Raw genomic sequence first — 123,923 nt, forward strand, 5'->3', positions numbered from 1 at the left:
TTATTAAATTATTTATCATTAAAATTTTATAACTCCAAAGCATATATTGAAATTAAAAAGTCAAAATAAAAATTTAACCTCATTATTTATGTATATGATTTAGTGCTTTATAAATAATAATAATACTTGGTCTTCAGTAGGTGTTTAAATAATGTAGATTAAATATGTTTAGAAATAATTCAAATAATATTTTAATGTTTAAATGGTTTATTTTTTATGAACAATACATAGGTTGATATTTATTTATAACTTAAATATGTTTAATAACATGTGAATGTATTTACTGTGTTTATTTATGCCTTTATGCGTATTTTCTCAATGTTGTATGTACTTGTCAGTACCTATACTATATTTTGCTTGATGTGTAATATATATTATTTTAATTTGTTAAATTGCTTGAATAAAATATTATATTGTTGAACAAATATGCAATGTGAAAGTTAATATTTTATTTATGTATTATTTATGACAAATGAGCTTGATACTGATAAAATATAAAACTTCAAAATCCATAAATTCATCAAATTTTCACTAACATTCTACCTGGCATCCTAGTTACACAAGGAAAATACATCAACCAGTTTGAAATTTATAGCTTTTAGTTATTTGGTAATCATTTAGTAGAAGATCTGTGTTTTAAATCCCAGCGTCAAGTCTAAGAATATATATTAGTAATAACTAACACAAATTAAGATTGAATTCAAATTGTGATTAATTAGAAGGATATGATATTACAGTAACAATGAGAGCAACATGCTATGTATGACAAGTTGGTAAACTATTCTGTTTTTGATTGACAGCCAGTGACTCGCTTGATCAACAAACATCAATTATTTGATCAAAAAATGATCTTAAATACAACTGAATTTTACCAATAGTCATCACAAACTCACAATCCCTTGATCTCAAACAGTCAAATAGTTAATGTCAAACTACAAAGAAGTAAATACCTCTGTGAGATACCTTGGTCCTAGATCAAAATGTCACATTTCAATATTCAGTTATTATAGCTACCACCATGCGTTACCTCGTATTAAACATTTACAGTCTTCAGTCCTATCTTAACAAAAACATCAAGATGCCATAATGAACCAATACTTTCCTGTACCAGCCTAGCTTGAGAACAATAAGAACTCTTGATAAGAACATAGCTAGAAAATATTCCTATGTGTGTCAATAGTTTTTGTCCATAATAAACAAATAACTTCTCAGTTGATACAGGCAAATGGAAAGCTTTCTTTTAATTGCCATAATAATGAATACCTATATAATGACATAAATTCATGACACCTTATGAAAATAAAAGAATAATAATTTTATTCATACATTTCTATAAAAAATTTAAATCAAAATTGAATATAACAATCCATGCCCCTAATATATATTAGGGATATATATATAAAGTTAAGATAAAACCATGAAGAATAAAGATATCTTTATTCTTCATGGGTAAAACACGGTTATTTTTATTTCCATTCAAATTAAACTTTAATTATGTATGTAAAAGTATTGTCATCCTAAAATAGATATTTTATAATTGTAATGTGAAACAATAAATATTTTTTTTATTACAATTATTTAAAAACATAACTTGCTCTAACTTGGTCAATTTTTATTCAATTTTAATATATTTTTTTTAACTGTTTTAAAAAATATGTTCAACAAAATGGCTATCTTAAAAATTTTTAAATCTTAAATGCAAAAAATGTTTTGACAATTTTTGAATTTTTGTTTAAAAAAATTGAATTTAAGCCATTCAATCAGAATTTCCATACTTGGTAGTTGATACTGTAAAAAAAACCGCGTTTAAATATATTGATTTTCCACGAAGATATTAGGGGTGATACGGGACTCTTAGGAAATACTGTATAATTCATACATTCATACCTACCTACTATAATATAATTAGTATAAATTAGGAATATACTTAAAAATTTAAATTAGTATATATTTTTTTTATTTCTGTAGTCTTAGGAAATTATTTCAACAGTCTTCCAAGTCGAATTTTTAGAAATTTTTTCAAAAAATAAATACAGAAAAAGTTAACCAATCGATTTATCATGTAGCTTTTTAATCTCCTGACTCCTGGATATGAAAATGTTCTCTCAATCTCTCGCAATCTGCACTTGATGGTAATAGATATAATTGCTATACCCTATAAGTTTCATTAAATACAATTTTATACTTTTCTAGAAGAACAACTAGATTCAATAAACTGTTAATTTGTTTATTAAGTTGGGTTTTATAAATCTTAATAATTTTTACAAATTTGTTAAAAATTACTAATTTTTCATTTTTAAATTAATTGGAAAAAAATTAATGAAAAATCAAAATTTCTATGTAAATTCAATTATTACCAAAACCTACTTTGTTTTTATAAGTAGCTCAAAAGCGAATAAAACAGTAGGCACTTTAATTTTTTATCAAATTTTTATATAATGATAAAATAATATATGTAGTTTTTTTGTCAATAGATAATACTGTGTAATAGTATAATTTTCAAAATATTTTTATTCTTTTTGACCTATTTATAAACATTTAAAATTATTTATTTTTTTAATTTTGGTCTTTTATAAATGTATCACCTTGCAAAAAAACTTAAAAATGGTTCACAAAATCCCTAATTATTTTTTTTACCTATAACAAATTAAAGCTTACCGAAAAGTTACATTAAATTTTTTTGACCGTTTAGTGTTTAAATTTTTTCAACATTAGATATTAACCCATAAAATATTTGTATTATTTTGTTGTAATTCAAAAACAAATAACCATAGTATAAATTAAGTTATTATTTATTTGATCATTTTTATTTTACACGATAAAATTTTAAAAAATGTTGACTGAGTTATATTTACACTTCAATGTTTGAAATTTAAAATTGTTTTATTTTAATTTTATAAATGTAAATAGAACATTTTTTGCTTGGTCGAAAAGCTGGAAAACAAGATGCCACATAATAGTTCTTATATATCAGGTGTCACCAACTAACGAACGGCGAACACTATTTGATGGATTCTCATCCACAAAGTATAGAAGTATAGTTTTTATAAATGTGTCATATAACATTTATATTACATGATAAAAAAATTATTTAAGTAATTCATTAACTTGTGTAAAATACAACTTGAATAAATAAATAATTATAGACACAAATTTATAAAATACATATACGAATATACGATATAAGTACTTATCCTGTTATATATTATAAAAATATTTAAAATACATATCTAGACATAATTTATTTTGATAAGCAATTAAAATTCAAGTTTTGAAAAAAAATTATTAAAACAACCTGCATTTGTAATTTTTAAATTATTTTACAGATGAAAATGTATTTAATGAGCAATATTTATTGGTAATTGTGATTTAATCAGGATTATACAATTATGAGGGCTGAGGGATTAAGTATATATTAATAATTTGTACAATATTAAATATATTACTCAAACCATGAAATATCTTATGGCGTCATGTAAAATGACTAAAATAAGTATGACTACTATTAGTACTAGGTACTTTTATAACACATTCTGGCAGAAGCTACCTGTTTTTTTTTTCGGTCCGGCCGGTCGTGATCCTCACACTGATGTTCATGAGAACATTAATTAAGTACATATATAATTAATGAAGAGGATACCAAATTTTAAATCAGAAGGTATCACCGATAATAGCCTGCTACTGCACCGTGCTATATAATAATGTTGTAGTGTCAAGTGTGTAGGTACTCTAAAGCACCGGTTCTTAACCTGTGGTCCGCGAATCTAGGAAAAAAAATTAAAAGAAAAAAATGCCAGAGAAAAAAAGACATATTGTTACTTATTTTATATTTATAAATTGTTTAAGTAATGGTAATTAAATATTTTTATTATATTAAATATTACAAGTTGCGTGTTTTTAATTTCTCATATATTGGATATACCAATAGATGATAAACAGGGTTCGGAATTTATTGTCGAATTTGCCGAATTATTTAACATTTTGGGAGGTGTATTTTAATAGTAAAATAATTTAATATGGTTTTGTAAGGTTAAGTCTAGGTATTAGAATAAATTATCTTTAGGTATTATTTAATTATTTATAAAATAACGTAACTTGGATATGATAATATGTAATAAAAATACTTAATTACCATTATTTTAACAATTAATAAATAAGTAACAATTTGTCTTTTTTTCCTGTGGCTTTTTTGTCTTTAGCTTATTTTCCTACTACCGTGGTCTGCGGCCCCATGATACTCACGTTGGGGGTTTGCGGTAGCCTTAACACATAAAACGCATCAATAAGTGACGTATTGTTAAAGAACAGTAGGTATTCGAAAAAAAATTGTTATGGGGGTTCGTGATCTACTAAAGGTTAAGAATTGATGCTCTAAAGTATTTTAGAAGTAGTTTTTAATCTGCATCGGACTCCGAAATTTGCAGATTCCCGTATCTTATCATTCTTATCAGTTGTCAGTTGCAGTCGGTAGTCGGCACTCGCTACTCGCAGGTCGCTTTTAATAGTTACAATTTTTTTCTTATGTTTAAAGTTTAAAATTATCCTAAAATATTCTATTAAATGATATAAACATTTTTATTTTTAATTATCATTTATTATGAATAAATTAGCTCCAAGCAAATGTACGGTATATGTTTCGAATCTGCCATTCAATTTAACAAACAACGATTTACATAAAGTATTTGAGAAATATGGAAAAATAGTTAAGTAGGTATATACGTGTGAAAACGAATTTTTTCTTATGAGACTGATGTCTTAAAAGTTTAAGTACACAATAATATAAAAATATTACCCACAAACTAAAACTTTTTTAAAACTAATTTATAAATAAATATTTTTGTGATTTGCCATACAGAACCAACAATAAATAATAAGGTGTCATGGATAATTAAATCCATTAATTTTTAAGCTTTTTATACCTGTAACCCCATACTGAATTAATTTTTTATGAAAATGTGTTAACTTTGTTTTTATGTTTTTTGAGTTATTGTAGAACAAACAAAAAACCAACTATGTATTATTAAAATTATTTTTAAACCTAAATACTTATCAAACGATCAACCAATCTTATGGTTATATTGAAATAATTCTAATGTATTAATTATTCAATACATATTATTTTAGCGAATCTAACTTAAGTGTTTTTTTTAAATTTTTTATTTAACATTGTTTAATCAAAGTTTTGGTAACAAGTGATGCTATAGTCTTACATATTCTATACTAAGAAATATTATTTAGTAATAAAGGCTGATAAACTGTCTTCAGTCTTCACCCTGAATCATTTTTCATATGCAATGACTTAATAATAGAATTCAAATTTAACATGCCCATTATAGTGTTCTATTTGATATCTAACATTTAGCAGAGTGATACTCATTTGCTCATCCTTTTAGAAAGTAAATTTCCCAGAAAAACAGGCTTCAAAACAAAATTAAAATGTATTTAAACCTAAAATATTATAGTAATAAACAATGTTTAATATTTATTTATTTATTTATTTATTTTTTTTATGAAATATGCAATCTGTGATGGTATTTAAAATAAGCATATGTATTATAGGTTATATTTTTATACATGAATTAATTTGATTTAAGAAACTACTCAACAGTAATACTCATGAGTAGAGTGCGGATTTATATGTAAATACATATTTGTCATGAATGGTGGTAATCAAACGATTCTTCTATAAAAATATGTTTCAGAACTATCTGAATGTTTAAAGTTATGATTGATGCTACATATTTTTATATATTCTTAGATAATTTACTTTTATTACATATTTTTGTTAAATATTCCGCTATATTGAAAAAATCACTGTTGTCACTGTTAAATCTGTATAAAAATATACTGCAAATTTGTACTTTTAACATCTGTAGACGTTAAAAGGTCCTTTAGTCATTACAAGAACATATAATGCCTCAATCGAAGTCGATTTACATTAGAAAACTTAAAAAAGTATATGGTTGCTCACTGTTTTACTAACGACGAGGAACCTAATATTGAATAAATAGTAATATAAACAGTAGTTTACTTTACTAATTTATATAATTATTAATTAATAATTTTTTTAATCATAATTTTTTGTTACATATCTTATATTTGTAATTACATATTTGAATAAAAATAAACATATATATGTACATATTTTTGAGTTTTAAATACATATAAATCTGCACCCTACTCATGAGTTATGATGTATAATATATGAAAATATAATATTTTAGTCGCATTGTTTAAATTATTAATAAGTTAATTTCAAATAACCAAACAATAAATATCTATTCAACTATTAGAAAACATTAAATCAATTATCTTTGTTAATCTTTTAAGAGTCAAATTAGTAAAATGTATTTTTTTTTTTTTACTTTTAAAGTAGAGTATACTGTAACTTAAGATAATTTTAAAATACTATAAAATGATATTATGAAAACAAGTTTTGCTAGACAATAAGAAAAAAAAATAAAAACAATTTTAATATAGGTTAATACTTTAAAAATATAGTAAAAAACAAGTACATAAATATTATTTGATAACAAATTATATAAATTTATATTTTTTATAAAATTAATTTAACAACAGAGAAAATTTGGACTTGGCCCTACCCAATATTTCCGAGTTAGATCCACTTTTGAATTGAAAAAGATTCATTATTTTGTATTTTGTAAATTATTTTAATTTATAAGACTAATTCCTTAAAAACTTCCATCAGCAATGGATAAATATTTAATTAAAAATTGGTAACTATATAAGTAAATCAAAGGTATCTAATATTATAAATTTATTTTATTCATAAAATCAATAAATTTAAAAAAAAAAAAAAACAATGGTATAAAAATATCAATAATTGATAAATATGCAATCATTTTAAACCTTAATTCTGCACCATTAAAAATATAAATCACTTGAATTTATGATTAATATAATCTTATTATATTAGAGTTACTATAGTTAAAGATAAAACAACTCGCCAAAGTAAAGGAGTGGCATTTGTATTATTTCTTAATCAAAATGAAGCTAACGATTGTGTTAAATCTACAAATGGCATACAAGTAAAAATATTATTTTATCATTAAATTTTTAACCTATCTATACCTTTTAATAAACAATTACTATAATTTGTGTCTTAGATGTTTGGACGAACATTAAAAAGTTCTATTGCACTAGATAATGGCCGTAGTACAGAATTTATCAGGAAACGTCAGTATACAGACAAAAGTTTTTGTTATGAATGTGGCAAAGAAGGCCATCTTAGTTACAAATGTCCTGAAAATTGTTTGGGTGAACGACAGCCTCCACCTAAAAAAAAAAAAAAGAGAAATTTAAATAGTAATGAAGGATGTAGCAAAGTAAAAAAAAATATTTTATTTAACGAATAATAAATTAATGCATATTTTAAATGATTTATTAATTTTTTGTTAAAGCATCAAGATTCTTATCCTAGCTCAGAAGAGGATACAGAGTTTTATGATAAAACTAAAACTTATAAAGAAAGATATAACGATGAAGAAGAATGTGATAAATCTCATATGGAGACATTAAGTGCAGTAATACATGAGGAAGTAAGCATTATTAATATAAACTAATCTATATTTTGGTCATTTTTATTTTATTTTTTTCAGCAAGAAAATAATATTGACTTATCTAAAAAAGTTGAAGAAATACATAAAAATAAAAAAGTATACCGTAAAAATCCATACTTTAGTGATGAAGAAGAGCTTATTGAATAACAATTATAATAAATATTTTTATTCTATATTTTGTTAAGGTATTACAATTACTTATAATTATTATACATACCTGCATATTGCTCCTATATGATCTAATTTATGCATTGTTGATTATTTCATTAATTATTTTCAACAATTTGTTTATTAGGTTCATCAAATTGGTATTGTGATTTTTGTGTAAACTTTGGTTTATCAATCGGAAATACTTCATAAATTACAGAAGAATTGTATTGACTATGTGTTAATGATTTGAATTCAAATTTTTTCAATTCTTTTACTAAAAATTCTTTATGAATACAAATATTAATATTATTTTAACTAATTTAACAAAAATATAAGTGTCTCTTACTGTTTGATTTGTCAAATTCAAGCTTTTGAATTTTCCGAACAATAACATCATAACGACCCTTACATTTACTTATGTGAGTACGAAATTCTTCGTCTAACTTTCCCAAACGATATAATATAGAATAACTATTTTCAACAATTTCTTCCACAAGTTTCAATAAATCAGTGTCACAAGATTCTCTTCCTAAATAATTAACATGTAAATAAATAAAATTAATTTTTAGAAAAATTTTCCTGGCCAAATTTACCTTTTTCATAAATATTGAAAACAGTGTATAAACATTGAATAGTTAAATCTATAAATGATGCAGTACAATCACATGTTTTATTTGGTATTTTGTGCATCCATTTAGGTACATGTGTACTATTTAAAAGCATATACACAAAATATAAATAGTTTGTAATAAGATGATTGCTGTGTTTGAGAAGTTCTAATTGAAGACAAAGGACACGAAGAACACATGTTCCTAAATTAATAATCACAAAATTATTTTTTAAATAAATTACAAAATAATGTACAGTGTCTACCTGTTGTAAATGTACTAATTCTGTCAGATAGAATAAATGTTTTAGGAGCTAAAAATAAATAAATACAAATGTATTAATCATAAATGTTTTGATATTCAACAATAAGACATTTAGGTATTTTAATTTTTTAAATAAGGGGTGTATAGTTTATTTTATTTTAGGTCATTAGCAATATAAACTTGTAAATTTTTTTTTTAAATTAATATTCTACTTTAATGTTATACTAACATTGTCTATTATTTAGAATAAAAAGTAAAAAACATTAAATTTAATTAATAAGCTAGATTGATTGTAATTTGTGTAAATATCAATATTTAATATTGAAAACTAAACTACTTATTATAAAAATTAATTTAAATTTTAAAAATACAATAATAATATTTAATAAAGTTCATATAAATAAATTTCATTTTATGAAATATAAAAGGTTTTAAATATGTGATTTTAAATAATAAAATAGTAATACTTTACTTATTAGTTAACAGTAATCAGTTAGTATAAAAATGTATAGCAATTTAAGATTATTTAATTCAATAAACATTAAAAAAAAAAAAAAAATGAATACAGAAACATGATACTCAATTATCTTTATAATTCTAAATAATTTTTAGGTATCACTAAATTTTAAAACTTACTTAAATTATCAGATAATTGACATAGGTTGTCTGTTATCTCTGTATAAATAGAAATTTTGCTTAACAGATTGATTAGTTCTCGTATAATGTTAATGCATGGGCGACAGAATACTATTTCTTTAATTATATCATAAATGTCTAATTGCCTAGTGATCATAACATAAAAATAAATAAAATTATGTTTTAATTATTTTATAACTTACTTTTGTTTTGTTATTTCCCAATTACAACTACATAAATTTGTAAGAAACTTTATCAATGCTATAATTACAGAAACATATTCTAAGGTACGACTCTATATCAATAAAATTACAAAATAATTAGATAATTAAAACCAAAATTATTCAAAGTAAATAAATATTACTTGTGAACCAATTAGTTGTAAAAATTGTACAACTGTTTGAAATAAGTTATTTGAATGATTCATAATAATTCTTGGAACAATAGTAGAAATAGTAGTTAATACTGATATGCAATCTAATAAATGAGAGAATTGTAGATCAAACCTAAAAAAAAATATTTAATAAAAAACCCCAAGTTGTCTAAATTAAAATATCTATTAAAATAACCATCTTACATAGAAAACCTATTTTTCAAGTATTGTTTATTCAAATTTAAGTAATTATAAATTAATTGTTTTTCTCTGTGGACAAAATCCTCATCCTCTATTGTCTCTTGAAGTATTTCAACTGTAGATTCTAAAATATGTTTACAGTTTTCAAACAACTGCAAAAAAAAAAAAAAAATAGAATAATTAAAATAACTACATTTTTTAATAAATAAATTATAATAAGTTTTTTTTATTAAATTTACCAATTCAATTAATGAGTAAGATTGAAATTCATCAAAAGTTTCTAACACCATTAATTTAGCTAAAATTAAATGACAATCTTGTATTGCACTTAAAGTTCTTACATCTAGTAAATGAAAAAATAAAAAATGTTTTAAAGGAAGATGGTTCACATACTTAGTTCATAAATAAAAATATTTTACCATTTTGATTACTTTGAATACCAAGTAAGTCAGGATATAAACATTTTTTTAGCTTTTCATAACTTTTATTTATTTCAGGAAAATGATCCCTTATAAATAGGTATTGTTCATTATTCATTGTTTGAGTTGATGTATTTTTTTTTATATTATGTTCTGAAGCATTATGCCTAAATATTTTTAAAATTAGTACCGTCAAAAGGGGCGAATAGGAACTGAAGGTGCAATAGGAACAAACTCGGAAAAAGATTTGTTTTATTGTTCTCTTATCACGAATATTTAACAGATAGCATTAGTACTAATGTCGTTTGGTACTACGGGTATTTTAGATCAATTTTATTATATTTGTAACTGGATGATAACTGTTTACCTCCAATGATAACACATTATCAATTATGATTTTAAACGCACGTTTTTATTAAGTGAAAAACTTCTCCGGGTTTACATATTTAAATTAAAAGTAAGTTACTTATAATATATTATTCTAATACTAGACACATATTGATGACGATTTAGACACTTTTCTTAAATGTGTGTCAAGAATTGACTATTTTACGGAGACTGAAATTGTATAACACATATTTACGAACAAAATCGGGTGAATAGGAACACTAATAATCTAGATTTTAAAAGAGAATTTTAGGGCATATTTATACGTCGGTATCAATTTTAATTTTTAAAAATCTTGTTATTTATTCATTTGACTATTTTTTAATTATTTGTAAAATATAATTTTATAATTTTATTGTTGTTGATTAATAGCCGTGGTGAAAATGGCTCGTACGTACAAAAGAACTGTACGCCAAAAACCTTACACAAAATACTCTGAAAATCAAATTAAACTTGCTTTAGTAGATTTAGAAAATGGTTTAACTTTCAGAGCTTGTTCAAAAAAACATAATATTCCTACAACGGTACTGCATAGGCACAATAAATTTAAAAAAAATCATCCCAATAGACAAATGAAAAGACAAGGGGGCCAGAGTGTTCTGTCAAATGAAACCGAAAAAATGTTAGCTGAACAGTTAATTGTATGTTCAACATGGGGATACCCTTTAACATCATTTGACTTGAGGTGTATAGTAAAAGCATATTTAGACAGAAAAGGAAAAACAATAAAAATATTTAAAGGTAACATGCCTGGCAATGATTTCGCAGTATCGTTTTTACAACGTCACAGAGATATTTTAAGTCAGCGACTGTGTCAAAATATAAAACGTGCAAGAACACAGGTGAGTAGAGAAATAATAAATTCGTACTTTGATAATTTAGAAAAATCTTTAGAAAACGTTTTGCCAGAAAATATTATAAACTACGACGAAACCAATCTGAGCGATGACCCTGGTCGTGTTAAAATTATTACTAAAAGAGGGTGCAAGTATCCAGAAAGAGTGATGAATTCAAGTAAGGCCTCGACATCTATTATGTTTGCCTGTACTGGAACTGGAGAACTCTACCAACTTACACAGTTTACAAGGCAATTCATATGTACGATTCTTGGATCAAGGGAGGACCTCCAAATTCTAGGTATAATAGAAGTAAATCAGGGTGGTTTGATGTTCAATGTTTTGAAGATTGGTTACTGAAAATAGTTATACCGTTCGTTAAAAACAAACCAGGTAAAAAAGTAATAATTGGTGACAATTTATCCACCCACCTCACTATGCAAGGAATTAGGGCTTGTTCGAAATATAATATTGAATTTGTGTTTTTGCCCCCAAATTCAACGCACATCACTCAACCGCTTGATGTTGCTTTTTTTCGTCCGATGAAACTTGCTTGGCGTGAAATTTTAACAAAATGGAAAATGGGTAAAGGTAGTAGAGAGTGCTCTATACCTAAAGACCAATTTCCGCAACTGTTAAATAAATTAATGAAACGAATTGAAGGAAATCAAGTTGATAATATAAAAGCGGGCTTTAAAAAATGTGGAATCATTCCTTTAGATAGACAACCAGTTTTGAATATGCTTCCTCCTGAATCAAATGAGAATGACAATCTTGATTCTGAAACTGAGGTAGTTAATGATTCCTTGGTGTCAATTTTGAAAAGTATGCGTTACCCTTGCACGGAGAAAAAGTCATTAAAAAAACGACAACGGATGAAGATTGAACCGGGCCAAAGTGTTGAAGTTGACAATCAGAATGATAGTAATGACAGTGAAATTTCGGTAAATGAAGACGACAATATAAATAAATCGGATGATGGAAATAGTTCTGAAGATAGAATTATAATTGGTTCAGATTGGAATGGTTCTGATGAAGATGATGACGAACCTATGCGATCTGCCTCTAACATAAAAAGAAATGATAAAGTCTTGAAAGGTGTTTTAAAAATTACTACAGAATTAAAAGTAAATGATTGGATAGTAGGAGATTTCACGAATAGTACTGAATCAAAACAATGTTCAACAAAAACAATTTTATTTATTGGTACGATTTTAGAAATAGAAAAAACAAAAGTTAAAGTATCTTTTTTAAAATTTCGCCCTACTAAATTAGACTCGGGAAAAATGTTTGTATTTCCAGAACATGAAGATATCTATTGGATCGATAAAATTGATGTTGTAGGTATATTAAAACATCCAGAACTTAAAAGAAGGGGTTTAATGAAGTTCGAAATTGATTACAGTGAATGGTAAGTAGGTTCCTATAAGGTATACAATACTCATGTTTGAAGAGTTTAAAACTGAAGTTAGTAAAGATATTTTTAAATATATTTTTTACGTTTGGATAAAATGTTTTATTGTATTAAAGATTAATTTTGTTTTAAATTTAAGTTTATAAGGATTTTATTTTATGTTAATTAAACACTAAATTGTTAATTTGTAATTTAAAAAGGTTATATATTATAATTATTCAATGTCAATTTCAGTTGAATTTTTTTAAGCATTTTATTTTTTAAAGGTATGACGTATAATTTTCATTAAATATTTTTTTTAAATAACATTTTCACTTAAAAATATTGTTTTTAATTTTTTAAAAATGTTTATTAAGTTCCTATCTCCTCAATACTTGGTATAATAGGAATACATTCATAAATTACATTAGTGTTCCTATTCACCCCATCGATGGGTAAATAGGAACACGTTTTAGAACATTTTTTAAAAAATAACTTTTGGACATAGAGTAATTATTTTTTATCTCAAAACTGCCCCATTGTTCATCCCTTTCAAAACAACTTCCAAAAAAAAAAAATCTTTTAAACTGAAGGTTTTATTGCAAAAAAAACCTCAAAAACCGTTCCTATTCGCCCCATTTTACGGTAATAATTAAAGTAATTTTTTTTTTTCTTACAATAAAGTTGAGTTACTTCCAGTTTTCATACAGCTAAATGATACATTTTTCTGAGGGATATTTTTGTTAATTATCTTCATTTCTTTTATCTTATTTTTAAGAGAAGTCATTTCTTGTTGCTATCAAAAATAATAAGTATTGCAGTATAATAATATTAGTGACATTTAAATTTATAAGTAACCAACCTGAAATTTAAGCTCTGTATCTTTACAATCTATAATATGTTTCATATTTTTAAATTTATCATCATTTTCTTGTTTTGTATTGCTTAGTTGAATTTCTAATTGTTTAATTTTATTCTTTAAATTTTTTATCTCTCCTTCTCTAATTTGATTGTCTTTTTGCTTACCAGGATGATTTAAACTGACTGAAACATAAAGGAAGATATATCTAAATTGAACAAAACATATTTACATAATTTTAAATTGTAAAATACAACATTATACACATAAATATAAAATGTAAATGCTATAAATAATTAAACATTATTTTGGATACCAAAAAACCATAAAACTATATTAATTTTGAGGAAAATGACTAGCTGAGTTGTTTGGATAAACATTAAATTAAAAATAAAATTTAGTACTAAATTACTCACCAGAAAAATGTGATTGTGATGCTAATGATTCAATGTTGACAATAGAATTTACTTCATCGTAAGTAAAATCATCACCCCAAATGTCTTCTTGACCATTAGTTGATGGTTCCGTTCTCGGTCTTTTACTCATAATTAGCTTATTTTTGGCTAATCAGTATTAAAAACAAATAGATTTAAGTAATTGTAAATAAAAAAAAGTATATTTTAACATTCAAATCTCAAAATCATAATGTAAATTTCTAAATTATTCTAACTGGTCTAAGTCGGAAAACCTAATATTAAATATTTTTTTTTAAATGACTGATAACAGTAACAGTATTTCATTTATGTGTTTACAGCACCAGCGCTAAGGGCTACAGACCAAAATTTATTCCTTTATCAATACTAAACCGAGATCATATTAATAATAATAATAATAATAATACCAAGTATCTATATTCTATAGCATATTCGCTTATCATATTCAAGTTAGCAACCTAGGAATTATTTTTCTAATATTAATAAACAATTAATGTATCTAATTATTAATTATAGACTAATAAACAATAAATAAAATATGAGATGATTTTTTTTTTCATTTATTTCAATGTTTTTAGACAAATAAAGGGTAACATTTTTATATCGATTTTAATGTGTTTGTTTATAACATCCATGAACCATATGATTATTATGAGGTCTTTGGGAAATTCATTATAACAAAATGCAAATGGCTGGCGCACCAGACGTAATGGTTTATTAGGAATGTTTATTGTTTCCGGGCGTATGTTCACTGTTCGTGAGTGTGAATTTGGTTGGTGCCGTATCGTTCGTACAATCTTGTACATTCGTCTGTCGTGATCGTTCGAACATAGTACGACGTGGTGTGCGCGAGTTTTGATGTAAAAATGTGTTGACACACTTAGGAGCTACCGTGGTCGTGTCGACAGCGTATCATGACAAAGGATTGCATCGGTATCCAGTGCGCCGCCGACACCTGTGAACCCGGCCGTCTTATAATGTCCAGGGTATTATCGTAAGTTGACATGTTACATTTAAGTACACGGCCGAGTTAGTGTTTTTTTAAAAATAAAACCTAAATCAACAGCATTATAATAATGAAAGGAGTCTGTATCTGATATCACGCAAATGCGACCAGTCATGCTACAGGTATTGCTTGCTGCAATGCTTTGGCTCCTGGTGTCTGACAGCAATGCACAAATGTTCGATCATGACATGAGTGTATTAGACAGACGGGTGTTAACCGATGGTGTAGACTATGAGCTGTTCAATAAGACGCTAGCGTCAAAGCCAGGATCGGGCTCTCGTGCTTCACGGACAAATTCGTCTCAGCAACAGCAGCACGTGACTAGTCCAACTAATCGTCTAATACCTGCATATAATCCTCCAGATCGAAACACTTTTACGCCACCCCTACCCCCAGAGCGGTTCAACCCATTTGCTGATAAACCTACACTTAGGGGTAGTAATTCAGAAAAGCCATTGCAAACTAGGCGGCCAGGAATTGTGCAGGCAAAATTTGAGAAAGAATTTATACCTATCAGACCTGTAGATGTTCCAGTAGCAGATACAAAAAAGAAGACAATTAATACACCTAGTTTAAATAAGTTAAGAGTGCCAGAATCTACTTATTCTGAACCAACTAGTACTACAGCAGTCAATGGATTCAAAGGCCTTAATGATACTTATAGTATTGTGGTACAGCAAGTACAAAACTTGTCAACCCCAAATGTTTTTAGAATATTGTTTGATGATACAGGCAAGAAAATGGATGGATTATTAGGAAACGATAAACCAAATTTTGACCAGGATCTTAAACCATCTCGAACTGTAAAACAAGAAGTTCCCAAGCCCACACAACGAACTGTTCAGCCAATCGAAACCACATCTTCATCACAAGTATATGAAACGACATCTGAAGAAACAACTGAAAATGAACCTTCAATATTTAAGGAGCAACAAGTAACAGAGTCAAAAAATGATGTTGATATACCTGAATCACATCCAGAAATTGTATCTATGCCAGATCATCCTGAACCAAGAGCCAGGTATATTCTTGGAGTTTTTTGGGATGTTCATGTTTATTTAATTGCTATACTTTTCCTAATATTGGTATTTTGTTCAATGGTTAGTATAGCAAGGATAAGAGCATTTAAAAAATTATTAACATGTGGTTACTTTGTAACTATACATGGTTTATTAATAATCATAGGCTGTGTAAGGAGTGCTTATTTGTTATATGATCCATATAACGTAAACGGAACATTATCTATTCAAGTGTCTGGGTTGGCTTTAAACATAGTATTCCCACTCTTGTTGACTGTATACTCAGTTTTATTTTTGTTTCTGTTGCGAGCCACTGATGTAAAAACAATTTTTTATAATTTACAAAAATCATCATTATTAGCAATATTTATTTGTTGCTATATGGCATTTTGTATTATTGTATTGTTTTATTCAGAAGCTCATATACTTTCATTAGTATCAAAATGTATCTACATTCTATTATGTGTGATACTTGGAGTGACCTATGTATGTTTATATAGATCTATGACTAATGCTTCCTTAAGAAAACAAGGAACTATATTTGGAGCTAGCTTCCATGAACATCGCCCTACTTTGGCTCATTCTGTACGTGTGACATTGGCCACTAGTATGCTGAGTCTTCTTATGGCATCAGTTCAATTATATGGTATGGTTGGTGTCTATGAAATGCTGGGTAAAGATCAGCCAAACCCATGGTTATGGTGGGGTTATCAGTTCTCTGTACGTGTGATTGAGATATCATCATGTTTTTTGATATTTTGGGCATCCATACAGCCACTAAGATATACTAGCGAAAAAGAAGCTCAAAATCAATCCGGCTTAACATTGTTTCCATGTCGTGGTACTGTTTCCCGGAGTGATCCACCATCAGATGACATTTATCCAGCCATCTGCAGTGCCAATCAAGCTGTACACAATTATACATTACGTACGGGTAAACACATATATGATGACACATACTCAATGGGTGGTCCTCCATTAGCTAACCATCAGTTATTTGCGCACACTACTGAAAGGAGATCATTAAAACGAATGGATGATGACTCTAGAAGTATGTACGCGTATGCAGAAAGAGCAGCCATACAGCCTTCACCGTCCATGTTAGTTGCTGAAAATGGATTTGTTAGGTTTAGATCACTAGCTGATGAACGTAATTCAGAAGATCAGATGTATCCGATCAAAATTCATCATCACAGGGATAACTGTTGTACTTAATAAATAGACCCTAAATAAGTTGACTATTCTTTTTTATTTTTTTATTTTTGTACATAGAATATTTATGTAATTTTTTCTGTTTAAATTTAATGTGTTCCTTTAGCTTAAACAACATTCCATTATATAACATTTTCGTTTCTTATTACCTATGATTTTTTTTTTTCAAAGACTGCTTTATTTCTTAGGGGCCAAGAATAGTATCAGTATAATAGTTGATGTATTTAAAATATTAAGAGGTAAAAACTCTTAACATTGATTTTACATCATATACTTTTTATTGAACAAACAATACAATTGGCCTATACTTAACACATTTATTTAATCCTTAAAAAGAATTGTTTAGCTTCTTTATTTTTTTTACTAACATGTCTGTGCCATTTTTTTTTTTTTTACATAGGTACTTATAAAATGTCTACCTAGTAACAATTTTATAACATTCATATTTTTAAAACTATTTATTATTGTTAAAACAATGATATCCGTCCCGGGTTAAATATTTTTCCATAAATCCATCTATATTGGTACTCATGTTATGAATTTCTGATAAATTAAAAAGAAGCCAAAATACGGACTGTAATGATAATTAATATAGTAAATACTGCTTGATATGATTACTAGCTAATAGAATAATGTCCTTAAGATGTTTCTTGAAAAGAAAGTAATGAGACTACTTTTATGAAATCAAATTCTACTCACATTATTGAATTTTTCTTTTTTTTTTTAAATTAATCCATTATTATTTGTGATAATATAATCATATTAACAGTATCCTCTGTTATATTAAACAAATTATAGTATTGTTTTTGTTTCAGATATTTTATTAACTTGAGTATCAACTATTATTAGGATTTTATGACTTATTTAGTAGAATTGCTTCTTGCCTTAGTTTCAATTTGAATTTAAATGAGTTCCTTTGAGTTAAAAAAAATAAAATAAAAGAATTTCCCTGGTTGTACAGACAAAACTAAATCTCATTAATAGATTAATTTTAATAGGAATGTTTACTAAAAATATATATATATATATAGTCGACCTTTATCATGTTGTTATTTACTTATTGTGATCATCCAATTTAGTGTACTTATATATAGTATTTTTAAATATATATAAGTATATATTGTATTTGTATTTTGTAAATACTTTTTTTTATATTCTGTCCTAAGTAGAGTTTTAAATATTGATGAAGAGGAGATGAAAAAATATATAAATGTATATGTAATTGTTTGGTATTTTTATTTATTATCTGTCCTTGTCCTTATTTGCCTAATGTAATTTATAGGTAATACACGAAGGTGAAAAACAAATCATTATTTAAACGACGAAAAGTAAAAGTGGGACATTGGAAGCTTGTAAAAATATAAACGATCCATTGTGCGTGGGAGGTAATAGAAAGTACAAGGTGCGCGAGTGTAGTAAACTCTTGTGATACGAACTACAAGTGTTCAAGCGCGTGCCCGAGGGTTTAGATACTAATAGCAAAAATTGAACCGCTGCATCTTTTGCTGTACTTTTATTGCCAAACAGCAGTGCGAGGGCGTGTAGTCCACCTTTGTACTTTGATTAATATACTAAATAACTCGCCACTGTACCAAATCTGACAACCGGTTTTACACAATCCTTCAAGTTTACTTACAAATCTTCATCAACATCTCTGGACAACTTTTTAATTTATTTCCTAATCGTTGTTAAATATAATTATGTGTAAGAAAATATTGAGACTGTAATATGTAATAGAAAATAAACACGATATAGTAGATACATACAATACTTGTCTTCTTTAAAAGGAACCTATTTTATTTTATTTGAAATTATTTAAATAGTAATTATTAATTACTAAACATAAATTTGTTGGTTATGAAAATTTATATACATTAACTATTAACTATTATTAAATGAATATATAGACTAGTATAATTAGTAATTATTTATCACCAATTTGATAGTTTAAAATTAAAAATTAAAAATAATATTTTAATTTTAAATAATGTAGAATATAATTATTTTATTCATATTTAATATATTACATCCTGTATCATATCACAGGATAATATAATTGTTTTATTCTATAATAATTACATCGTAATGGGTACTTTATATATATATATTTAAATATGTTGCTGAAAATATTTTATGTATTAATTGTATGATTAAAAAATGTTATGGATTCCTATATAACAACAATTATGTGATCCGCGGATGCCGAGAAATAACTGGAAATTATTTCTAGTTTTCCTTAACTCATAAAATTGGAGTTTTTTAAAATTAAAATTATTTTTTGATATTGAATATCAGAATCAAACGAATTCAAGCTATAAATAATATATTGCTATCTACTTAAAAACGGATTTTATCTTATGATTAAGGTAAGTAAAACTTATTTTTTTATGATATAAAACAAAAATTTATTAGTTATTTAAAGATATAAACTCACAATTATGTAAATATTTATTAATCGTGTTGTATACATTATAAACTTTTTTTTGTGTAACTATCTTTTGCCTCATGAAATTATGATCAATATATAAAATAAACGTAAGCATTATCATAGGGTTTTAATTCAATTTAACCGTCTAGGTATGATAATATTGTAACGTCGGTATATCCTAAAAGGCTAAACATTTCTTACAACTCACAAGTATACTGTTCCGCAGCTTCTCAAGTGTAACTCAGTTCTCACGACTGGCTATTTGTTTTAATGTTTAGAGTAGGTACTATTTATATCATTCTAACAATAATATTTAAACATTATGTACAGACTGGAATCGACGAATGGGGTTCGGGAATCGGATGGTCCATGTGTTTGGACAAGAGTACAAGACCGTAACCCTTGCGCGTTCTATTTTATTTAATCATTATTTAATACATAGTATCTTCCTAGAACGGTAGGTTCATGATTTAGATAAAAATAATTTTATAATTATTCATTCACACGACTACCTCACTCTATATAGGTAATCGGCCGCGGCGGTGGTTACACGGTCGTGGTGATAAAATCGCGCACGGCGCACATTATTATTGGCATCCCGTCGTCGTCTTCGTGATTCCGCCGGACAAAGAGACACACCGACGTGCCGCATCCCGTAGTTATCGTCGGTCGTCCAACGACTTCAACAGCATACCCGTCTTGTCTATAATACACGTGTATTATACGTAGGTACTTTGTTATTTCGTGTGTCCATTGCACCGTGAAAGTGGGCGGGGTTGGAAAACTCGTGTGTCCAGGGCGCCTCAAAATGTTTTACTCAGGCGTGGGTATACTGCTTATACTACGTACTTACTCTCGACATTTTATACATCGTATATAGGTGGATAGATATGCGTTTTCGTTTACACGCACTAATACCCGATGACATGGAAACACCGAATAAAATTCAAACAATAATAATTGCAGCCGACTATACCTCTGTATATAATGTTAAGTGGTACGATTGCAGAGGATTTGAAGTGTTTGCAGGTTAATGTTATTGCATAGTGCAGCGTCACAATGACCTGCAGGCTGCAGGTGAAGAGGTCTTCACTTATTCGTAAATACATTGATACGAAAAAAACAACTACCGTGACCAATGTCATAATACTTATACATTATTGATTATTACCAATATGATACAGCCGACAATATCCATTTTGACCCCTCTCCCTGCTGAAATTCTTTTAGGGGTTATACTTTCATAGAAAAAATAATAATATAAATATTCTGTGTAATACTATATAATAAATAAATATTCAATTTCGCACATTTAAAATGTTGCTATTCGTGGATAAAATTGGAATCCGTAAGAAAACAAATTTAATAGGTACCTACTCATAACTATAGGATTATATCATGCTTTTATTTTTATTATATAAAGTTTGGAACCTTGAAGGAAGCCTACCGAATCCTTTGATATGTATTTTTATTTTTTTAGAAAAAAAACTGGGATTTTGAATAAAGTGATTGCATTTTTAGTCTATTTTAGTCATTGATTGATTGATGAGTAATAAAAATAAAAATTAAGTAATTAAATAGAAGTAGAATTACACAATACATTTTTAAAATTTTCAAAATTTGGAGTATGAAATATTTGATAATTATAGTGATTTATGTCTTATAAGTTTTAAGCAATTACCAATTGTTCTAATACTTCCGGGAAAGATATATTTTTATTTATTATATTCGTAGTTTTAATTTTAATGTAATATATTAGTATGTATTACATCATAGTATCAATAGATTATAATTTGCCTTAGTTATTATTATTTTATTATTAATTGTCCGTGATATACTTTATAATATAATATTTTATAATTCTGTCGGCAATGGCTTTCGGTGCCTAAATTAACTTATTAGTTGTTGGTGTACCGAATTTGGAAAAATATAAAAAAAATTAAAATGGCTAATGATATAGATATTAATTTCTCGGCGTATCTCGAAAGTTTTTAAACTTGTATAATATTCAGTGGTCATTAAAAGTAAGTTTACTAAAATATATTTGGCCAATTTCCAAAAAATAATAATTAATTTCTCACTACAAGAATAATGTATATATATGTATATATATATATATATAACATATTATGATAAATTGAAATGTAGCCAATAATATTGGGTTCCACACTACTTATAAAATGTGTATTGTATGGTTTACATGCATATTATAACATTGTTAGTATACCAACTTATAACAGCTAATTTCAATATTACTTATCTAACTATACTCTTACATATAGCTATGTGTATTATGTAAGTCAAATTGTATAGACTATAATCAGTCGATGATGGAGTTTTAAAATGTGTTAGAGTGCCAGATGTATATCATGATGGTTTGTTATTGAAATACATATTACATTTTAGGTACTTCTACCCTTAAATCTGTCAACTATCAAGTGTCAACATATGGATTATTAACACCATCCGGTCCTTTTCAGTTCAACCGCTTTCTTTTTGTTGACATCCTCGAACGTTAAATTAAAACTATTTGTTCTATAAGTAATACCTATATACTATGTATAGTTATATTCATTGGTATTTATTATTTTCTTAATAACACATGGTATGTTCACTTGAGTACTTTTGTGGTTACTTAATAATTATTTTAAACACAAATAATAAATATGAACGTTTTTTAATATAAAATGTATAAAACCAAAAAAATCTAAAACATTTAATGATTACAAATTATAACAGTGTAATTCGATTGCCTATAAAAAAAAAAATGAATAAACATAAAAACATATTTTTAACGTCGTTAAATAATAAATGGGTGAGTATAGTATAAAAAGCTAGTTTTACCGCAAATTTCTCATTCCGACCTTTTATGTTTAACGATATCCCTTTCCGCAGTCCACCGCTCAGAATTGCTTTTTCTATACAATGATATATTATTGAATTAAAATGTAATACAGCTATTACAGTGACTGACTCGAACCTAATGTACAGTAGGGTGGTAACCATTTGCCTACCTTTTTTTTTAAAATTGTTTTAGATTCTGAGCAAAGCTTATTGATTTTTAAGATGATTTCTATTTTTTGTGTGTATAATATGTATGGTAAATGGTTACTTTGTCCTATCTATTGTTTAAATTGTAGGTATATCACGGACAATTTTTATGGTGAAAATAAATTGGTAAAAATCGATTGCAGATACTTTATACGATGATAATAAATTGGTAAAAATTGATCGTGGACACTTTGTATGGTATAAAAAAACCGAGAAATATATTTTACAAGTTAAAATGAAATAAAATTGTTTAAAACTTTATATCACGAATCGTGATTGCAATCAGTATGAAACATGAATTCGTCGATGACACAATAGAACATAACCTATTTATCTATACACTCTAAAATATACTACGAACCAAAACCAAACTACTTAACTAAATCCAAAAAATTTTAAATATGGGTATAAATATACCGTTTTAAAAATAATTAAATCAAATATTCGTTGGAAGTGTTCAAAAGTGACTTATACGGGTAAAATTACTACAAACTTCTATGAACCGATGAGTTATATAAGTTATAAATCATATTATTTTCATAATATAAGATCAGCATATTTTTTTTAAATACTTTTATTTGTTTATGTCATATTATGAAATATTTACAAAATGAATTGCTAATAACCTCGATCCGAGTGAATAGTGATAATAATATAAGATTTAAGCTAAAAAACATTGCATTAACTAATATGAAAAGCTAAGCTATTAATAGAAGATAATCTGTTAACTAGGTACCTGTGTTTTGTAGTAACAAATTATGTAATATTGTTTAAATTTTTCTACCTGAAATAGTACCAACTGTCCCCCCCCCCCATATTGACTTTTGTTTCTAGTTAGTAATAGTTTGTAAAAATGTACTCTTTTTTTTTTTTTAAAGAGACATCTGGCCACCCTAATTAAATGTTTCTGCTTTGTATAACAGTTAATTAGGATGATATGCTTTCAATACTGTGGGTTTTGCGCCTACTATAATGTTGGATAGACTTCTTAAAATGCATTTCACTAATTATTTTAACTCGCATTCACTTATTTCAGTAGATAATATTTGTAAGTAAACAATATTATTAAGATACTCATTTAAATAGGTACATATTTACAGAAATCTTACTAGGATGATTACTTGGGTTTCCCTGAACCAATCAATAATTATCTATGTATTATATTATAATATGTGTGATGTACTGATGTAGTGATGTGTCATGCACTCATGCAGTCATGTCCATGCATGTTTAGATAACTAATATAATAGACGAATGTTGAATTATGACTTATTTACTTATGATTTATTCAATTGGAAATTACATCATAAATTTTTTTATATTTCCAATAGTTCTTATGATTTATTGGTAAATTTATACCATACTCGTCATTTTTGTCGATTCTTATTTTACTGCAAGCATCCGTATGCTGTTTCGATTTTATCGTCGACTTTGTTTCATCAGTTTTGTGTAATTTATTTGTAGTGCCATTAAAACCAGTAGAATATGGCGTTAACTTTATGAGTGAATGTTTTTTCTTTGTTCCATCTTTGCAGATAGATGGCGCGCTTGGAATAGATATAGAACCTGGTAGTCTTAACTGTTTTGAATAATCCATAAATGGTATATTTTCTTGAGATGGTGTAAAGTCTTTAATTTTACTCATAACATTAGTTGTTAAGGTTTGAACAATCGATTCTATATACTGAAGATTTGTGATAGTAGGTTTATAAAGAGGTTTGGGTTTGCCGTATGTGTTTATATACATAGCTTTGAGTATAATTTTTTCAATAATAGAATATAAAAATTTGTCTAATTTTGTTTCAACGACAGAACGAGTATTGCAGTTTGGTAATATATCATACGACGTTATACGTATTGGTTGGTTAAAGATTGTATGTGCGTTCGACAATTTCTCAATTATTTTTAAGGTTTTTTCACCCTCGACAGCATGTCTGTACCATTGAAAATTATTGTTTATTATTTATGATTTTGACCTTAATGTCTTTATTTTAGTTACCCAAACGCCACATATTTATTATTCATCCAAGGATTTGGTTGAAAACTAATAATAAATTCCGGGCCATTAAAATATGTTTGTCTACTAGCTAATGACAACACACCTCTTCTATCATGACTGACTAAGAAATTTTCTTTTTTTAAATACGCCACTTGATTTAATATTCCTGTGAACGAAATTTATAAAAATAAAATAACTCAAGCGGATTATTTGAAAAATAAATCATTTACTTACGTCCAGCTTGAATAAAACCGTTATTTATATCAATCCTGTGGACAGAACTGTTTAAGTATCCTTCAATTTTATTAATGCATAATTGTTTAAAATATTTACAAGTTTTTGGAACTAGTTTATCAAACAACTAAAATATTCACTATTTTTTATTTAAAGATATTTATTAAAATAAAATAAATAATAATATGTATACTAACAACAAAAATAATGTGACCAATTTCCCAATTGTTAACTTCAAAAACCATACGTACGAATGTCAACTAAAAATGATAGATATTATAGACATATGGTTATATACCTACCTACTTGTATAGTATTGTAATACCTATGTATTTATCAATAGATATGTAATGTACAACACGGTAACTGAGTGCCTATAAAATATGTGAACAATGTGGTATTTTATGCAATATTAGAATTTAGTGATCAAAATAAGAAATTATGTAATTAATAATAGTCAGATAGGTATTGAATATTAAAATTTATAAATCGTTTAACTCGAATTATAAGTCACAATATCGGACAATGTATATAAACATTTATTTAGATGTATAATTAATAAATAATAATATAGGCAGTGATATTATTAATTATATTATATTTATTAACTGTTTTATAACCGGAATTCTTACAAAATATTAATATTAAATTATTAATGAATCACTAATTATAACATAATTACCAGCACTAGTTGCTACTGTATATTACGATAGAATGTTTATAATTTTTTATTGGGTTCCCAATTACTCGCCACCCCATAAACAATAGGTCAAGTCAGTCACAAAGAATTAAACAATTGTGTACGAAAAAAAAAAATGTTTTGAGTTTCTAAATATCAATTAAAACCAACAAAACACATTTAAAATTATTCTACTTGTTTCCGATAATACTTACATTAAATAATATGAAAATAAAACTGATTACAAATAATTTTCACAATGCAATAGCACACGCATGATTAAAAGTAGATAGGTACTATCTCGTAGATAGATACGGGCACTCGGAGCATTCCACAACCAACTACTCTTTCACTCACTTGTTAACGTATTAAGTATTAATGGTATTTATAAATAGTAAATACATATTCGAAATGTTTTATTTTCGTAAAAAGCATACTTATATGTTAGATATTACTTATTTATCCCGCTAATGATAAAATAATTGAAGCTTGTAAGACCGAAAAAAATTACAAGAGGTTACGAATTGACAGACTATTTTTGACTCGCATTTTTAAATCGCGACGTTAAAATGATTAAAATAAAATTGGCTGCATTGATTCATATTATTATATTTAAAGTTAATGTATAATTTAAGTCATTTTAAACTTGTACCTTACTGTTATAATAGTTTTGAACATCAATCAATGCAAGTTGTCTATAATTCAGTGACCATAAACTTATGGTAATATTGTATTTGGAGCTTATATAATGTTGAAATTCTACGCAAGTGCCTATATACTTTTCATTGATAAATATTGCTACAGTATCTTGGCGTTTCACACCACCAAGAATCTAAAAACAAGATTTGTTTGAATACCTATACAATTTTATGAAGAATATGAAGTACTATTTAACTGTAATTTGTTTTTATTTATACTTGATTTATATTCCATAAACATCTCGTCCATTCAATATCCATAACACCTTTTATAACATATTTATTAATCAAATCGTGCCGATGTTTCACCAAATTCTAAAATTTAATAACAATTTCAATGGTTAAATTTTAAATAAGTGTAAAATGAAACGTACAAGTAATAGATATTTAGTAATATGAAAAGAATTAGATAATATACACCCTACAACTTGTATATTCATTTTAGTTGACATAATGGTTTTAAAAAAATTCGTATAACAAGTAAAAGGAGGTTCCTAATACAAATTTAAGAGCTAAATGGAGAATTAATATACCTACATGTTTATTGTTTAAATGTCCGTTACTTGGCTATCTAAAAATTGTTTAATTTTCAACAACAGTACAGTATACAGTTACTTCGAAACCAGAAAAAAAGTATAGAAAGCTTAGATTAAGATTTATTTAAAAATAATACTGCTAAGATTGTGTTTTTGTTATTGTTAATTATTGTTATGTAGCCATGTAGGCATCTATAACTTGCATTTACCCTAAAAGTTAAGAGGATATATTCACATGTGTTATCTCCCGTATTGCCATATCTTACAAACGCCAGTCAATTCACATTTTACCTTCAGAATAATCCACTTAACTCCGTTATTTTTAATATTATTATTTTTATTTAAAAGAGTTGCTGATATTTTAAATTTAAGCTGAATTTATTACCTATATTAAAATTTAAAGATATTAATATTATATATTATAGCTCAATGTAGGCTTTTTTTTTTTGTATTTTATTTTGAAGCAAGTAATAAGCATTTCACATGTGTAAGTATTAATTACAATCCTCTTAATAAGAGTTGGGACTATAATAGGTAACAGTGGCATAAACAGAATTCTGGTAAGAAAATAAAAAAGACCCTATTGAAAAACAAATTATTACTCATGTTAAGTGTTACTTTTTACTTACTTTATAGTAGTGTATAATAATTAGTTTTTAAATGTTTTTATAACGTTAGTCTAAACATTTTTAAATTTAGATTCAGAACGAAGCAAAATGTATATGTTTTTACGTCTGTCATCATCTTTAGAACAGTATAATAAACATTTAAATCATCTAATATTCAAATTTAATGGTAGATTTTATAGTAGAAAATCAAACATCTAAAACTAGTACTTTTCAAAAACTAAAAAAAATTATAGAAAACGAGAATGTTTATACTACATTTATTTTTGAAAAAATCGATTTTGTTAGTTGGTTGTAATTCAAAAACTTATAACCGTAAATATTAGACCTTTTTATAAAATATTTAGGTATGTTAGCATTTTCTAGACATGATTTAATTTTCAAACTAATTCGGTAATTGTTGATATATTTAAGCCATTTAAGGATAAAAAAATGTTGACAAATAAATTTAATATTACTGGCAAAAACTTTTATTAATTTGAAATATTTAAAATAAATAGGCGCAATTTTTTTATTAAGTGTTTATAGATCATATTTTGATAAAATTGATCAAAATTATGAAAATAATTGTGAATTTTTTGTTGTAAATAATGTATTAACTTTTCAACAATAATAACTAAAAATATCTAAAATACATAAGTAAAATTTTTTTGATAAACGTTTTTAAAGTTAAGATGTTTTAAGCTAAAATTTAATATTTAAACAAAAAGTAGTTATTTTAAAAGTATGAATTTAAATTCAACACATTCTCAATAGCTCAAAAGTAGAAACCTATTATATAGCAGAGCAACTTCTTCTGTTTTTTTAAATAATTTTATTATGGTTGTCATGGAATTAGGAAAATATATTATGTATACGTGTATGTGTGTGTTTAACCTTGTACTAAATGTTTAGATCTTAAAATTAGAATTGACAATATTGTATGTATTCTATTTATATAATACTAAAATAAATAGTTAACAAAATGGTCAAAATGCCACATATTTAAACCTACTCAATAAAATCTCTGGACTACAAAAAAATGTTATACTACCTAATATCTGAATAAAATTACTATTAAAAGCATAAAAATCAGAGGCTAGGCTCAGAAAATCAAAACCCAAAAATGTTTCAATGTTTGAGAATTTGATACTTACATATTTATAGGTACTTAGTAAACACATACACATAGGTCATGGTACGTAATTGTGTTGCTTATATGTACATTTTCAGGCGCTCTATTTTTCACTTTAATTGGTTTTATACTTTTTTGATTAGAAATATGTCATTTTAGAGTATTGAGAAATTATATACAGATAAAATAGTAGGAATATTTTTAACAATTTAACTTTCAAAAAAAAAAAGCCTATAATGAATGGAACTTATAATTTATAATTTACAATTGAATGACTAATAATGTTGATTGTTCATAATAATTCAATGTATGATTATCAATAAGAATACGTACTTTAAATTGTTATGGTTCATAAAAAATAATAATTTTTAGTATCTATATAGCAATATAAATAATATAATATATTATAATTTATTATACTTGAAAAATATTTATCAAACTTGAATCTTAAATTATAGACATAATATAAACGAAATCTCAAAATTTGAAAATGTGTAATTTTATCTTGTCTAATTTTACTGTAAAGCAAAACTACATTAATTTTAAATGAGTATATTTTTAGACATTTTAGACTATGGTCAAATGTTTCTTCACTATATAAATTTGATTTAAATATTAAACGAGAAATTTAACTTTTTTAAATGTTAATTAGAAATAACTTAGAAGTAATCTTTTATTTGCTAAATATAACTGATAAGGTATACCTTTTGATTTTAGCATAAATAGATATATATTTTATATTATATGATTTATCATATTGTAGAATTATGTTAGGTTATATTTCAATATTTATATCTAATACTTGACAGTTTAAAATATTTTAAACGTGTAAGTTACCTACGCCTATACATCTAACGTCAGACTAATAATCTCATATTTAATAAAGTTATTTGCGTATTATCACGTACTTTGATTTATTATCATATATTATATTTCACGTGCGTTTATGATATAAATTATATAATCATTACCATTTAAAATTTTAAGTTAATATTTAGTAAGAATTTTTAGGAATAAAGAAATCATATGTTGATTATATAGTGACTTCTGAGTTAAAATGAGAAAAAAATTTGTTTAAAAGAACTTATAATAAACGTTCAACTTACCAATGACAAGGTTTTTTTTGTGTAATATCTTTTGCTTATTATACTAAATGTATAAATTGTATATATATATTTTTTAAATAAGCAAGTAAACAAAAATAAAGAAAATTATGGATCATATGTAAAATATAATCTAAAATTGCACTTAAAATTTAGCATTTATAAAATTTTCAAAACTATATATTTGATGCATTTTTTTTTTTTTATACTAAAAATTTAAAAATTCGATTGATATTTTATATTTTTAGGTATAAAAGTATACTTATTAATTAAGATGTAGGTACATCAATTACTTTTATGAAGAGTACCATATACAAATCTAATATAAATTAATTTTTTCACTTAGATTCAAAAAACATAATACACAAATGAAATACATTAACTAACTATAAATTCTATTAAATAAATATTATAAACTTAAAAATAATATAGTTACATTATTTTTAAAATTTAAAATAGTATAAAATAAAAAAATCTTAAGATAATGTCTTTAGATCGTACAATAAATTGATGGGAAAACTTTTCAGTTCATTATATTATATTTAGTTAGTATATCTACGTAATTATAATTTTTAATACCTGTATTGTATGGTAACATCACAATAAAAAAAAAAATTAGATAAAGAGAATTTTTACTTATTTTAACATAGTAGTCACAAAAATCTGTATTTTAAAATACAATTATAAAAATAATAAGTTTAAAATAAGTTTTAATTAGTTTTATATATATTTAATAATAAATGTATTATAAGATATCTAATTTAAATTCGTTTATCAAATGTCTTTAATTAAGCTGTACTATAAATATTTGAAAATAAGTAACAGTTAATCTTTTAAAATTAAGATTTAAACAATTTAGTCAGAATTGAAATAATTTGAAGATTAGAATTTAAAAACGTTAATGTTATGAATTAGTCAATATAAACCACATCCAATCATGCTGAAAATAAAATATAAATAGGAAATTTAAATTTTTATAAAAATGAATTCAGACAAACCATATTATTTAGTTATGTAAAAATGTGATAATTATAAAAATGTTATTACATACTTTGCTATACCAAAAATATTTATTTACGAGTATATAGTTTTATAAAGCTTTAAATTACATTAATTGTATGATTTTATAATCAATTAAATCATTAAATACCTACCTACGTTTAAAAATTATTTTGATAAAATATTATTCGTTGAAATTCACCTAAGTAAACACAAAAATAAGATTTATTATGAGTTCAACTCTTTTTAGTATACTCGTATTAAAATAGTTATTACTGTTTAAATCTTTATTGTAAGAACACAAATATTTTTTTGCAATTACTTAAATAGTAGTTTTTATAAGCAACTTAGGTGTTAGAACTTAAAGAAGTGTTATCATTTTGAATTTGAATGCAACGAAACGCTGTTTTCTAAACATTTAAATCACTAAAAATAATTTTCAATCAGACTTAAGTACCTATAATTCACGTTTAAGTGATTAACAATTTTAAAATGTATGAGTTGAAAATATGATAGGTACTTTGAGTTTTATAATTTATTAATCATAGATATGTTATAAAACACTAAAAATCAAATCTCCAGTTCCTATACTTATAGACAAGTTATAATTAATCCATATAGATAGAAAATTAAATTGGAAAACATTTCATACTTTATATTTCATAGTTTCAAAAACCTACTAGCTATCTTTATTTATTCGTACGTACCTCCTATATTATAAATTTTATACAAATCATCCAATAATAGACATTATTGATAATGGCCCAAAAATCTTGAATTACTAAAATCGATTTTTATTTATTTTCTATGACTATAGAACATAGAGAAATAAGCTATACGTCTAAATAATAATTAATTCTTATACAATGTTATCTTAAAAACAGCATATTATTGTAAATAAAATATTTAGTAGAAAAGTAATCAAAAAACGAGTATTTTATTAAATAAATCGGTGTATCCGAATTGGTTCCCAAACGTCCGAATTGGTTCCCGGGTTGTTACGAAGGGTATATCCGAATTGGTTCCCGGGTTGTTCCGAATTGGTTCCCAGGAAATGGTTAAAAATTGTGGCTTTTGTCACGAATGTCATTAAAAAAAATGAAAAATAATACATAATATAATAATAATAATACAGTTTTTCAACTCGTCAATTTTTTTTTTTTTTTTTTAAGTATAATAATTAGGTATATATTAATGTATTACTAAGGTAAAAATTTGCAACAAACATTGTTTATAAATTCTAATTTAGTAATTTCATTACTTTTGTATTTGTCCATTTCTATTTTTATAAATGTTTCCTTATTTTTGGACTTCAAATTCTGTAATTTGTTTGTACTTCGCAATTTAACATACGTTTCAATTTGAACTTCTTTCAACACATCAATAAATTGAAAAATGTTCGGATTTGCGGAATAGAAACAACTGTTGAACTTGCTATATAAGTTCATATTAAAGCAAAATTCAAAAATTCAAAAAATCAAAAAAGCAATTTTGTTGATATGATTTTTAAAACATGATCGAAAAAAAAAAGTTTCTTGTCTACCTAGAATATCGGGAACCAATTCGGATGTGTGTTCCGTGGAATATCGGGAACCAATTCGGATGTGTGTTCCATGGAATGTCGGGAACCAATTCGGATGTCAATTTTCAGGTATGGGAACCAATTCGGATGCAGCCAAATAAATGAATACCTATAATTTAATCAATGCTTTTAAAAGGTAGTTTAATAATGCATTAATAAATTTGATGACTTTATATTCCAATGACTAATAACTTAATAAGGCTTTAGAAATAATTCTAGAATAATTTTTTAAAGAATATAATATTATAAATACAATAGTATAGTGAATACGGTGACATTTTCAAAAATTCCTATTTATAAAACTCAAATCGTAGGTAAATTTTAATAATAGATTTTAATGTTTTTTATTCCCGCAAGTCATAACTAATAACAGTTTTCATAACCTAAATAAAAATAAGTAATTCATTATTTATTTTTTTCTAAAAAACAAAAATTTTATTTAATTTTAGTAAAATTTCAAAATTTCAAAACAGTTCTTTTAAGAATAATTTTATAATAATTTCAAATAGTATATACAGGATGATTTATCTAACATACGTCCCTATTTTATTTTATAATGGAATTTTTAAATATTCTTAAAATGAGGCATGTTTTTAATTGCTATTCCATTTAAATTTTAAGGTGATGATAAAAATTTCATTTTTTTTTTACAAAAAATAACCAATCTATCTTACTGTAGACTTTTGAGTAGATTATTTTGAAAAAATCATTATATATAAATTAAAATCCAAACAATTAGTTTCCGAGTTATTAAAATATTTAAGTATTAATCTGAAATGATTAGATTTAGTATTTATTATACCTACTCGTACAATTTTTAAATATTAAAAAAATTTTGATAGATTAAGTATAATATATAAATATAAATATATATATATATATATATTTATATTATAATTATAATAATTATATATCTATGTATTTGAAAATATATTACTTAAGTATATTTAGAAATCCAAAAAATTAAGAATTTAAATGAAATCAAATAGAGCATGCTTTGTGAATCACCCTGAATAATTCTAAAAAAATTCTCATATTAAAATCCATAAATTATGTATTTAAAATTATTAAGTAATGATAATTTTAGATCATTTATTTTAATCAAAGTAATTACATTAAATTAAAGTTTATATATTTTTCATGTAGACAATACTAAATTTTGGTAATGTTTTTAGATAGAATTTAATGAATATAAAATATAAAATTTATTGTTAGTTTTAAAAAAAAATATTTTAAAATTTTTATTGTTATTTAGTTATATAAAAAAATCTTATTTAACAATAAAATAAGTACGATTTGTTAAGGAACACTTTAATATATACCTATGTATTATGTACTAAATGTTAATTTATCTGCTTACCTTGCATTTATTATCAGTTACATTTTGCGTTCAATGCACTCCGAAAGCATAACAAAAGAGCCATAACATATATTTTATTAAAAACGTTATCACACTGTATGCCTCAGACGCCTCGGTTGGTTGAACGTAGTGTTATATTCTTGTACCATGTGTTTCTTAAGTAATCCTGCATGGCACTTTGGCAGCAGTGCTGAACTAGTATTCGGTGCTATAGTTTCTATTTGACTGCCACGCTCAAAACAGCTCAATCACTTCCCTTAATACATTCCCTTGCGTAGTATTAAAAAAATGAGTTCACCAAAATATTTACGAATTTAAACCGTTTGCCATAGTGATAACTTTTTTTTTAATTTAGTTGATTTTAAGTTTAAATATAAAAATAAAAACAGTGCATCAAAAATGGAAAAAAGTACAAATATTGATTTTTATATGGAGCATTTAGGTAAGAAAATTTTTTTAAATACTGATTAATTAATTTATAATTACTACAATCATACAAAATTAAAATGTATATCTGATGTTTTCTTTTTAAAGTACATTTTAATTTAAAATTTTAATTGCTAGAAAACTAAGAATACTTATTATGTATTATTTTTTTTTATCTTAGTCGGTAAAATATGTATCAAATGCTATATAATATTTTATTTAAATGATAATAGTCTTTTTTCGTAAATAAAACTTATTTTATAAAATGTTTTATGTATTATTTATAGAATATATTGTGTATGGTTTGTATCATTCATCTAAAATAGACTACTAGTTAGTAATATTGTGGTGTTCACATGAAAATAACATAATTTTACATTTATGCATTTAATATTAATTGTATAGTATCTAATATAAATATATAATATATAATAATATATACATATATGATTTATTTTATTTTATTTTAGAACAATTTTTACTAAAATATAGATTTTAATTAATAAAAAATTTTAATTTTAGTTATAGTTATTTAGTAATCAATCGAATCGTATTTATTTAATGCGTATAATATATATATATATATATATATATATTACATAGGCGACATCAATAATTGTATTAAAAATATGGCCAAGGTTATTACAAGTTTTAGTTTTTATATTTTTTCGATTTATTTTCTCTAAAATATAATATAATGACCTCATATATCATATAGGTATATTACTTACATTTATACATTTATCGAGTTATCAAGACCTCAATTTTAATGACTTGTAATTTATAATCTATATAAAACATTTTCAAATGAACTTTAAATCTACTGAACACGTGTTATTTATCTATATTTACAAGACTTACTATCAACAAATAGAAATGATTTTTTTTTTTTTTAATGAAAAAACACAAAATAATTTACTCTGTTGAGTTCGTTGTAATATACCTATAAAGCTAGTAGGTATATAGTATTATAATATTATAAAATACACAACAATCGTAGGTACCTGTTAAATAATCAGACAGATAATAATGTAACTGTGTCTATAACACATGTTGATGATCAAATTATTTTATATTCATAATTTTTTTTTTATAACTAAGCTTAAGGTCAAGACTTGTGTTATGGAATTTTCGTAAAAAAGTTTTTTTAGAAATCATAATTTTTAGTACGTAATTAATTTTAAATGTAAGTCAATTTAAACTTTTTTTTAAATCAAAATTTTTTTAATAATGAAAATTTATACATTTTAAATCACACATAAAATATTATAAACGATTGTAATATGTTTAAAATTTAAATATTAATAACAATAAATATAAAATAAATTGATTCTAGAATATGCACAAGTCATGTTTTATTATACTAACACGTAATTATTTTATAATTCTCGGACAATTATTTTCGTGATTATCAAATACTTTATTTTATGTTATCGTCTACAAATGATTTGAACTAATAATAATGATTTAAACATTAAACGAATATATATTATCTTATCGTTGTGTATAATAGTTTTGTTCATTTCATTTAAATGGAATGAAGCCAAAAATGCCCCAACTACCATTAACTCAAAATACATTTGTCGTGTTTTTACAATTTATACTTTATTGACGTTAAGTATTGAGCTAGTTCTAATTTATTTTGATCAGAATTCTGAAAGCCCTTTGGGGCTTCATTGACCGTTATACATATAACTAGAATGACAAATATAGAAAAATCAATTTACTACCTACAATTTTATTATCATTCTTGTTTTACAATATATATAATATATATTATAACGCATACCTATGTAAATAAAAATTATTTTTTAATATTTAATAGAAATGAATATTATAGTTAAAATGTAATTTGCTATCATTTTTAGTATAGCGCATTTACATAAGAAAATTAATAACGCAAGTATGTTATACTAAATTATATACCTTTATTAAAATAAAATACTGTACTAGTAAATATTATTATTTTAGATCGACCTACCAATACACTTTTTTATGATATATCATCTCTAAGTGTAGAAAAAAATTGCATTTTTATTTGAATTCATTTTGATTTAAGTTCATATTAAATTTGAAAATTTGAGTGAAGCGATTTTACAATGATGTGTATTTTTTTTATGACGTCTCCTTATGGAACAGTAAAAAAATACTGAATTTAGGTAGTTGGTACTTTTGAGGAATATAAGTAAAAATCAGTATTCTTTTAAATAATCGGAAAAAGTTTAAAAAAATTTAAGAAAAATCTGTAATATTTATACACAACACTAGTTTTTGATAAAATTGATTTTATTTTTTTTTCTAATATCAAAATTAAATAACTATATACACTTAATATTTCCATTAAATATAAAAATAAATAATTTTAGACATGATAAAATTTTAAAGATATTTATACTCTTTTATAACTGCCAATTTATTTAGAATTTTAAATTGTTTTTTAATTCATTTTGATAAATCACAATTGTTGTTTAAATAAAAAAGCTTGAAAATTTAATATAAAGCTAATAGTTTTTAATACAGTAATTTAAAAGTATCGAAAATACAATTGGATGAAACTATTTATAAGTTTTTGTAGTTCAAATTATGAAAAAATTGGATGATATTTATATGAGAATTAATAATTTTTATTACTTTTATGATTTTAGTTATTTTGTTATTATTCATAATATTAATTTCAGTTCCTTGAATCCGTTCATTATGTATATTATTAATTGGATAATTACACATTTAATAATAATTTTAATATATAAGTGATTTTAGTTATTTTGTAGTAAGTAGAAATTGTATTGTAAAAATTTGAAACGTTAAGCAATTACTTAAATTATCATCCTTTATATTATTTATTTTTATATATTTTATTCAATTTTATATTAAACCCAATTACATTTAAAATGTATTTATATCTATACCACAAACTAGTATTTACATCAATTTATAGTAACTTGTGTCCGTATGTTGAATAATAATCAGTGGCGTATTTATTTGACTTATAAATAGTCATCATAAGGCAATGTGTACTGCCTATAGCAGTAAACTTTAAAAGAAATTTTTTTTATAGTATATATTGAGGATTTAATCACTGTATTATGAGATGTATACCGGCCATAATATTATCGATTATAAATTAAATTTAAATTTACTATTTTTATAATTTCTAATTGCTGTATTGGGATTCGGGAGTATTTTCATTTATCTAATTAGTAATTAATAATTATTGTGTTCAAGTTCGAATGTATATCAATATTTTGTTATTAAAATATGAATATATTTTTTTTATCTCTTGAGAAATTATGTTATAGTATTTAAATAAGACTTGTTTGACATACTTACCTAATTAAATTATATTTAATGGTAAGGTAATTAAGTGTTAATTCAATCAATAGGGTACATTTTCTCAAAGCGAAAATTTTCCATAGCCCTATACAAGCGAAAATATATTAATAAACTCTTGCTTAAAAGTTAATATAATAACATAACATATGCGATGTATTTAGTATAAATTAGTTTAACCTGGGTAGCAGGTATAACTATTGTACAAATAAATATGTAGTAGTAAAATAAATTATAGCTTAACCTTTAGAAATTAAAGCTGGTACAACGACTCAACTCAGAATCGTTTTTGTATCTACGCAATGATTCATCACTGAATTCAAATAATACATTCATCACAGTGACGAGTCAGACTTAAAACTAGTGAAATATTAGGTAACAAAATTTGTTCACTAAAATCAAAACCATAACCTAGTTGTTTGTTTTTACAAAAGTCTCAAAACTCATTTTATAACTTAAAACAAATTTCAGGTACCTATATTGCATGAGTCACTAATTAATATTTACGGAGAGCCACATTGAGAATTTTGAAAATTTTCGGAGGCCATCAAAATTCAAAACAAATACTTTTAACATATTATATTTGATATAATAACTAATATAATATATTTTAATACAAAAGTAACATAGTGGCCTAGTGGAGTTAATATTAATAAATTTAAAAAAAAATTTATGAAATCATGTTATTAATTTATTTTTGTAACATAGCTGATAATGCTATAATGTTGACAATACGTAAATATAAATTATACAACAGATAAAACAAAAAATAAACGCGCTTTATGTCATAATTTGAGAAAAAATGTTTTTAATTTCTAAATGTACATAAAGTGTATATTTTCATTGTTTTGGAAGATTTAAATATTTCTTCTGTTGGTATACTTGGGATCAAAATTATACCTTTATACTCTTCCCCATAAAAAATGTTCGTGGGGGTAATTTTCTGCCCTTGAGGCTTGATTTTTCTTTTGCTTTTAATTAATCATAATCATGGTATAGTTTACTTTTTAGCATTATTTGTAAAGCTATTTTTAAATTTTAAATACCTTGAAAAAGTTAAGAATTAAGATTATAAATTTATTCAAATATTATTCCATAGGGAAACTTTTGTATTAAGATCGTTATAATATCTAATCATAATATTCAAACAACAAATTATATACCTATAAATAAATCTAATAATTTCATAATCTTTATAAATTTATGTAAATAATATAATATAATTGTTTATTCATTAAAAAAAAAATATCCATTTACTATCGATTTTTATTTTTTTTTTTTAATATTGTTGATTGTTGGATTATTTTGAATTGAATATTAAATGTTAAGATTTAAATATTTAATAGATTAGAAAATTGTAAAAATTAAAAATTACTTTTTCATAATTATTATTGATTTGATAGTTTTTACATTTTTTCACGCTTAGAAATTTGATGTAATAATAATAATAAAAAAAAAAAAAAACTCTTATAAACGATAAATAATAAATATATATATATATGACATTGTATAATATGTTAAAAAAAAATAATGCATTTTGTGAAACCTTTTTTTCATTACAGCTAAAAAAATCATTATAAAATCAAAATATATATGACATTATTTATATTTAAAACAAATATAGGTTATAGAAAAAATGGTTCTCTTATTCTACATTTCAATCGACTACCCACATTCTAATTTTAAGATGGTGCATTTTATTTAGTTATTGAGAAACTTAAAATTCTAGATTATTGGCATTGCAGAAGCGATCAATAATTATTAATTATGATTACACTTGTATTTACAAAAGATTCAAATGAATGTACGTAAATATTACAATAAGGTTAAATTCTGATGAGACTCAAAGAGTTTAAAATTATGTTTACATTAAAATTAATTTATTATTAGTTGATAATTTACAAACTAAATGGTCCAAATGTTAAGTGTAATACTTATTAACATTGATTACTATATATAGGTAAAATATAAATCTCGATATTTATGTTTCGATAATAGTTATATATGGTATGATAAAAATAATATTTACTCATAATACTTTTCATGTTATCAAAAAATGCAAGATTTAAATTTTTACAAGTACCTACCTAGTTTTACACTATGCGGAGATTAAATAAAATTAATAAAAGTTTATTTTCAGTTTTTGATCTCGACCAGTATAGAGTAATGTTAAGAGGCCACTTTGCTCGGCAGTCAGCTATATATACCTATAGACGAGACATGCAACGGCCTCCATATTATTGATATATGTTCTCAACTCTTGAGCTCTTCAAGTTTTTATTTGAATTCTTGAATACATTTCGTTAACAATATTTGTTATCTTAAATAATTGTATCATAGGTACTTAAAAAAATTAAAATCGTAAAACATGGTAAAATTTATTTTGTATTAAGTATTTTATTTATTTAATTATTATTATTTGTGTGAAAAACGCATGTAGGTATTTAAAGTATTAAATATAGGTAGGTATATTATCATAATTCATAATAAAACAAAAACCTAAACAGGACATTCCATAGGCTAAATATAGAGTTTTGTTTATTTTGACACAGTATTAAATATTAAATTATAAATCATCATGCAAAAAAAACTTATCTAATTGAAAAAATTCTTAAACTTTACTTTAGTCCAGCAATTATCAACTTATAGCTTGCAAAAACATTTTGGTGGTAGTATAAAACAAATAAAATTTGGTATAAACGAACCGTTGAATTTAAAGATATTAATCTGTGAGTTGTACGTATCTAGATAAGATTGTTATTTAAAATTTTGTGTTTAATTTTTAAATCATATAATTCAAAAATTCAAAATCTATTAATCATTTAGTATCTTTTTGTTTGTTTATAAATGGTGAAAATTTAAATTCTTTAAAATCATTTATTTAAATAACAATAGATAACATAACTGAAATGGTTTTCATTAGAAACATGTAATATATGTTTTGACTAAGAACTATACGAGACACCGTTAAAAACCATTTAAAAGGATATTTTTATTTTAGATTTAACTCTATTCAACGTTTTAAGGTTACCTATAACTAGTTTGTGAAATTTTTGTTAAAAAAAATTGTTTGTTGTGTATGAAAATAACTATAAATATGTTCTGAAATGAATGATAAAACCTTTAAGCAATTTATTATATAAATTAAAACATTTTTTAATTCCAAAAAAATATTATTTGAAGTATTTATGTAGTTCAATAGATATTATTACTAAAGTATTACCATTGAGTATATATAGTATATATATATACTATATTTACTATATATACTTAATGGTATTACACATTTACCAGTATATATGTATGTGTGTCTATGTGTAAATATGTTGTTATAGTACATAAAGTATGCTTTATAATTATAAAATATGGTGTTAAATAAAACTTAGATATATATTTGTAATGTGTTGCTCATTAATTTTATATTGTTGTATATCAAACCTTTTCGTGCGTTTATTTTATGTATACATTTTGTGCATCCCTTGTTATAGGAGACTTCGGATCATACCAACTGCGGCAGTTTTTACTAAGTCTAATGTCAGCATTCACAGCTGGTCTACACATGATGGTTTTAGTCACTGTCGCTGCTGTACCTGAATACAAGTATATATAAAATAGTCCATTCGTTTTTCAAACTGACTATAATAATATTGTCAAATATCTTAAAATATGAACTCAGACACTCAGACTGTAGGTACCTATACAATAAGCAACCAAATTATTCTCAATCCACTTAATTATACTTATTCTAATACACCTACATCAGATAAAATTCAGAAATTTTCTATGCATTACATAAAATTAATTAAAACTAAAAAGTATAAAATCTAGTATTATATATTAAAATATTATCACAATAACGATTATTGAAATATAAATTTTTCATAGCTTTTTGTTAAACTAAATTCAAATATGTTTTTTATCTACAGTTGTTTAATACCAGAATCAGAAACAGAATCAAACATCACAAATTGGATTATGGCACCAAAATTTAATAACGATTCGTGTCAAGTAATAAATGCATATAATAAAACTATAAATTGTGAAAAATGGATATTTAATGAAACATACTACGGAAGTACTAGAGCTACGCAGGTATAATAATTAATAAAAACCAATTTTTATCGTTTGTTTTAAAAACTCAATGTATTTTAGAAAATCATTTGTTATTTAAATGCAGCTGAAAATATTGTAAATGGAATTGTACGATGATTTTTAATTTATTTTTGCCAATTTTTTGTAAAATAAATTAAAGTATTAGGACGTCAGAAATGTAACTATATGTTTATTTTTCGATTTCTAGTGGAATATGATTTGCGATAATCGATGGATGGGATCTTTAGCACAGATGAGTTACATGTTTGGAGTATTTACCGGCTCAGTTGTGCTTGGAAGTCTTGCTGATAAGTATGTAGTTATATTAAGTAATGTATCATTACGTCAATGAATAAAATATTAGTTTTATACACGTTTTAGTTGGTACATATAAAATAATCGGTCACATTAGTTATTTGATAACCTTTTGATTATGTTTTTGCTGGGTCGAGGAGAAAAATAATAATATTAAAAGCTACCACATAATAAACCATTATAAGCCATTATACCTTTTTATCGACTGGTAAAACTCATTTATGGACTAAGATTAATTAATTATTATAATTAAGTCTAGCAATTTTATCAAACATACATTTCTGAATATTATGTAGAGTTTTTCTGAAAGGTTGAAAGTAAATTAAACTAAGATGCCTAGTACTTATTATTTAACACAACATATATATAATATATTACAAATAGTTAAGTATAATTATTTTCTTATTGCAAATTTTGTTTATGTGTACATTTTCAGATTACAATAGATATTGAGTAAACTAATTACTTATCTATTTCTCGAAACTTATTATATAATATAAGATTATTATGTAGGAAACTAAGAACTTATAGTGTTATAATTTAAAATAGGTACGTGATTATAATAAAAATTTAATATATTACTGAGGATTTTATTTCTAGATACTACACAGTTTTTCGTTCTCGTGTCAATTGTACGCAGGAAAAAAGTCTGCAAATTCGCTTATTGTACAAATAAATGTTACAGATTGTAAATATTATTTCTTAATAAATAAAAAACTAATGAAATAAATATTTTTATTAGTATGTTTCAACATAATATTCTAATACATTCATAATTACATTACATATCTTAATACATTGTTTAATAATACTACTCATGATATAATGACTAATTCATTAAAATTATTTATTTTACACAAGTAGGCTCGTATAAAATATGTATATTATTATTATTTTTATGCGATACCTGACTTATGAATTAGGTAAAAATATATTAAACAACTGTAAGTTAGGTTTATAAAATATTATTAAGACGTTGGTATAATACTTTAATGAACATAAAATATTAATGTTTGGCTTTGATATTTAATAACAAAGAAATTAAAAAACAATAAATTTCATTAAATATTAAGTACCTAATCATATATTATTATATAAATTATATAGCCATTATAGATATGTACTATAGTTTAATCTACTTATAATCTTTACATACCTAATTAAGCGTTATAATGTATTATATAAACTAGATAAGTATGTTTTACATAGGTAATAATAATAATAATAATAATAATAAGAAGAAGCATTTTATTTAGTTTTTCGTAAATTTTAATAGCTTAATAAAGTATTTGTATAATAAATATTATATTTATAATTTAATTAATAATATATTTTATTGTTGGTAGTGTTAAATAAAATTATCATAATATTAAAATAGTTTGTGCTATTTATATTTAATAATATCAACTTTGTTTAACTAAAATAGAGAATTAAAAGTAAAATTAAAATTAAAAAATTATTATCTACTATAATTTTGTAAATTAAATTCAACTATTAAACTATGTATAGTAATTATTATCAGACGATGTAAGAGAAATGTACTTAAATATTTCTAAAAATGATCAGTGATGTATTTTATATTTCTATTCCCTTTAAGCCTTAACGATTATGACATTCAATCTGATGTGCAATTATCTAAAATAGCAAAATATTAGACTAAATTCAAATTTCAAATTCAATTACTTAGGTATTTACATAGTAAAATAATAAATTAATATTTGATTCGTTGAGTATATTATTTTTATTCAATATTGTTTAAGAAGAAAAAAATATAGCCATACCTTGAGTATACAAATGTGGTAAAAAATACATATTTTAGATTTTAATAAGAGATAAAGGTATGATATTTTATTCAATTGTACGCCTGTGTATTATTTTTTCACTAATACGTGCATAATATGTATTGACACATAAGGCATAAGACTCGTTATAATATATTTTTATTACAATCAACTTTTGTCGTTCTAACTATTTAAAATTTCTTATCTTGTAAAATTTGTATTCCTTAAATTTTTCATGTTACATTTAATTTATCATAATATATTAAAAATTACACAATGCACATAATTATATTAATTTGAATCGTCTATATATATTAACAGATTTGGCCGTAAAAAGATTTTCTGCATTTCAGCCGTAGCACAATTGATTCTTAGTATCGGAGTAGCGTTTCTTAATAATTATTGGATATTTATAGCTACCACATATGTATATGGAATTTTCGGTTCATCGGGGTCTTATATTTCAGGATTTGTTTTAAGTATGTGTAATGTATTACCATAAATACATTTTCGTCAATAAACTTTAAATTAAATTTATTTAATTTACATTTGTTATATTCTTTTACATAGCTATGGAGTTAGTAGGACCCTCAAAACGTTCAGTATGTGGAATTCTATTTCAAACTACATTTGCTTCTGGTATTATGGCCGTAGCAGCATGGGGATATTTCATCAGGGACACCTTTTTACTACAAATTATATATGGCTTACATAGTTTAATTCTAATTCCTCATTTCTGGTAAGTAATTTAAAATGATTATTTTTATGCTTAGTAAGTTAATAGAGACAACAAAATTTATAAAGAAAAATGCATGGTAAAAAATGTATAGTCTTAATAATTACGAAGATAAAATAAATAATTATAATCTTAGTTTTATTATTAAAAAAGTTAATTTTTATTAATCCAAAGTATATTTAATTGTTTGATACTAAATATTCAACTTACACTCATGCAGTATAATATAGTAAACCCAGTGAAACTTTACTTTTGTCTGTATCTTCAATACAATTATATTTAAATGTAGAAAAATATTTTTAAATGTTACATAATTTTAAAACTAAATACATTATTTTATATACTACGATAAATCATAAATGTAAATTGTAACACATTGATATTTATTTTCGCTGAGTTTAAAAATAATATATATATAATATTTATCAGTGAAAATAATACGGAGATATTATGTCGATCACATTGCAAATTTTTAATTTTTGTTTTTAAAACTAGGATTTTTACTATTTTAGTTATTTACTATTAATTATGATTGTAATTACCCTTTTATAAATTAATGTATACATACTAATATTATATGTATTTATTTAAATATAATTTAGGTTGATTGATGAGTCTCCAAGATGGTTATGGGGTCAAGGAAGAAAAGAAGAAGCAATTAAAATTATTCAAAAAGCACTAAAAACCAATAATAAAACAATGCCAATACTATTAGAAAAAGAACCAATGGTTTCGTTAAATAATGATGAACCCGTCAAAGAAAATAATCAAAATCGATCGTATTCGATAATAGATTTGTTCAAAACACCAAACCTGAGAAATAATACTATCAACGTTTGTCTTTATTGGTAAAGTCATTATTCTATAATAAAATATATTAATCAGGTAGATAATATACATGTATAGATAGGATAATCGATTTTGTTATTGAAATCTATAATATACTTGATAGTAAGTATTTACCTAAAATAATAATACCTATTCTATGCATTTAAAATTATTATAATTCAAACATAATGATTTTTATGTTAATATTTTAGGTTTGCTGCTAGTTTTGGGTACTATGGTATTTCGCTTCGAACCGGAAATCTACCAGGGAACCCATATTTTATGCTCTTTGTGATGGCTGCTGTAGAAATACCTAGTTACATATTTGTAACATTATCAATGGATCGTATGGGAAGACGATTTCTTAGCAGCTCAATGATGATTGTTGGAGGAACTGCTTTGTTTGTTTCTGCATTTTTCCCCTCAGGTAAATTAATTTTATTTATTGATTTCTATATATTAATAGTATTTAAAAAATGTGCGTTTTTAGATCCATTATCACAATCAATATCTACTGGTATTGTGTTCCTTGGAAAGTTTTGTATAGCTGGAGCTTTTGCTATTATATATAATTATACTGTAGAACGTTTCCCTACTGTGGTTCGTAACACTGCTATTGGACTTGGAAGCATGTTTGCACGTTTAGCTGGTGGTTTTACTCCTTTAGTTACCCTGTTGGTTAGTTAAAATGAATATTTTAATATTTATAATTAATGTGCTTATTTGAATTTGAAAATTTTCGGTAACTTAATAATTGTATTTATGATATTAAATTAAAGGATTCATATGATGTAAGAGCCCCGGCAGTAACGTTTGCTCTGGTAACCCTTTTAGCTGGAGTGTTAAGTACTTTACTTCCTGAGACACTTAATACAGTAATGCCACAAACAATGGAGGATGGTGAAGAGTTTGGAAAGGGCGATACATGTTTTACGACTGGATGTTTTGGGCGAAAAAAAAAAGCACAGCCACAACAAAAAGAAATTCCTGTTGAAGAAAGTTACTAATTGTAAAAGAAAATTATATAACATTAACATAGCACTTTAGTAATTGAGTTTATCTTATAAAAATTATTTTTTTTAAATGTATATTTTGAAGATAATTATTTTTATTTTATACGTAATGTTTTTTTTTTTTTTTTTTTTTAATTCATCAATATCTGCTAGAGTTTAAGAATTACAACATAATTTTTTATAGATAAATAGTTTTCTATCGACATAAAAAAAATAATTTATAATAATACGACTAATAAAAAATTCAATATTTTAAAATGCGGGAACAAAGTACAAATTTAAAATACCTATCTACTTATAAGTCATAATATTAATATCATTAAAAGTAATTATAAATTTACGTATTTAATTTATATTTTTATATAAGCAATAAATAATTGATAGTTGAACATATATTTTGTACAAATAATTTTTTTAAGTCTAAGAAGATTCAATTTTATAATTATTATCTTTAAATCTTCTTAATCTAACACAACATACAGGAAAGGAGATTTGGTTATTTTACGTTATTTATATATAAGCATATTCAATATTGTATATAATACAACAATAATTACAGAACAATATTGTCTTAGATTTTCAAAAATTAATTTAAATATTCAACAAAGTCTTCAGAATTAATCTTATAATATTCAATACTTTATTTATATTAATTATTATATAAGCCAATCATAGAGATTGTTTTTAAGATTATAATAGTGTATATAGGTAGTAAGTAATCCATGCATCATCGTGACACAGTACCAGTTATAATTAAAGTTGTGAAATATTAGCGAATACTCGTAACAGTGCTTAAGAAGCTTAGGTTATTGAAGATAAGGTTACGCGAAATCGATTTTACTTTTATAGATTTCAAGTAATATTTTATGTTGCACTTGTATAACAATAATTATAGAAAATAATATTTTCGAGGGTTTGATAAATTTTTATTCTAAACATTTTTTTAAAAATATAAAAATTGTAATACAATTTTAATTTATTTGTTATTTTTAAAGTCTAATGTATGAATGGTATGAATAAAAAACAAATAAAATGAAAAATCGATATATCAAATCCTTAAAATATTACTCTATATGTTTTTATAATATGTGTATCGTGTATAAACATATAAATTACTCAAAAACCATAAAAAACTTAAAAAAACGATTTAGCTTTAATGCTTTTAAACTGTTGTGCATGGTTTAGATAGAGAATAAAAATATTGCGTTGACATTGGGTCCATCCGTATTTAAGAGGTGGCTAAGGTTGGGAATTTCACCTTTCCCAGAAGTCGAACTTAAAGGGTGATAAATTTATTTGAGTTTTTTATGTTTAAATATAAAATAACGCAATTTAAATTTTTCGTATGTATTGTATTTTTGATTTTTAGGTGAAAATTTAAAAATTAATTATATAATATACATATTTATTTATTATTGTTATTCTAAGTGGTATGAAATTAAATACATGTATGAATACTATGAATAGTACCTAAAATTATATTATTATAATTAAGACTGATATGTCCAGAAGTTATGTGACCGTTAACCTACTTTTAAATATACACGTAGATACTTTAATACCAAAGTGTCATTATATGCTTCTAACAAATTATAAATTCAAATGTTTTGAACTTTTCATAAAAACATGAAAACCATTATTATTATTTTTTTTTTTAATGCATGTTCATGCTTTTGTTTACCCTAAAACCATGAGTATTTATTATATTTAGCTTCTTAGATAAATCAATACGACTCATCTATGCTTTTAAAAATATAATTTTGTCTATGAAATAAATTCATACATTTTTTTAATTTCTTAAAAAAAAAAAAAAAAAACAATATTATTTTAATAAATTATAAAATAAATAAATAAATTACTTAATTGACTAACAAAGTCTATTTTCAGTTTTTTTTTCGACTTTATTATGATTATTATTGACGAATACGTACATGTACTCGTATACATTGTTTTCCCGTTCCAACGTTCCATAACAACAATAATTGTTATTATCACTTATCGCTAAATCGATAATTAAGCCAGTTACTATGAAAATTAAAACATTGAGTTAATTTTTACTTTATAAACTTAAAGATGATCACGAATTATTTGTGTATGGTATTTTAGATATGAACAAATAGGATATGTTATCAACTGTAGTGAAGTGGTAAAATTTTTTTCAAAAAAAGTTTTTACCTTGGTTTAAATAAAATTAATTATAGCAACCCTACATTCACCCCTTAAAAAAAAGGACAATGTTTCATAGTGCCCCGTGGTGTTAAAGTTTTAAATATAGTCCTCTGAAAGATGAAGACTTACAGTTCACATACTTATTCATTATCTCTGTTTAAATATGACATACTAAATTACATTTCTCATTTCTAATTTATTAATTTTTGTTGTTTTTTATACTACAGAAATTCTTTAGATTTAAGTATTAACAAAGTATCAAACATAAAAATATAAAAAACATTATCATCATTTATCACTGTCTTGTAAGTTATTAGAATAGATTGTTGATATTATTAATTTTAAAGTCAGTAATAATTATCTCATTTAAAAATAATAAATACATTGAAAAATTAACCTAACCGACGTAAGCTAAAACACAAATAATTTTAAGTAGGTGAATTATAATTATTTGAAAGTTTTTTATTACTATGTATATAAAAAATATAGTACAACAAACGGTCACCTAATGGAAAAGTGATGAAATATTATATGACTTGGTGATGGAGAGATAACAAACAAATATCATGAAATCATCTCTAATATTGAAAACAATACCGCTTTGTGTTAAGAATACACAACGTAAAATTAATATGTAAGATACTATAGTATTTCATAAATGTGACTGTATTATGTAGCTGTGTAGCCTGTGTGGCCCGTGTAGATGTGTAACGCTTTAATGTTTGGATTCTTATTCATTTTTACATAAAAATAACCTAATCTATACATTAAAAACAAAATTACAATAAGCAAAATAGGTTAAAAAATCAATGATAAATAGACCTAGACACTGTAAGTAGGGAAGCTATTCAGTGATAAAACCCTTTTGGCAAGATTCAACTAAAAACCGAATACATGACGATGTTTCAAACTGAAAAATCACGACACCAACGTCTTTTAAGACGGCGAAAGGGGTTGTCAGAAGTTGATGCTGTGTCTGTTTTTTGACTAAAGGATTTGAATAATAAAATCATAAATTAATTATAAGTGGCACTTTTTAAAGCAAGTTTTAACTGAATTTTCAACTGATTCAATATATAAGTCTTTGTGAAGGGTGTTATTTGAAACATACCTTCAGGAGACAGACATGGCTATATGGAAGAAATTTCATTGGAAAACTTCGATTGTTTTTAGTTGCGTTGGTTTAGCACAACCTGAAGTTTGAGCTTCATATGATCAGATTGATCTCATAAAAATTTATGAAAAATATCAATTACAAGATATAGGTAGTAGACCAAAAAAATGATATAAAAAATAATTTATAAATGATAAGCTTATGCTTAACTATCAAAATAAATATAAAATTCTAGAATTGTATAATTTAAAAGAGCAAATTATATAAGAAAACGAAAAACATTGGAGGAGTATGTAATAACATTTAGAAATATTAGGTATAGGTATAATAATAATTTTAGATTTTAAGTGAAGCGATAAATTAATTGAGTTTACAATGATGTGTGTTTTTTACATACGTAGATAAGTAATTATTAGAAAAAAGTTCAATTTTCAACTTCGAAGACAGTTTTGGATAGGATATTGAATGTAGTTCATACATTAAAGAAACCGAAGTAAAAAATTCCTAGTATTTTTCAAAATAATCAGAAAAACAAACAAAAAATTAAAAGAAAATAGGAATACTATGTTATTGATAAACTTGTTTTTTTAGTATAACTAAAATATGAATAATTTTGGATATTTTAAATTTCTGCAGAATGGTTATACTAATGATTCTTACGCATAATAAAATTTTTAAAATAATATGACTATTTTTGAGCTATTAATAGAAAAATTAAATTATAATTTTTTTTAGTTTTTCTATACATAAGTATCAATAAAATATATGTTGCTGAGTAAAAATTGTTGAAATTTTAATGGGAGGTTGTTCATTTAATAATTACAAAATATCGAAAATGTATAGTCACGGTTATTTTTATAAACGTTTAAACTTTAAAATTAAATACAAAATTTCAAAAATGTATAAATTATTTTGTAATTAGAAACTCATAAGAAAATTTTTTTTTTATTTCAAACATTTATAAATTTAATATAATATTCTTCACTAGTATTTCAATCTATAGCAAAAATAAATTTTACCAGAAAATCACATACGTCACAGTTTTAAGTTAAAATGTTTATGACATTAGATACATGTACCCATAAATAATAAATAATAACTGTATTTATTTTTATACGAATCAACATACCATAATATTAATAGTAAAATAAATACGAGTAACTATCATAATATTAAAAATCATACCGTGAATTAATATAAGTTAACAAACCGTCTCCTCAAAAAATCATTTTTCGTTTACAACGGTACCTTTATAATTTAATTCAAATTTAACACATTATATTGTGTCCCACTCATCGTCAGCACTTAGCATCGTTTAATATAGAGCAAAGAAGCACTTATTTGCTCACTTTTTTTCAATTTTCATAAAAATCTCAATTATATTAAAAAATAGGTATAATGCAATAATATTTAGTATATAAATATAAAATAAATTTTACAACCTGTATTAAATTTAAAAATTATATCTGGTCCTAGTTGTTTCCATATTAGTCAGGTTTTACCGTATAATATAATTCGTGTAATTCGACTATATAGTTTAAAAATTTAATTTTAACCTGGTTTTCTTATTAGAATTAAAGTTTATTAAAACAATTCGTATTTCACCTGTAAACCAGTAAACCACCCGAGAACTAACTCGTGCGTAGGCGGCCGACACAAACATATTGATTGAAATGCTTGAAGAGTTATAGTAGTATAGTACTAGAGAACTTTGCTAAACCCCATAATTGAATTCCATGTAGGTATCTAAACTAAAATATAATTAAAATTAATTTTGTAAATTAAGTCATTCTACATGTTAAATACTTTATTACATAAAAATTTTTACTTTTACTGATTCTCTTCTTAACTTATCCTGTAACTATAAAGGTAATTAATTTTAGGCCTTGATTATAGTTTTCTATATTTAATTTTAAATCATACAACTTATATTAGTCATTGAAAAAATATTTCAATAAACATACATTTTAACCTTTATTTTAGTACAAGTGCTTGATTATTCAAATATAAATATACAACATGTAACATTTTAGAACTAATTAACTGGGGAAATTATTTCGTAAAAACTTAAGCTAGAGGTAGAATAAGTTAAAAGCATATTATACAATTAAAACTAGTGACTGGGTTGTAAGTTTGAAACAATAACATAAAGGTTATTTGGTCCTTACCTTTAAAATGTCAAAAAATCGTTCTTTTACTGCGATGAAAGATGGCCAGTTTATATACTTTATACTGGTTGGGGAGCGTAGAACCACAAAATTACGTATTGGTTTCTAAAAAAAAATTGTTAATTGTTCGTTTTTATAAACATGTAAATTATCATTGATTCAAATAATCAAAAGCTATTCGTAGGTTATAAAATATAAATACCTACCTTATATTAAAATGAATTATAATAATTTTTAAATTTAAACATAAATATTTTTTTTTAATGACAAATAAAAACAGCATCACAGCCTTTCCCCTAATTAGGGACAGAGTAACTCACAATTCTTACTAGAGAATTAAGTATTTTTAGGCCACATAAATTTTTTTCAAATTTAATTTATCACCATTTCTTGTCTTATTTGTAGATGTGCGCTGACCATTTTTTTGATTGGGAAAAGTATGAGACAATAATTTATTTGGCCTACATATTGATAAACACGCTATTATCAATGTATTATCAATTATCATTCTCATTTTACATTCTTTCTAGCTTCTATTATAAAATAGTATCAACCATAAAAATATTTGACCATTTTATCAAGTATATGAACCAAAAAACTCCTCAGTAATCTCATAATGGTACACAAGTATTATTTGGTTTACTCAAATACATCACTATAACAATTTACATAAATTTTATAAAACATTTTAGCTTCTTGTCACAGGAAATTTAATAAATAATATTTTACAATGACAATTTTTTTGGATTCATTCCGTATTTAGATTATACAATTAAAAACTGTGGTATTTGATATTTGGTATTATTAAATAAAAATGCAAGCCTATTACGTTATTCACAATCATAGTCGTATATTTTGTTATTTTGTTTAAATATTTTGTTAATCTGTAATAACGATATATTATTATAACCCGTCTAAATAACAATTTATATATTGTGTAGTTTACTGGCTTATCTTTATAATATTATAATAAGACGACGTAATTACGTAAGAAATCGAGTTATCGCGTATTTACTATTTGTTATTCAGGCCACGTACCTACTAAAATATTTTAAATTGTGGTGTACACCATTAATTTGTTATCATTATTTCTACAGTTGACCAAAAATAATAAAATATTAATTATTTTCGTAAGCCATTTCTCATAGGCATAATCAAGCCAGGCCACTGGGCATTGTCACAATAACCAGTGGTGAAACTAAAAAAGTGGCAGGGGGGCATCTTGCCCCCCCTAAACTTACGACAGTCGGCCTTTCCTCGGAAAAAGACATAATAGACGATATTAAGATAGATATTATTGCTGAACAATGGTCAATTTAAAAAAAAAGAAAAATTTGTATTTAATAACTTTTAATATTGATTGCTTTATTTGTTGTAAAATTATCTTCTAAAACTCAATTTTAATATAGGTACTATAAATAAGTTAAACAGTTTTAACTTTTAATATTTAAGTAAGAACACTGACAATATTGTAAAATAAAAAAATAAATAATAAAACATATTTTATACACGTATGCACATTTTTTTTTTTTTTTTTAATAGTCAGTCGGCCAAATTGACTTAATTCCCCCCCCTAAAAAATGGCTTTACTACGCCCCTGATAGTAATCCGGCGGGCCAGTGGGCCACTATACCCTTGCGGCCCTAATATAGCCGCATTTCTTGCATTTCCGTATTTACGTCATTAATATAAGCGTTCTAAGCTATAATTTAGTGTTTTTAACATCAATATTCTTAATGTTAGTGGAAAACTTACCTATGGTAAAAATATGTAAAAAAAAAAAAACTACAAATTCAATAAAAGAAAAAAAAATGTATAATTATAAAAACTATTAATATATCCAAGAATTTAGATTTTATATCTTAATTAAATTTACAACTGACTACCTATAACTTACCTATATAATAGAACAATAAGAACAATATTAAGTTATAAATATTATCCGATGATACGAATGACTTGTATTACTTATCACTTATCACAACGACCATGATTTTTTTATTACAATTTATATCTCTATATTAAGTATTTACATTTTACTGCCACGGCTATAGATACCACACAGATAATTACATATTTTAACAACATTTTATATTTATATTTATGTAAACAAATAACAACAATCAACATGTATAATTTAAGCATTTTTTTATTAATAAATTAACCATAATTATTTTTTAAGCTTACGAAGTTTCGTTTTAGTTCGTAATTACAATTTCTTTTTATAATTGAATCAAAATTATTTGAAAAACTTCATCAAGTATCTATAACAGACTAAATGAATCATGTTACCAGAATCTACTCCTATTTATCATGAGAAACAAGTAATAAAGAGAAAACTATGTTATTGAATACAACTTCACTTATACATGTTTATTTTATGTATTAAGTCCAGGGAATTATGTGCATTACACGCTCTCAACAATTTGTTTCAATCAAAAGAGGCATTCAAGCAAATGGAACTCGATGCTATATGTCTTTCACTGTCGCCCAACAACTATATAAATCCACATCGTTCAATTTTAGGTATTGGTAACTATGATGTCAACGTTTTGATTGCTGCATTACAAAACAAAGGCTATAGTGCCTTTTGGTTTGATAAAAGAAAGTTAGTATCATAAAAATATGCTACAACTTATAATATAGGTACCTACAATTATTTTCATATGTTCTGTAATTTTGATGTATGGTTAATAATAATCAATTACTTACTTAAGGCCATATCGTTTTTAACTTATCACTATTTTTGAAGAATTATTTGATGAATATAAATACAAACAATAAAAGAAAAAAAAAGTAGATTTCTAATAATTATATTTTTTAATTGTAAATTTATTTTTGTTTATAAATTAAGGTAACACTATTTGTAAAATCCTACTTATTAAATGAACAAATAATGTTAGGAAATATTAAAATAATTCAAAATATGTATAATATAAAAGTGATTTAATTTTATAACTTTTTAAAAGTAATGTATCCAACAGTATATAGGTTAGAATAATTATATTTTTATTTATTTTGTACTTCTGACATTGAATTTTTGTTAGCACTAGTCTAGTATTTGCTTATTACAAATAATAATATCTGTCATATTATATTATGGTTTGATAAAAAGTTATTTATTAAAGAAATAGTGTTGGTTCTATTAAATTTTGTACTTAATAAAATAATATTGATTCTAATAATTATATATTCAGCTCAAATAATCTAATTTTAATATATTTACAATAAATTCTGTTAGTTTTCGTAAATATTTTATAGTCTATAATATCCAAATTAATTACTTCATATATTTTTACTGAAATAAATAATAATAGTAATAATAATTATTATTATCATTATTAATTATTGTTTACCTAAAGATAAAGTATATAATAGTATATACATTTATTGATACAAAATAATTAATGATAGATTATTTATTTTATGCTTGTCTTTATTTTATAAATGAAATGTAGAAAACATTCTTTTTTTAGTAAAATGTAAATTTTAAGTAATATTTTATATATTAGGGACCCAAAAATGTTGAAATTGGATAAAATATTTGGTTTTGTTATGAATATACCCAGTGAGTGTCGTTTAGGATTTTTATGGTTACCATTAAAACGGAGACATTGGATATCTATCAAAAATATTAATGGAATTTATTACAATCTAGATTCAAAATTACCTAAACCATCACAAATTGGAAATGTATGTCATAGCTTCATTATGTTTTATTTATAATTATTACTACCATAAATTAATAAACTTGTTTGCAGGAAGAAGATCTTTGTAATTATTTCAGGAATCAACTTCATTTAAATGACAATCAGTTATTTGTTGTTGTTACTGGTGATAATTATAATTGGATTGCGTCAGAAGACACTTCAACTTCAGTTGATCAACAAATACAGGCACTTGATAAAAGATAGTTTTTTATAACTAATCAATATATATTTTTTTTAACTATTAAATGTATGCAACATATTACCAAAATCTATGAGCCGGATCATTCACTAATATTGTATTATATTGGTAAATTTTGTTAAAATAGCATACAAAAATGTGATTTATAATTGTTAAATTTTGTTACCAGTATTTATCTGAAATAATATTAATTGTTATTTTAATTTATAATTGCACCTACACATTTTAATAAAAATATTATTTTAATAACAATATTATTATATATTTTGTTTTAAATATCTTAAACATTATCAATCCATCTTAAAAAAAAAAAACTAAAAAAATATTTAAAAAAAAAAACAAATTGTAAAAAAATCACAAGTCTTGTTCATTGTTGATTCTAAACATTTTTAAGGTCAACAAAAACAGTTGATAATTTCAATAAATATAAAGTTAACTTTAGTGAATTACATTTAATATACAAATCAAAATGTATATATATAAAATAGTGCATAGAACAAAATATTCTTTCTATATTAACTAATAAATTAATGCTTGAATGATAAATAACTAATCAATAATAGAAATAAAAATAAAAATAAAAATAATATCTAATCTATTATTAATCAAATATATATATAAATATATCAGTAATAATTTTGTACAAAAATAAAAATATAAATTTAAAAATTTTGCTTAAAACAACAGTAATATTATACATAGTTAAATAATAAATGCATTTAAATAATTTTGTTTAACATATAAACAATAATAAAGATAATGTTTCATTAATGAGAATTTTTCGTTTGAGAATAAATATGCATAAGAATTGAGATTAAAAAATAATAGTTTAAGTTGAAATTTAGATCAAACATTATTATCTTATTAAGTTATAACAATGATAATGGCATAATTTGTTTGCTTTTATTTTATTTTTGGATATCTAGCATATTAAGTGTAAATAGTTACTAAATTTGATTTAATATTTAGGAATAGATAACAGAATGTACCTTATATAGAAGAACTGTAAGTTGAGATACAATGAAAGATTCATGATAAAATTTAAAAAAAAATATATTACAAAAAAAAAGTTTATAGATTTTTTACAATGAATATAACCATATAAACATTTAACAAATACCTGTATAAACTTGAAAAGTTATTGAAGCATTAATGATTCCAAGTTTCTATGTAAAATTGTATCTTTAACAGCATTAAATACAACTTTAATGTTTTCTGTGTCTACAGCAGTTGTAAAATGATGAAACAATGATTTTCTGGGATCTCGTTTTGCTTGACGAAAGAAATCCAATAAAAATGATTGTACATCAGGCAAACTATGTGGATCTCCTAAAAAAAACATGTAAATAATATTTATAGTTAAACTTTGTATTTATTTAAATAAATGATAGAAACAATTTATATTTTGAAAAAAATGAAATTTACACATTTTTATAACAAATAATAATGGGCAAGCTTGAAAATAATTAAATATAAATAAACATTTATTATAAAATTAATTGTGTTAATAAAACAACAGTATTTAATATATTTAAAATCATTATTTTGTATACCTTATCATGAATAAAAATTACCTGCAAAATGTGGAAAATAATGCTTTATATTTGTTTCTCTTCTTTCTAATTTGTCAGCCAATAAATCAGTTTTGTTCATAAAAAGAATTATGGAAACTCGTCGAAATATTACATTATTTACAATAGAATCAAATATGTCTTTTGATTCTTCTAATCTATTTGTTTTTCTAGAAAAAAAAAAAAGTTAAGTAGATAGTTTTCATGTAATTTATGATGTATTTGGTGGAAGAAATATATTTTTTAAAACACTTCAAATTTTAGTAAAAATGATTATAAGGTTAAAAAAAATATTTAGATTTGCAAAAAAACAAGAAGAATAATTTTTTTTGTTCCTATTATAATTATTAAAATAATAACTATTTAGAATGATAAGTAGTAATTGTTTTAAAAATTTTAATGATTAAAAACTTAATCAAAAATTATAAATAATACATTCAAATATCTAAAATTAATCAAGTACTAAATTTATGTGTTGCCTTAATATTAGATTAAATTTAAATATTGAAATTAAAGGTAAAAAATATTATCTTGATCATCTCGTAAGCATTTATTGATATATAAAGTTAGTTATAGTTATGTAAAATGTTACAACTTAAGATGCTCATAACTCACTTAAAAAATTGTGATATTAATAAAACCTTAAGAGATGTCCTAGACTATATGCTTACCACTATGTTTGATAATAGGTAACTAATATTAAAGCTAACAACATGAATTCTGCTGAATGTAAATTTGGTATGTTGTACATTAGTAAGATGGAAACAAGATATGGTGATTTTAATACTCGCACAATAACAAAAATACAAGTAATTATTTTAATTTAAACAATTTCTTTTTTTTTTTTTTTTTTTTTTTTTTTAATATGGAAATTTTATACCAGGTATTGAGTAAATTAATGGCTCAATATTTGATGTTTACGTGTGTATATTTTATTTATGAGAAAATTTACTAAGTATGGTACACCTTTTGTCTTTTAATAATGCTTTTATAAAAATTCTAGTCCAATTTTTTTTTTTAAAACATTTAAAATAATATCTTCAAATATTTAGATTTTTTATTCCATTTAAGAAATATTTTATTGTGTACCAGACATTTTTTTAATTATAACTAATTTTAACAGGGTAAATGGTTAAGCAGATAAAAATTTATGCAAATTGATTTTATTTTTAGATGTAACTTAAAACCAAAGAATTGTAAATACTTGCAATTTTCAACAAATATTTAAAAGATTAATTTTTATACATCATAAAATTTTCAATATATTTATACTCTAATTCACAGACTTTCAAAATTTTCAATTTTTTTAGTTTTTTATAATTGCTATTAAAAATGTATATAAGATCCCACATAAGTTATTCTAACAGATTTAGAAAAATATTTGAAATACATAGGTACAAATTATTTTTATAAGCATCTGAAGTCCAAAACATAACAATATCATGAAAATTTACAAAGCTTTTTGTAGTTGAAAATTTATAAAATGTACAATTTTTATATTTAAAGCTTGAAAACACAATACAAGGATCTTAATTAATTCATATTGAAACCAAAAAAAAAAAAAAAATATATAAGCATAATTCTTTTTATAGATATTTTAAGTTCAAATATGGACAAAATTATGTGTTAAAAGCATGAATAACAGTATTAATTATTTTGTTATACTTAAAAAACATTATTCATGAGGACCTAAATTGTTTATATATATTATTATATTTTATGTACGCAATGATATTTAATAATGCAATATTTTTGGCAAAACATTTTTTAACTTGCTGTATTACTGAAGGTAAAATAAATTATCATACTTAATAACAATATAAAAAAAAAAATTCTTAGTTTTATTGGTTCAAAATGATTTTTTGTACACAATGATAAATCATTGAATTCAAATTTAATACATTTATTACAGTGGCCATTAAACATCTACCATACAGCAAAATATTACCCACTTGCCTATTTTTTATTTAGGTTATACTATATAAGAAGAGATTCTTTTTAAATAGTTTCCATTCGATTTATCCATTATGATTACTTATTGTATTTATTGTACATAGAATTTAAATATTTACTTTATTTTTTTTTTTTTTTTTAAAGATAATTATACTAAAATAATTATTTTTTTTTTATACTAATTCAATCCATGAGTTAAAAATTTAATATATATTATAGCATAGAGTTGGAAAGTAATTTATATCAAAATATTAATGGTTTTAACAGTATTAGACATTTTTAAGTTGATTTTAAGTAACCCTAACAAAATCCTGTACTATTTAACAAAATTACTGTATTTTATCATTTTCAAATCAATATAAAACATACCTGTCTTCGACAAGAACTTGATCAAATTCAGAAGAGGATACTAGAAATAATATTGATGTGACAGAATCAAAACATTGAAACCATTTCTGTCTTTGGGATCTTTGTCCGCCAACATCAACAAATCGAAATGGAATATTATTTATTGGAATAGTAAATTCATAAATGCCTTTAGTAGCTCGTCTAGCATGTAAAATATCTTTATTCGTTGGTAAATAGTCCTAAAGTAATAAAATATAAATTTATTAAATTAATATTATAAACTAAGTTCACTGATAAAAATGACTTACACTTCGAGCAATATTTTCTATATTATCAAGAAAATATTGAACTGAGTCACTAAGTTGAAACTCTCTCCTTCGTTCAAATGCCCTTTTAATAGCAGCATCTTTCCACAAACAGTACATTGATGGAACATATGATTGGAATAATCGTGTATCCAAAGTGGTGCGATTGTCGAAATTCAAAATAAATTCAGCATTTTTATTATTATCAGGATTTTCCCATGGTATACCCAACTTTTGTCTAGCATCTGCTAATACTTTCATACCTATTTAAAATAAAAATTTAAAATAAATAATTTTATAAAATTTATATTGAAAATTATTATTACCTCTTAATATATTTTGATAGATTATATGCTGGTATTCAATGACAAGTTCAGGTTCAAAATGTATACCGTGAATAATTCGCATTTGCTTGAGAAATGTTGATTTACCGCTCTCACCAGCTCCCAACAATAGTAACTTTACTTGTCGACGCAACAGGTGTTTATCTTTGTCTATAAGTTTATCAATCTCTTTACTTCTATATCGTTGTTCCATTTCTTCAGCGCTAAACTTGAATCGCCAACAACATGGACACGTAATTGTACATCTTGCCATTTTTCAGGTTCTATCATCTTTTTCCATAAAACAAATCAACAAAGATTAGAAGTTCCTTTGATTTCTAAAAATAAAAAATTTTGATTCAATATTAAAGTTGTTTAATACAAATATATATAAATGCATAGCTAATGCATAAGCATACAATAACTCATAACAAAAAAATAGCTATTTAACTGTATAAATTGAATAATATCAAAGCAATATGAAAATAGGGTGGATTAAATATTTATTTAAAATATATTTCCGTACAATATAGATAATACTTATAACATACTTTGGTAAATAACTTACACAGTAAAAAAAAAAAAACATGTTTCATATTTAATCATTCAAACAATTAATATGAATATTGTACTCTGCTCGACAATAACAAGTAATAACGTCAACTTCCAAATTACTAATATAAAAATATTAAATACTCTACTTTTTAGGGCTTGTATCATGAATTTCTTTTATTGTGTGTTTGTATTGATAAGGAGATAACATAATTCCACGGTACCGCATACTAACGCTCTCTTGCGGCTTATTTAATAACTATTAAAAAATAATTATCATAATATTCAGAACACAAACAATTGCAAGATGTAGAGTATCAACAACTACAGCCGACAACGTTTATAAATTAATAATTGGAATTATTGTACTTAACAAATTTATAATTTTCATTTTTCAAAATTTATTCATAATGTATTGGAATACTGGTATGTATTTAACTTTTATATTTTACTCATTTTATAATGTTTAAAAAAAAAAAAATTAATTAATTCATATTTGATGTTCAGCACTACTATAACATAATATTGTAATAAATAAAAATTGATAGAACTAGGTACTATACGTGAGAGACAAAACTATAACATACTAACAAATTATGCATTTAAAGATTTTCAGTGAGTTATTTTATTCTTGAATTTAGCCTTTAGAGTTCCCTTAATGAATACGAACTACAATGAATTGTTCATATTATTCCATAATGATTCTGCTGTAACTCAATTATTTATTTATATCAAATTATTTAATTTTCATTGAAGATAATTTGTTATAGTACTCATTTAAAAATAAATAATAATAATAATAGGCAATATAATTACATCCAATATTTAATATTATTTTGAATTTAACGAAGAACAAGTTTTTAAGTATAACAAATGCTAATGAATTTCTTTCCAACATTAACACTGTAAATTAATTATGAATAATATAATTCTAAAACTATACTACCTAAAATTTTTTATTGATTATATGTTCAATTCATTAATATAAAATAATAGGTTTTTGTGATAAATGTACTATTATCAATAATTTTTGAGTTTCTGACTTATGTTGTCTTTATGAAAACATATCAATCTACTACCATTCTATCATAAAGTATTAACTCTGATAATTACAATAATTATAGTTGTAATATAAGTATTTATTCGAAAAAATAATGTATAATATTTATTGCTTGTTTTAAGTTAAATAAATAATTACTACACATAATTAATGAGTAGTGAGCTAATGTTCTCTTAAACATGATAGTACTTATAATATAATTTATAAAATAAAAATGACACAAAGATATTTTAAATGATATACTCCTTTTAAATTTTATGAATAACTACAAACATTATAAATTATTATTGTCATTGAATTATAAATATTGTCAATTTAAATATAGACATGAAAAGATGCTAAAATTGTTTTTAAAAACCTATTTATAAAGATTTTTAATTTTTTAATTTTATTAACTTTATGAACAGTTTTTGGATAGTATGAATGAAAAATACTGTGTTGTACTACTTATTGAAAAGAAATCAAATATGGACTTTTTAATACTTCTAAGAAATTATTTTTTTCAATTTTCTCATTTTGATGTGTGAAAATACTAACAAATATTCAGAATGTTATAATTTTAGTTTAAATCTTGATCATCAAACGATAGGTAAAATAATGTATTGTTAGTACTTTACAAAAGAAGTATAGTAAAATTAAAAATATTATTCATTCAATGTATCATCAAAAAAAAGTTATATAAATTATGTATAAATCAAATAAATAATAGTAAAAATAATACTGTAGTATAATTTAAAATATCATGTCTGTGATTCACTATGTACTAAAATGAAATTAAGGATAAATTTTAAATGTGGTCAGTCTTTACTCTGTATAAATAGTCAAGTATGTCTAAATTATTAAAAAAAAAAAACCGTTAAAATAAATGTTATAATTTAGTGGTCTATTATATTAATTTATTATAAATTGACATTTAATAATAATTAAATGCATAAAAAGTTAAATAAAATAAAATTTTTTTAGAAATTATATATTAAACAAGACTGTACAACATTTAAAATGTCAAAAAGAAACAATGATGAAGGGGGCTCTGAAGAACCACCAATGAAAAAAGTTCAGTTTGAGCCTGTTAGACTTGGCCCTATTTCTACTATGGAAGATTTAGATATGAAAGTTCTACAATACCAAAACAAAAAATTAGCTCAGGTTAGTATAATATTTTAAAAATATAATTTATAATCATAAATAGACTAAAAAAAAATAATTGTATTCATAATTTTAATTTTTAGAGATTAGAACAACGAAATAGGCTGGAAACAGAATTAAGAAATAGAATAGAACAGTTAGAAAAACGACAGACACAAGATGATTCTGTTTTAAATGTTGTAAATCGTTATTGGAATCAATTAAATGAAGATATTCGTGTGCTGTTACAAAGGTTTGATGCTGAAACTGCTGATGAATTAGAGAGCAAAAGTAATTTTATTTTACTGTGTAATAATTTTTATTTAAAATACGTAATAAATTTATTACATAACTAAATTTTTAGATGAAAGTGAAGCTACGACTTCATTTTTAGTACAGTTATCAACATGGGATAAGGAAGAATTGGATGAAAAATTAGCTAATCGAGTACAGGTGTCAAAACGTGCTGTAGCAAAAGTTATTCAAGCTTTTGATAGACTTATGCAAAGAAATGAAAAAATTACACTTGCTCTAAAAGGAGAGTTTGAAGGAGGTAAGAATTATATGAATTTAACAAATTAAACTAATAATTTTTAATTACTAAAATATTACAATTATTCTTCATCTTCTGACATATAGCACTGACAGTTTTGGCCACCATCACAATCTACCTACATTTCTTTCAATTCTGAACTTATTTTCTCCATTCTTGTACTCTCAATTTATCAAGGTTTTCCACAGTATCCAACCATCTTTTACCTAACCTAATCTGCTTTTGAGGTATTTTTTCTGTTGGTTTCCAATTTAAATCTGCTATACTTATATCATGTGTTCGGCCATTGGATCTTTTGTCTCCTTATAAAGCTAATAACTGACGCAATTCCCAACTCTTCTTTTAGTTCTATGTTAAATTTTCTTCTCCAAATAGTCTTTTCATTATCATAAATTGGTCCACTTTTTGTCCTCCAAATTCTATTTTTAAAAGTCTTCAACCTTCTTTTGATTCTTCTGATGGTTGTTCATGCGTCACAGCCATAGGTAAATATAGGACTTATCCCCGTGTATAGTGTTGCTTTGGTTATTTTCTAGAACAATTTTGAAAAATAAATGGTTGATATTATTTAAAATGTTACAATAATTATCATTATTGTTTTATTGCACTTAACAACATTATTAGTTATTGACAATAATAATTTTATTATAAGGAAACATATTTAAATTTACATTTTTTGATATAACCAAAAATTAAATAAATATTAATCTTAATAGATGAAGCTCCTAGTATGGACGAAACAATTCGCCAAGCAAATAGTGAACTTCAAGCTGAGAATCAGAAATTGCAAACTTTAAACACCTCTTTACATAAAAAGTATCATACAATGTCGTTAAAGGTGATAACTTTGATTATAAATTATATACAATATTTTGTTAATTTAGTTTTAAAAAATAATGGATTTAAGCTTTAGTTTACATAAGATTTATGTCCACTTTGGTATTATTTTAGTTGGCAGGCTTACAAGACAATGTAAACTGCAAAGAAACTGAAGTTGCTGAAATGCGAAATCAGATTGAAGAATTGCAATATGAATACCAAAAAATTCTTGAACGAAATTATAAACTAGAAACACATTTAGCAGAAGCAAGAGATAAGTTGAAAGGAATGGAGGCAATTCAAATTGATGACAGAGTTATTTCAAAACCAGATACATCAATTGCACAATCAAGCGTTTCATTACAAAAGGTATGTTGTATAATAACATAATTTTAAATTTTTGCTGTCCTATATTATATAAAAAAAACCCTCCAACTTGTAAAGAAATAGTTCTATGTAATTAAATTAATTCAAAACTATACAACAAACAATAAATTTTGGATTAGGTACCAATATTATTAAATTATAGTTTAATAAAATAGATTTTATAATGAAACTTATCAAAATAATTTACTAACGTATAAAGCCTGAGCCTTACATATTAATTATTTATATATATAATAATAATTTGTAATTTAAACAAAACATATTTTATTATTATATAATTGAATAACTGTGTGCTCTGCATATCTATTAACTTAATCAGATAATTATTATTTAAATAATAAAATATAATTTTAAATCAAGTGAGATATATTTAACATATATACCCTTAAATAGATAGAAGAATTTCAAAAAGAAAATGAAGAACTTAGAGAGTTGAATAATAACCGTCTCCAAGAACTTGATAAGTTACATCAACAACATAGAGAAGCTTTAATGGAAGTAGAAAAATTTAAAATGGATGTATGTATTTTTGTGTATAGTAGTCTTGATAATCCATTACTACCATGGTGCCATAGTACTGACAAATTATTAATAAAACAAGAAATTTCAACAGTATTGTTGAAAATGAATAACATACTCACATATTATTTCAACATATTACATTTATATAATATATTAAAATTTACAATTGGTGAAGAATCAATTTAATGTGTTGACTTTAATTTTAAAATGAATTGGCTTAAGCTTAATATTTAGATATAGTACGTATTTTTACATCGATTTTATACAATAGATCAATTTTTAATTGAATTATGAACATTTTTAAATTATGTCATCTTACATACTATAACTCACTTAAAAATAGAAATATCTTAAAAAAAAAAAAAAAATAAGTATAAACACAAATAACTTTTGATATGCATTACTCTAATATTAAAGTTAACATTACAAATTGAGTCTGTTGAATACTAATTTGTCGTGTATATGTTTAATAAGGTTTAATATATCCTATATACTCAATGTGACAACATATAAAAAACATGTACAAGTATCATGATAAATAAAAAATATAATTAGAACTGGCATCTTTAAAAGTACTGTATTATTACTGGGGTGCTGGATTATCAAAACTCTACTGTATATTATATTTAAATATTAAAAAATTAATTTTTGATTATGTACCTAGCTAAGGCAACTTCCTGAAAGTGTAATCATTGAAACAACAGAATATAAATGTTTACAGTCGCATTTTTCTGTATTGTATAGTGAATTTATGTTGATGAGAAATCAACTACTTGAATCAACAGGATTACTTCAAAACAGTAAAAATACTCATTTACGTCAAATGGAAGTGATGGAGGTAAGTTATTATGTCTAAAATATTGAATCATTTTAAATTTATATGCTTTACTTTGACAAAATAGTAATTAAATTTAATTAATCTAATAGTGATAGTCACAACCATGCAGTTAATATTTTTAGTGTTAAAAAATGTATTTTTAGTCTTTTGTATTTTACTCAATCAAATATAATATTATAATCTTAATTTTAATAGAGTGATGAATTATCAGCTCAAAAGAAATTACGTTCTGAATTGATGAATTCTGAAGATGTCAATGCTCAGTTACGTAAAGAGTATGAAATGTTGCGTATCGAATTTGAACAAAATTTGGCTGCTAATGAACAAACTGGACCCATAAATCGAGAAATGAGACATTTATTATCATCATTACAAAACCATAATAATCAGCTCAAGGGTGAATTGCATAGATATAAGCGTAAATATAAAGATGCCAATGCAGAAGTACCAAAAGTAAAAATTCATTTATTGCTTTATATTTTATTTAGAATTAGTAATCATGCATTTTTAGCTACTTGTTTTTTTAAAGAGGTTGGTAAATTATTGCGTTAAGGTGATAGGATTGTGTGAAATCTAAGAGTTTTTTACTTTAGTTCTAATTATATTAAAAATTAATTATACATAGCATTATGGTTAGCCTTTACATCATGTAATAATAATTATTAAATATAAAAATAGTGTTATGGCACAGTGTGTCAAACAAAAATTGAATACATATGAGTAAAAATATATAAAAATATTTATCTACTAAATATTAATATAGATATCATTCCTAAGTTATATTTTACATAAAGTATTTGAATACACCATGTTATGTTTAGAATAAAGTATATAAATGTATTTTGTTAAAAACTGTAATTATGTTTTATTTTTACAGTTAAAAAAAGAACTAGAAGATATCAAGCTAAAATTAGGTCAACAAATTATAGCCCCTGTACTAGATTCAAAAGAAGGATTATTAGAATCTTGTAAAGAAGATGAATGTGGAGTAAATGAAAATATTAAAGAAGAATTTTCATTATCTCAAGTTATCATGAAAAAAGAAGAAGATATAGAAGTAAATTATTCAATTAAATAATTTGTGTATATCTATTATATCTATTTAATTTTTAAGGGTATATCTCAGCTAATAGATGAAAATGTTCAAGTCGATGAAAAAATTGATGTCAAAAATGTTAAAAAAGAACAGTTAAAAGATGGACAACAAACACCTAGTAAAACAACAACAGGTCCAGCTACTACTCCAGATCAAAAAACTGTTAACCAAAAAGATGTCATTAGGAATTGGGAAAGTGAAGCTCTCAGAGATTTAAAAACACAACTTAAGTAAATATATGATATAATTTTAAAAAATAAGTTATTACTAAGTTGTCTGCCCTGTAGAATCTTTTAAAACATTATTACTTTTGTATTATTTTTATAAAATATTTTTATTTTTATTTTTTTTTTGTTGTATATTCACTATATTAAGTTAAGTAGCTAGTACTTAACAACAAATATATTAGAATAATGTATTTATATTTCAGAAAAGCTGTAAATGATCAAAAAGAAATGAAATTATTATTAGACATGTATAAAGGAGTTAGCAAAGATCAAAGAGACAAGGTTCAATTAATGGCAGCTGAAAAAAAACTTAGAGCAGAACTTGAAGAAGCAAAACAAGCCTTAAAAAAAATACAAGTAAAACACTTCAAATTTTTTTTTTTTTTGTTAATATAACTAAACATTTTTTTTTACTTTAGGAAGGCAAACGTGAAGAACGCAAGAAACTAGCTGATGAAGATGCCTTACGAAAAATTAAACAATTGGAAGAACATATTGTTCAACTTCAAAAACAAGTTGCTACTCATAAACAAGTAGGTTTTAATTTTTAATTATTAAATATTATTATAAAGAAAAATATTAATTCATTTTTTTTTTTAAGGAAGAAGAAGCAATGCTTAGTGAAATGGAAGTAACAGGTCAAGCATTTGAAGATATGCAAGAACAAAACTCAAGATTAATTCAGCAATTACGTGAAAAGGATGATGCTAATTTTAAATTAATGACAGAACGTATAAAATCTAATCAATTACATAAATTAGCTCGTGAAGAAACTGATACTCTCAAAGAATTGGTTAGTTTCAACTTGTTATAGATTATGTATATAAATTAAATATATTTTGTAATTAAAAATTTAGATTAAAACTTTAACAAATCAAGTAGAAATGACAAATACAGTAGTTCGAAAACTAGAAGAAAAAGAGCGTATTTTACAAAATTCTTTAGCAACAGTTGAAAAAGAATGTTCAATTAGACAGCAGGCTATGGAAATGCACAAACGAAAAGCAATTGAAAGTGCTCAGTCTGCTGCAGATTTAAAATTACATCTTGGTAATTAATATTTTATTTAATATATATATAATGTATAATACAATATCTTATTTAATATTTTTTAATAATTTTAAAGATAAATATCATGCACAAATGAAAGAAGCACAGCAAGTAGTAACAGAAAAAACCAGTGCCTTAGAAGCTGAAGCATACAAAACCAAAAGACTTCAGGTAAATGTCATATTAAAATGAGGTTTTACCTACATGGGTTCTTTTATATTAAACTAAACTATTGTTATTAAATGACAAATGTAAGAGTAAAAATATTATTTAGAGCTTATATTCTATACAGTTGTTTTTATATTTTAATTTTAAAACAATTCATGACCATTTTCAAATTTTAATTAAATTTTTAAATGCTTAAAATTTAAAACAACAGATAATACCTATGTGTGCTTCAGATAATATTATCATTGAATTTGATCATCAATTTATTTACACTAATTAAAACAACATAGTTAAATTAATTATTCTGAATTTAAAATTTTGTATTGATAAAATTGAGACAATTACTTTTTTTTTTTTTGTTTATTCAAGATGATGTAGATCTTAACTAAACTAGTTATAACTATTTTCAGCTTGAATAAATTGTACTATTTTTATTTTTAAAAACAGTTACATAATTGGGATACTAAAGTCTATTTTTTAATGTCATGTACAATTTCTAATTTATTTTGTAGATATCTTTATTACTATAAAACTAAATTTTATTGTAAACATTACAGGAAGAAATAGTACAATTAAGGCGGAAAACTGAACGTATGAAAAAAATTGAACAAGCTGGTACATTAGATGAAGTTATGATGGAAGAAATTAGAGAATATAAAGAAACACTTACCTGTCCATCATGTAAAGTTAAACGAAAAGATGCAGTACTAACTAAATGTTTTCATGTATTTTGTTGGGATTGTTTACGTACTCGTTATGAGACAAGACAAAGAAAATGTCCCAAATGCAATGCAACATTTGGAGCTAATGACTACCATAGGCTTTATCTTGGGTCATAATTATTTTTGAAAGTTATTACTTATTAGTAAGGTATGTAACCATTGGTATCTTGTAACTTAATTGTTTTGTCGTTTTGCAGTCCTATTTTTTTAAATATATTATGATGATTGTTCCAAGATTTTTCTAGATTATTTTAGTTCAATATTATTCCTAATTGAAAGTTTTTTGACTATATTTATTATATTTAAGAAACTAGAATTAAATGTATATTTTTAAATGTGTTACAATTAAAAAAAAAATAATAATAAAAATAATAGAATCTTTAAATATTTATTGGATTTTACATAGTATAATAAAATTACAAATAAATACATGTATTGATGGTTTTTTTTCTTATGATTGACAACTTTAGTTTGTATTATACATGTTAAATGCTATTGTAAAAAACATCCAAATATTTAAAATTATTATGTCTTATCCTAAAACTGTGTATTAATATATTGTAAATTATTGACGATAAAAAATAATTTGTTTCAAAACAAAAAGACTGAAATAAATTAACATTTTTTTACATTACCAATCAAAATGAACATATTGTAGTTATATGTCATTCAATATAAAGTGCAACAGTACTTTTCGTAATGGTAAGCATTGTTTATATTATTAAATTGGTTGTTTAACATATTAAAATTAATAATTGTAATAAATTGCAGCGTATGTCTAATTATTAAAGTATTTACTTTTTAATCATTTACCTATTATAATATAGTTAGTAAAAATTTTAAATATTATTCTACTTGAACCTTAAAACAACATTAGCAAAAATTAAGTTGTATTCTATTTGCAAGTAAAAAATAGAAATCATAATATTGTTATATGTAAATAAGTTTGCCTAAGTATTTATTAAATATAATATTTATATATATAGATCATATTGTTTTTTTGTGTATGATTAGAACTCATTGTCTTTAAATGTGTAATACTACCCAATTTTAAGTATACAGTATTTCTCAATTGTTTAGTTGCTCGGTGACTAACATTCCACCCATGAATGATTGACTAAAAAGCAATGTGTATATAATATCTGTAGGTATTTGTTGATACACATCAAATTTGTAATTTTGATAACAAATACAATTTTTTTTAGTGTGTAGTTTCAGTTTCCTTAAAAGAAGTATAGTCATGCAAATTGGTTAATGTAGCTTAAGTGTTATGGCAACATTTTAACTTTGTTACTGACAATAAAACTATAATGCCATGAGATTGTTTCAAAATATTTAAAAAATTAATTACTGGAAAAATGATCCAACACTACTTAAAGAAATTTCACTAACCTAAAATATTTAATATCACTGAATACCAATATTTTTTGTTTTTTAAAATTAAATTATTCCACTGTAACGTACAATTTACTAATAGCAAATTGAGTTTAATTTGGTCCAAAGGAAGGATGAGATCACAATTTAGGAAGATATATTTAATAGAGAATTTGAAAAATTTATTAAGCATATTTGTAATATTAAAGTATTACGTTTGACACTGATCACATTTATTACTTAACATTTTTTTTTTTAATATTCTACTTATGAAATAAATTTAAAAAAAAGTAAAAATAAATTATACAATATTTGGTAATAAAAATGATTCAATCTGTCATAAATTATATTATTAATAATAGATATTAGTATATTGCATAATGAATACACAAATATAAATATTTGTTAAACCATATTTTACAATTTTGATATTATGGTAATTATTAATATACATTGTTTCAAATGGAAATTGTATTTTGACAATTCAATCCTTATTTTCTAAATATTGTAGACTTCAATCAGACATGACATTTTATATAGGCTAACATGATTCAGTATACCAGATTTTCGTTCAATGACTGAAAGGTTTTTTTTTTTTAACTGAAAGTAAAACAAAAATTAATTGCATCAATTAAAATATATTGGTGTTTCTTATGGGTTACGCCATAACTAATTTAAATTTAAATATTTTTAATAATTTAAAAATTAATAAGATTTTTTATGAATAATTGATTAATTATATGTAATAAGTTTAATGATAATCAATAAACGCAATGGGTTCATTTTTTATTCAAAATCTAATAATAATTTCAAATTTTACTTATAAATACTACATGACAATATAATAATTATTACAAAATAATTAAAATTTATAATATTATTATACAATGAAACCTACATATTCATTCTCAATTCAAATATATCTAAACTAATATGTTTTAGCAAAACTATTATTTATGCGGTTTACCTTCTTAATATAAAAAAATTAATTTAACTTTAAATTTACAGTAAAACATAAATTAATGGAGATTTAACTTATTTAATGTATTGCAGATATATTAAAAATGACTATGGTAAAATATTTCTTATTTCACTTTACATACAAACATTTTAAATATTATTTTCCTATATCACATTTAATTATTTTTTCTGGGGCTGAAAATTAGTTATTTAATTGTATTCATTGAATAAAAAAAAATATTTAATAAGAAAGGTTCATTTAAAAATTCAAAAATGTTTACATTTATTAAATAGAGAATTACAATATTTCAAATATAATTATTTACGGTAACGCATTGGTGCTGGTCTTCTCATAAAACGTTCTGGAGGAGTTATGCAAACATCTAAATAATCACCAATTGTAAATCTGTAACATAATTATTAAATAACCAATATATTGCTAAATCAAAAAAAAACTTTATAATTAAACAGTTAGACAGTTATCATTATTAGTACTCAATAGACATCAGAATTGACAACAAATGCTTTTTCAAAAAAAAAAAATTGTTTAAAAGATGATTTTTGAATATAAATGTATTCAATTTTATTAATATCCTAATAGAGTAAGCTTAATTTTGCTTTTTTTCCTTATAAACTCTTTTTTTTGTTGATATTTTATGTTAAATTATTAATTAATTAAAACTGCTTTGTACATATTTACGGATAAGAGTTTGTGAAACGTCAAGTATTCAATATATTTTAATTAATTTATTAGAAAGTACCCACGTGTGTTAGTATTTTTAGGGGTCATTGAAGTTTTTAGAAACACAGTTTGTAAAAATAGCAAAATATATACATATAATTTTTATTTTTGACATAATTAAATGGACTACTACATATAAAGCCTATAATATTTAACATATTATAATTAAAGTCCAGAGACAAGTTTTTACAGTCATACCAACTAAAGAAAATGATTCAAAAATAAAATATTTAGTGCATGTACGTTGCAATTGTGATTTCAAAATCTTTGGACTGCAAATTTGAAGGTTTTATAGTCCTTGATTAAAAAATATGATAACCCCTGTTTAAATGCTTTAAAAATATACATTAACTATAACTTTTATATACCTTGTATTCCCTAATGTTTTTGAATCATCTGGAGATCTATTTCCAGCAACAGTAAGTCCAATTTCATATGCATTAAATCTTGGGCAATTATATTCTGGTGATACAAGAACAAAATCGAAAGTTGTTCCACGGACTCGAGATTCAATGTTTACCTCTTTGATCAAACCAGTCAATTCACGTAGTGTAGCATCCATCCTAAAAGTAAATAAAAATGTTTATTGTTTAATATCTGTGCGAATTAAGATGTAAGCATTAGAACCTTATAGAAATGCAAGACTAGAAAGGGCAACCCCATATAGTTAAGAAAAATAAAAAAAACTTAGTTGTTACTCTAGGTCCTGGAGTCTATGGCCTAGGCAATATTTACCACGTATATATTTGAAGCTCATTGCCAGGTACAGCGCCACGATAGTATTCCGATAAATTATTATGATGTCCCATTGCACAAAACACTCTTAATAATAATGGGCAAGTCTGAAATAATAAAATATTTAAATTTATACTTACACCTTATAAGTAAATCAATATTATTTTAAGACTTAATATTAACCTTTTCTCTGTTAACAGGTTTTTCTTCAACTTTGACAAGTGATTCAACTGCTGCCATTTCTATTGAGTTCAATGTTAACTAAAGGATTAAAATGTCAAATGTTAATAAATATTTACTCGAAATTCTCAAAATACATTTAAAACACAACCGTTTAATAGTTAAAATGTGATCACGGCGATTACGCAAATTCGGTCTTTTTATTGACTTTGCATGGATATTGGATTCAGTAATATACGAACAGAGAATCTGATTCTAATCTATTAAATAGGTACAATTATTACAAAATACAAACATCAAACGATCAAACATAAAAACTTTTTGAGTACAGTGTTGCATTACAGTCAATATAAATAAAATAAATTAATATATCACAAAATAATAATTCCATAGCCAATATAAATATTTTATGATTGGCTAAACTGAATAAATTTAGTGAATTGATAGTGTAGATTGATACTTGATAGTGAGACTTGATTACCCGAGCCACCGCGTGTCCGCGTGGTTTAAACTTTTAACGATAACAATTGTTAATTTTTATTAATTGCTATTTAGAGTACAACTATACAACTATTACTTATACTTCCTTATCATTTAAATCCCTGTATTTTACTGAGTAGGGGTTACAAGTTTTGGTCTTTTACTTTCTTCAATTGAAACGACGTCATAGAAATAGCCACTGGAAAAATGTCTGATTCAGAGCATGAAAGTGAAGAAGAAATGGTCGTTGAAGATGAAAACTACGAAACCGGTGAATCATCCGGCATACCTAATAAAAGAGAACCTCGACAAGTTTACTTACCCGGTCATCAGATGCAAGAAGACGAATCATTGGTTTTTGATCCATCTGCTTACCACATGCTACATGATATTGATTCTGGTACATATTATCATCTGGGCATTAATTAATTTTTTAACCACTATTATGAAAGTTTAAATAACCTACTTTCCATGATAACCATTAGGTTTGCCATGCTTGAGCTTTGACGTGATCATTGACGACTTAGGTTATGGCCGTAGTGACTTTCCACACTCTATGTACTTGGTTGCTGGAAGCCAAGCAGAAAAAGCCAAAGATAATTGTGTGTTTGTTATGAAGGTAAGTACATACTTTTCTTAATAATTTTAAAACCCTATAATGTTAACACTTAGTCATGTTTAATTTATATATTAATATTTTGTTTAAAAATATTTTTTTAATACAGAATACTATTATTATTTGTTTTAGTTATCCAACTTAAATGCGATTAAAAATGAAGAAAGTAGTTCATCAGATGATTCAGATGTTGAGTCTGACAGTAGTGATGATGAATCTAAAGATCAACCTGTGTTACAGATATCTTCAATTCCTCATTTGGGCACTGTTAATCGAATTAGGGTAAATTACTCACATTTTTAAACATTTTAACATTTAAAGGCATGGATTGTGTAAATTAATAATTGTACTATAGATTATACACTATATTACTAGAATATAATACCATAGTATTAACTCTTTATAGTTAGCAAATATTTTTTCAAACTGTTACTAAGTATATTATAAGCATGATAGTTATTTGCCTATAACGAACAAATATAAAATTTATTTATTTAACACTTTAAGTAAACTTAAGTACATAACTTACTCCATTTCTCTATTTCTGCCATTATTGATATCCTTTATATTCTAATACTGTTACTCAAATGGTTTGACATATTCATATAGAATATCACTAACTTTCCTTTTAAATCACATTCTCTATAAAAAGTATAATATATTTATTATTTTTTATCGTAAATAGAATACTACAGTTGAAGACAAAGTATTTGCAGCTGTATGGTCAGAAAAAGGTATTGTTAATATTTACGATTTAAATAGTAAATTGAAAGAAGTCGAAAAAGCTAATAGAAATCGTAAAATTGGAAGTGAAGAGAAGAAAAAAAAATTTGGTAAAGCTGCTCCTAAGAGATTAATAGCTGAACATAAACCTTTATATTCATACTCTGGACATAGAGACGAAGGTTTTGCTTTAGATTGGTCTTCCAAATCTCCAGGTATTAATTAAATTTTTATTTTTGCTAATATAAAATGAATACTAATTTTTTTTTTTATTGTTACAGGATTTTTAGCCAGTGGTGATTGCAAAGGAAATATTCATACATGGAAACCGAGTGACAGTGGTTGGGTTGTTAATTTACATTCATTAGGTGGGCATAAAGAGTCTGTTGAAGATTTACAATGGTCTCCAAATGAAGTTAATGTGCTTGCTTCTTGTTCTGTAGACAGATCGTAAGTAAATATATTATATTTTATATAAACAACGATATACATTTTTCTACAGTTTGATATATTTTTTTTTGTTATTTTAACAGACTAAGAATATGGGATACTCGGTTAGCACCAAACAAAGCCAATATGTTGACAATTGCTGATGCTCATGATAACGACATAAATGTCATAAATTGGAACAAAAAAGAACCATTAATTGTTTCTGGTGGTGATGATGGAAAACTTATGATTTGGGATTTGAGACAATTTAAAGTATACATTTTTATATTTAATATGACACATTAGTAATATTATTCTATTAGTAAATCATTAAATTAGAAAGGTAAGGAACTAGCTGTATTCAAACACCACACTAGTGCCATAACAACAGTCGAATGGAGTCCAGATGATAGTTCTGTGTTTGCTTCTGCGGGTGATGATGATCAAATAGCAATTTGGGATTTAGCTGTTGAAAGAGATACTACTAATGACCAAGATGATATAAAAGTATAGTATTTAAATTAATTAAAAATGAATATATTTTATATTGAACATTTAGTCACAGTTATACTTATAAGTTATATTATATAAGTGTGCTGGTCTTGTAAACAGGTATTGTTATTCTTTTAAAAGAGACCTGTAAATCTATAGTATTCCACAATATTTGACCTATTTAATTTAAAAAAAATGTTTAGTAGCCATGTTACTATACATACTCATTTAAATACCAAATATAATAATATATTCTATTTTGTTTTTATTCATAAAAACATAATTTTTTGATTTTTATGCAGGGTGTTTCATAGTGAACTGACAATTGCAATAACTGTTGTTTTATTGAACATTTTAAACTTTTTTTTCTTTTTAATTATCATTTCTCATATGGGATACATTTAAATTAATTTTTCGATTTTTTTTTTTTCAAAATTGTGTAATATGTAAAATTAAGAAATTAAAAAATTTTCTAATTGATATTTAAAAAAATAAAAAATGTTCAGCCGTTTATTTTCTTCAATTTTTTTGAAGTTTGCACAATTTTACATTATTTCAAATAGATTTTCTTGATAATCGATAATAGTTGTAACACTGATATACTAGAAATAAATTTGAATTTAAGCTAACTTTAAAAACTGAGTAGCATAATAGGGTATATCTGGCAATATAACTTTATTGTAGCCTTAATATCCAAAGGTCTGTTGTCAGTTGATTAAGAGCAAAGAAAAGACTTTTTAGAATACTGAGGGAAATGCAGGGCCATTTAAATTTTTTGCTTTTGATGTTAAATTTTTTATTTATACCCTTGATTAGAATAATAATATATATTAAAAACTTATAATCTTCTTTCCTATATTATCACTTATAACATTTTATAATTATATAGGTAAACAAGTTTTAGGCCTTAGTATTTCTGAGTTATTAAATTTTAGAAATTAATAACTATAATTGATAGAATAATCCCTGAATACCTCTAGAAGTGATTTACATTAAAAATCTATTTAACTAATTATTTGTCAGATTTTACTATGATTTATATTTGTTGTAATAAATATTCAATTATTTTATTTAGGAAATTCCACCACAACTTTTGTTTATTCACCAAGGACAAGAGCACATCAAAGAACTTCATTGGCATCCTCAAATTACTGGAGTTCTTATAAGTACTGCACAAACAGGTTTCAATGTTTTCAGAACCATAAGTATATAAAACAAATTTTAATAGTTAAAAATATATTTAGTAGTATTTGCTACTATTTTACAGTTATGTTTTTTTTAATATACAATATACACAATACACACAATTTATATTTATAACAATATATATATATTTTATTTTTTTTTGGAATGATTCTGTTTCTTTATTTGATGGTTAATGTGTTATCCTTTTTTACACTACAATGGTTCATGTAAGCTAAAAATGAACTCCAAGCTAAACTGCATAAGCTAACAAATGGAATCCTATTTTTTTCTGGAATCATTGTATAATTGAACACTTGCAGTAATGGCCAAACTGCTACACCAACCTGTTTATTAAAATAGACAAAATAAATCAATTTTTAAAATAAGACAACTGAACCATAAAAAAGTAATGAAAAAATTAGTTCATTCATTAAAAATAACAAATATATTTAAACAATTGGTAACTAATAACTAATTTAAATTAAATTTATGATTCTATAATGAAATAACTAAAATTCTATTTTAATCACTATTTGTCTATTTTTGATATCTTATATTATACAGAATTTTGTTATATCTAGTGCATTTATTATCAATTATCAGTGTTATCTTTATTCATAAATAAATCTTGAATAATTTTTATATTATGGAGCTAAATTTTATATTGATTTTAATTAAGTCAGGAAAAGTAGCAACTTACCATTTCATTAAATGTTTATTAGATGTAAGATTTTATGTAGTAATTAAAATAAAATTGTACAACATAAATTATTTTAAGTGTATATATATTATATACATATTATTAAAGAGACCAGTAAATTGTTATGATATATGTTATATACTTATATATCTGTTTATAATAAGCCACAGAAAAATAATTGAAATTGGTTTCAAAATTATAAATTTTATAGCTATTATATTATCTACTATAATATTTATTCGTGTATATCAGTAGTAAAATGACAAAAATTGTATTTTAGGTTACTAAAATATATAATATATAGATAATATAGAAACGCCTTCTCATAACTTCAAACTAGTATTAATACTATTTTCAATAACTTAATGTTTTTATGATTAATTAAAAAAATTCCTCAAAATGTATCTCTAATTTTTATAAACACTTATCTTAATTTTTTTCTTATTTATGATATTTTAACCTTTTTAACTAAAATTTGATTGTTTTGGTTCCTATTATATTATTGGTAGTTATTAACAAATATCAAATTTATACCTGGTATGTTGGTAAAAACTTTTTTTCTACTTCTTTTTTTGCTTCCTCGACCGTCTTCCCTTCCAGTAAAGACATACCAAAATAAAAGCTCACCATTGCGCACGGTGAGTACGTTACTTGCTCCAAAAGTGCCTGATAAATATTAATTTCAATATTATTTGTTTGGTGTTTAATCTTGTTAGCTCACTTTTATGATTGCGCTACGGAGATCATTCTTTGGATATAAGTAACGTGCAACAGTTAGCCATGCATTTAAAGTCGGGGCCACATAAAATGCTCCAAACAGTCCAAACCGAGCTGCCCTGGCGAAGTCAAATTTGTCATCTCCAAAAGCTAATTGCTGTAATAGACATCCGGTTGGCCATATTACTGCATACGAAGCCATTCCCCTGGTAACTGGGTAGGCGATTGAAAACTTTACTATTCGGGCGAAGACGGTCGTCATTTTTGAAGATTATTGTTTCGCGCAGGACCTACAACAATGTTGTGAGCTGTTGTGACTGCATGTCAGTTAGGAGGCTCTCATTATTTTTATGTGTTTTATTATTTATAGATATGATGGCAGTTGCCAATTTTAAAATTGGGTGATCTTGAACAAACCTTGATACTGGCCATTGCCAAAATTGTATGTACCTATATATGATATATCTATATGAGTATTATTATATAAATTATAGATACATGTAATTACCTATTGATTATTTATTTTTAATTCGAAAAATGGAAAAATTATACATGAAAAAACGTAAAATATTAATCAGGTACTACGATTCTATGCATAAAATAATATAATATCCTTTTTTTTATTTTTATTTTAATCATAATATACACATGGTGGCACAATAAGTATGAGTAGGTATCTATTATAAGATTAATAACAAAAGACATGTACATATTATTTTGTTGATGTAACCATCCGGAACTTCAGTCACAATATAATATTAATTAAAAATCAACGTTTACTAAAAGCATATGTTTATCATAATTAAAACTAACATTATCTACATTTTAAGTTTTTATTAATTTAAACAAACTCTTGGTAGCACAGGTCATTAGGATTTACAAAAGAAATTTTCCGTTTATACTTTTGATATACAACCTTGTACAATAATTAATTAATTATTTTTATAGTTTTTTTATAAGTTTTGACGAGAATATGTAATCGACTATTGAATTAGTGGGAGTAATCGAATTGGTTCCCGTTTAAAAAGGGTATTTTATTAAGTTGAGCCGAATTAATTCCCGTTTAAAAAAGATGTTTTATTAGGTTGAGCCGAATTGGTTTCCGTTTACCTATTGGAAGTTTAGCAAATTATCGGTTATATCCCAATCAATTAAGATACCGATTGAGATAAAATAATATGTACTTTTATTGCTGTATAGTATATCGTCTAAATTTATAACCCATGTACGAATGACAATTAATGTTAGTGAGCAGTGAGCACTGTACAGTCTCGAATAACACATCGTATAAATTTGTAATTTGTAATTCGTTTTTTAATTTTAATTTTTCATAATTATGAAGTTTATGTTTAGTGAAAAGAAAACCAAGTTGTTGATTATTGACAATTACAAGTTTGGATTCCAAAAGAACCTAGGAGTATTTTGTACCTACTCCTAGCGATGACTATAGTTTATTTCCAAATCAACGATTTAAAATTGTATATATTATATAATTTTTTTAGTTAGCAGTCCTAAGCCTGTAAAATTGAAAAGGAAAATGTGCGTAATTAAACAGGAACCAATTCGGCTCAACTTAATAAAATACCTTTTTTGAACTGGAACCATTTCGGCACGTGGGGTTGGAGCTCGGGAACTAATTCAGTACCAGCCGAATTAGTAGTCAATAGAATTTCTAAGTGATGTGAAAATGTATTCTAAAAAGTAGGTTAGCCTTTTCCTTTAACTTCTTCTACGCGAGGCATTTCATTAGTACCTAGCAATGTGACAAATAGTCGGTTGGTACTAAGTAAGAAAAGATAATTGGTGGGTATTCTTTGTTCATTAGAAAACTGTGATGTTTGTAAATGGTCAATACAAAGCTTGTTTATTACTATCTCAAGTTTCCTTGGTATATCCAGTGGATGTAACCAAGGTTTAAGTTGTTATAACTTATGATCTAAATATATGTAATGTATCAATAATCAATATCATTATAGTCATTATAGTCATTAGTTAAAATCAAATACTTAATATAAGTATTATATTTATAAATCATACTTATGTTATGAATGGTATTTTACCCGTTTCGACAGACTTACCCAGATCTAGCCGAAACTCAAAACGAACAAAATTATCAACACCATTTTCTTTCCATTCTTTTATTAAATTTTAAGTACTATTTATACTTACAATAAATCATTATTGATGTTATCAGAATTAAAACTAGACTAGTTTTTAATTTATCGATAAATTTTAAAATAAAATTAAAAGTACAATAATATAGATAGCTACTATTGTAGCACAATATTAGGGAGCTTATTTTATTTGCAAAAAGTTTAAATTCGTATTAAATGAAAAAATGTATATAGGAAGTGTTTACTACTCGATGAATCATCCTATAATATATGTTGGTTACCTTAACTTCAAATTTCCATTTTCGGTAAAAAACATCATGTCATCACTATGCTTTAAAACTCTGACGTATTTTGATCCTTGAGATAAATATACACCTAGTACTAGGTAATAGACAATAGTACTTGAAGTACTTCTAATCTATTAATATCTTTTGGAATCAAGATTATTATTTATTGGTAAAAACTAAAATACTACCTACATAAGACCTCTTGACCGACCTATAGATACACAATCTTCGTTAAAAATAAGAAAATATAAAGTTTTATAAATTTATAGTTATAAAGTTAATTTTAAATGAAAATTTGGCATTATATTAGCCATAATAAAATAACACAATAAATTATTTCAAAACCAAATATACGTATGTTTTAATATTTGCCAATATTAAACAATTTTAACGAATAGTGTGCCAAAAAAGAATTTACAATTCAATTTTTGTCTATTAAATTTACCAATAGTTTACGCTTTTAATAAAATAATAATTTGCTAATAGATAATAAATTTAGGGCACGGATGTTGTTGCATTTGTAATTTTTTTTCTACTTTTCCAATTAATTGCTAAGCAAGTTTAAAATACGTGTAATGTAAATACGAACTAAAATCTAAAAGTGTTAAGTGTACTTTTCTGCAATTTTTAGAATTTTTATTAAATTTACTCATTTATAAGACAATTTTAACAATTTTTTTTAAGTTTTTTCATATAATTTCACTTATTTAATACTTTTTAAACGGTTTTATAAAAATTCTTAGAGAATTTACATAAAAATTGACAGTAAGCGATTTAGTTTATTTTAAGTAGGTACGCTCCGCTAATATCAACCAACGTAGAACGAAGCTTTTCAAGGTACAAAAACTTACTGACTCCAAACCGAAGGACATTGGATTTATACTTATGGTTCAACGGAACAACATTTTTTATGTAATATTATTTAATTTCCAATTTTTTTTACAAATGAGTAAGTGATATATAATATATAAAATAAGTTAATGAATTAATGATAGATAAAAATAAACGTAAATATATGAATTTTGATAAAACGTTATTTTTTAGTACAATTTTTAATATTTTCAGGGCAATTTTTGGTATATTTTAGTGCAATATACATTTTACTAGTTTTTTAGTACTACAATCTCGGTGCCCTATATAATAATAGTAATAATATTATATTATAACAATATTAACAATAATTATTATAACCATAACTTGACCTTACCCACCACTGATTACCGAGGATGATTCAAAGTATCAACGAAGTTGTAGAAACTTATTAGTTATCGTTATTTTTATTTAGGTACCTACCTGTAAAATTGTGTCTATAAATTTGGAGAAACAGAATTTGTAGATTTTCAATAGGAAGAGAAATAAAAATCAAATTTAGCCAAGGGAATTAATTAAACATGTTATATTTATTAGTTGTTTGTACTTTTGTACTATACATAAAAATTTAAAATTATAATTGAGTAATTTTCAATAAAATATAATTACATCTATTTGGGCAAAATATTTCCTTTATCTTGGTTTTTAATTGTAAAAACTAGAGGAAATTAAATCATTTTTCTTTTATTTGAAATGTTCTTGGTTTAAAATCTATTAAATTAAATCTATAAGGAGTTTAACAAGTAATGGCTATACATATAATACGTAGAGTATTTTGTTAAAATATTATTGTAGGTACAAATCTTTAAACAATTCAAACCAGGACTTAAAATTTTCTATTTTTTGTACTACACTCATATTTTAATTAAATGTTTATATCAAGTGATATAAAATGAATAGTAATAGTATAGAAAAAAAACATTGTTGTTTGTACATGTTTTTGAATTTTGTAGTACAAATTTCATTTTTTGTACTACACAAAATGTGTTGTAGTACATACAATTTTAGGGCCTAGTTCAAATATTATTGGATGAAAACATTGGAAACGTTTTAGATTCATTTAGAAATATATTACTTATTATTTGCAATAATTATTATTACAATAAGATTTATTAGGTTGTAGCAAAAATAATAAAAACATACCTATATTAATTTCGTATACCTATTAATCATTTTTTTTTTTTTAACATTTATATAGTGTAGCGTGCGTCTTAGTGCTCATCAATCTACTAAATTCATGTCTGGAAATGATTGTTAAGTCAGTTAGGTTTAAATAGTAGTTAAAATATGTTGCTTATTTAATATAGCACAAGTAAGTTACATAAAGTATACAAATTGTGTGGTATGAAAGTTTCAAGCAGCCATCGGCTAGGTCCTACAGACTACATCTGCTGATGTTCTGTTCTCTCTGACCATATGTCATGATGTGTTTTTATATTTTTTACTTTAATTAAATACTTTATAATTTAAATATGTTTTAATTACATTTACTTTTACGCTCTCTAATAATATTCATGAGGTGTTGTAAATATAATAAAATATTTATTATATAATACATTTAATATGTATATTGTATAATTTTTTTGAATAAAAATAAATAAATACAAATTTTACACATTACACAAATCAAATTATATATACTCTGTGCCTTAAAAGAATATAAATGGCAGCCAATCAAAACTAGTCTTTTGTTGCACACTCTTACATAAAACAGTTGCCACATGATAGAGTAATTTAATATGTATTATGTCATTTATAATATTTATATGAGCGAGCCATAGACATTCTCTTGTTATATAAAGTATAGTATATTAACTAGATTAAACATTAAAAAAAAAATCACTTAAAATAAGTTGATATAAAAAATAAAATATATCCATAATATTATATCAAATAGTTTTCAAAAAAATAAAAATACATACATTAACATACCGTGTATAAATAATTAAATAACTAGGTTAAAAGTTTAAAAATAATTCAATATATAATTCATATTCATAAAAATGTTGCAATACATACAACATACAACATTTAGAAGAAAAGATAACTGCAAAGTTCATCAAATTTTTCGGTGTTTGCCAATAAAATTTTATTTGCTTTTAATGAATTTAAAGTATTACCTAACAACCAAGCACATTCATCTCTTAAATCAATTTCTCTATTATTAATTAAAATATCTCTTATAATAAGTCCTTGTTCATGTAATAATCCCACAAGAAATAAGCTTACGGAACGATTAGTTGAATCCTTAGCTATAATATTACCAAATGTTCTTAAAATAGGCACCAAACATTCTATATCAATGATATCTTCAGTTAAGGCATGAAATAAACGTCTCATACATTGAGAATTTATCAAATCAGTGTCTTGACGGCAAGAAATTTGATACACTATCCAAAATGAAAATTTCCATGTAGTCAATCGCTTATAACATACATATAGCAATTTGTTTAAATCATCAATCCTAATAATATAAACATAAATAGTTTTATACAATATATTATACATTATACTTCTTAATTTTTAAATAAATTTTTCTTACGGTAAATCGTATAGGTAGTTTTTAAGAAAAAGTTTCAAGGCATAAAAAGTATCAAAAATGACTTGATCACAAGTTGAATTTTCTAAGCGATCAATCAGTGCGCCAAGTAAATTTTGATTTTGAAGTAATTTACATGCACCTGGACTAGAATCACTCAAATTCCCAAGCGTCCAGATAGACATAGCCTAAAAAATAAAACTATTTAATTAATAAATGTATAAACTCAACCTTAAAACAAACTATAAATTTAAAAAATATATTTATAATGGTAGGTACCTAAATGTATATTAATATTTATTTTTTAATTAACAGAAAGTTAATTAAATGCTATAAAATAAAAGTTAATGAACCAACCATGAACAGTAAACTTTCAATTATCTGTGGATAAGTTAATTTTGCAGTAAATCCTTAAGTAATTAAAGAAAAACACTAATTGAAATAAAAACGCTACAATTATATTAAAATAGTATTAAACATAACATATTATACTATTATTAAATTGTATAGATTACCTCCCTTTACAATGAATTTGTTTTAAGATCCTCTTTGTGTACATTATACATTTGTACATATTTACTCTAAAAATGTTATATGTAATTCCACAGACAACCGTTGCTCACAAATAATCAAGAGTTAACTAAATAATTGTTTAATAGTTAAAATGTAAATAATTAAGCATTAACTTACTGATATATTAAAATTCAAATGATTGATGTACATCATCAAGTATGGTGCAATTAATTTTGTCAATTTAAAACATACTTTTTTATCTCCTAAGCCCATGTTACAAAAACATTCAATTGCTGCTAACTGTATTTCTTCATTTTTACCTGAAATTAAATATAGCAATACTTAGTTGATGAATATAACTGAATTTATTAAAAAAATAATTATATTAATTTACTAGAGGCGAGACGAAGTAAGGAATCAACAGCCCCTTGAACATTATAAAACAGTGGAATAAATTCCAAGTAGTTCAAAAAACCATTTTCTAACAGTTTTAATTGTTTAACAGTAATTTGTTTTCCACGTTTAATTTCTAGAGCCATATTTTGCATGTCTTCAATAGTCAATTCTTTACTTAAATTGTCTTTTTCAACTACAACTCCTCGTCTCGAATCTAAAAGTGTTTGTTTGTTTTCCTCACGATGGACACCTATATCATAACGAATCTTCTCTTTTACTCGAGCTGTAGAGGCAGAATTCATGGCGACACAATATAATGAATAATGAAAAACAAATAAATTGAAAATCTAAACTGTCCGATTGTAGTTAGTTGATAGTTAATAATTATGATTTCAGCATGAAATTTGAATGTGAAATTGTAAATTTGTAAAGAATAATGATAACAGATAAAAATGAAAAATCATTCCCTTAGACCTAAAATAATATATCTATATATAAAAAAAGTCGGGCTCACGAAAAGTGAGCGCTGAGCAGATGAATCATAGAGTAGAATAGAGCAGCCGTATCCATAAATATTGAGGCGACCAATGGCTCTTTTTACAGTGTGACCATTTTTAGTGACACAAATTATGTAAAATATTGAGTTTATTTCATTGAGATTTAACTTTTAAATATATAATATTATATAGTATAAACATAATTTGAGCCTTAAAAATTAAGATCATAGAGACATAGAGTCAACATTATAAGTATTATTAGTTTAAGATTTATCAAGTATCAACTAATACTAGTATTAGTAGGCCGTATCTAAGTTCAAGTAAGTAAAAGTTGAAGTATATGGTATTGTAATTATATTATAGTATAAACGTTTCTTCATATATGACTGTATCTAAGTTAATGTTTCAACAATTTATTGGACTTAAACCTTTAGAAAAAGATATTTTAAAATTAAATATATTATCTTTATCCATCTCTTAAATTCTATAAACAATTATTAAAATTAAATAATAAACCATAACCACTTTATTACATTATATTAATTAATTTACTAAACTGAATTACTATTATTTATATTTAACTGTCATATATGTTATTTTTTATTGTATCTATTATATTGTTTTAATTTAAAGGTAACATTGTATTACTATGCTATGGTTGAGCCCTTTTGGGTGTTTATTCTAAAAAAACAAAAACAAAATAAATTAAATAATTAACAACAGAATTTTAATACTTAAACAAATTATTATACAAAATCATATTACATAGTTTATCTTTTTATAAACAAAATTAAAATTAAATATATAAATTATATTAAAATACCTTAAAATTATTAGGACTTAAAAATTATTTATATTGAAAGATTAGAATATAATTTTTTTATTTGTCTTTTTTATTACTGATCTTGGAAAAGAGTTTATTTGTTATACCACATTCTTATTGAAGGTTTTTCATTTAAAGCTTTAAGACTATGGTTAATTTTAATTTTGATATATGTTGTTGAAATAGATTTTATTAGAAGTGTAACATAATCAGACAATGGACTAGATGATTGTTTTCTACGAATATTTAAAAAACTGAATATATTTGTATTATGTAAAAAATGAAAAAGAACTTTTGACCGCTGCAGCGGTTTATATACTTACACGCTTGATTTTTTAATTTTATAACTGTTAGCTCCCTCAAAATTTTATAATTTTGTTCTCTAATGATATCGCGCTCAGGCTCAAGTATTAATTATACGACGTTGCGTGTTTAAATGTAGGTAGGTATAGTTGAATTTAAAAATTTCTGTATTTTAACATCACTCGATACCAGTTCTGTTTGTATTCTACGTCATACCTGGTCAATAGTCTTCCCTACACAATTTTTAAATCATTAGTACACAATCATTGAAATACAATATTTATAAATACCAAAAATCGCATTGTTTATAAGCTTTTTTTTTTAACATATTTATTTTAATTTGTACAATCTGTAACAGAAATATTTACAATAAGCACTATGGAGGGTTACAATAGGTCATGGTTGGCTTGGTTGAAGGAGCTATTCAATAATAGCACTTCATGGCGAGAAAGGTACTAGTAAATTAGTCCACTAAAAGATCACGGCACCAGCTACGTTTTAAACGACGGACAGGGTCGCCTGGAATTGTACGTGAAAAGAGGTCTTGGATGAGAGGGTTACGGCGATTAGCAAGTTTGAGGTGGAAACGCTTGTATTGGGTTTTGGCGATGTTTTTTACTATTGGAATGAGAAGGTCCCTGTGTAAGGTGTCATTCGACACATAAAAGGGGGCTTGGGTTATCTGTCGTAGGCATTTTGATTGGAAGGTTTGGATTCGGCTTATGTTAGAGTTTTTGGCTGATCCCCAGAGTTGAACTCCATAGGACTAGATAGGTTTACCTTATACATAAGGATTTTTTTTTATTTAATGAGACGTGATTGATTGGAAGAGAGGAAGAGGTGAAGCTATCTTTGGCGATTATTGAGTACTAGTCATTTGTTACGTATGTGGATAGCCCACGTGAGCCGGCGATCTAGGTATAAGCCTAGGTAACGCACATTTTGAGCGGTTGGGAGAGGTTGGTTATTAAGTGTGATAGAGGGGCAGCTTATTGGTCTGAGAGTGAATGTGCAGTGGATAGATTTAGATTCGTTGAGTTTGAATCCCCATTCTTTGTACCACGTCGAGAGTATGTCGAGGTGGGTTTGGATTCTGTTGGATGCCTCGAGAGGATCATGGTGGAGGGCCAGGATAGCTTTATCATCAGCGAAGTCATCAGTAGTGGTAAGGATGGTGGTGGATTGATCTGATGTGTACAGGTTGAACAAGAGAGGTGCCACTACAGCTCTTTGCAGTACTCCAACTCTAATTAATGATATGTCAGATAGGGTTGAGCCATATCGTACGGAGAAATGCCTGTCTTCTAGATACGATTTGAACATTAAGTAGAAGCTTGGAGGAAATATTGATTTTAATTTGAAAAAGAGGCCTTGATCGAACGCTTTAGCTACGTTTAAGAAGGCGTCTGTGCAGATTAATTTCTTTTCAAGTGAATATGAGATTTTGTCGACTATGCAATGAACCTGGTTAATGGTGGAATGATTGTTACGAAATCCGAATTGGTTGTCTGGAAGGTTTGTTTCAATGATTGGGAGTTTGAGTTTTTCAAATACTTTGGAGAAGAAAAGTAGGAGGCTAATTGGTCTGTACGAGCTGGGAGAGTCAGGAGGTTTCCCGGGTTTGAGTATCATAATTATGACCTAGAATTTCCAAAGCAAAGAAAAGTATGATAGTCTAAGCATGGAGTTATAAATGTGTGCGAGTGATAAAATGGCGTTTTCGGGCAGTTGGGAAGCGACTTCTGATGTAATGGGTCATATCCTGGAATTTTATGATGTGCAGATTTACTGATTATAAACTCGACTTCACTGGGTCTGGTATGTTTAGGTGGAAAGATCAGAGGTAGTGGACTGGATAGGAAGTGATTGATTTCAACTATTTTGTGGTGAGATATGATGTCAATTTGTGGTTGGAACGTTGAATGTAAATGATGACGAAAGGCGTTCGCTTTTTCTGAGTCGCTGATCAGCCATGTACCGTCAGGGTTTCAGAGGGGGTACTGGATGTTGAGAGCGAAGAATTTTCCTGGTATTTTGCCAAAGAGAGTTGTTGGTGGTGTATAGGGATGCGAGATCGTTTGTTAAATTATCGGATTTTGTTTTAGCTAAGATTCTTTTGAGTTTATTGGTTAGGTGGTTAAATAGTCGTTTGTCAGAAGGATATTTAGTTCTTTGCCATACAGCACGGGCTTTCCTTTTTTCCGATATTAGAGTTCTTGTTCATAAGCTTAAAGAAATCTTTTACAAAATCGTTTTAAAGTTTTCTTCCTTATTTCCGTGTTTAATTAAAATAATTCGGCTAACCTTGTTGACTAATTGAATTGTATGACTCTATGTTTATGGTTATTGCTAGCCATTTCATTCTATTGTACTCGCGGCGGCCGTAATTACCAGTCCGGCACCTTGTTGGCAGTCGTGTAATATGAATTGTTGCGAGCCGGCGCACGGCCGCCAAGAGAATTGCTGCGCCCTGACGTAACGGAACGTGTCTGCACGCAGTTGACGCTGCCGAGCATCACGACGGGCCCATACGTCTGTTTTTTTAAATGGTTGAGCGTTACGGCCGAGTAATGCGCTGGTCTTGGAGACGAGTAACCTACCACGCCACTTCCGGTCTGCGTTCTGATCGGTCGACCGTCCCGAGATCGTGTACATGGGCGCGGACGGAACGTCCAGCGTCTAGTTCCCGGTGGTTATGGTCAATGAGTAAGTGTTCAGTGCCGGTATGCGCGTGGACTTTCTCAGACGACAGACAGTACCATCTCGTCCTGTTTAATGTTCGTGAACGATGCATCGAGTTAAAAGAGTATACGACACATTGACACTACGATTACCGATATTTTTGCTTTTGTACACGTCATGTATACGAAAACATTGTTACAGTTTAAAATATCGAGCGTATAGTTCTTTAGGTATTTAAGTACTTAGACCAGGGCGAGTTTTCAAAGTTTAATACCCAGCCCTTCAATGTCTAAGTCATACTTGTAAATTCTCGAACTGGACATGCAAATTCTGGCAACCTTCATGCTAAATCTGAGCATAGTTTTTAAAATGTTTGAATAAAGTTGAAGGGTCAACTTCACAAACGTATCAATAGCAACAATAAAACAGAAAATTACGAATACTACGCGATGTCCAGAAAAGTTTTTACAGTACTCACACAAGTGAAATCGAAAAAAAATTGTATCTGTAGGTAACTCACGCAATTAATTCCGGTTTATCTTTAATGACGACTAAAAAACAAGTAATTGAATAGAATTTTTGTAATAAAAAAATATACATACACACAGACTTATTTCGAATTATTTTTTTATCGTTCACTTTAAAGCGATTTATACATCATTAAATGTGTATTAATGATTTATAGAGATTTCAAAAAAAATAAAAATCACAGAAATCACTCATTAGCTATTTTAGTAACCTATTATTATTACGGTACATATAAAGTACCTATTGACAGTTATAGTAGTAGTATTATATTAAAAATTAAATAATATATTAATTATTTAATAAAGTGATTTTCTTAGTCAAAAAACAGTTTAAGATACTTCATATTTATTTTCACGATTTCATTACTAGCGATTAAAGATCTAAGTAGAAAAAAATTAACTGTGGAATAATGTCAATAACGACAATAACACAATTACTGAAATACTGAAATTGAAATATATAGTTTGTTGCACATATAAACCATATAGCTGGCATAATAATTATATTTAAAGTATGCATTTGTGCATATTGAGTAGTCTACAACCACGGTAATGTTATTAACATTTTATTTGGGTATTATACTGACACTAGATTATTAGTAACTACTGATAAGAATTCTTTTGCCGATAATACTCACAGAGGTCTGAGATATTATATATAAATATATAGTAAATACAACTGACAAGTCACCAATTCACCACTTGTACCAGTCACCAGATGTCTAGCCTCAGCACTAAATACATTAAATTTAATCCATTTGTGGTTCCAGTTTTGAAACCTTATCAAAAATTGTCCTAGTTTTTAGTCCTTTCATTTTACAATTTGACCTATAAATTTAAAATAATTAAATACTATTGTTTTTGAACTCAGAAAATATGGTAAGTGATTAAATTTCAAAATAATAATTTACCACTTATTTTTTGAACCAACTTTAAACTTTGAATTTATTACTTACTTATTTTATGTACAATTAGGAAAGTCATATTCCAATTGAAATCCATGCTCAAAAACTAAGCGAATGGTTAACGAGCAGAAAACACTGTAAAAAAGATTGGCATTCACACATACAACCCATAAGACAAAAAATCAATGAAGCTATACAAGATATGCCTGAAAACAATGAGATTGTACAATTATTGGCTGGGACATGTAAGTACTTAAACTTAGGTTTTTGTAAATCATACATAATTATTTATACATTTTGTTAAATTTTATTTTAGATATTAATTATTTCTACTGTAAACGTATAATTGAAATATTAAGAGAAACTGAAGCAGATACAAAAAATTTGTTTGGTTCTTATGGCTCGCAAAGGATGAAGGATTGGTTAGAAATCGAAAAGTTGTATTTAAAAGACAATGTTTACCTGGCTGAGGCTTGTGATCTTCTTGTACAAAATATCAAGTTTCATATACCTGCAGTCAAGAAGCAAATCGCTAAATTACAGTCTGAACAAACTGTAAATTATTACAATTATAAATATGATATTTTAATGATTATAATTAACAAGCTAATAATAGATATTATATAGGACTGTGATAAAAAGATTGAAGATTACACTAAATCTATTCAAACATCTAAAAAAGATTTGGAAACATTGCGGAAACAGTTCTCTATAGTTGATGATAACTGTAGTTTTAAACGCACTCTTATAGGACGATTATGCGAACTTCAAAAAGTTTATGATGATGTTATAGAACATGTGAAAAATTTAAAAAAAGCCAATACATATTTTTCTTTATTTGTTGCAAATATTCTTGGTTCAGACATAAAATTAACAATGCTTCAATATATTTTAAGTAATTTTGTTTTCTTTTTATCAGTTTAATCATGATATTAAAATAGTTTATACTTTCAGACAATGGAAATTCTACTTATTATGAATATCTATACGGAGAAAAACCAAGTAAAATAGAAGAGCCTGTATTAACAATCGAAGAAGATGTTAAAGTATGCAATTTTGTGTTTGTATATATATATATATGTAGAGAATAAGATTTTAAGAGTATTGATTTTATAGGATACAACTGATGATGAAGAAATTGATTGGGGTGATTTGGAGAATCCATCTGAGGTTTGCATTTGTTTGAATTAATTTTGTCTTTATTTTTTAATATAAATATTTAATTTTTGTGTATGTAGGACATTGATTATGGTATTTCTCTAGAAGAAAGTGGAATAGTAGTTGAAAATGTACAAACTGATGGCAGCATTGCCAGAGGCAATGAAGCTTTGACTTTATTAGATAATTTTAAAACAAAAAATGAATTTATGAATGATATTTTAGAAGTAAGATATAACAAATTATAAAATTTTTGTCATGTAGAAAAATTATATTGTTACCATCGTATTATAGTTAGAATCATTTTTAAGTATGCGATTACTTGAATTATCAAATGAAACAAACTCTACATTATCAGTCTATTCTAGTGAAGAAATTAATGAATCTAAACCTGAGATTGCGTCCATGTTGGACATTATTAAAGTAGTAAAACAAAAGCTGAATGATCCAGTTGTGCAACATTTACAGCAAATTAAACATTCACCAAGGTAAATTTAATATACTATCAAGGCCGTATTTGTGGGATATGTTATTGCCCTCGAGTGACAATTTTTCTAAATAATGGTATATTAACATAAATGACTTACGTCGTTTAAACATCTAAATTAATATCTTACCATCAATTTTTATAAAAATAATGTAATAAAAGAATTTCCAACTAAAGAAAAATAATAATCTTTATTCATTGTTTTTAAATATAATTTTATCACAAAAATTATTTTTAAAACTAAATAATTTTTTTTACTCATAGATGAGGAATTTTAAATAGGATTCTGTTTATTTTTCTCTGTATTTAATTTTAATTTTAATATATATATTATAATTTGTTTTAATGCCATCAGATATTTAAATAAACTGGAGTCAATGTTTCTTCAAAAAATCAACAATATTGAGAAAATGGTTAATTCTCAAATAGCTGTTTCTAATAAAAAAAAAGAGTTAGCTGAAGAATATAATCAACTGGCTCCAAAGCTGAAGTTGATTCAACAAAAAAATAAGCAACTAATAACTGAAGTAATTTTTTTAATTAAATAGTTATTTCTTTAACACATTTTAATAAACTATTCTATGTATACTTATTTCAGATTGAATTTGATATATCAAAAAAATATAAAAACCGTCCAGTGTACATAATTGGAACATCAATTTTTGGATCATAATAAAATTAAATCAGTAAAACAACTACAAGTTGTAAGGTGACGTGGTTACATACATGGTTCAGCTATTTACATTATACAATTAGTAAGACAAATTTAAATGGAAATTATTTTTTTTTATGTTTATTGTTCATAATAAAGTATTTTATTTTTTATATACCAAGTACATTATTATAATTATGCTAAAATTCATACTTAGAAACATTAAATAAATATATAAATTCTATGTACTAAATGAACAAAGGAAACACAAATGATGTTCACAAATATTTAATACACAGTATAAAAACAAAATTGTGAATTATACACATCTTATTATCATCAAGAAAGGTTGTTTTCAAAATAAAGAAGAGAAGTTGAATCACTAATACTTCATGATCCTCTGTAAAAAAATATTTAAAATAAATTAATGAAATATAATCAAAGTGTTTAACAATAATAAGTATTATTATATATTAATAATTACAAAATAGATAAACATATCTAATTAAAACAAATAATTATTTATATTATCTTTGTTAGTATAAAATAAATTTTTAATTTTCATACATTCATTGAAATAAAGTTTTATTTATTTTATTTTTTGCTTTTTTCAGATCAATAATTCAGATTATGTTACAATAATTATAATTATAATTTAAAATAAATTACAATGAATCGATAGTTAATTGAATAAAAAAAAAAAATTAAATACATTGATTTGTGATAAAAATTTAGTTCTATTTTATTGATTATTGTAAATAGTATGAAAACATATAATTCCTAAAAATGCGAGAAAACCTTAATAAAGCCTATCTAATTTATGTCAATTATTATATAAATATATATTAAGAGTATGTGATGCACACATATGTTCTCTATTTTCCAACGTACAACTTAAAAAATTTGAGTTAAGACTTCAATAAAATTCTGTTTGTGTTATTAGTTATATTATTAAAGAGAATCAGCCTATACATTTAAAGGCAAAAATATCTGTATTCTTTTCCTTGGGAATACATTTTAAGTAAGATCACTTCAATATTTTATATAATAAAAAGTAAAAAGTTGCTTAAAAAAGATAAAAAAACAAAGAGAACATTGATAATATTTTCATTCTGAAATTTGATAATTGGTCAATATAGTATTTAAATCAAAAATAAATTCTGCTGTACGCAAAATTGCTGTTGTACATTAGTAGAACGAATATGACACAGCAATACATGCAAGTATTTAAAAGTAACATAATTGAATAGTGAAATAATGTTAAATATTTTTATTATCTAATACATGAAATCAAATGGTCAATATTAATAATAAATTATTGCTGATATGCTACTTTTTTTAAACTCAATAATAGAAAAACCCACAATAATGTAAAATTAACAGTGAACAATTATTCGAAGATGAAGTAATACTTACACAATGATGTTGTTGATGGGTATGTGAATAAGTTTGACAAAGAAACCAATGAAACCCATAATACAAAAACCAATGGCCGTAGCAATTGCGATTTTTTGAAACTCTGCAAAACAAAAGTTAGTTACACAAATGACAAAACGCAATTTTTATTCCATTCAATTGCGTTTACCTTTCCGGTCAGGTTTAGTACATCTTTTAACCAGTCTAACTGAATCCTTGGAAAACTGGCGTCCAGGTTCCAACACTTTTGTTACTTGATCCATATTTTTTTAAGCGTGTTCTCTGTGGATTAAATAAAACTTCTGTTAGTTTACCCGACAATAATTTTATACACGAATTTAATATACTTAAGAGAACAATGGATGACAGCACTAAAAACTTCGAGAAGTGAAATGTAAATAAATGGGGTCGTTACACGAAGAGTTTTCAATGTAATATGATGTGCTACGTTGGTGGTTGGTCCGGTTGGTCGTTCAACATTAGCTGTTGGATGCTACCTATTTATGAGTAGTGACACGTTTTGATTGTTATTATCAATAACGGTGTACGTAAACATGAGATCGATGCAACGTCATCGGTAAAGTTGGAACCCTAAAAAACCAAGGACTACTGATATGTAATTTGCGGCTAAACGTTTGTAACTTCCTTGGATCGCATAGAACTGAATGCTGATACACCGCCCAGCTGTACCAGCAGCTCAAGCTCTCCTAATTCCCAGGTCATAATAATAATTATCACCATTCCGGAAACCTGTTCGACTGCCACCACCGCCGCCTTCGGATAATAATAATGATTGATTGTCAATAAATAATTGACACCAGTTGGCTGGTTAAGTTTTTGCTCTGCATTTTCTGTCGTGTTTATATGGTTTTCCTAAGCCAGAAAAACGAATTTACAATTAAGAAGACCGATTACACGACAAATTCTTACAGGACTAGCATGCGCGGTGGCCAATAAACAATAATGGCTTTTCTGTGTCCCGTGAGAATACGCCGAGGCAAGAAGAAAAAAAGTATGATGAACAACAACAATTAACCCATTCTACCCTTTAACCATCACCACTTATAACATAATCATTCCTCTCTACTGGGGGCCCTTTGGCTTATTTTTCTTAGTATATTCATCCAACTATGTTTTAATTGCTGTTTGCAGGTGGTTCTACTAGCGACTTGGACAAAGAGGTGTTAAGAGGAACCAATGCTAATGGACCGGTTCCTGGTATGGGGCGTATTACTGGTAGCGCATCCATTGAAACACTGGTGCGTGTTGGGATTGAAAAAGAAAATGGTTTGTCGCCTGATAGCAAAATGGTTGTACTTCACGATTTTACACCTTGCGTCGATGATGAGCTAACTGTTAAACGAGGCCAGGTTAGAATATCAACTATACATAACAAGTTTAATGACATACACAACTTATTCTAAAGAATATTTGAGGACCAATGACTACATATTTAGCTTGTATTAAGTTGATTAATAAACATTAAATATTGTGTATTTCTGATTTGTAAAGTAGGTAGGTAGGTAACACTAGCTTAAATAATTATAGCAATTAAATGCTTTATTAGTTTAATTATTTTTCTGATCTCATTAGTTAACTACCTACTCATTTTGGATTTTGAAACATCATCTATTTTATTCTTACATGAACATTTTCAAGTTCAATCATGTTTATTAGCATAACATATTAATTTTATCAATTGTGTATTTATTTAATTTTATAAGATTAAAATTAATTTTTTTGATTTAATAATACAGTGCTATAATAATAAAAATAATTTGTATTCATGATATTGGTAATCATAGTACCTACTTATTAGTTATTTTAAATTATATTATGTACAATTTATTTTGAACTCAAAAATTCAAATTAAATAACTAATAAGTATTAATGGATTTTTAGATTTAATTTAAAATATGCAGTAAAACATTATATTTATAATTATTTTTTCATAATTTCTTTAAAAAAAAACTTATTTATTATTTGCTAGGTGGTCAACATCCTATATCGAGAAAATGACTGGGTATATGTAATTGCAGAAGATAGTCGTCAAGAAGGTTTTATACCTCATTCATATTGTACACCTTACAATTCACAACTTGGTGAAATAGCTTTAAATAATGTTAAAAAGAAATTACCACGTGCACCAGCTGCCACACCAACTGAAACTGTTGTTGAAGTTGAAATCAGTGAGCAACAAAAACATGGTTTGTATAACTAATCAGCATTTTAAATATTGTTTAAAAATAATTTATTATTTTTATATTTATTTAATTGTTTTGTTAGGTAATTGTGGTGATTTATCTGATTGTGAAAGTTTTGGAAATAAAAATCAAAACAAACAAAACATTAGTAGCTCTAGAGCATCTTTATTAAGTGCGTCTTCACATCCTGAGATTCGGCCTTTTTTTAAAGTAATTATTAAATGGAATCTATTTTGATCTAAGCATAAAAATATTTTGATCATTTGGAAATTAGTAAATCTAAGAATACAATCTTTTGTAACATAGTATTGCTGAGAAATACAAAAATTAATATTCTAGTAACTTGGCATAATTAAATTTAATGTGTTATACTGTTTTTGATAAACATTTAGGATCCTGCAGGGCGTTACATTGTGTTATACACTTTCATAGCAAGAGATGAAAATGATGTTAGTGTTGAGAGAGGAGAATTTGTGACTGTATTAAACAGAGAAGACCCTGATTGGTATTGGATTATTCGTAGTGATGGACAGGAAGGTTTTGTTCCTAGTGGGTTTGTATACCCAGCTGATATAATACAAGGTACATAATTTAATTAATATTTATAAATTATGGTGTTTTGTGTTGCAATATTATAATAGTCTTTTTTGTATAGGTCATATAAATCAAATGAATAATAATCAGTGCGCTGGTACTACTAATACTGGACTACCTCCAGTTACACGAGCACGGCCCCGTAAAAACTCTTGTGTGGCTGATGATGATCCAGCAATTCATGGTACTGAAATGGTAATGCTTTATGATTATAAGGTATGTTTTAATTCATTATTTTTTAAACTAACATTTGGTTTGCTTAATTCTTATCAATGGTTAATTTTTTGTAGCCTCAAGCCCCAGATGATCTGTCAGTTAAGCGTGGTGAATGGATATATGCAGACCTTGACAATCAAATGGTCGAAGGGTGGTTATGGACCTATGCTCCCAAAACAAGAAAATATGGTTTCATACCTAAAGCATATGCTCATCCGCCTGCTATGACCAGTTTGTGAATATATTACAGCTGATATTGTTGGCTAATATCTGTATAAAAGTACTATTTTAAGTATCAAATAAGAACCCAATAATATTATGTAAGCTGAACATAACTTCTTTATTTCTGTTTACTATTCTTCTTATAACTTCGATGATCTTTTAAAACTAATAACTGTGATATTTTGTAGGATAATGGGATTGGTAATAATAAAATATTTAGACAAATGAATATAGTTTCATAACAATAGGATTCTTAATTTTTTATAATATTACCATAATAAACTATGAATTTATTGTTTGGAAGAATGAAAATAAAATTTAGCTCATGAGTTAGATTTATATTTAAAACTAAAATTATTTAAATTTCAGTTAATCTTGTCTCAATAAGTAACTTAAACCTTAAATACTCTTTGTGAAAGACTCTTGAATAATATGCATTAATTGTGACTTATAAAATAAGTTGGATATTAGGAAGAATTATTGAAAAGCAATATTCAAAATATTTCACTTTCTTTTATTTAAAAATATTCAATTTAATGGTGGTGATGTATATGGATTAAATATGTCAATAAAAAAAAAGGTCAGAATTATGATTTTTACTCTTTTTCAATGGCGGCATAAGTAATTTTTTGAAGACCGTTATTAATTACTCCATCAAAAAATATCTTAACAAGATTTGAATTATCAGAATTTTACTGTCTAAAAATACAGAAGCAATTTTAATTTAAATGTCTTAAAAAACTAAAACAAAAGCTGTTTTTTATTTTCAAAGTTTATATGTTAGTTTTATTAATTAAAAATACTAAGCTGAATTAATGCTTATAATTCAATTAAGTTTTTGCCTCTATTTTATTTAAAAAATAAACATTACTATTAAAGAAATTATTCAAATAAGATGGTGCATAGTTATTAATTTTTTTTTTTTTGTTTTAATGATACACTTTTAATGAAAAAAGTTATGATTTTGTAGAATCAAAAATAATATTTTATTAATTTAGTTGTATAAAAAAAAAATATTTAATAATTATCAATGTGATATTTTATTGTTTAATCAAAATTATAGAAAGTTAATGTCAAAGCAATAACAATGAAATTTAATATTTATGTGACAAGATCTTAAATTATAATTAATTTGATATTTTTTCACTATGTTTAAAACTTTATATTATATATTTTTAGTTTTAATATGGGTTTTCTAATGAATACAATTGTTTTTGTACATAATCAATGTTGGAAATATTTATTGTATTAGGCTATTCATTAGAGTTAATAGTTATAAGTTATTTTATGTTATATTATTATATAAAACTAAGTATTTTAGAACGTGTAGGCAATTTGTATCAATTATCTGGTTAAATGTATTTTTAATTGTTTTTGAAGTATAAATACATATATGTATCTGTGATGATTTATAGTCCACAACAGTCAATTTTATTAGAAACAAATTTGTAACTTAAGTTTAAAAAAAGTTGTGGTTAATATGTTCAAATCCGTCCATTTTGATGTTGTGCCATACTGCCATTGTACTTTAATAGTTTAATAAGACTGTATTTCTCTAAATCATTTTTATATTAATATAATTGACATTAATTTACAATTTTATTATTAAGTGAAAAAATTATTTTGGTTGTCAAGCACAAAAACTATGTAAAAATTATTTGTATATATTTTTATAACCAATAGCATTATTAACATCATAATTAGCTGACAGTGTTAAGTATTTTATAAATTGTAACTGTTCGTATGGTTTGGTGATTTAAATAATTGGATGTTACAAATAGCTAGAAATGTAAAGCATTCCTCATTTATGCATTGACATATGATCAGAGGAGTTGTATTTTTTATACTTATAACATAATTTTCAAATACTTGAATTTTTTTTTTATAAAATATTTAATTAAAAAAAATTTACAAGAATATATTATGCAATTTTTATTTAAAATTTGTGTCTTATTAATTATCCTCAAATGTACAGTCAGTGAACTTCAATGTTTGTCTTCAAATAGAAACGTAGATAAGTGTCAAGATTGGAAAAAAATGTCTGTATTTGTGACTGACCTAGTGGGTCGATCAATCGTTGATAATAAAATTGAAACAAAATCTAACATATTAACTCTGTTGATTCGTGCGGCATCAGGTGTTGTCGGACACGGCACCAATGCTCTAAAAACTCTTATAGTAAACGGATTGGTGCTTCTAACGCAAATTGTAAGTTATCTTTGTCTCATAGAATAACAATAGTGTTCTGTACAAATATAAATTTTTATGCATTATGTATAATCATTATTTAGGTTCTAACTGTTTCTGATTACGGAACAACAAATTATAGAACTACTAGCCAAAAAAATATTTTTCCTGATGGTCGACCAATCGACTGGGTTATGAATAATCCATATGTATGAACATTATATTAATTATTTTGCATGTATACAAAAAAATTATACCCAATATATTAAATCGCTTATAGTGTAGTTGCACTGGGTGACGCAACTAGGGATGGTAACATAGTAGCACCTTCAGTCTCTCAAATGGTTACAAATTTTCAGTTGATTTATATTTACACACACGTTTTGGGGCTTTGCTTTCAGCTAGTCGGCTTTTTGATAATTTCATTGCTTAAATACTTTCAACAGTTCCATTGTTTCGTTTCCAGTTGCGTCTATTGTCTGCTTGCTGTAATATTGTAGGTTCCTTTAAATTGTAACATATTTAACTCGATTTCAGATTAAATCTATGATGAATGATGCAACCGACGAAACGTTACCAGAACTATTGATCGAACAATTAGCGTCGGGTATGCCGTGTGTTCAGTTACTGCTTTGTCGTCTATCACCAATCATACACTACATGCAGCGTCAGGTGAAGGAGAATAGCCACGGTCCACCTCATAAACGGCTTTCGTGGGATGTATCTGACTGGCAGCAAGTCAAAAAGAATGCAAAGCATTGCGTTGAAAAACATAATGACTGTGCAAAAATTATGAAACTGAATTCGTCTAGATGATGCTAGTCATATAGTATTTATAATATCGTCAAACTTATTGTCGTCTACGTGACGACATTTCTGTTCAAAATCCAGTTTTTACTTTATAAAAATATTATTGATCATATTATAATATATTAAAAAATAACTATATTTTACTGAGTGTAAATATTCATTCTAAATAATAATATACCTATAACGGCATATTTTAAGGGGAATGGAAATTTGCTTTGGGCAGAACATTTTAAATTATTTTTAATTCGATACATAATTTTATAAATTATATTAAAATTGCAGGTGTTCTAGACTAGTAGAATAATTATGTATAGCTTTTATAATATTTCTGGAGACGTGGCCAAAATGGTGAAAAAATCATAAAAGTCATATAAAGTTTAAAGCCTTTGTATAGACTTTTAGTTAAAAGGCCGTAAGTTTATGTGTAGACAATTCTGAATATAGCATAATGTATTGCTTTGGGTATATTCTATGTATAAGTATTAAGTATAATAAGTATATAATAACATAATTAACAAGTGTGTCAATAGGACATGTATATGTTGTTGCCTAAATAGCGGTCAGATTATGGGCTATATTATACGCATAAACTTTTTTAATTATACATTTTAATGTTGTTATACTGAGTGATTTATTTAACATAAGACATTCATTAGTCGTTAAAAAATCTACTTTTTTATCTTTATCATTTTTTAAAGACAATGTACGTTATTAATTCCTTATTCCAAAGTAGAAATTATTTAAATTATTCGGTTACATAAAAATTGATTTGATGATTATATAGTAAGTAGTTTATTAGTTATAAGTTATAACTTACAACCGTTACAAGTATTTATAACTAATAAACTAATTGTCTGAAATTTGATTTTTATAAATTTAAATAATCCTATAATGATTTCGCTTCGGAATTTGAAATTTAAAATGTATATTATTATTTAAAAGAGTAAAATTTAAAAATGATAATGGTAAAAAATTACTAAAGAAATATTTTCAAAAACCTTTGTGTTTTCTGAAATAATGAATGGTCTCACATTAAATAGAATAGATTACCCAGTATTGTATAATATTAAGCGAGTATGCGTATTTATTATAAAACCGTCATGTATACGTTGTTTTTTTGAACAGTATATAATTATAATTTATTTAAAAAAGTAGGTAATCCAATACATGACCCTTAATATTTTAGTATTAATTTATTATACATTTATTTAATTTATAGTATAAAATATTTACTTTTGAATCTTTTTAGTGGATTTTGTTTGTTATTGATGTATGTGGATTTAGCGCGTATAATAATTTAGATAGCACCTACGTTCTACACTTTATATAGATATATACATGTGTATATATAAGCTAAAAACCATTTTCAGAGGTCAATTTCATGCTGTATACTCCTTGACTTTGTCCAATTGGTTTGAAAATTCTGCTGATATTTTGCAAATTAATTGTTTTTAGAATATTATGGTGAATTATATACGTTTTTACCAGTTTTCAAAAATGGTTTTTACTTCATGATATTTTAATGATTTATTTTTAAATTCTAAACACTAATTTTCAATTATACACAGATATATAGGTATCGTGTATTCGTGTACCTATATAATATATATATTTATATATGCACTGAGTAACTGAATCTGCTATAGTGATATTTTATTAGAGCTGATAACATATAACGGTATTATTGAGTGGGGGTATGACTATAAGATTCCGGTTTGCAAAAAAATAAAAGCATAATATATTATGACGTGCACTTGATATACCTAGATAACAGAACATACCAATAATATAATATTTTTACGATTTGTAAGGACGTATATAATACGTCGTATTGTCGACCGTTGCCATTTTCCTATATTATTAAATTAAGAAATTGTCAAAATTATTAATTTGAATAGAAACCTAATTTTTTAGTATACGTAGCATACAAATTAAAATATTACACACAAATTATCTTAAATTTTTTAATCATCTATAAGTTTATTATTAAATTAACAGTGCATATAATATACTTATATTGTATAAAAAAACAAATTAAATAATTCGTGTCATAATTCCAATCATAAAATAAATAAAATCAATAATTTTAATATTTTATAAATCAATATAATTATTATCGTAGTACGAGGAGGAAAATAATCTTAATTTTAGTTCTAATTTTTTTCTTTTTTTTTTAATACTCGTCCATAAAAATATACTTTTTTGGGGTGTAAATTGTAAAATAAAGCCATGTGTGGGAATGTGGAATCTATCCACCCCGAAAATACGCTATTGAATACTAATTATTTGATTAATTCATGGTAAAATTGATGGTCTATGAATCCGCGACTCCTTGAGCAAGTAAGTCTTAGAGTTTTTACTGCCAACACTAGATTCACTGAGTCCTTCCACATCCCAACTTTCTGTTCAAACATTTTATCCAATGATTCTTTTATTAGAATTATACGCAGTTTAAATGATAATAATGTTGATATATGACCTTAAATTTTTGTAATTTTTTTGTGTTGTTATTTTTAATTAATATTTACTTTTATTATTAATATTTTGTTATCTACATTACTTATGTCATTTTATGTATAAAAAATATTATGTATAATCTTTTACTGTTTTTTGCAAAAAGCCGTTTGGCGTTTAAATAAATGAATAAATAAATCAATGTTGTAAAGATTTTTATTTCTAATGGTCAGAAAAAGGAATTATACTTTTAATACTTTATGGATAATATAGTTGAGCGACGTCCCTGGTTTTTCGGTTTTGTATGATAGAGCTGGTATTAAACATTTATTTATGCTTTTATATTATATTTGTTTGAAACCGTTCCAAATCTTGATTAATTCCTGACTACGCCACTTATGATAAGCGGCGCCATTTATAAAATTGAGGTCTCTTATGACGCGGTTGCTATAAAAAAAATATACATCGTTTCCAATTAGTCTTTAAAAGGATGCTATATCCGCTGTTGTCTTTGTCTAACAATCGTACAACATGTAAGTGTTACATTTCTAATAATCTATTTTACTCTGTTATTTTTAAGATTAAAGTGAATTTACCTACTTTAAATTTTAAAGCTAAGATTATTATTTAGGACGTGTAGAGACATTTTATTGATAATACTTTTTAAAATGAGTTATGATCGTTTTAAAATTAATAAAAAATTTTAAAATTTTAAATGTTCATAATATGTTCTGTAATTAAAATTGGATTATTATGAAAGTATAATTTTACCATGTTGTACGTTTGTAAGACAGAAAAAATTCATATAAGCATAGTATATTCTTGATTTAAAATTTAGATTATAGAAATGTATTCATAATTTTATCATATTACTCATATAAGCATTTTATTAAAAATATAGTAGTAGTAGGTAGTAGGTTCTCTAATATCCAGATATATTTTTTATTGAATCAAATGGATTATGAAAATAACTATATGTAGCGGAAAATTTCTAAAACATAAATGTATAGTATTTATTTGTTTATTTTTTTATTACAAGTAAAGTTTGGATTTACATACCTCCTATGAACTTAAAGTTTGTGTTGGAGGCAGAAAGTTACTACATTTTCACACAGATAATATACAATCTGGTAATTTTTTATAACATCATGTCCATTAATTATTTAATTACATAGTTCTATTAAAACAGAAAAAAACAAAGAAAAAGTTCATAATTTAATATGAAAACAAACTTCCACATAAATGAAATAATAATAAATTTAAATGATACAACTTTGAAGCAATCGAATGTGCCTAAGTATAACAATTCAACAATTTACTTTACTATACAGATATAATATTAAAACACATTATTATTCAATTTTAAAAATATGTATTTATTTAATATATATCAAGTCTTTAATATTAATTACTTTACTTGTTATAATATTTCTTTTAAAATCAAAAGGTATAGAATTATAATAAGTCGAAAATATAAATTATTATATTTGTTTTTTTTTTAAAAGAGATCATAACTTGAGCTTATAACAATTTTTATTTATAATTAATGTAATGTAAACTTTTCTCTAAAAAAATATGTATATTATTACTAATAATTATAATTATATATTTAATATAATTTAGTAATTAGTTAGGTATATGAAAACAATAAATAAATAAAATATATTATTTTTATTTTTTATTTTTATTCCAGTTAGAGTGGTTTTGGATTTTTTTTAAATAATTAAATTATGATTTAATCAATGTTATTGCATAAGTACCATTAACTAAAGTAGATCTATAATTTTAGATTCTGAGGTAAGCGATGAATGTAAATATTGATTTTACAATTATACGTGTATTAATTTTTCTGTCATCATCACCTTTATAAGTAGTAAAATTATTATAATTTTATACTAAGAGTCAAAAAAAAAAAAAAATGGATCTAGTTGGTTTTTGGAGGGGTAAAAGTAACAAATTCACAGTGTTTTTTTTTTAAATAACCAGGAAAAACAAAAAAATAATTAACAAAAGACGAGAATTCTTTAAACCTACCTAATATAATGTCATGAGTATTTTACTGTTAATAGTTGATACTAATACTTGGCAGTACTTTCTATTCTTTCTACGCAAATGATGTATATTAAATTTAATAATATAGGTATATAATTAATAATTTAATGGATCCCTAAATCCTAATCCTTCGCGAAAATATAGTTATATAATTAACAGTCATTAAAATACAATTAAACAAATTTGTGCTTAATATTTAAATCTATTTCAAGTGTTTCAGATTTCTTGTTATGACATAATTAGGAATAATTTATATACTAGAAGTAACTAGTAAGTAGGGTTGTAGGTTATATAGGTTATTGGTGTATACAAAATGTAGAGTATCTATAATATAATAAAATATTAGTAAACAGTCTTCAAGTAATTACGTAGACAACGCAGAGATATTCTTGAATGATTTCTATGAATCGTAATAATAAAAGTATAATAGCAGGCATGTCGTAATTTAAATAATATAATAATATTATAATTATGTAGTAGGAACAATTCGTTTTCTGTAAGAACTTGACATTGGTAAGTTAAAATAGTATTACGCTTATATACTCAAATACTCTTCACACTAATGAAATAAAAGAAGTAAAATAATTAAGGCTATTTTAATACATTTGCATATTTTTTATTGTTTTTAATTTCTAGCAAAGATGTTTTAAGCGCATCTGTTATGCATGTTGTGGTTTTTAAAGTTTTAAAGGATTTTAAATTGCATTCTTATAATATTATATTTTGTGAAAATATCATCAAGAAAAAAAATGCATACTATACGTAAAAGTTTTAAGTTCCTTCGAATTTTTTTAGTTTTTTTTTTTAATTCAAGTAAGATTTACTTATGAAGAATCTTGTATTAGATTTTAAAATAAATTTTTTTACTACAAACTTTTTAGAGTTTGTATATTTTTGTGATTTTAACGAATTAAGTAAAAATCAAACTTTAAATGCATATAAAAAAAAATTGAATCTATGTACTTTTAATATCCTTATTCAAAAATAAGAATTTTTTGAGGAGGAATTATTATTTTATGAATAAAATAATATACAAGTAGTAAGAACATAAAACACTGATAAAAATTAATTTGACTTTCCGGCAGGAATTTTTGTTTTTTTTAACGTAGATATCAAAACTTATAAAGAACCTTGTATTTAATTTACAAACCTTAAATACCTATGGGCTATAAATATTAAAATTTTTATGAATTTTTAACTAATAAATAATTTATTAATTTTTGTAATTTTGACGAAGTTTGTAAAAATTTTAACTTATACAAGCACTTATAAATTTTTTTTTTTTTAATGTACTCTCCAATTTTTTATTTCTTTCAATAACAACTTATGAGGAATCTTGGAGATACTAAATTTTCAAGTTTTTTGACTACATAAAAAAATTGTTCATCAAGATTTATTGAAATAAAATTTAAAAAATGAAATATTTCAATTGTTTATAAATAACTCAAAAAAATTTTGAAAATTAAACCATATATAAAAAATAATAGTTTAAACACTTGCAGGTGAAAATTTTTTCTTCGGTCGAAAAACTTAAATATATAATACGAACACACAATGCCTATGTGTTCGGTAGTTGTGTGAATACTTGGAGTATATGTGTATGCCGCATAAATAAACTAAAATTCTATATTATATAGTATATTATAACACATAATACACAAACGTGACATGACGAATATTACTAATCATGTATTAAATTAAATAAATATTATCCTCGAAAATAACAGTACATTGATGCCATTCCTATACCTAGAAGTAACTACTTCATTTAAAAACGCTGCGTTCTCAATTACCTGCGCATTTCATTATTTTTTATTATAATACAATATTATAGTCATGTATAAAACGGTAAGAAACACCGAGTTACGTGTATTGTATTACTGTGTATGTATCTAAATATATTATTTATTATAATATCTAAAAGCTATAAGCGTATATTAGAGGTTTACAATCGAATTTATTTTTAACAGCTATATCTACCTATATTTATAAACATTCCTACTATCCAACACATATTATAAATATATATATGTATATATATTTTATACTGTTATAAAGTAAATAGTTTGTTTATTATAATAATTGTGTAGGGTACTATAGTGTAGGTATAACTAATTGAATAATTTTTCGAGATAGCTTATTGCAAATATGTATATGCGATGTGCAGGCTAATTTTACAGTAAAAAATATATCACTTTAACGTTTTTGTAACTATATCTAAATCATATATTTTACGTTATTCAATATTTATAAAATATATACCCCGATACCCGTGTAATAATAATATAAAAATAGGTATATTTTTTCAACGTTTAGAGATTTAAATATGCACGTGCTCTATATTTTTAAATAATGAAAAATATATTTAATAATAAATAATAATATTATAATAAAAACTACTAAGCGGTAATTATACGCTTATCATATGTACCTATCTAATAATAAAAAATTTAATATTACACGTTTCTATACATTTTTTTTCTACACTATATTTACGAACCGGTATGTAAGAATTTTTATCCCATCGAACTCGACAACTGTTTTTGTTTTTGTTTTTTATACTTAAAATAAAAATAAAAAGACACCTACCTAGCATTAACCTATTTTCTATATAAATATCAAAATAATTTTCCTTTACAGTACCTAATATATATGTATCAAATTTCATTCATATTTCATTTATATAGGTTTTTTTTATGCCAGCATTATAAATACATAAGTATAATACCGATATATTTTAGGTATTAAACTATTATTTTAACATAATTTGATTGAAAAAAGTTTAAAAATGACTTTTTATGCATACTTACACCTAATTATAAATTACCTTAAACTACGAATATTTTTGTGTAGGAAAATTACAAAAAGTGTATCTATCTATAATTGCAAATGGGTATTTGTGTAATGTTTTTATAAATTATATTATGTATTAGTGAAGAAATTAGTTTTTCCAAAATAAAATAGTATTTCATATTATTAATTTGCACTCTGTGTCTTGTGATATTGACAATAAACCGTGATAAAATCGCCACAACTGTATACGTGATATGGTTATGATATTAATTATTATATTGCTATTATTCCATTGAAGTACCTAAAACAGAATCAATAATCAATTGTTGATAGCGAATACTTGAATATTTAATTTAAGAAAAAAAAATAATATTAAATATATACCATCCTAATATGGCTTATGCGAGTATAATAACTATTTGTTCGTTATTGTAATATACATTTATATAAATTAAAATATATTTAAACGAAGCTACAACTATATTAATTTTTTAGTACAATAAAATGTTTGTTCGTTTTCGCAGCTCATTTTATTACTTATATTATTAATATCTGGTCTTGAAAGACTCTCTTGGTGCAGTGGTATACTTGACAAAACATCAAAGTCTATATTATTTATAAAGATGAAAATTGAACAATAAATGTGTGTAGAATTTAGAGTAAATGTATAATAAGCAATATTGTGTGTTAAACATTATAGGTATTTGTTTTATTGATTTTTTCAAACGTGTTCTCTGTGAATTTTTGGTCTATTTAAAAACGGAAATTAAAATTAGTCATGACGGGATGTAGGTACTTCGTTGTACAATGATACAGGTGTATATAAACTACATTTGTATAAATGATGAGACTAATGGGACTAATGGGAGGTATTATTAATATTATGTGTTACATTACCACCAAAATAATATTTACTATTTTATATTTTATTGTAGGATTTTAGTTTATAAATGTATTATATTGTTCGTCATGCCAATTGAAAAATAGCGGTATTCCGTGTTTTGAATGTGACAAAATGTATACCTACTTTTAAGAATACTCTATTATCATATTTTATAATGTAAGTATAAAATATGTGAATGATCAATATCCTCATTCGTCATTATTATGTTATTAAAAATAAAGAAGTTTTATTGTGAATAAAAATATCAATGGACATTTGCGATTTTAATATTATAATATGTGGTGGTGATACATCATTTTCTCATTCACTCTGTGTCACAAAAGTAGAACGCGATACAGCAGTATAAAAAAATACGAATTATTATTTAAAAACACACACACACACACACACACACACACACACACACACACACACGCGTATATATGTGTTGGAAATATTAAGCCTGAACAAGCCGTTATGAAACCGTCAAATTCTGTGGGATCACGCCACATATATCGATTAGATATAAATGATTCTTATTATTATAATGTTCACCCGGTAATGATAGTGGTAACTCACTAATTACTTAAATATAAATAAACACGTATTTATATATACTACAAATTATTGACAGTGTCATACAAAAAACTATAGTTATATAAATACTGTATTTATTTTATTCTTGTTGTAATCGGTAGAGGATCCAAGGGGGTGAGGGGAGTAAAGAAGGAGACGCCCCTCCACATTTCAAAAAAACATATACTTGTAATATGTTGTGTTAAAAAATTTTAGATAAATATGTACTCACAAAATCACTTTAAAATGACCACATTTTGAAAATTAAAAATAGGAAAACAATAAATAATTGAATATCGTAATAATTTTCAGCATACTTTTAATTTAGCAACCCATCAATTCTTAAAAATAATTTTTTTGAGAAATATGTGTTTTTCATTTTTGTTACGATGATAAATTCAAATTTTATGAGTCGCACTTACTTACGAAGTTATAAAGAAAAACTTATTTTATAATATAATAAAATTAATATTTTTAATATCTTTTAAAGTTTGTGAATGTTTGCCATTTTTAAAATTATAAAAAAATAATATTTTTTTTTTTTTAACAAAATTTTAGTTGTTATTTGTTTAAGTGTAATATAAAAATAATTTTTCAAAATGAGTGAAAATTATGACTGAATATTGATTACATGGTGTTGTATACTAAATCCACTAGGTTTAATAATATGATTATCTATAATTTAATTATTTATAAAGATTCTTATAGGAACATATTGAAGGGCATGACGAAGAGTTTTTTTTTTTCAAATTTAGTTCATTTTAATAGAACCTTAATTATTAAAAAATGTATTTTTAGAGGATAACTTTTAATACAGAAACTACTTTTACGGCTTAGCTATTTACAAAAATTTTAAAATCTCTTCGTCATGCTCTGACAAGAATGATTATGAATTGTAGATTAATACGAAAAATAAATCGAGATAATTTTCCAAAAACAAAAAAAAAGAATACTTATATTATATATTTAAATAAGTAATATTTGAAAAATATTTTTATAATATTTTATATTTATAATTTATTGAGTATAATTTTTTTCTTATGTTATTGTATTCTTCAAAATTTGGTGGATCTCTAATTTCCATAGCTCTTATGGTAATCTTGAATTCACGATTTCTGGCAATATGCAATTCTTATAAAAGGATATTAATTTGGGAAGCATGATTTCATTTCTTATGTTTTAATCTTTTAACATTCATTCAACATAAATATTATTTGCCAGAGTGTACAAAATAAATGCACATTTTGTCCTCCTCGTAATATTTAATTGCGCTTGAATTTGCCAATAATAATATGAGTGTTTTTTTTAACCTTGACTGCGAATTATATATTTCTAAATTAAAGGGTTTTTTTTATTTTTTGCCGCTTCAAATAAACTTTAATTTCCTATTGAAAGTGCACATCTAACTTCGATGATAGTATCAACATCAATTACACCATCAAGACTTGAACCGAGAAATTTTTGCTCATTATATATAAAAAATTCACATTTTTGTATGGTAAAAGTGGTATTTTTTTCAAAAAGCTTAATTGCTACACTTTCATTTTTCCTTCCAAACTCTATATCAGAAGGTAAACCTTTTTTTTTTTTTTTTACGAAATTCTTAATCAAAAATCTCATGTAAAAACCAATAACTTTATCTAACGATAAAAAGGTATAGACTTCTATGTATAGTTAAAAATAATAAATATCGATGTTGGCGCTTATAAACTACGAAGGGCATATATTATATTTAAAGGGTTAAAGTTCTTATTGTTTAAAGTTTATAATAATATATCATTTAAATGTAATAGGTATTAAACAATTGAATCAATTCTAGTTTTTATGGGGAGAGGCTTAGTTTCACAATGAAATCCTTTAAGATTCGTAATTGTATTATCGAATAATAAATAAACAATTTTAATTTTCACTTACCACAAAAAACTACCTACATAATATTATTATTTATTACACGCAACACAGAGTAGTACAATAATTTTGTATTTATTCCACATTAGTCGATGATTTTTATTTTTCACTAACCTATATGTTTATCTCAAATTCTTAAAGTTTACGAATATTTTAAATTATGAACCAATTTAAACTAATTAGACTATTATTATTAATGCATTAATTTTCCAATACTTGTCATTGGTCTATGCTTGTAATAGATGTTGTACGGTGAAATTCATGAATATGTACCTGTTTATAATAGCTGCGTGACTCGACACCTAAAATAATTGTTATTATGGCATATTATACTATTATGTTTCACCGGAATTTAAAAAAATAGAACCAGATACCAGTTGGCTATTATATTCATATTTACAATTATGGCTGAAAATACTATCGCTTTTTAATTTTTGGTCGATCTTTATTTGTCCAATGAACAAACACACTTAAATATAATTAATATAATATGAAAACAGTTTTTAAGTATAAGTAGGTATTATACACTTTCTATAGTATTCGATCACTTTTAAATAGACCGATTATTTTATCCCCGATTAGATTGGTGCACAGGTTATTGCATTATTATTTATTATGTGTCTTGCATTTTTTGAAATATGCTAAAAGTGACATATTTTTATTTTAAATTAAATATTTTACCGTAATTAAACAAATAATTATTAATCTTGTATTAAAAGTGTTATCATTTCTGTACACTTTTTTATACAAAAATGTTGATAGAATTTTTAAATAAAAATGTTCCTTTATTATAAAAACAAGTTTTGTTTTCTAAAACAAAATCTTTATCAATAAAATTTTAATATATAGCTATACTTAAGGGTGTAGTCAATTGCACCAAAATTGACCCTAAATATTTACAACATGTGTAATATTTGTACCAAAAATTTTAAGTTACATTTGTAATTTGTACCAAAATAAAGATACGTAATTGGCTCCATCTTAGGTAGTGATAAATAGGAAATGTAATTAGCACCAAAATCAAAATCGATTAATATAAGATAGGTAATATCGAAAGAATAATAATTGTACAATTTTCGATATTTGAGTATAATATATTTAAAAAAATAAAAATATAAGAATAATAAAACAATTGCCAGATTAGTTAGATTACAGTTTATGATTTGAAACTTACAGGTTTCTTGTATTTGTACGCGACTAATTCCAGAATGAAGTTGTTGATATCAATTTATTATTATACTGATCCAAACTAACTTGAATTTGATTTGTTCGTTTACTTGTTTGAGAATTCATTCGGTTAGGTTTAGGTGTATGTAAACTCGATAGTTTTTATGTATGTATATCTGTTTGAAAATCGGTGAGAACTCTAATAAAGTAAAAATTTTTCTCAAATAATGAAATTTGTACGATTATTCTTTTGATAGTCAACCTATCAATTGATTTTGATTTTTGTGCAAATTACATTTCCTATTTTTTACTACCTACGATGATGCAAATTATATGCTCTTATTTTGGTGTAATTTACAAACACTATTTTCGGCAACCTATAGTAGTGTAAATTACATATCTTTACATTGGTGCTAATTACGAACTCCCATACTTAAACCAACAGTTTTTATTCGTTTGAGTGATGTCAGTGCTTGAAATTGAGGAAGAACGTCCCTTTTCTTTAAAGAAAATATTTATAAGTAACTACTCTTCGTAATTATATCTTATTCAATAAGACATTTAAATTTTCAGATAACAGGTACACAAATTTTTTTTACAAATTTTTTTTGTACTCAGTAAGCTATTTAATTAAAGCTGCAAGTAAAGCAAATGTTCCATAAATGAGTGACTTAATTGTCCTATTTTTTTAATCAATTTTCGATATATACTATAATATCCAAAAAAACGATTATTTTTATGTCCTCTAGTGATTATTGATACATAATTCAATAATCAAAATAATAATTATAAAAGGGTTAATAATGACTTTCACTAATATTATTATTAGTATTATTATTATATATAAACCTATTGGTTATTGATGTATTTAAAAGTCAATAACAGCACATAACTCGTCATAATTATATAAGGTGTTACCACTGGGTATCCTCCCTAATCTCATGATTCATGTTATCTTTTTTTACTTTTTACTTGTCATTTATCAAACCTACTCATTTTACAAATAATATGTATAGATTGTAGATTTACTTCAATAAATATAAAAAAAAAAACTCGTCATGATAAAAATTAAACAAAAAAAAAACCTAATTAAAAAACCTCATAAATTTATTACGAATTTATTATAAGTTATTTTTGTAATACAAATACATTTTATTTTATTTTAAAAATATTTTTTAATGCATTCATTGAATTAATTTGTTTGGGAAAATGATGAGATTCTTAAATCTATGAATCTCAGGATCATACTTCCCTGCCCCTCTTTAATTCTGGCTTGATTATAGATTTTATTGTGGCGTCATTTAGTTTACCTTTTAAGTGGTTTATTTTCTATTGGCTCTTGTTTAAGTCTTCCTTGTAAAAAATTATCTATTATATTTATATAGTATATAAAGTTATAAAACAAACATTATAAATAGTTATAATGATAAATATTAATGAAAACTATTATTTATATGGAACAAATGCATTTTAATTATCATCGTCAGATCGTATAAAATATATTTTTTTAATTAGTTTATGAAGTTCACTATAGTTAATTTAGCAGTGTTATACTGTTATGCAACTATATTGTGAACAAATATATCAACCTATTAACGATTTATCGTATACAAATACATTTTGTTGTTAAATAAAAAGTATATCCAAAAATTAAATTAAATTATTTATTATATATCGATCTAATTCACCGTTATTTTTTAATTTAAAAAAAGTAGAATACGCTATGTATACCGTTTACAAAATACCTACCTATCACTGCAGGTCAAGTAGATGAATTTAATTATTAACCCAAATAGTATAATTTTATTATGTTGAAAAACAGCTATTATTAAATATCAAAATGTTTGTAAAAATTCTAATTATATAATAAATAAAAAATCTATCGTAAACTGGTTGTTAGGTAAACTTTAATTTTAAGTTATCATGAAATTATAAATTATAAAAATATAAGAGTTCCATGTAATAATTTAAAAGTTTTAATTGTAAACCTTCATTTTAAGAAATCTTAATAACTCATTTATACCACTACAAGCTTAGTTTAAAGAAATAAATACATTTTATACATATATTTTTTTTTTAATATTTAAATTTTCAAATAAAAAAAAAAAAAATAAATGATGGTATAGTAAGTATATAAGATTAAAACCTAAGTATTAACCTAATATTTTTGTAATTGTAAATAAAATAATATCTGAACGTAAATGCATACTTAATATTATATTTATTAATACAAAATATTTTGTTACTATTTATTTATTAAATAATTATTTAATAATATTAAATAATTATATTTTACTTAATTATTTTATAAAACGTGCCTTAAATATAATTTATTATTTACATTGTATTAATTTGAAAAATTATCTCGTTTGGAATAACTTTAATTAAATAAATTATTACCTAATACCTATAAAGATAATAGCTATATGTTAAACAAATAGTATGTAATATTATAATCATATTAGGTATAATATATGGTACATTTTAAAATATTGTACATTGAATTATGTTCAAATAATACATTCATATGGACTTAATCATAATATGATTAAGTATATTATACGATTGGAACCTGCTGTCTGATATCAGGGTAACTATATTTTATTATTACAAGAATACAAGATATTTAAAGTTATAATACCTACTTAATGTTTTTACTTTAGAATACCGTGATTATTTTACGATTTAGACAGTTATACTATGATTGCTGTAACCTGATCATGATAATTTGTTAAGTTCATACCCGTTATTTGATTAATAATAAAAATTAAAAAAACGGTAAATCTGTGTACCTGAAAAAAATTGTTAACACACGCGCAATGTTGAATATACACACCTACTTCTATATACTCATACTTACCTACTTCGCATACTGAATACAAAGGGGTTAAAGTTTAAATCATTGAAATAAAAATTAATTACATTTAAAAATTCGTTGTTATATTTTTATTAGATACTAATAGTATGTTATTATTAGAGATAGGATATGAAATTTAAAAATTGCTAGAAAATATAAATAAATATTTTTATGATTTATAAACTATATATATATAAAAAAAATAAAAAATAAATACCTAAACATTTTTAAAAATGAGAGTACGATATTTTGTGGAACAGATAAATTTTCAGAGATATTCATAGGTTCTAAGATATTTATTTTTGACAGTTTTTTAACCTTATCCTTATTCATAATTTGTTTCTACCAATCTGTCTTTGATTTTTTGTAAGTATTTTTTATTGTGTACTTTCGAAAAGCTTTTTAAAAAAAACCATTTTATCACCAATTATAGTTTTGTTTGTATTATTATTATTATCTAGTATTGATAAAATGGAACGTAAATACATACACCATTGTATTTAAAATGTATGTGCTTTGACATATATTTTAGTCACATATTGTGATAATAGATTCTAACCGACGCGTATAAACAAAATTGTTTGCCTGTTCCAAATTTTTTATTAAATATTTTAATGCTAAAATGTTTTGAAGCAAAGAATGATTTACTTAGTGGGTTAATCCATAATTTTTCAATTGATTATTTTTCTAATATTGTTTCATTCTTATACCGTTTTACTTCTCGGCTCGTTTCCCATTCGTGTTCATTACTAATATGATGTAAGATTGATAAAAAATTTTCAACCAATATTTTACCATTTCCATTACAAGTTTGCGCTGACCACCATAAATGGTTGTTATAACTAGAGTTCCATAAAAAAATACACCTGAATGTTTCTTTTTAACCTCTTCATCAAAATTTTCGATAAGTACCATATATCAAACTCACGTTCAATCTCACTCAGAGACCCGGGTGCAGTGTTAGTAAATAAAATCTATGGGATAAAAATAATATAATTTTCATATTTTCTTAGTTACATTTTCTAATAATAATTCACATGCTTTTTTTTCAAGATCGCCTTAAAATTAACCTTTTTGTACGAGTTTAAAATAAATTATTTTAAGTGTGCGTAAATCCATAATTGAATATGTGCAATATATTGCGCAGAATCCAGGTGAATCAAACTGTCCATTACTCGATAACCAAATATCGGAATTTTTTAGTAATTCTAATTTTTTTTTATGGTCATTCCAAACATTGCAAATAACACAGTCAGTATATTTTATAATATTGTCATAAATTGGCCGAGAAAAAAACGACAAGTTAAGCAAATAACAAAATGTTTTTAGTTGGGTAAAAATTGCACCGATAAAATTAGTACTGAACCAATTAAAATATTGCCTTGAAGACGACATCCATTTTTTTTTTGCAATGACCATTGTAATTTATGACCTTTATTGCAGACTGTTGTATATTATAGAATAGGTGGTGCTGTTGATGGAGTTAATATTGACTGTTGAACAGTTGCTGGGACTATGCCACTATAATTGTTATTGTTATAGTCCATTATATGATATTATTATAATATTAAATTAAATAGAAAATAATGAACTTTAAAAATATATCGAAGATCTAATCCAATTAATCGAATATTACGCTCATAATAATGGGTAAATAAAGTTGAAGACGTAATATTTAAATGCGTATAAACGCTATGAGAATAGATTCTATGACGGCACACGTCAACTTCAAATTCCATTATATTTCCAACAATAAGTCGTAAACATTTTTAGTTTGGTTCGTATTTTTTTTTTTCAACATAAAGTATTATTTTCAAAAATATAAAGAAATATATAATTTTTTTTCTTTCATATTAGTGTGTTTATTGTTTAATATAAAATGTTTTAATGTTAATAGATTTAACAAATTAAGAGATAAAATTTTTGTTTAATATAGCATAGAATTAACAAAGTCGAAAAATTTGAAACAAATAGAAAAAATATCTATTAAATATATTTCTAAAATAATGTAATATGTAGGTGAATTTTAGAGAATTATTTCTAGAAAACCATTTGACACTAATACAACTGCAGCGTTCCTAACACTTATTACACTATATTAATATAATATTATATTTATATACTTATTACTTATAAATATGTATTATAATAATATGTAAGATAGATGGCATTCAAAATTGTTAGACTAAGGAGCGTTAAAGCCGTTAACGTAAGTGTACTAACACAAAATCACAACGCCGATTATACATAATATGTATAGTATATACTTCTGGGTCATCACTTTAGGTTGCGAGGCGACACACACTCACTAATTATTATCATCGTACATACGATTACCGGTTGTGTATGGGTGAGAGGAAGGAATGGAATGTGTGTTACGGGCGCTTTTTGAAGACACATACACATACACATAGGTGGGTCAGCTTCGTAACGGTAATACGGAATGATCGCATACCACAACACCATCAAATCTAGGTTGATATAATATTATATATAATACAAAAAATATTTATATAAATAAATAAAACTCTTCATCATAGTATGTAGACAGTAGTCTTGTACGAATCCTAAAAGAAGTAAATATAATGTAAGAAACAAGTATCTCAGCAGAGATGTGGAGAATTAAATATCTTTACTATTATGATGGTTATCACATCAAAAAATAAAATATTTAATAGTATTAAATAAACTATAATAAATAATTAAAAGTTATTTTTTAAAACGCCAATCAATTAAGGTTTAATTTGTATTTAATTTGTATTTATTGTCTTGCACTTGTTATGTACTTATTAGAGGATATACAAATATAAAGATAATAAGTAAATATGTTTAAAATATATACTTTAAAGATGCAAATTTATATACCCATACTAAAATTGTAAGTTTTTACTTTATTATGTTTGTAGTCTGTTGTTTAAATCTCGTCACTATTCAGAAAACTATAGATTGAGGTTTGCGTTATTAAAATAATTACGATGTACGCTCAGAACGGACCAGATAAATATACGGAAGTATAACAAAAATACATTATAGCAATATAAATAAATTGCATTATTTACATTTCTTTAAAGCTCTCTTATATGTTAATATAGAAAAATAAAATAAAATTTGAAATAATAAATACGTATATATTTGAATAAAAATCTTTTTAAGAACTCAGATATTCAAACTATAGAAATCTACACAATGTTCCGGTATATTCACTAAACAGCTGTATTTACACTCAAAAATACAAGGCACTTAAAATGTTACATAGTTTATGCCTAAGACAATTGTGTTATTTGGAACTTTTGGATTGAATAATTTTGTAAAGAAAATTATTTACTTATAACTGCAGACTATGGCGAAAATTTCAATGGTTTAAAATATGAATGGTCTAACTAAAACCACAATAATTCTTTTTAAAATAACTATTATTTTTAAAGTTAATTGCTAGGAAATGATTTTATAAATCATAACTTATAAGACCATAAAACATTGTAAATTTATGATATCGGATATTTTGATAGATTAATATTGGTTAATTGGCAATTTCACTTTTATAAAACTTAAATAATTTTAAACTAATCAACTATCAATTATTAAATCATACAATTTTTGAATAATGAATTTTGAGTTCATAATAAAGTATAATGTATATTTCTGAACTTATACATAAATACATTAAATGGATTGAAAATTTAAATTTCACATATAGGTGAAATATTTGTACAAATTGATTTTATACCATGGAATTTCATATTTTCGAAAGTATTACGTCGTCTTTAGAACTTATTATAGTTTTATAATATATTTATGATTATTATAGGTTTAACAATTTCGTAATGATATGGATCACTCTTTGCTTATAATAAAACTACAAGTTCTTATTAGTTATAAAATACGTATCTAATAATTTTATAATTAGATAAACATAAGAATTAATGAATTATTATGTTTTTATAATTCATCTGTATTATAAGTAATAAGTATACCTATAAAGTAATTTTTTTTATGATTTTTGAAAATAGGTAGTGCATACGCATGCACATGGATAATTACAACATAAGAAAGCTAAACTCACGTACGAGTTTGTACAGATTTCCCACATAGGAATTTCTGATTTGTCATAAAAAATAAAAATAAAAAAGTTAACCATTCATTATAATACATCTATACCGGTCTATACTGAAGAAAGTCATTATGATCGCTTTCCCTCGTTCCACGAAACAAAATATACTATGCATCAGCCTTGGAATCGGCCATCGGCTTATAAAATATTTTTCATCTTCATAAGAATATGATGAATTATTATATTAATTGTTATTAATACTATTTAGTCGTAAATTAGTTAATCCGATAATACATTATAACTGAGTAATTTAGATTTCAGATACCTACTTACTTAGTATTTAATATTTTTGAGTAAAATGTCTAACTTATACATAAATATAAATCCATTTAAATGATATAAATTAATTAAAAGCTTATAACAATATAATTATTGTCTATTATTGTTCAGTCATGTACAATGATCGTATGAAATATGAGTAAAAATGTATTCAAATTATTCATAAAATTTAATTCCTTGATAAAAATGCATTATTGCATTTAAGATTCATAGTAAAATTTTACTTGTTTTTATAATGAATTTTTTTTTTTTAAATACATTAAAAGGCACAGTAAAAATACTTATATTGTATCTACGTTATTTTTGAATCATATATTTATACATGTAAATTAATAAAAAAATTAAATTTAAATCGAATATTATTACTAACTAAGAAACATTTTAATTTTGAGAAATTTATCGTAACTACTTGTGAAATGTTTATAAAAATAAAAATGTAAAATTTAATTTAACATATTTTTTCTTAATTTAAATAAAATTTTGATTATATATAAAATTTATTATAATTTTAAATGCCTGCATTTAATAAATTTAGTTTATAATATCATGATTGTAATAATGATTTTTCCTGAATTACTTTTAATTGCTCTTTTACTATTCTAAATTCCTGAATTATCTTTGAAATGTTATAAGAAGAATCACTTTCGAATTTAATGAATCATTCTTTTTTTAAATTTCTGAATCAGAACTTCTGACTCAATAAAACCCACTCAAAATAGTTTAATAGTGATATAACATATTTGGTAGTCATCATACAAATACTATTCGCTTTTTCAAAATGCAGATAAGTTTAACATTTATGATTTATGACTTTAATAACTGTTGACTGTTTTCAATTATACAATATATATATTACGTTTATAACATATAAACAGACATTATAGGTACTATTGATTATTTTATAATATAAATTAGTCGATAACAATTGAAATAGGGATTTTCTTTCATCTTTCATATCTATGTATTAACTTTTAAAAGGGAACACATAAATTTAATACTAAAATGTTTATATTGTTATATGTATGTATCATATTATTGTACATTGTACTTACAGTTTATTTATTGTCTAACTTCGATTTCTTTGTTTCATCAAATTTTTTGTTTTTGCTGCTTCACAAACCTGTAAGAAATTTGGCTATCACTGTCACTGTTCTCTAATCTTCCTGGTTCTGAATTTTATCTTTCCTTAGATACTTAAACTGTTTGACCTTTTCAAAGACATAGTCATCAGCTTTCATATTTTTTTCTCGTTTGACAGTAGTTTTAACAATTTATTTAAAATTTTTCAAAATTAAAATCATTCAAATGTTCAATAATATGTATAGGAAGGAGTGTGATACAACCGGCCGACAGACATTTGGCTGACACGCAATAGGCCGACATACTAAATGGCCGACAAATTTATAGGCTGACACGCATTAGGCCGAAATTAAGTAATTTTATGTTGAGATAGGTAAATTATGCACACACACACACACACACACACATATATATATATATAGGTGATACTTATTCTTAAAAATAAAATATAGTGTATTATTAATAATTATAAGTAAATTTTATATTCCTAATATATTTTAAAAATTAAAAAAATTAAATATTTATACATAAAAATAAAAAATACTAATAAATTATTATTGATAATTATTTTACACGTATAGTTAAATATTTACAGGCTATATAGGTATTAGGTATCGTTAAATTTCGATAAGTTATCGATAACATTATGATTTATGACAATAACGACGTGGTTAACGAATCAACTGAAACAGTATTTATGAACTTGCAATACCCACTGTAGATTATAGTTATATTTACAGGTTATAGGTATTAGGTATCGTTAAATTATGACAACAAAAGACAACACTACGTTATCAAATTGAAAATTTATAGTTTATACTTAATCCATTTTAGTGTCAGCTTTTCGTGGTGTCAGCCTTTTGACCTCGTCGGCTAAAATACTTTCGGCTATCTTACTGTTGGACTATATAGCCGTCGGCCGTTTGGATTCGGCCGGATGTCCGTATCCCATAGGAAGGTACTGTGGATTAAAATTGTTTCACTAAGATAATTATTTTGTTTAAATTTTAAATATGACAAACTTAAATTTTGTAATTTATTTTGATTTAGCCGGTGACTTTAAAATTTTACATTAAATTATTCAAATCAACTGAAAAATTCAGTAATTAAATGGTTTGAATACCATTTTTAATTAAATTATTGATTGAAAACTAAAAACTATCCACAAAAACTATGTGAACAATACAATTCATATAAATTAATTTGCTTTATTCGTCCACCGGCTCAGAATAGTGATTATCCGGGATATATAAATATTATTTTTGATTTAAATGCGAAAACAATCAAATGTTTTTTTTTTTTTTATTAAAATATATTTATAATCTGTTATTTAAAATAATAAGTAATAGTTTACAAAAATGTTTAATTAAATGTTAAAAACGATTTTATGAGGTATTCGCCGGTGGCTTTGCTTAGGCAAAGTAATTAAAACATATTTGACCTATACTTGTAATTTACTAACCTTATAGTTGAATATTGTAATAAAATACCTCATTTTACTTAGATATACGTAATATGTCCATTAATGCCTAAATTCACTTATAGTGTATAATAGTTATTACTTATTATCCATTATTGTCAATTGATATATTATTTTAAGCGACGAAAATTATTTACAAAAACGGGACATAATAAATGGTTTTAAGATTATATTATTATATTTTTTATAGGTACTATTTATATTACTACGCATTGAGTATAATGACTCTCTTTTAAGACTCGTGAAATTGATGTACCTGTCTCGTCCGTACCGTAACGCTATGGTGTTTAATACGAATAACACAATTATATTTTGTGTTAATTATATCGTACGTAAAAAAAATTTTACGTGCGAAGTAAATTTTGAAATTATATTTTAAAATATGATCTCTCCATATATTATATTGAATAGTTTGAAATTATACATTATTACTTATCCAAAATTTACTTTAATTTTTAGAAAACATGTTCTAATAAGTTTATGACGACGTTATTATTGTTTAAATGAAATATGTTAATTGCATAACTTGATTCTTTTAATGTCCATTTTTTTAAATTAGTTAAATTATTTTAATTACGTTAGCATACAATACAGTTTATGTTTACTATTATGAAACATATACGTATGTTACGCTTTTACTTGTTATTGTTTTCAAATATTTTTTAATAATTTACAGAAAAAAGAGAAACCATTATAATTTGTGTTTAAAATGTTTAAATACATAACAGTTAACATCAAAACTTACATACAATTGTTGTGTCTGGAATCACAAGGAAGTTCAGAAGAAAAATGTGTTGTGTGTTTGATGTTTATTATTTGTATATACTAATTTTCCACTGATTGATTTTCGGTGATAGTGTTTATGTTTCATCATACGTGGAACATTCACTTAAGTACCCAAGTAGTAACAAAACAAAAACAATTGTATAAAATATTTTATGTCGATTATGCAAATGTTATATAATGGCTGCATAAACAATTTTTATATTTTCGCGAAATTATTGTAGGTATTATATTTTTAAAACAATCTTACTTGCCGGATAATAATGATTATGTGCTAAGATAAGAATATTATACTATCTATACCTCATATTTGATGTAGGTACATAGGCCTTTTTTTAGTATAATATGCAAATATAATATAATTTAATAATATATTTTTGGTTTGATATTGTGTATTATAATTTATCAATATAATCGTTTTGTACCAATATGGTCAATAGTCCATTCAACAGTCAACCTATAATAAGTGTTTTAAACTT

The 123,923-nt window shown here is 24.6% G+C and overlaps 16 protein-coding genes across 19 annotated transcripts; 9 read left to right on the forward strand and 7 right to left on the reverse strand.

The window, feature by feature from the left end:
• The first annotated feature begins 4,471 nt into the window (after positions 1-4,471).
• Positions 4,472-7,755, forward strand: LOC112594541 (zinc finger CCHC-type and RNA-binding motif-containing protein 1-like). Its single transcript, XM_025339358.1, has 5 exons — positions 4,472-4,707; positions 6,938-7,049; positions 7,128-7,346; positions 7,422-7,559; positions 7,620-7,755. Exons 1-5 carry the CDS (start codon positions 4,598-4,600, stop codon positions 7,725-7,727), a joined length of 687 nt encoding a protein of 228 aa, XP_025195143.1. The 5' UTR covers positions 4,472-4,597; the 3' UTR covers positions 7,728-7,755.
• On the reverse strand, positions 7,209-14,503 carry LOC112594531 (ATR-interacting protein mus304). Its single transcript, XM_025339347.1, has 14 exons — positions 14,123-14,503; positions 13,710-13,891; positions 13,525-13,643; positions 10,232-10,398; positions 10,052-10,155; positions 9,816-9,964; positions 9,603-9,744; positions 9,442-9,533; positions 9,239-9,384; positions 8,604-8,651; positions 8,324-8,542; positions 8,077-8,259; positions 7,798-8,013; positions 7,209-7,296 (listed from the first exon to the last, which is right to left on the reverse strand). Exons 1-13 carry the CDS (start codon positions 14,250-14,252, stop codon positions 7,847-7,849), a joined length of 1,848 nt encoding a protein of 615 aa, XP_025195132.1. The 5' UTR covers positions 14,253-14,503; the 3' UTR covers positions 7,209-7,296; positions 7,798-7,846.
• Positions 14,504-14,811: 308 nt separating this feature from the next.
• LOC112594023 lies at positions 14,812-17,584 on the forward strand. Its single transcript, XM_025338616.1, has one exon. It carries the CDS (start codon positions 15,248-15,250, stop codon positions 17,378-17,380), a length of 2,133 nt encoding a protein of 710 aa, XP_025194401.1. The 5' UTR covers positions 14,812-15,247; the 3' UTR covers positions 17,381-17,584.
• A 6,560-nt stretch (positions 17,585-24,144) lies between these two features.
• On the reverse strand, positions 24,145-26,924 carry LOC112601036 (problable inactive peptidyl-prolyl cis-trans isomerase-like 6). Its single transcript, XM_025348439.1, has 7 exons — positions 26,841-26,924; positions 26,686-26,781; positions 26,421-26,600; positions 25,287-25,349; positions 25,090-25,216; positions 24,856-25,021; positions 24,145-24,790 (listed from the first exon to the last, which is right to left on the reverse strand). Exons 1-7 carry the CDS (start codon positions 26,916-26,918, stop codon positions 24,145-24,147), a joined length of 1,356 nt encoding a protein of 451 aa, XP_025204224.1. The 5' UTR covers positions 26,919-26,924.
• A 7,261-nt stretch (positions 26,925-34,185) lies between these two features.
• Positions 34,186-46,412, forward strand: LOC112596604 (organic cation transporter protein). Its single transcript, XM_025342372.1, has 10 exons — positions 34,186-34,228; positions 41,031-41,142; positions 41,469-41,634; positions 41,843-41,946; positions 44,052-44,209; positions 44,301-44,469; positions 45,069-45,314; positions 45,507-45,721; positions 45,785-45,972; positions 46,074-46,412. The coding sequence occupies exons 1-10, from the start codon at positions 34,186-34,188 to the stop codon at positions 46,299-46,301; spliced, it is 1,629 nt and encodes a 542-aa protein (XP_025198157.1). The 3' UTR covers positions 46,302-46,412.
• Positions 46,413-53,850: 7,438 nt separating this feature from the next.
• Positions 53,851-55,829, forward strand: LOC112604346 (josephin-2). The gene is made up of 4 exons (XM_025353368.1): positions 53,851-54,082; positions 54,149-54,366; positions 55,271-55,451; positions 55,520-55,829. The coding sequence occupies exons 1-4, from the start codon at positions 54,044-54,046 to the stop codon at positions 55,670-55,672; spliced, it is 591 nt and encodes a 196-aa protein (XP_025209153.1). The 5' UTR covers positions 53,851-54,043; the 3' UTR covers positions 55,673-55,829.
• Positions 55,830-56,581: 752 nt separating this feature from the next.
• On the reverse strand, positions 56,582-60,864 carry LOC112604257 (guanine nucleotide-binding protein subunit alpha homolog). The gene is made up of 6 exons (XM_025353254.1): positions 60,736-60,864; positions 60,171-60,505; positions 59,848-60,107; positions 59,561-59,778; positions 57,242-57,408; positions 56,582-56,996 (listed from the first exon to the last, which is right to left on the reverse strand). Exons 2-6 carry the CDS (start codon positions 60,439-60,441, stop codon positions 56,806-56,808), a joined length of 1,107 nt encoding a protein of 368 aa, XP_025209039.1. The 5' UTR covers positions 60,442-60,505; positions 60,736-60,864; the 3' UTR covers positions 56,582-56,805.
• Positions 60,865-61,032: 168 nt separating this feature from the next.
• Positions 61,033-69,477, forward strand: LOC112604178 (E3 ubiquitin-protein ligase Bre1). Its single transcript, XM_025353132.1, has 17 exons — positions 61,033-61,145; positions 62,743-62,925; positions 63,009-63,195; positions 63,269-63,457; positions 64,174-64,295; positions 64,409-64,645; positions 65,057-65,182; positions 65,850-66,023; positions 66,219-66,476; positions 66,901-67,080; positions 67,138-67,349; positions 67,550-67,703; positions 67,766-67,879; positions 67,948-68,139; positions 68,204-68,396; positions 68,473-68,567; positions 69,122-69,477. Exons 2-17 carry the CDS (start codon positions 62,779-62,781, stop codon positions 69,401-69,403), a joined length of 2,862 nt encoding a protein of 953 aa, XP_025208917.1. The 5' UTR covers positions 61,033-61,145; positions 62,743-62,778; the 3' UTR covers positions 69,404-69,477.
• Positions 69,478-71,092: 1,615 nt separating this feature from the next.
• LOC112593546 (histone deacetylase complex subunit SAP18) lies at positions 71,093-73,557 on the reverse strand. 4 transcript variants are annotated; one of them, XM_025338000.1, is made up of 6 exons: positions 73,429-73,557; positions 73,281-73,358; positions 73,098-73,204; positions 72,731-72,925; positions 71,947-72,026; positions 71,200-71,260 (listed from the first exon to the last, which is right to left on the reverse strand). In XM_025338000.1, exons 2-6 carry the CDS (start codon positions 73,335-73,337, stop codon positions 71,232-71,234), a joined length of 468 nt encoding a protein of 155 aa, XP_025193785.1. In that variant the 5' UTR covers positions 73,338-73,358; positions 73,429-73,557; the 3' UTR covers positions 71,200-71,231. The 4 variants fall into 4 exon arrangements, with proteins under 4 accessions (XP_025193803.1, XP_025193785.1, XP_025193777.1 ...); XM_025338018.1 differs by having other exon boundaries at positions 71,093-71,260; positions 71,923-72,026; positions 73,281-73,557; XM_025337992.1 differs by having other exon boundaries at positions 73,281-73,557.
• A 193-nt stretch (positions 73,558-73,750) lies between these two features.
• On the forward strand, positions 73,751-77,293 carry LOC112593568 (glutamate-rich WD repeat-containing protein 1). The gene is made up of 8 exons (XM_025338030.1): positions 73,751-74,157; positions 74,243-74,376; positions 74,506-74,655; positions 75,059-75,311; positions 75,378-75,546; positions 75,630-75,798; positions 75,865-76,032; positions 77,093-77,293. The coding sequence occupies exons 1-8, from the start codon at positions 73,965-73,967 to the stop codon at positions 77,228-77,230; spliced, it is 1,374 nt and encodes a 457-aa protein (XP_025193815.1). The 5' UTR covers positions 73,751-73,964; the 3' UTR covers positions 77,231-77,293.
• Position 77,294: 1 nt separating this feature from the next.
• LOC112593576 (PXMP2/4 family protein 4-like) lies at positions 77,295-78,939 on the reverse strand. Its single transcript, XM_025338044.1, has 3 exons — positions 78,624-78,939; positions 78,437-78,568; positions 77,295-77,546 (listed from the first exon to the last, which is right to left on the reverse strand). Exons 1-3 carry the CDS (start codon positions 78,879-78,881, stop codon positions 77,382-77,384), a joined length of 555 nt encoding a protein of 184 aa, XP_025193829.1. The 5' UTR covers positions 78,882-78,939; the 3' UTR covers positions 77,295-77,381.
• Positions 78,940-83,826: 4,887 nt separating this feature from the next.
• On the reverse strand, positions 83,827-85,889 carry LOC112594642. The gene is made up of 4 exons (XM_025339549.1): positions 85,337-85,889; positions 85,120-85,262; positions 84,433-84,617; positions 83,827-84,354 (listed from the first exon to the last, which is right to left on the reverse strand). The coding sequence occupies exons 1-4, from the start codon at positions 85,638-85,640 to the stop codon at positions 83,922-83,924; spliced, it is 1,065 nt and encodes a 354-aa protein (XP_025195334.1). The 5' UTR covers positions 85,641-85,889; the 3' UTR covers positions 83,827-83,921.
• A 4,922-nt stretch (positions 85,890-90,811) lies between these two features.
• LOC112603871 (CDK5 regulatory subunit-associated protein 3) lies at positions 90,812-93,532 on the forward strand. The gene is made up of 10 exons (XM_025352671.1): positions 90,812-91,049; positions 91,146-91,320; positions 91,392-91,630; positions 91,703-91,970; positions 92,030-92,121; positions 92,192-92,245; positions 92,314-92,460; positions 92,528-92,721; positions 93,076-93,247; positions 93,319-93,532. The coding sequence occupies exons 1-10, from the start codon at positions 91,047-91,049 to the stop codon at positions 93,391-93,393; spliced, it is 1,419 nt and encodes a 472-aa protein (XP_025208456.1). The 5' UTR covers positions 90,812-91,046; the 3' UTR covers positions 93,394-93,532.
• Positions 93,533-93,644: 112 nt separating this feature from the next.
• LOC112603880 (protein transport protein Sec61 subunit gamma) lies at positions 93,645-95,312 on the reverse strand. The gene is made up of 4 exons (XM_025352683.1): positions 95,136-95,312; positions 94,958-95,070; positions 94,789-94,891; positions 93,645-93,772 (listed from the first exon to the last, which is right to left on the reverse strand). The coding sequence occupies exons 2-4, from the start codon at positions 95,049-95,051 to the stop codon at positions 93,763-93,765; spliced, it is 207 nt and encodes a 68-aa protein (XP_025208468.1). The 5' UTR covers positions 95,052-95,070; positions 95,136-95,312; the 3' UTR covers positions 93,645-93,762.
• A 207-nt stretch (positions 95,313-95,519) lies between these two features.
• On the forward strand, positions 95,520-98,774 carry LOC112603888 (SH3 domain-containing protein Dlish). The gene is made up of 7 exons (XM_025352696.1): positions 95,520-95,800; positions 95,941-96,158; positions 96,779-96,995; positions 97,075-97,202; positions 97,385-97,574; positions 97,648-97,802; positions 97,877-98,774. The coding sequence occupies exons 1-7, from the start codon at positions 95,752-95,754 to the stop codon at positions 98,039-98,041; spliced, it is 1,122 nt and encodes a 373-aa protein (XP_025208481.1). The 5' UTR covers positions 95,520-95,751; the 3' UTR covers positions 98,042-98,774.
• A 1,173-nt stretch (positions 98,775-99,947) lies between these two features.
• On the forward strand, positions 99,948-101,027 carry LOC112597462. Its single transcript, XM_025343526.1, has 3 exons — positions 99,948-100,232; positions 100,316-100,420; positions 100,749-101,027. The coding sequence occupies exons 1-3, from the start codon at positions 99,948-99,950 to the stop codon at positions 101,025-101,027; spliced, it is 669 nt and encodes a 222-aa protein (XP_025199311.1).
• Positions 101,028-123,923: the final 22,896 nt, after the last annotated feature.

The sequence above is a fragment of the Melanaphis sacchari genome, unplaced genomic scaffold (assembly GCF_002803265.2).
Source record: "Melanaphis sacchari strain LSU unplaced genomic scaffold, SCAv2.0 Contig0_pilon_pilon, whole genome shotgun sequence".
Taxonomy (NCBI): domain Eukaryota; kingdom Metazoa; phylum Arthropoda; class Insecta; order Hemiptera; family Aphididae; genus Melanaphis; species Melanaphis sacchari.

Coding starts and splice junctions, on each gene's coding strand:
- LOC112594541 (XM_025339358.1), top strand. CDS start 4,598: ATGAATAAATTAGCTCCAAGCAAATGTACGGTATATGTTTCGAATCTG. Junction 4,708..6,937: donor AAATATGGAAAAATAGTTAA/GTAGGTATATAC, acceptor TTATTATATTAG/AGTTACTATAGTTAAAGATA. Junction 7,560..7,619: donor GTGCAGTAATACATGAGGAA/GTAAGCATTATT, acceptor TATTTTTTTCAG/CAAGAAAATAATATTGACTT.
- LOC112593568 (XM_025338030.1), top strand. CDS start 73,965: ATGTCTGATTCAGAGCATGAAAGTGAAGAAGAAATGGTCGTTGAAGAT. Junction 74,377..74,505: donor ATTGTGTGTTTGTTATGAAG/GTAAGTACATAC, acceptor TATTTGTTTTAG/TTATCCAACTTAAATGCGAT. Junction 75,547..75,629: donor TCTTGTTCTGTAGACAGATC/GTAAGTAAATAT, acceptor TTATTTTAACAG/ACTAAGAATATGGGATACTC.
- LOC112594642 (XM_025339549.1), bottom strand. CDS start 85,640: ATGAATTCTGCCTCTACAGCTCGAGTAAAAGAGAAGATTCGTTATGAT. Junction 84,618..85,119: donor ATTTGAATTTTAATATATCA/GTAAGTTAATGC, acceptor TTTATTTTTTAG/GCTATGTCTATCTGGACGCT. Junction 84,355..84,432: donor AACTACCTATACGATTTACC/GTAAGAAAAATT, acceptor TTATATTATTAG/GATTGATGATTTAAACAAAT.
- LOC112596604 (XM_025342372.1), top strand. CDS start 34,186: ATGGAAAAAAGTACAAATATTGATTTTTATATGGAGCATTTAG. Junction 44,470..45,068: donor ATTCTAATTCCTCATTTCTG/GTAAGTAATTTA, acceptor AATATAATTTAG/GTTGATTGATGAGTCTCCAA. Junction 45,722..45,784: donor TTCTGCATTTTTCCCCTCAG/GTAAATTAATTT, acceptor GTGCGTTTTTAG/ATCCATTATCACAATCAATA.
- LOC112604178 (XM_025353132.1), top strand. CDS start 62,779: ATGTCAAAAAGAAACAATGATGAAGGGGGCTCTGAAGAACCACCAATG. Junction 65,183..65,849: donor TAGAAAAATTTAAAATGGAT/GTATGTATTTTT, acceptor TTATGTACCTAG/CTAAGGCAACTTCCTGAAAG. Junction 66,477..66,900: donor CCAATGCAGAAGTACCAAAA/GTAAAAATTCAT, acceptor TTATTTTTACAG/TTAAAAAAAGAACTAGAAGA.
- LOC112594023 (XM_025338616.1), top strand. CDS start 15,248: ATGCGACCAGTCATGCTACAGGTATTGCTTGCTGCAATGCTTTGGCTC.
- LOC112594531 (XM_025339347.1), bottom strand. CDS start 14,252: ATGAGTAAAAGACCGAGAACGGAACCATCAACTAATGGTCAAGAAGAC. Junction 9,745..9,815: donor TTGAAAAATAGGTTTTCTAT/GTAAGATGGTTA, acceptor ATTTTTTTTTAG/GTTTGATCTACAATTCTCTC. Junction 9,534..9,602: donor TACAACTAATTGGTTCACAA/GTAATATTTATT, acceptor TTATTGATATAG/AGTCGTACCTTAGAATATGT.
- LOC112593576 (XM_025338044.1), bottom strand. CDS start 78,881: ATGACGACCGTCTTCGCCCGAATAGTAAAGTTTTCAATCGCCTACCCA. Junction 78,569..78,623: donor TCCGTAGCGCAATCATAAAA/GTGAGCTAACAA, acceptor AATATTTATCAG/GCACTTTTGGAGCAAGTAAC. Junction 77,547..78,436: donor AGTTTTTACCAACATACCAG/GTATAAATTTGA, acceptor TTTAATAAACAG/GTTGGTGTAGCAGTTTGGCC.
- LOC112597462 (XM_025343526.1), top strand. CDS start 99,948: ATGCAATTTTTATTTAAAATTTGTGTCTTATTAATTATCCTCAAATGT. Junction 100,233..100,315: donor TGGTGCTTCTAACGCAAATT/GTAAGTTATCTT, acceptor ATCATTATTTAG/GTTCTAACTGTTTCTGATTA. Junction 100,421..100,748: donor GGGTTATGAATAATCCATAT/GTATGAACATTA, acceptor ACTCGATTTCAG/ATTAAATCTATGATGAATGA.
- LOC112603880 (XM_025352683.1), bottom strand. CDS start 95,051: ATGGATCAAGTAACAAAAGTGTTGGAACCTGGACGCCAGTTTTCCAAG. Junction 94,892..94,957: donor TACTAAACCTGACCGGAAAG/GTAAACGCAATT, acceptor TTTGTTTTGCAG/AGTTTCAAAAAATCGCAATT.
- LOC112604346 (XM_025353368.1), top strand. CDS start 54,044: ATGTTACCAGAATCTACTCCTATTTATCATGAGAAACAA. Junction 54,083..54,148: donor CTATTTATCATGAGAAACAA/GTAATAAAGAGA, acceptor TTATGTATTAAG/TCCAGGGAATTATGTGCATT. Junction 55,452..55,519: donor AACCATCACAAATTGGAAAT/GTATGTCATAGC, acceptor ACTTGTTTGCAG/GAAGAAGATCTTTGTAATTA.
- LOC112593546 (XM_025338000.1), bottom strand. CDS start 73,337: ATGGCAGCAGTTGAATCACTTGTCAAAGTTGAAGAAAAACCTGTTAAC. Junction 73,205..73,280: donor AACCTGTTAACAGAGAAAAG/GTTAATATTAAG, acceptor TTATTATTTCAG/ACTTGCCCATTATTATTAAG. Junction 72,027..72,730: donor AAAACATTAGGGAATACAAG/GTATATAAAAGT, acceptor ATTATGTTACAG/ATTTACAATTGGTGATTATT.
- LOC112603888 (XM_025352696.1), top strand. CDS start 95,752: ATGGCTTTTCTGTGTCCCGTGAGAATACGCCGAGGCAAGAAGAAAAAA. Junction 96,996..97,074: donor CAGTGAGCAACAAAAACATG/GTTTGTATAACT, acceptor TTGTTTTGTTAG/GTAATTGTGGTGATTTATCT. Junction 97,803..97,876: donor TAATGCTTTATGATTATAAG/GTATGTTTTAAT, acceptor AATTTTTTGTAG/CCTCAAGCCCCAGATGATCT.
- LOC112604257 (XM_025353254.1), bottom strand. CDS start 60,441: ATGGCAAGATGTACAATTACGTGTCCATGTTGTTGGCGATTCAAGTTT. Junction 60,108..60,170: donor CTATCAAAATATATTAAGAG/GTAATAATAATT, acceptor TATTTTAAATAG/GTATGAAAGTATTAGCAGAT. Junction 57,409..59,560: donor CAAGTTCTTGTCGAAGACAG/GTATGTTTTATA, acceptor TTTTTTTTCTAG/AAAAACAAATAGATTAGAAG.
- LOC112601036 (XM_025348439.1), bottom strand. CDS start 26,918: ATGTCAACTAAAATGAATATACAAGTTGTAGGGTGTATATTATCTAAT. Junction 25,217..25,286: donor TTGGTCACATTATTTTTGTT/GTTAGTATACAT, acceptor TGAATATTTTAG/TTGTTTGATAAACTAGTTCC. Junction 25,022..25,089: donor CGGTTTTATTCAAGCTGGAC/GTAAGTAAATGA, acceptor TTTCGTTCACAG/GAATATTAAATCAAGTGGCG.
- LOC112603871 (XM_025352671.1), top strand. Junction 92,246..92,313: donor ATTTGGAGAATCCATCTGAG/GTTTGCATTTGT, acceptor TTGTGTATGTAG/GACATTGATTATGGTATTTC. Junction 92,461..92,527: donor TTATGAATGATATTTTAGAA/GTAAGATATAAC, acceptor ATCGTATTATAG/TTAGAATCATTTTTAAGTAT.